The sequence below is a fragment of the Lolium perenne genome, chromosome 3 (assembly GCF_019359855.2).
Source record: "Lolium perenne isolate Kyuss_39 chromosome 3, Kyuss_2.0, whole genome shotgun sequence".
Lineage (NCBI taxonomy): Eukaryota > Viridiplantae > Streptophyta > Magnoliopsida > Poales > Poaceae > Lolium > Lolium perenne.
In genome coordinates, this window is record NC_067246.2 from 80,660,113 (window position 1) to 80,804,291 (window position 144,179).

The 144,179-nt window shown below is 43.7% G+C and overlaps 1 protein-coding gene across 1 annotated transcript; it reads right to left on the minus strand.

Moving 5' to 3' along the window:
- Nucleotides 1-41,227: 41,227 nt before the first annotated feature.
- On the minus strand, nt 41,228-97,655 carry LOC127339449 (uncharacterized mitochondrial protein AtMg00810-like). The gene is made up of 2 exons (XM_051365304.1): nt 96,726-97,655; nt 41,228-41,347 (listed from the first exon to the last, which is right to left on the minus strand). The coding sequence occupies exons 1-2, from the start codon at nt 97,653-97,655 to the stop codon at nt 41,228-41,230; spliced, it is 1,050 nt and encodes a 349-aa protein (XP_051221264.1).
- Between the last annotated feature and the right edge of the window lie 46,524 nt (nt 97,656-144,179).

The following is a 144,179-nucleotide window of genomic DNA, read 5'->3' on the forward strand; positions in this document are numbered from 1 at the left end:
GCGCAGTAATCCAAATCTAGTATTCACTTTACTATCAAAGACTTTACTTGGCACAACAAAACACAAAACTAAGATAAGGAGTAGTAAACAACTTCCAAGACTCAAATATAAAACAAAAATACTGTAGTAAAAACATGGGTTGTCTCCCATAAGCGCTTTTCTTTAACGCCTTTCAGCTAGGCGCAGAAAGTGTATATCAAGTATTATTGAGAGACGAAGCATCAACATCATAATTTGTTCTAATAATATAATCATAAGGTAACTTCATTCTCTTTCTAGGGAAGTGTTCCATACCTTTCTTGAGAGGAAATTGATATTTAATATTACCTTCCTTCATATCAATAGTAGCACCAACGGTTCGAAGAAAAGGTCTTCCCAATATAATGGGGCAAGATGCATTGCATTCAATATCCAAGACAACAAAATCAACGGGGACAAGGTTATTGTTAACCATAATATGAACATTATCAACTCTCCCCAAAGGTTTCTTTTTAGCATTATCAGCGAGATTAACATCCAAATAACAATTTTTCAATGGTGGCAAGTCAAGCATATCATAGACTTTCTTAGGCATAACAGAAATACTTGCACCAAGATCACATAAAGCATTACAATCAAAATCATTGACCCTCATTTTAATGATGGGCTCCCAACCATCTTCTAGCTTTCTAGGAATATAAGTTTCAAGTTTTAGTTTCTCTTCTCTAGCTTTTATGAGAGCATTTGTAATATGTTTTGTGAAAGCCAAGTTTACAGCGCTAGCATTGGGACTCTTAGCAAGTTTTTGTAAGAACTTTATAACTTCAGAGATGTGCCAATCATCAAAATCTAAATCATTATGAGCTACAGCAATGGGATCATCATCCCCAAGGTTGGAAAAATTTTCAGCAGTTTTATCACAGCAGCGGCAAATAGCTTTTAGCAATTTCAGGTAATTTTGCGCGCTTTGCACTAGGAGTAGAAACATTACCAACACCAATTATTTTACCATTAATAGTAGGAGGTGCAGCAACATGTGAAGAATCAACATTACTTGTGGTGGTAATAGTCCAAACTTTAGCTACATTATTCTCTTTAGCTAGTTTTTCATTTTCTTCTCTATCCCACCTAGCACGCAATTCAGCCATTAATCTTATATTCTCATTAATTCTAACTTGGATGGCATTTGCTGTAGTAACAATTTTATTTTCAATATCCTCAGGTTTAGCAGCCATTTTATTAATTAAATAAGATTGTGACGCAGACATGTATGAGATTCGGTTTTCAGCATTTGCAAGTTTAGTTTGCAACCCAGAAATCTCCATATTCAGATTTCCAAGTTGATTTCCTATATTCTTCAACAAGGTAGATTGTTCATTCATAGTTTTAGTAAACAATTTATTTTGCTCATATTGTGATTGCATAAAGCTCTTGGTGGATCTTTCAATTTCTAACATCTTTTCCTCATTAGGTGAAACATATCTACCATAAGAGTTACCATTAGCAGGATATGGCCTAGAATTTTGAGCAACCAATGAGGCTAACGGAACATTATTAGGATCAACATTAGTCCTACCATTCACAAGCATAGACATAATAGCATCAATCTTATCACTCAAGGAAGAGGTTTCTTCAACAGAATTTACCTTCTTACCTTGTGGAGCTCTTTCCGTGTGCCATTCAGAGTAATTAATCATCATATTATCAAGGAGCTTTGTTGCTTCACCAAGAGTGATGGACATAAAGGTACCTCCAGCAGCTGAATCCAATAAATTCCGCGAAGAAAAATTTAGTCCTGCATAGAAGGTTTGGATGATCATCCAAGTAGTCAGTCCATGTGTTGGGCAATTTTTAACCAAAGATTTCATTCTTTCCCAAGCTTGAGCAACATGTTCATTATCCAATTGTTTAAAATTCATTATGCTACTTCTCAAAGATATAATTTTAGCAGGGGGATAATATCTACCAATAAAAGCATCCTTGCATTTAGTCCAGGAATCATTACTATTCTTAGGCAGAGATAGCAACCAATCTTTAGCTCTTCCTCTTAATGAGAAAGGAAACAATTTCAATTTAATAATATCACCATCTACATCCTTATACTTTTGCATTTCACATAGTTCAACAAAATTATTAAGATGGGCAGCAGCATCATCAGAACTAACACCAGAAAATTGCTCTCGCATAACAAGATTCAAGAAAGGTGTTTAATTTCAAAGAATTCTGCTGTAGTAGCAGGTGGAGCAATAGGTGTGCATAAGAAATCATTATTATTTGTGGTTGTGAAGTCACACAACTTAGTATTTTCAGGGGTGGCCATTTTAGCAGTAGTAAATAAAGCAAACTAGATAAAGTAAATGCAAGTAACTAATTTTTTTTTTGTGTTTTTGATATAGAGTGCAAGACAGTAAATAAAGTAAAGCTAGCAACTAATTTTTTTTGTGTTTTGATATAATGCAGCAAACAAAGTAGTAAATAAAATAAAGCAAGACAAAAACAAAGTAAAGAGATTGGGAAGTGGAGACTCCCCTTGCAGCGTGTCTTGATCTCCCCGGCAACGGCGCCAGAAATTTGCTGCTGGCGTGTAGTTGACGTGGGAGTTAGAAATCTTTGTGGTGTAGCTTCTCTACGTTCCCCGGCAATGGCCCCAGAAATTTGCTTGATGCGTGTAGTTGACACGTCCGTTGGGAACCCCAAGAGGAAGGTGTGATGCGCACAGCGGCAAGTTTCCCTCAGTAAGAAACCAAGGTTTAATCGAACCAGTAGGAGTCAAGAAGCACGTTGAAGGTTGATGGCGGCGGGATGTAGTGCGGCGCAACACCAGAGATTTCGGCGCCAACGTGGAACCTGCACAACACAACCAAAGTACTTTGCCCCAACGAAACAGTGAGGTTGTCAATCTCACCGGCTTGCTGTAACAAAGGGTTAACCGTATTGTGTGGAAGATGATTGTTTGCAAGAAAACAGTAAAACAAGTATTGCAGTAAATTGTATGCGATGTAAAGAATAGGACCGGGGTCCACAGTTCACTAGAGGTGTCTCTCCCATAAGATAAAAGCATGTTGGGTGAACAAATTACAGTCGGGCAATTGACAAATAGAGAGGGCATAACAATGCACATACATGACATGATAAATATAGTGAGATTTAATTGGGCATTACGACAAAGTACATAGACCGCTATCCAGCATGCATCTATGCCTAAAAAGTCCACCTTCAGGTTATCATCCGAACCCCTTCCAGTATTAAGTTGCAAAACAACAGACAATTGCATTAAGTATGGTGCGTAATGTAATCAATAACTACATCCTTAGACATAGCATCAATGTTTTATCCCTAGTAGCAACAACACATCCACAACCTTAGAACTTTCTGTCACTGTCCCAGATTCAATGGAGGCATGAACCCACTATCGAGCATAAATACTCCCTCTTGGAGTTAAGAGCAAAAACTTGGCCAGAGCCTCTACTAATAACGGAGAGCATGCAAGATCATAAACAACACATAGGTAATAACTTGATAATTAACATGACATAGTATTCTCTATCCATCGGATCCCGACAAACACAACATATAGTATTACAGATAGATGATCTTGATCATGTTAGGCAGCTCACAAGATCCGACAATGAAGCACAATGAGGAGAAGACAACCATCTAGCTACTGCTATGGACCCATAGTCCAGGGGTGAACTACTCACTCATCACTCCGGAGGCGACCATGGCGGTGAAGAGTCCTCCGGGAGATGAATCCCCTCTCCGGCAGGGTGCCGGAGGAGATCTCCAGAATCCCCCGAGATGGGATTGGCGGCGGCGGCGTCTCAGTAAGGTTTTCCGTATCGTGGCTCTCGGTACTGGGGGTTTCGCGACGGAGGCTATTTGTAGGCGGAAGGGCAGGTAAAGAGGCGGCACGAGGGGCCCACACCATAGGTCGGCGCGGCCAGGTCCTGGGCCGCGCCGCCCTGGTGTCTGGCCACCTCGTGGCCCCACTTCGACTCTCCTTCGGTCTTCTGGAAGCTTCGTGGCAAAATAGGACCCTGGGCGTTGATTTCGTCCAATTCCGAGAATATTTCTTTACTAGGATTTCTGAAACCAAAAACAGCAGAAAACAGCAGCTGGCACTTCGGCATCTTGTTAATAGGTTAGTTCCAGAAAATGCACGAATATGACATAAAGTGTGCATAAAACATGTAGATATCATCAATAATGTGGCATGGAACATAAGAAATTATCGATACGTCGGAGACGTATCAGCCCCCCAAGCCCATCTAGGGCTAGGGCCGGCGGCCAAAGGGAGGGGGGAGTTTTCTCCCCCCTCCCCCCAATTTGACCCCCCTAGGGTTTGGGGAAACCCTAAAGGGGTTGGCTGGCTGGGCCTTGGGGGCCGGGCATGTGCCCCTGGACCATTAGGCTAGGGTGCATCCTCTCGGCCCATGCTAGACCTCCTAGGGTCATGGGCCCACTGGTGGGACTCTCGGAACCTTCTAGAACCTTCTCGGTCTTTCACCGGAAAAATCCTGAACTTTTCCGAAACCTAGAAATCAACTTCCCTTGTATGAATCTTATTCTCCGGACCATTCTGGACCTCCTTGTGATGTCCTGGATCCCCTCCGAGACTCTGAACAAACTTCGGTTTCCATCTCATATTCTGAATCTACTTATGCGACATCGAACCTTAAGCGCGTCACCCTACGGTTCGTGAACTATGCAGACATGGTCGAGACTCCTCTCCGACCAATAACCAATAGAGGGACCTTGAGATCCATAATGGCTCCCACACATTCAGCGATAACTTAGTGATCGATTGAACCATTTACATACGATACTGATTCCCTTTGTCACGCGATAATTTACTTGTCCGAGGTTCGATCATCGGTATCTCCATACCTAGTTCAACCTCGTTTCCGACAAGTACTCTTTACTCGTACCATGGTATGTCATCTCTTGTGAACTAGTCACATGCTTGCAAGCTAATTAGACGACATTCCACCGAGAGGGCCCAGAGTATATCTATCCGTCATCGGGATGGACAAATCCCACTCTTGATCCATATGCCTCAACTCGCATTTTTTGAATACTTAATCCCATCTTTATAACCACCCATTTACGCAATGGAATTTGATGTAATCAAAGCATACTTCCGGTGTAAGTGATTTACATGATCTCATGGTCGAAGGACTAGGTAACTATGTATTGAAAGCTTATAGCAAGTTGAACTTAATGACTTGATCTCATGCTACGCTTATTTGGGTGTGTGTCCATTATATCATTCATCCAATGACATAACCTTGTTATTAACAACATCCAATGTTCATGATCACGAAACCATGATCATCTATCAATCAACAAGCTAGTTATATAAGAGGCTTACTAGGGACTCCTTGTTGTTTACATAACACACATGTATCAATGTTTCGGTTAATACAATTATAGCATGGTATGCAAACATTTATCATAAACACAAAGATATAATAATAACCATTTTATTATTGCATCTTGGGCATATCTCCAAAAGTCTCCCACTTGCACTAGAGTCAATAATCTAGATTATATTGTAAGGTACCTAACACCCATGGCGTTCTGGTGTAGGTCATGCTTTGCCCTAGGGAGAGCTTTAGTCAACGGATCTGCCACATTCAGATCTGTGTGTATTTGCAAATATTTACTTCACCATCTTCGATGTACTCGCGAATCGAATGAAAACGTAGCTTGATATGCTTCAGCTTCTTGTGTGACCTTGGTTCTTGTGCATTGGCGATGGCACCCATGTTGTCACAATAGATGACTAATGGGTCCAATGCACTAGGAACCACACCAAGCTCAACAATGAACCTCTTCATCCATACTGCTTCCGATGAAGCCTCCGAAGCCGCTATGTATTCAGATTCAGTTGAAGACTTCGCCACCGTGCATTGCTTGGAACTCATCCAGCTTACTGCAGCACCATTCAATATAAACATGTACCCATACTGAGACTTAGAGTCATCAGGATCAGTGTTCCAACTTGCATTGGTGTAACTGGTTACAACGAGCTCTTGGTCACCTCCATAACAAAGAAACATATCCTTAGTCCTTTTCAAGTACTTCAGGATATTCTTGACCGCTGTCCAGTGTTCCATTCCTGGATCACTCTGATATCTGCTGGTCAAACTAACACCATGTGCGATATCCGGTCTAGTACACAACATGGCATACATGATAGAGCCTACTGCCGAGGCATAGGGGATCTTGTTCATCCTCTCTCTTTCTTCTGCCATAGCCGGACCTTGAGTTCTACTCAAGACCTTACCTAGCAACATAGGCAAGAACCCTTTCTTACTTTCATCCATTCTAAACTTCTTTAGAATCTTGTCCAGGTATGTACTTTGTGAAAGCCCTATTAGGCGTCTTGATCTATCTCTATAAATCTTGATGCCTAAAATGTACGCTGCTTCACCAAGGTCTTTCATGAAAAACACGTATTCAAATAACCTTTAACACTGCTTAGTAGTTCTATATCATTCCCAATCAATAATATGTCATCTACATATAATATCAGGAATGCTACAGAGCTCCCACTCACTTTCTTGTAAATACAGGCCTCACCATGAGTCTGTATCAACCTGAAGTCTTTGATCACCTTATCAAAGTGTCGGTTCCAACTCCGGGATGCTTGCTTCAGTCCATAAATGGAACGCTGAAGTTTGCATACCTTGTAAGCATTTTTAGGATCAACAAAACCTTTGGGTTGTACCATATACAACTCTTTCTCAATGTCACCATTAAGGAACGCCATTTTGACATCCATCTGCCAAATCTCATAATCGAAAAATGCAGCTATTGCTAACAAAATCCTCACAGACTTTAGCTTCGCTATAGGTGAGAAAGTCTCATCGTAGTCAACTCCTTGAATTTGTCGGAACCTCTTTGCGACAAGTCGAGCTATATAGATAGTACTATTACCATCAGCATCTGTTTTTCTTTTGAAGATCCATTTATTCTCGAGAGCCTTGCGGCTATCAGGTAAGTCTACCAAAGTCCATACTTGGTTATCATACATGGATCCCATTTCGGATTTCATGGCCTCGTGCCATTTGTTGGATTCTGGGCTCATCATTGCTTCCTCATACGTCGTAGGGTCTTCATCATTGTTATCCACAATCATGACATTTAGACAGGGACCATACCAATCAGGAGTGGTACGAGCCCTCATCGATCTGCGAGGTTCAGTAGCTTCTTCGTTCGAAGTTTCATGATCATCATCATCATCATTTGCTTCCTCTCCTATCGGTGCAGGCTGCACAGGAACTTCTTCCGGCACTGCGCTACTCTGATCTACGAGAGAAGGTTCAATAACCTCATCGAGTTCTACTTTTCTTCCAGTCACTTCTTTAGTGAGAAACTCCTTCTCAAGAAAGGATTCGTTCTTGACAACAAAGATTTTGCCTTCGGGTCTGTGATAGAAAGTGTACCCAATTGTTTCTTTAGGGTATCCTATGAAGACGCATTTCTCCGCTTTGGGTTCTAGCTTGTCAGGTTGTAACTTCTTTACATAAGCTTCGCAACCCCAAACTTTAAGGAATGACAGCTTAGGTTTCTTAGCAAACCATAATTCATACGGTGTCGTTTCAATGGATTTAGATGCTGCCCTATTTAAAGTAATGCGGCTGTCTCTAATGCATAACCCCAAAACGATAACGGTAAATCGGTAAGAGACATCATAGAACGAACCATATCTAAGAGAGTTCGATTACAACGTTCGGACACACCATTGCACTGTGGTGTTCCCGGCGGTGTCAACTGTGAAAGTATTCCACATTTCTTTAAATGCATGCCAAACTCATAACTCAGATATTCGCCTCCGCGATCAGAATGCAGAAACTTAATCTTCTTGTTACATTGATTTTCTACTTCACTTTGGAATTCCTTAAACTTCTCAAAAGTTTCGGACTTATGTTTTATAAAGTAAATATACCCATATCTACTCAGATCATCCGTGAAGGTTAGAACATAACGATAGACACCGCGCGATGCTACACTCATTGGTCCGCACACATAGGTATGTATGATTTCCAACAAGTCTGTAGCTCGCTCCATTGTACCAGAGAATGGAGTCTTAGTCATTTTTCCCATTAGACATGCTTCGCATCTATTAAGTGACTCAAGAAGTCCACCGGAATGGAGTTTCTTCATGCGCTTCACTCCAATATGACCAAGACGACAGTGCCACATATAAGTAGAATTATCATTCAATTTAATTCTCTTAGCACCAATGTTATGAACATGTGTATCACTACAATCGAGATTTAACAAGAATAAACCATTCATCTCAGGCGCATGACCATAAAAGATATTATTCATATAAATAGAACAACCATTATTCTCTGACTTAAACGAATAACCGTCTTGCATTAAACAAGATCCAGATATAATGTTCATGCTCAACGCAGACACCAAATAACAATTATTAAGGTTTAAAACTAATCCCGAAGGTAGATGTAGAGGGAGCGTGCCGACGGCGATCACATCGACCTTGGATCCATTTCGAACGCTGATGTCTACGGGTGCTTCTATTCTTGTAGACAGTGTTGGGCCTCCAAGAGCAGAGGTTTGTAGAACAGCAGCAAGTTTCCCTTAAGTGGATCACCCAAGGTTTATCGAACTCAGGGAGGAAGAGGTCAAAGATATCCCTCTCATGCAACCCTGCAACCACAAAGCAAGAAGTCTCTTGTGTCCCCAACACACCTAATAGGTGCACTAGTTCGGCGAAGAGATGGTGAAATACAAGTGGTATGAATGAATATGAGCAGTAGCAATGGCACCAGAAAAGTGCTTGCTGGCGTGCAGTTGATGGTAGTAATATTGCAGGAAGTAAAAATGCAGTAAAACAGTAAACAAGCAGCGATAGCAGTATTTAGGAACAAGGCCTAGGGATCATACTTTCACTAGTGAACACTCTCAACATTGATCACATAACAGAATAAATAGATAGATGCTAGACTCTACACCCTCTTGTTGGATGATGAACACCACTAACTGTGTAGGATTACACGAACCCTCAATGCCGGAGTTAACAAGCTCCACAATATTCAATGTTCATATTTAAATAACCTTAGAGTGCATGACAGATCAACATAACCAAACCAAGTACTAACATAGCATGCACACTGTCACCTTCACACTACGAAAGGAGGAATAGATCACATCAATACTATCATAGCAATAGCTAACTTCATAATCTACAAGAGATCACAATCATAGCCTACGCCAAGTACTACACGATGCACACACTGTCACCATTACACCGTGCAGGAGGAATAAACTACTTTAATAACATCACTAGAGTAGCACGCAGATAAATTGTGATACAAAACATATTGCAATCATAAAGAGATATAAATAAGCACTTCACTATGCCATTCATAACAGTGAATAAGTATTCTGTGAAATATAGCCTAAGAGACCCACACGGTGCACACACTGTCACCTTTACACACGTGGGACAAGGAGTCTCCGGAGATCACATAAGTAAAATCCACTTGACTAGCATAATGACATCTAGATTACAAGCATCATCATATGAATCTCAATCATGTAGGGCAGCTCATGAGATTATTGTATTGAAGTACATAGGAGAGAGATGAACCACATAGCTACCGGTACAGCCCCGAGCCTCGATGGAGAACTACTCCCTCCTCATGGGAGACAGCAGCGTTGATGAAGATGGCGGTGGTGTCGATGGAGAAGCCTTCCGGGGGCACTTCCCCATCCCGGCGGCGTGCCGGAACAGAGACTCCTGTCCCCCAGATCTTGGCTTCGCGATGGCGGCGGCTCTGGAAGGTTTTCTCTGGTTTCGTCGAACGTGGTAGGGTTTTCGCGACGGAGACCTTAAGTAGGCGGAAGGGCAGGTCAGGGGGCCACACGAGGGCCCCACACAACAGGCCGGCGCGGCCAAGGCCCAGGCCGCGCCGCCCTAGCGTGTGGCCGCCTCGTGGCCCCACTTCTTATCCCCTCCGGTCTTCTGGAAGCTTCGTGCAAAAATAGGATCCTGGGCGTTGATTTCGTCCAATTCCGAGAATATTTCCTTACTAGGATTTCTGAAACCAAAAACAGCAGAAAACAGCAACTGGCCCTTCGGCATCTCGTCAATAGGTTAGTTCCAGAAAACGCATAATAATGACATAAAGTATGCATAAAACATGTAGATATCATCAATAATGTGGAATGGAACATAAGAAATTATCGATACGTCGGAGACGTATCAAACGCACATCGTCACCTCGTCCCTCGCTAGGCTTCATTTATTCTGCAGTTCCTGTTTTGAGTTACAAATGTCAGCAACCGAACCAGTATCAAATACCCAGGCACTACTACGATTACCAATAAGATATACATCAATAACATGTATATCAAATATACCTTTCTTCTTGATGGGGCCGCTCTTCAGATCAGCCAAGTATTTGGAGCAATTGCGCTTCCAGTGCCCCTTCTCCTTGCAGTAAAAGCACACAGTATCAGGCTTAGGACCAGCCTTGGGCTTCTCAGGAGGCGCAACAAATTTCTTGCCGCCCTTCTTGAAATTGCCTTTGTTGTTAGGCTTTGCCTGCTTCTTGAAACTAGTGGTCTTGTTGACCATCAACACTTGGTGCTCTTTCTGTATCTCCACCTCAGTAGATTTCAGCATGGAGAAGAGTTCAGGTAACTCCTTGTTCATGTTCTGCATGTTGTAGTTCATCACAAAGTTCTTGTAACTAGGTGGCAGTGATTGGAGTACACGATGAATACCCAGCTGGTTAGAAATCACAATCCCCAAGTCACTGAGCTTCTTCGCGTGCCCAGACATCTTGAGCATGTGCTCGCTAACGGAGCTACCCTCTTCCATCATGCAGCCAAATAAATGTTTCGAGGCCTCATAGCTTTCCACGGACGCATGAGTTTTAGAGATAACTTTGAGCTCACGGACTAGCTCACAGGGGTTGTGGTGCTCAAAACGCTTTTGGAGCTCTGCCTCTAGGCTGCACAGGATGGCACACTGAACTTGGGAGTACCGAGTTTTCCGAGTCTCGTAAACATTCTTTACTTCATCGGTTTCAGTTTCTGCAGGTGGGGCACCTAGCGGTGCATCGAGCACATATTGCAGGTTTCCACCAGTGAGGAAAATCCTCACATGACGGAACCAGTTAGTGAAGTTGCTACCATTGCTTTTAAGCTTTTCTTTCTCTAGGAACTGGTTAAAATTGATGGAGGGGCCGCCATGATCTACACCATATTTGAAAAGAGTTTAGACTAAGTTTATGATAAATTGAGTTCAATTTTAATTCTTAAATTAACTAGGTGAACTCCCACTCAAAACAACATCCCTCACATTGTCTTAGTGATCACACGAACCAAATCCACTACACCAAGTCCGATCTTCACGAGAAAAGATGTAGCTTCAAAGGCAAACACTCAAAGTGTTCATCATATCATTCATATGACTCATGCTCTACCTTTCGGTATTCCGTGTTCCGAGACCATGTCTGTACATGCTAGGCTCATCAAGGCAACCTCAGTATCCGCATTTGCAAATCTGGCTTGCACCCGTTGTATGCACATGTAGAATCTATCACACCCGATCATCACGTGATGCTTTGAAACGATAAGTCTTAGCAACGGTGCATACTAAGGATGAACACTTTATTATCTTGATATTTAGTGAGAGGGATCATCTTATAATGCTACCGTCGTGATCTAAGCAAAATAAGATGCATAAAGGATTAACATCACATGAAATTCATAATGTGTGATATGATATGGCCTTTCTTCTTGTGCTTTTGATCTCCATCTCCAAAGCACGAACATGATCTCCATCATCACCAGCATGGCGTCAAGGTCAGTGGTGCCGCTTCATGGTTGTCCATCACTTATAGCTACTATAACAACTACTTGGAATAAAGCTATTACATGATGAATAGACACGCAGGTCTTTAACAAAAATAAAAAACAACCATTAGGCTCCTGTCGGTTGCCATAATACAATAATGAACATCTCATACATCAAATATAATCATCATCACATGGCCATATCACATCACCAAACCCTGCAAAAACAAGTTAGACGCCTCTAATTTGGTTTGCATATTTTACGTGGTTTAGGGTTTTCGAGTAAGATCCAATCTACCTACGAACATGAACCACAACGGTGATACTAGTGTAGTCAATAGAAAGAGTGGATTGAATCTTCACTATGGTGGGAGAAATAGAAACCCGCAAAGCCACTTATGCAATACAAGTTGCATGTCAAGCGTGGAGCAAGTCTCATGAGACGCGGTCATGTAAAGTTAGCCCGGGCCGCTTCATCCCATCATCCCGCAAGATGAAAAGTACACTAACTAAAAACAATAAAAGCATCAACGCCCACAAAAACCATTGTGTTCTACTCGTGCAATAGATCTATGCATAGACACGGCTCTGATACCACTGATGGGTTCGTTGCATGGAAAACAAAAAATTTCTACCGTGAACATGAACAAAAACCAAGATCCAATCTAGGAAGAAACAAGATCTAATCTACCAAGATCGAAGCAACGAGAAGGATGTGAGACTAACCCTCGAAGATTCCAAAGCTTACGAGATTAAATCTCGTTGTTGATGTAGTCGATCGTCCCATGCTGCAATCCGGCAGCATTTCCATACTCGGTCGTGTGTACGGTGTCGATGAAGACCATCCTCTCCCCGTTCCAGTGGGCAGCGTAGGTGTGGTAGATCCCCTCGGAATCGCAGCAGCACGACGGCGTGGTGGTGGTAGTGGAGAAGAAAAGCTGCAAGGCTTCGCCAAGCGGGAACAGCTCTATGGAGGAGGAGAGGGGGCGGCCAGAGGTTGGTGTCTTGGGGTGGGTACGCCCCCTGCCCCCTCCCCTCTTTATATAGGGGGGGTGGTCGGTTGGGGTGGCCCCCCAAGCCCATCTAGCGCTAGGGCCGGCGGCCAAAGGGAGGGAGGAGTTTTCTTCCCCCCCCCCCCGCCAAGTTGATCCCCCCTAGGGTTTGGGGAAACCCTAAAGGGGTTGGCCGGCTGGGCCTTGGGGAGCACGTGCCCCTGGCCCATTAGGCTAGGGTGCATCCCCTCGGCCCATGCTAGGCCTCCTAGGGTCATGGGCCCACTGTGGGACCCCCATAACCTTATAGAACCTTCCCGGTCTTTCACCCGAAAAATTCCGAACTTTTCCGAAACCTAGAAATCAACTTCCCTTGTATGAATCTTATTCTACGTACCATTCCGGACCTCCTCATGATGTCCTGGATCCCATCCGAGACTCCAAACAAACTTCGGTCTCCATCTCATATTCTGAATGTACTTATGCGACATTGAACCTTAAGCGCATCACCCTACGGTTCGTGAACTATGCAGACATGGTCGAGACTCCTCTCCGACCAATAACCAATAGCGGGACCTGGAGATCCATAATGGCTCCCACACATTCAGCGATAACTTAGTGATCGATTGAACCATTTACATACGATACCGATTCCCTTTGTCACGCGATACTTTACTTGTCCGAGGTTCGATCATCGGTATCTCCATACCTAGTTCAACCTCGTTTCCGACAAGTACTCTTTACTCGTACCGTGGTATGTCATCTCTTGTGACCTAGTCACATTCTTGCAAGCTAATTACATGACATTCCACCGAGAGGGCCCAGAGTATATCTATCCGTCATCGGGATGGACAAATCCCACTCTTGATCCATATGCCTCAACTCGCACTTTCCGAATACTTAATCCCATCTTTATAACCACCCATTTACGCAATGGCATTTGATGTAATCAAAGAATCCTCCCGGTGTAAGGACTAGGTAACTATGTATTGAAAGCTTATAGAAAGTTGAACTTAATGACTTGATCTCATGCTACGCTTATTTTGGTGTGTGTCCATTATATCATTCATCCAATGACATAACCTTGTTATTAACAACATCCAATGTTCATGATCACGAAACCATGATCATCTATTAATCAACAAGCTAGTTATACAAGAGGCTTACTAGGGACTCCTTATTGTTTACATAACACACATGTATGAATGTTTCGGTTAATACAATTATAGCATGGTATGCAAACATTTATCATAAACACAAGGATATAATAATAACCATTTTATTTTTGCCTCTTGGGCATATCTCCAACAGTCCAGAGGTGGAATACTCCCTCTTCATCATGGTGATGATGGTGAAGACGTTGGAGAAGGTAGAGATCACTCCGGCAGCGGCTCCGCGGAGTTTCCCCCTCCAATCTTTGCCGGTTCTAGCTTTGTTTTGGTGTTTCAATGTTTTTGCGGCACTCTCTTCGAGGAAGCCTTGGGAAGTCCTTAATATAGTGGTTTTTAGGCCAGAAGGAGTCCGTGGGTGAAATAATCAAGTGAATCAGACGGCCGAGGAGAGAAATACCCTAGGCTGCGCGCCCACACCAACTAGACGCGCCACCAGGGCTCTTTTGGCCCTCCCGACCCTTCTCGCGAGGTCCAAGTGCTCTAGATGCTTCTCTTGGTGAAATATTGACATCCTTAGAATTATAGCTCCATTTGACTTCGTTTAGGTCCCTCAAAGCTAACAATACACAAAACAAGAGTTTTGCTATCCTGCAGGGTTATAACCAAAATAAAGGGATCATTGGTAAATCCCCAAAAATCAATATAAAACATGGATATAACATCATATATGTCGCAAATATGTGTCAACAAACTACAAAGTTCATGCATGCATTTTACATGAATCAACATCCCCAAGCTTAACCTATGCTCGTCCTTACGCATGTAGGTGATAAAACTAAAGTGGACTTTGGAGTTCGTTGGTTTGCTTCTTTTTCATTGTCACACAAAGTTCACAAGGTTCAATCTTGAAAGAATAACAACAAGCAAGTGAACTATAAAGTGATATCTTTTACACTCTACATAACGTGCCCAATAATAAGTGGTCTTGTGTTCAAACAAACGAAAAATATTACAGACCATCAAGCATACTTAGATGAACCTACAAAATTGTTGGAAGACTCTTTTTTTTGATATTTTAAATACTTTTACTCTTGGATAAGAGAGAGTGAGTAGGGAAGACATGTGCTAGTCCTCCAATAAAATAAAAGATAGTTGAGAGCAAAAATAAAGTTTTGAGAGATTTAGTTCATGTCAACGGTAATCATAAGGATGGGGTTCAAATCATCTTTTTTTTTCAAAGATTCATATGGTTTATGTGTTTAACCTCTTACAAGTTGAATTTTTCATGCCCCTTGACCATGAGTACCCAAAGGTGATGGCTCCCAAGTATAGGAGATCAATTGTAGTAATGTTCAATAAGAAAGGTTGTCGAACCCATGAGGAGCTTAATGTATTGCTTAGCCATTTGACAAGTAAACAATAATAATGCAGTAGCTTTGGTGTTTTGGGTGTATAGTTTGCAATAAAATAACGAGCAGAAAGTAAATAGCAATATGTAAATGCTCTCAATGAGAGAAATCCCAATCCTCTATGCAGCAAGAGGACAAGATTAAGTGTTTGTGCTTATATGTGAAAAGTGTTCCCGAGGGCGGCAGGAATTTACTAGCATTTAGAGTTCTACACACCATGGTAAATATTTTGTCAAGTTTCATTCCCTTACGGGCGGATATTAAATTAGGTGCAGCCATAGATATGAGAAAATGTACCCCTTATGATGGGTCCTAGAGGCATTCCCATCTGCAAGTATAGGATTCATTAATACATAATTGCCTCACCATAGCAATTAGATCATTGGTCCCCAACATAAAACCCTCTAATGCAACTCAGAATATTGGGAAAACTATTTCTGTCATTCCGTCCCTTCCAACACTCATTCATTACATTAAAGTGTAGCCCTATGAGCCTATATAGGTGAAGTAATATGCAGTCGACGTCCGCATAAAACCATCATAGAACAACATAAAAGATAAAAACTTGACCAAATACTCATTGCACATCATATAGAATCACAACCAAATCATCATATGCCCTCAGGAACATGGGGAACTACTCACAAGTGTCAAACATGATATGGAACAGAGGCATAATAATTACAACACAATCTGAATATATAATCTTTCCACCAAATAATGACAACGTACCAATCACAAAAATGCAACTAGCCCTTAAAACAATATCCGGGGTTCAATCAAACACAAACTATGAGGGGGAATGAAGTCGATCTCATAGATGATGATGGTGGTGATGATGGTGCTGATGGAGATGTTGATGGAGATGCCTCCCCCTATGCCAAGGAGGACTGATGATGACGATTGCGTCGATTTCCCCTTCACCGGAGGCACTGGTGCGGCAGGATCTGCCCTCTCCCGAAGTAGGAGAGGACATTCGCCTCTGCCGCCGCCTCAATAAATATCAGAAAAATATGGCTTAGGTTTTGGGTGAAACGGAGGTGTCTGTATAAAGGAGGGCATGAGGCGACGCTCGAGGGCGAAACGAGCCTAGGTATAGCACCTTGGCAGGGGCATGCCACCTGGTCTCTTTTGACCCTCGTGGCCTCCCTTGCGTGCTTCTGTGGCCCACCGGTCCTTCTCCATGTGAAAAATTGATCAGGTATTTTTCTTCGATTTTTAGGTGTCCAGAAGGTCCCTGAAACAGCAAAATACGAAAAAGGAGATTTTTTGTCTCCCAGAAATTAAATACCAATGAAAGGTACTTTGTAGGAAAGTCTCGGAAATCAACTAAAAATGGATAGATAATGATGTATGATGGAAAATATTAATAAAAACTAATCATATGTGTTACAATGTTGATGATGTAAAATGCACGTATCAACACCACATGCTAATAAACTCAGGATCAGTTAAGCATGTCATTGTAAACATATAATTTCCTCAAGACCGTCAACTAAGGTATCTCTTGCCTCTTGGTAGGAAAAGCCCATTTTTATTTTTTCTTTTTTTTGTGGGTCAGCTTATCCATACTCCAGAAGACAAGACAACAAACAAATAAATCACCTCATCACTTTATTTTATTTACTATTTGCATAGCTTTTTATAAAAAAGGCTTCACAGAATGTTCATGCTGTAAACTTCCACCATGATGCATAGCATGGCTTTGGTTATCGGCCCAGGCATCTCTCTCATTATATGCATACTCCATAGTGTTCCATTTCATTTCACATCGACGAGCATCCATAGAAAAAATAACATGATATCACTAAGAGTGCAATGTTTGAAAGCTTTCTCTGGAATAACATGGTTAAGCTAACAAATAATTTATAAAATGTCAAACACATAACTTACATAGTGGTGTCACCTCCACGCCCTACTTTCTCATGAGCTTTAAAATATACATCACACATATTATACTTTGAGTAGGAAGTTTCACATATATAGGTAGGTATGGTGGGTGTTTGGTTTGAGGTGTTTGCATACAAGTCTCAGCTTGTTTGAGTGTTCCATTTTATTTCACATCGATGAGCATCCATAGGAAAAATTACATGATATCAACAAAGAGTGCAATGATTGAAAGATTTCTCTAGAATAACATGGTTAAGCTAACAAAAAACTTATAAAATGTCAAACACATAACTTTCCATAGTGATGTCACCTCACAGCCTACTTTCTCATGATCTTTAGACTACACAATTTTTTTTTGAAGTACTTGGAGGCATAGCACACATATTATACTTGGAGTAGAAAGTGCCACATAGGTAGGTATGGTGGGTGTTTGGTTTGAGGTGTTTGGATACAAGTCTTAGCTTGTTTGAGAATTTTGAGCTAGCAAAAAGATCTAAAAGCATGCCATAGTGTCCTTAGTGCTAATCATTTATTATCGAACAAGTCTCCTTAGTATTAAACATCCATGCATATGAGAAAGGTAGCACTAAATAAGGCACTAGCAAACTATCATTCATCAAAGTATTTAAAACTAGCAACACTAAGCATAACTTTAAATTTCAGCTTTTTTGCTTTTATTCCCGTTTCTTTTCATAGTACACAACTTATTATAATCATGGGATAGTTTATTTCAGTAGATCTTTCCTAAGCATGAAAATATCTATCATGGTGGTCTCATTTATTTCCAGGCAAAACTATACATAACACCAAACAAAGATGTTCCAAGTTTCTACAATTATTCTATGTTGGTCAAAAAATAAAGTTTACAGGTTTGCGAACCGAGAGTTTATTAGGTCCAGTGGGGTGAATTGGGCATCCCCAAGCTTATGGTCTTCACCATTCTTGGATATATCTTGGTTTGGTGTTCCTCCATTCCCCGTCAAAAAACTTCAACACAAAACTTTCTCCCATTTTCTTTTCTATGGGATGATATTAGTGGTACAAGGATATGATAGTAGCTACCATATATATCAAAGAAAAAATTCCTAAGTATTCCAGCAAGATTATAGTGTGCTACACAATCCTAGCATATCAAAAGACTCATGGCAATCATTTTGGGACCCAAAGGAATGGCTCAAACACTAGTAGGCACAATCTTTCCAGATTTTCAACAGCAGTAAAACAAATTTATTTCGACCACCTATACATGTCAGGATTTTTTGTCAATTTTTTTCCATATAGAGGATGAAAAGTTACAACTAAGATTTAAATACGAGTGCAATCGGAGTTACAGAAAAAATCAGAGAATTTTTCTACTAAACGGTGTTGTGCAGGAATTTGCTACTCCATGTGTTCAACAACTCTCTAGCATCCAAAATTCTTTTACTTTCTTTCACCTATAGCCAAATTTTCGCTTTCCACTATTGACTCGGTTAAAACTGTTCATAGAAAAAACTTACAAACGCATCAAAGACAACATACCACATAGCGCTTGCTTTCACGTTCTATAGTAGAAAATTATTTATTTACCATGGAGTAAAATACTATAATTCAGGATCTACAGTTGTGTAATATTTTTTATTGTTTTTATGGGAGTTTTGGAACAGTTGTTGAGAACCTTTTGTAACAAACGACATTGCCTGTATACATGGAACCGTTTGCAAGCTCCCTGAGGAAAACGCTCGTCATCTTCTACGAGAAAAGGAAGAAAAATATGGACGATTTACAAAGGGAGTCACCTTGACCTCGATATACGTGGCAGAACTTTAAAGGGGGTCGTTTCCTTCCCGCTTACAAATCTTGTAAAGCAGCTCATATTATTTCTGTAAATGGATAGAATTGTTTGTCTGTACTTGTTTTCATTCAGAAAGTGACCTTTATGTCTTGCGTGGGTCCTCCACCCTCGAAGAGTGTCATTTCATCTTTACCCCCCTTGGCACCTTATTTCACCTAGATTTTTTCTTTTTTGTTCACCCCAATTCACTTTTTTTTATAATATTTTTCTTCATTTTCCTATTTTCTCCTGGGTCTGAATTTTTCGCTTTTCGGTATGGGCTCATTCAAAATTAGTTCTAGAAAAAAAAGCATACAAACAATGCATCGAAGTCAGCATACGGCTTAGCGCTTGTTTTCACATTTAGGAACATTATAATAGAAAAATTCTCCATCAGTTCTCACATCCTGGCTAATTGAGGAACAACAATTATGTAATATGGTTTGTGTTTCCTATGAGAGTTTTTGATAGGCACAAACTCGTGAGAGGAGTCCACGCACGATGACATAGGCATCCCCAATGGGCCTGCCGAAGTTGGTACCCGGGGTTTACTGAAAGGCCACGACCCGAAGTTTATGAAGCCCGGAAGCCCAGTTATGAGATGGTTTGGAAAGATAGAGTTGTATTAGGAATAATGGCTTGTAACTATTACGGGACGAACTAAAAGAGTCTCCCGGACTTTGTAACTTGTACATCACGAAACCCTCGGCTCCGCCTCCTATATAACGGGGAGTCGAGGGAGAAAGAGGGGATCGATTTCATTGTCAACACAACCCTAGTTTCTTAGCAGTCGAGTACTTTTCCGGCTGAACCCTCGAGATCTACTTGCCCTCTACTTCCCTGAAAACCCTAGTCTACAATCTGTAGGCATTGACAAATCAATACCTTTTCAATTGGCGCCGTCTGTGGGAACTAGAGGAGACAAGGAGCTGATCTCGATGGCACGCTCAACATCGTCGACATCTTCGGTGGCAAGCAACGCTATGGACAGAGGTAAACAGATCAAAACTGGTCTAGTCGATTTTGTTCCTCACCCACCCTCCCGTTTGGATGCATATGCGTATCTGGAGGAGCCTACGGAGATGACGTTCGGGAGGTTCCACTTCCGCGTCGGAAAAGAGGGATCACATCGTCTCGAGGTTCCAATTTCGTCGGGATCGTCGGCGGCCGACTCCGATCTTTCGGAATCGTCGTCATCATTCGAGATGGGAGTCGAGGAAATCTCGCCACCACGCCTTGTCAAGACTGCGACAAGCGAAGAACTCATCAAGATCTTCGGCAGCATGTCCTTCGAGTCGTCTGCGGACTCCAATATAAGCAGCGATTCAGACAGCGTCGACAGCTCCAACTTCATTGACAGATCCACGTCTGTTAGGGAGGTCTTTGTCGATCTATACGACGGTGTCACCAACCCCGACGAAAACCAAACTTCAAAATACCATCAAATCTATGTAATTGGAGAAGCGAGTCGCTCACAGGAGGAGACATCAGAGGCTTTCGATGATGCGGGAAATCCGTACATCGATCCCGCTGATCTTATGCGAGGTTTAGGCACCAAGTACGTCAGACCTGCAACGCGACAGATGGTGCAACTTCCGCAAGCGGTTTGGGACAGAGTCGCAAAAGCTATCGATGGCACAGAGCCAATGACTACGGCCTCCACAGCTGAAGAGTTGCAAGCATACCAATATAGACTCGCCCGTGCTGGACGAGAACTCGAAAAAAAAAAAGCTGAGCTTGATAGGAGGAGAGCCGCAGCTTCCGAGTCAAGCAGGCGAAGAGCTGAGCTGAGTCGACAATCAGGTACTTCGGGAGGAGATAGTCACAGATCAGGTACTTCGGGAGGAAATAGGGCAAGGTCTCGGTTGCAGCATATACCTGAAGCCGAGAGGGAGAACCTAGTCCAAAACCTCGACATGTCCTTTATGTCGATAGATACAAGGGGGAATATTATTCCAAAGACACTAGAAGCTGGATATATGGCGACCCAGGCTTTCATCCTGGCGTCTAGGCCACCTCCCGGAGATCCAAGAGAAGCATTGTACAATATGGCCATGGCAGGAGTTGGAGCCATGGGAACAGCGTTCGCGGGTACAAGCACGCCTCCTGAAGGCAGTGCAAGGCAAAATAGTCCACGACCTACAGTAGTAGTGCAAGACCCTCCGAGAACGAGTGGTGCACGAGATACAGCGACACAGCCAAGGGTCGACAGAGCGCGACAAGAAAGAAGGGAACGTCGACATTCACCAGAGGTTGATGAGGAAGATATGTGTGGGCTCCCTTGTTTCACCCGAAGAGTTCGCAAAACGCGGGTCCCATATGGTTTCAAGTTACCCGACAACTATAAAAAGTTCGATGGCCTGCAAGATCCCGAGGATTGGCTAGTTGACTATCTGGAGACAGTAAAACTGATGGGTGGAACCAGGGCAACAGCCATGCAAAGCATCCAGGTGCACTTGAGTGGATCAGCGCGGTCATGGATAAAGAAGTTACCACCTGGATCTATCGATAGTTGGGAAACTTTTGAGGACATGTTCGTGAAAAATTTCTTATCTACATGCAAGAAGCCTGCGTCCATAGAGCAACTACGAGCTTGTAGACAGAAGTACGATGAGTCGATGAGGACCTACATCCAGAGGGGGAACATTATCAAAAATTCGGCAGAGAACATATCTGATGAGCGAGCAATAGACGCGTTTGTTACTGGGATCCGAAGAAAGGACTTAGTCGAGGATTTGGGAAGAACTAACCCGAAAACAATAACAGCACTCATGGAAATAGCGAACCGCTGGGCAGATGGAGATGATGCTGTTCACAACAAACGGCATAGGTCGCCTGAGGATGAGCGCAATCGAAACTTCCAAAATAGATGATGATTTTCTCGCTAGTTCTCAGATTATGACGCTCCCGGCCAAATATCGGCTGGTTTCCGAGGAAATAGCGGAGGTAATAGTCGGGATGATTATCAAAAAAGTGGTGAGCAGTGTAACGATTACAAGGATGGCTCCCGTCCCAACAGGCAAAATAATGGACCGAGGTTCCAAAGGCCATATTTATCACCCGAAGATCTCTTGAAAAATAATGGACCGAGGTGCCAAATGCACTTCTTTCTCGACAATAACGGAAAGAGGCAGTCGGGGCATCTGCAGAAGGATTGTCAAACTTTCCTAGCATTACACAGATATGCAGGGCATACAAGCACGCAGGCAGTAAACAGAAACCCCCAGGGGCCAAGGAGTGAGATCCATCTTCCACCTCCTCCCGCAATCATGGACGAAAATCGACACCAGTTGTAATTGGCGGCAGCTCCACACCCGCCTCCTTATATCGACACCAATGGTGCGGTCTCGATGATTCAGAAGGCCAGGCCATCCAATAGAGCTCAAAAAGTAATTTCGCGACAAGTCTTCATGGCAGAGAAGATGCCTCCACCAACAATCGAGTACCTGAATTGGTCAGGATAGGACATTGGCTTCACCATAGCGGACCACCCGCAGCAAGTCCCTCGACCAGGGTAATCAGCTTTGATCTTACCAGCGGTGATCGCAGGATTCGACGTTTCACGAGTATTCATAGATGGAGGCAGCAGTTTAAACCTCATGTATGCAAATACATTGAGGAAGATGAATATATCCTTGGCAAACTTGAAACCAACCGACAAACGTTTCCATGGTATCACGCCGGACAAGCCAAGTTATCCATTGGGAAAGATCAATCTCGACGTTCAGTTTGGAACCCGAGAGAATTACAGAATATAAAGGTTGGAGTTCAAAGTCGTGGATTTCCCATCACAGTACCATGCTGTAACACCCCAGCAACAGCGCCGTGTCTCAAATGGAAGAAACCCGAACAACCGCAACGGTCGTTACTACCGCATGAATGCAACGGAAGCCCAGGAAGCACCCAATGCCATGCAGAGTATGTTTTCCTGTTAACCCAATTTCCCAATCTCTCTTAGGTTCCTAACTTTTCTTAAATCTCGGGACGAGATTTTTGTTTAAGGGGGGAAGGTTTGTAACACCCAAAAATTTCAAAACAAAGAAAAACTCAATTTCCCTTATTCCAAAATTTGGAGCCAACAAAAACTTGCCTTTTTCAAAATCTTTTCTATTAAGTGAATTAGGGAAGGTTTGCTTTTTCCATGATTGTTTGTTTGAAGTATGGAACATGCTTCTAAACCCTAAACCCTACCCTTTTCAAAATGAAAGAGGAACCAAGAAAAAGAAATAAAATAAAAATAAATTCTTTTGTGAGCTTATGGCTATTTTTGCAAATAATGACCTATGCCATATTTACTTTACCAAAATGGTTGTGAACCATTATTAAACCTAACCTAACACTCAATGAACCCAAAACAATGACCTTTGGTCAAAGAATAAAAAAAATAAAAAAAATGTAATTCACATATGAGCCTATGGACACTTTTGCAAATCTTTAACCTAGGCCATTTTACATTGTGTTGATGGTTTAGAAACATTACTAAACTCAAAATAATAACATTTGAACAAAAGAATTGCACAACAAATCAAAATCAAAATCAAGTCACATATGATAATGGTCATATGTGACAATTTTAACATCTTACCTACTTTGAGCCCCTGTACTAAGAGATTTCTAAACTAAACTTGCTCAACTCTTTGCACCTCATCCAAGACCTCATCAAGGTGAACACATTTGGTGTTGACCAACCTGACTAATTCATTTTCAAATTCTTATAAATGGCATGCCAAGTGGCAACATTGAATCAGATTCTAGATCACCTCACTTTTGATTTTCACCAAACCAATTCCAAATTTCAAACCAATGCCATCAAGAGGTGCCAAATATTAATTGAATCACACCCAAGATTTTTTTTAGCAAAATTCAAATATAATATTCATGCGGCCATTCTGTCGAACACTTGGTGGGCATGAATCTGGTTTGATCATACATGCTATAATCCAATGGATTTTAGCCCAAACCAGCCATGCCTATGTCACCTCACACTCCTCCTACTCCCCTCTGGACCATGCCATGCTTTTGGCCTACTGTTCAAAGGAGAAATTGACCAAACCTTGCATATGTCATGTACCATGCCACTCCTCCATGCCATCCCTCTCTCCACTCACCTTTGGTTGACCTCACCATGTCCATAAGCTTGTCCTCACTTCCCTGCACCTGCTCATGCTCGCTATTGGCTAAGGAGAGCCCTGCACAGCTCAGCACAGGACGTGCCCAGGGATGCCAGGACGCGCCAGAGCGTGCACAGACATGCCCCTGGACACGTCAGTGCACGACGTCGCCCCGTTGACCTCGACCTCACCTTGCCTTCAGCTATCGCCAGCAACTTCGCCACGATGCCAGCAATCGCCCAGACATGCTCACCTGCCCTCTCAATGACTGTAGCCCTCGCCACCATCGACGAGACCCGCCGGACCCGTGACAGGCATCATCGTCGCCCGAGCCATCCCGTCTCCCTCCTGCTGCGCAGTGACGCTCGCAAGGACAGTCAGGCCATGCTGCACCATTCCCTGCCCTCGCCCACGCCTTTGCGCCGATGTAGCATCGTCGACGACGACGACCCGCCCGTGAGCCGCAGCACCTCGACCACCCTATAAAAGGAGGCCTCCCCCTTGCTGTTTCTTCACGCCATTCTTCTTCCCTCTCCTCACTGAGCCCCCTCAAGCAAGCCCACTGCCCAATTCCACCCATAGCGCACCAATCGACCACCGGAGTCCGCCGGAGCAGGAGCAGAAGGCGACGTCGATTTCGTCCACCTCAGGAGCTGCCGCGACCACCATCTGCTTCGCCGTCGTCGACAACGTCCAGCTGCGTCAACGCCGACCCTCGCCGGAGCCCAGGTGAGCCGCCGACCCCCTAGCCTCACCGCCAGAAGGGTTGTGTCTCGTCGGAGACGACGACGCACCTCACCCGTTCGATCTGGATCTAATCCTATGGCCTCCCCGCGCGCGTACCGATTCGGGTGTTATAACCCACTGACAGGCGGGACCCATTGTCAGGCGGCCCGCGTGTGCGAGACGCACTGTTGGGCCGGCCTTCTCCCTTTCTCTCTCGCTGGCCCGTTTAGTTTCCCGCCAAAGCCCACCTGTTTGAATTTCATTTATCTGTTTAAACCAAATTTCAATACTGGTGCTTGATTCAAAATTCAATAGAACAAAATATACTAAGCCAAATTTGATGAATTTTATATTTGGAAAGCTTATGAAATTCTCTATCAAACCCCACTTGTCTCAACCCTTGTTTCACTGTAGATCACTTGCACTAAAAATAACAAGACAGTAGGTTTTCAGATTTCAAACAATTATTAAAAATCAACCATAATGAATTTTGAGGTGATTCCACCTCTCATAATTCACATTTCAAAAACTCTATTTTATTATGCAAAAATATGACATGGTTGTTTCATATGATCATGGTATAGATTTAAATAATGGCTATGTAGTCATTTCTAGCTCATTTAAAGTATTTCAAAAATAGTAATTTAAATCTATGAGATGTAGCATCTCATTTATATCACCATTCCAAGTAATTCAATGTGAGGTGATGGCATTAGCCTTCATGACCTCATATTTTACTACTTGAGAATATTAAATCATTTTCCAAAGTAGTATTTAAATTGTATGAGATGTATTATCTCATTTAAATCATTTTCCCAAATGGTAAATATGAAGTGTTGACTTTGGTCAACACGACCTCATACTTATTATTTGAGGATATTAAACCTTAGTAATTTTCAATGGGAGGAAATTATTTCTCAAAGGAAATAAATAGAAACCCTAATAAATATTTCAATGAGAGGAAATTATTTTTCTTAAAAGAAACCAAAGCCAACCACCATGCTAATAATGTTGTGATGCTAGATTAGCTTGTGTGATCCCTCTGAGTGTAAGTCTAGTACTTAAGTATTTGTTTGGTGATTGTTACCTCGTATCCGTTTATAGCCGCTAGTACCAAAGGCTACGAGGAGGAGGAGGTCTTCTACGAAGAAGAAGAAGAAAACTTTGATCACTGTACCAATCAAGGCAAGCTATTACCAATACAAGATATTACTATGAGCAAGCTCTACTAGAGCAAGATAACTTTTTCAATCTTCTTTTGTTTAAGGATTTACCCATGCCCCAGTTTTTATCTTGCAATCATTTACTTTGTTTACCAAAGCTTTTTCTTATAATTGATATTGGTCTAGAGGTAGAATACTACAAGAGCTTCAAACTTAGCCTAGAGAGCTAAAACTTAGTTAGCACCCCTCATGACTAGTTGCTAGTGCTAAAACTAAAATTGACCACTCTAGATGGGAACTTGTGAAGCAAATGCTTTTGAAAACCTTGGAATGATGATTCATTCTATTGAAAGTTTTGAAGATGAATTTGATCTTTGAAGGACAAGGTGACTCTTTGACAAAAACTAATGGTTGGGTTCGGATGCGATACCATTCCAATTTTTAAGTACCCCCACAATACCTGAATCTGGGTAGGGCTTAACTGGAAACTTATGTATGTTAGTACGGGTTCCCTCTGAACAAGCGTCATAGGGGTTATGCCGAGGCTGCCTCCGTTGAAAGTGAAATGACGTGAAATGAGGTGAATATCCAACCCAAGCCCATTGCAGTTCCCAGGATGGCGGTTTGCCATGGCTGGGAGGCCAAACTCATAGGGAGAGGTGCCTGTACTAGGGTATGTAACTGAAAGGTTATGATTGGTAGTCCGCACACTGAGTGTGTTAAATCAGGGCCAGTTATCCCTGACGGATTATTGCAATTATTGTGGCATAAGTGTACGACCTCTACAGAGTGTAAAACTATTCGAATAGCCGCGTCCGCGGTCATGGACAGTTCATACTGTTCCGTCATCAGAACTTTTCAAAAAGGTGACATGTGACTGGTGACTTGTGACTTGAATGGTGACTTTGACTTGACTACCACCAAGTTGTGGGGATGACACTAATGTTCCCACTTGAGTAGTTTTTGACACATAAAGAGTCTTTGACTAATAAAGGGTTTATGAAATAAAACTGGCTTTGTGCAAATAAACCTAGAAGCTTAGAAACCATGATTAGAGCTATTAGTACTTCTATTAGTGGTAGTTTGCGAGTACTTTAAAAGTACTCACGGCTTTGTCCCTGGCTATTCAAATGGCCAAACTATGAAGAGGAGAACCAGTACCAGGAGGATGGACAGCAGGACATCTATGATAACTAGGACTACCTCCTGGCATCAAGCGTTGCCTGTGGAACAGATGGACCGCTACTACGTTTCTTCCGCTACATGTTTTGTAATTGATCATTAGATCAACTGTTGTTGTAAGACTGGATCATGTGATCCCTTGTTGTAAGACGATTATGGTTTGTAATGAATGATGTTCTGTGATATCAACTGTTATGTCTCGCAAAAACAATATTCCTGGGATTGCGATGTATGGCATAACATGCATCTGAAATTAAAAATCCGGGTGTTGACAAGTTGGTATCAGAGCTATTGTTTGACCTTAGGAGGCCCTAGTTAGAATGAACGTCTGAAAAACTTAGTTTCAAAACCAATTAAGTGAATATTTATGAAAACTTATTCTCACTCTAATCCTTGAGATCTCTTCAAAATAAGAAATCCATGCTCTACTTTTCCTTGTAATTCTACATAAAATTTTGCACACTTGATCATTTCTTTAACTTACTCATCCTAATTGCTCACAGATGGAGTACCACGATGAGTGATACGTCCAAAACGTATCTACTTTCCCGAACACTTTTGCTATTATTTTGCCTCTAATTTGTGTATTTTGGATGCAACTAACACGGACTAACGCTGTTTTCAGCAGAACTGTTCTGGTGTCTCATTTTTGTGCAGAAATCCAACTTTCAAGAAAATCCTCGGAATTTATGCGAAAGGTCCTATTCCCCCAGAATACTGTCGGAGCCAGAAGGGCAAGCCAGGTGGGGGCCCGAGGGCCCCACACACTAGGCCGGCGCGGCCCAGGAGGGGCCCGCGTGGCCCTAGTGTGTGGCGGCCTCGGCTGGCCCCCGATGCCCTCTTTCGGACTACTTATTGCCTTCGACCTAAAAACGCACGGGGAGAAGGGGAAGTCGCCAGAAACCCTCCAGAACGCCGCCACATCGCGAAACTCCATCTCGGGAGCCAGAAGTCTCCGTTCTGGCACTCCGCCGGGACGGGGAATTGGAGGAGATCAACGCCATCATCACCACCGACGCCTCTCCATCGACCAGCCATGTTTCCCCCATCCATGTGTGAGTAATTACCCCGCTGTAGGCTGAAGGGGATGGTAGGGATTGGATGAGATTGGTCATGTAATAGTATAAGATTGTTAGGGCATAGTGCCTAGTGTCCGTAATTGGTACTTTGATGATATTGTTGCAACTTGTTATGCTTAATGCTTGTCACTAGGGCCCGAGTGCCATGATCTCAGATCTGAACATGTTATTATTTGATCATGATATTCATTGTTTATGGTCTTACCTGCAAGTTGTATACACATGTCGCTGTCCGGAACCAATGGCCCCGAAGTGACAGAAATCGGGACAACCGGAGGGGATGGTAGTGATGTGAGGATCACATGTGCTCACGGAGTGTTAATGCTTTGCTCCGGTACTCTATTAAAAGGAGTACCTTAATATCCAGTAGATTCCCTTGAGGCCCGGCTGCCACCGGCTGGTAGGACAAAAGATGTTGTGCAAGTTTCTCATTGCGAGCACGTACGACTATAATTGGAACACATGCCTATTGATTGCTTTGTACTTAGACACCGTTTTATTATTATCTGCAAATGCCCTGCTTGATTGTTACATGAGTTTCTCTCATCCATGCAACGCCCGTTATCCGTCCCCGTGCCTACAGTATTCTAATCCTGTTGTTTACTATAATCACTACTGCTGTCTCTGTTACTCTGCTGCTGTTCTTTCACTACCATCGTTGCTATAAAACTGACATTATCGATAAACTCTTGCGAGCAAGTCTGTTTCCAGGTGCAGCTGAATTGACAACTCCGTTGTTAAGGCTTTCAAGTATTCTTTGTCTCCCCTTGTGTCGAATCAATAAATTGGGTTTTACTACCCGCGAAGACTGCTGCGATCCCCTATACTTGTGGGTTATCAAGATTGTTTTCTGGCGCCGTTGCCGGGGAGCATAGCTTTATTTGGAAGTTCACTTGGATTGATATTGTTCGCTGCAAATTCTCCATCATGGGTAAACCTCGCGATCCTAAAGTCGCCATATTACCATCCACTACAAGAAAAGGTACAACTCTGAGTACCTCTGCTACTCTTGATTCACCATCTGTGATAAGTCGACTTGTTTCACCGCCACAAGCTTCACTTGCTGGTACTTCTGCTGAATCTGAAAACTCTCATAATATTGATAATGTTTCTATTGTGCTTGATGATAGTGGTTCATTGGGATCTTTTCTAGATGCTACAATTGCTAGGTCTAGACAAATTGAAAATACTGAAACTCCTAATGCTACTACACCTGTTAATTCACCTGAACTTGATTATTCTAGTGATGATCCTGATGAAGATTATGTGGAGCTTAATGATGATTTTATTAATAGATGCAATGCTACTGCTGATGCAAGTAAAATTAAAAAGTTTCTCACACAATATACTGTTAGACATAAGTTATCTCCTGATCCTAAATTTGCCACATCTCCTATATGCATTAAGGATAAAGATTATGATTTTTCTCTTGATCTATCTCATATAGCTATTGTAGAGAAAGCACCCTTTTGTGGTACTGAAAAAGAAAGTGCTGTAGAACACATGATTGAACTTTCTTCTATGAGTAGTTTGTTTTCTGATGATGTCAAGGTGCGTACTTATTTTGTCGCTAAAATTTTTCCTTTCTCATTAAAGGATGATGCTAAAACTTGGTATAATAATTTGCCTCCTGGTTCTATTAAAAGTCCAACTGATTTGCGTGATGTTTTCTTTCAAAAATACTTTCCTGCTAGTGCTCAACATGTTGCTTTACACAAAATTTATAGATTTGACCAGGGAGATGAAGAGAAATTGCCTGAGGCTTGGGCAAGATTTTGTTCTCTTATCAGAGCTCGACCTGGACATGATTTAGAAAAGAATGATCTACTTGATATATTTTATAGTGGACTAACCATTGAGTCTAGGGCATATTTGGATAGTTGTGCTGGTTGTGTTTTCAGGAAAAGAACTCCAGACGAAGCTGATGAATTATTGGCTAAAATTGGCCGGAATCATGATGATTGGACTACGCCTGAACCAATTCCAACGCCAATATTGAAGAACAGGGGTTTAATTAAATTGAATGATGAAGATATGAGGGAAGCCAAGAAGTCTCTCAAGGAGAAAGGTATTAAATCTGAAGATGTGAAGAATCTACCTCCCATAGAAGATATATGTGAGATAATTCCCCCTTCATCCATGATTGAGGTAAACTTCCTTCAGCGCTTTACTAGGGAAGATATTCCGTATTCAAAACCTCATGCGCAATGCTTAGATGAGTTTGATAATTATATTGTTAAGCAAGAAAATTTTAATATGAGAGTAGAGAATCAGTTAATGGAAAATTCTCGAGCTATTGGTGAATTGCATGGTATTGTAGAGAGAACCTCCAATGATGTTAAGATTCTTGTTAAACATTTTCAAATGGTTCAAACTCAAATTGATCAACTTACTAAAGTGCAAAATGACTTATTAAAAAATAATTCTAAAGAGAAACATGCTTATGAAGTAACAACTAGAGGTGGTGTCTCTACCCATGATCCTCTATATCCTAAAGGGCATCCCAAAAGAATTGAACAAGATTCTCAACGAACTGAAACTAGTGCTCCATCTAAGAAAAAGAAAAAGAAACATAAAACTGTTGTGGAATCCTCTGAGCCTGTTAATGATCCTAATAGTATTTCTATTTCTAATGCTGAAACTGAAAGTGGTAATGAACATGATAAAGATAATGATAAGAATGATGCTTCTGATAAAGAAGAGGTTGAAGAAGAATCTGAAAAGCATGCTAAAAATAAGAAGTATACTAAAGAAGATTTTATTGCTAAGAAACATGGTAATGAAAGGGAACCTTGGGTGCAAAAGCAAATGCCTTTTCCTGCTAAGAAATTAAAATCAAAGGAAGAAGAACACTATAATAAATTTTGTGATTGGATGAAACCTTTATTCTTGCAAATCCCTTTAACTGATGCTATTAAATTGCCTCCTTATTCAAAGTATATAAAATATATTGTTACTAACAAAAGGAAAATCCCCAATGAGGAAATTTCCACTATGCTTGCTAATTACTCTTTCAATGGCAAAGTTCCAAAGAAGTTGGGCGACCCAGGTATACCGACTATTCCTTGTTCTATTAAGAATAATTATGTTAAAACTGCTCTATGTGACTTGGGAGCCGGTGTTAGTGTTATGCCTTTTTCTCTTTATAAGAGACTTTACTTAGATAAGTTGATACCTACTGATATATCTTTGCAAATGGCTGATAAATCTACTGCTATTCCTATTGGTATATGTGAGGATGTTCCTGTTCAAGTTACTAATAACTGCTTGATATTAACTGATTTTGTTGTGTTGGAAATGCCTGAAGATGATAATATGTCTATTATTCTTGGGAGACCTTTTCTTAACACCGCAGGGGCTGTTATTGATTGCAATAAAGGAAAAGTTACTTTCAATGTTGATGACAAGGAGCATACCGTTTATTTTCCCAAGAGGATTGAGAAAGCATGTGGAGTTAATACAATTTCTAATGTGAGAACTATCAAAGTGGGAACCATTGATTGTCCTATATATGAGCCTAAAGAAGAATATCAAACTCTTGTGATTGGATCCATATCAATACAATTCAAGGTAACATGATTGATTTGAGGTTTATTTCTTCTTATGCTATGTAAAATTTATTTGGTGGCAAGACTTGATCAACCTTGTTAACAAATACTTTTTATATGCATAGAGGAGGTAAACAACATCTCTTTCTTCCTCCACTTGTTCTACTTGCTGTAGCACTTTTGTTTTGTAAAGTTCCTTAGTTAGTTAGAGATTTCAAAAAATTTCCTGGCCAGTAATAATAAACTTAATACCCAGAAATGTGCATTTTTCAAAGTTTTCAAAAATCCACAAAAATTATACCGTTGGTCCTATTTTTCGACGAGGCACCTGGGAGCACCTGGGGATGACCAGTGGGGCACCCCAGGGTGGCACCCCATAGGCCGGCGCGACCTGCAAGGGGGGCGCGCCGCCCTGGTGTGTGGGTCCCCCTTTGCCCCACTTCAGCATCTCTTCCTCCCACATTCTTCTCTCCCCCGAAAAAACTCGCACCAGGTTCCTTTCACTCGTGTTTTTGCTCAAGAGCTCCAGATTTCTCGATCTCTTTGCTCAGCCCAGATTTCTGTTTGAAATTTGGCACATTTGCTCTTCGGTATGTGACTCCTCCGATTATCCAAGTAGAATTTTGTTTGGTGGAGTATATCTTGAATATTTTGCTGCTGTAGGTAACATGTTTAGTGAGCTTGCATGCTTGTTCTAAGTGGTAGAAACTAGTTTTGATGCATGATTAGTACTCTAGCAAGTTCCTATGGTAGTTTCCCTCAATTATATGTCACCAAATCAAATTTTATATTGTTTGTTGAAAAATTTCAGAAAATGGAAGGGAGTAGGCACCAACTCAACCAACAAGAATTGGAGGTGCAACAGGTTATGAGAGTTCACCCCGAAGAAGGAGTATACCCAGCTTACTACCCGTGCGTGGATTTTATGAGAAATGCAGGAATCTTGCAAGATGTCCAAAGTCTAATCTCTCGTGCAGGGTTGGATGATTTTGTTGATGGTGAACCATGCCAATATGCAAAACTGACTATGTCTGTAGTTCAGGATTTTAAAATCAATTGGTCGCGATCTAACCCCATGGTTCAGTACAAAATTTATAATAAAACTGTCAACTTGCCATTCAATGATTTTTGTGCAGCAATCAGAGTGCCGCAATGGGGATCATGCGAGAAGATAAGAGGATCGCCGCAAGAGTTCTTGGACCTTTTCAAGATGATTTGTCATGGAAGAAGCTTCTCAGAGGATGGTGGTAAAATCAGTAGCATTCAACTCCCATCTATTCGCTACTTTGCTTATTTCATCACCAAGTGCGTTCTAGCAAGAAAGAATGGAAGTAAAATATCTATCCAGGATTTAGCCTTTCTATCTGCTGCATTACAAGGTGATAAGACTTATAACTTGGGTGCTTTGATAGCCAACAGACTTGCTACTAACCGTGAGAAGGGAGGAATTTGTGGAGGTCTCATCGCCTCTTGTTTATTAGCTATGCATGGTGTAGAACCTCACCACCTTGATATTCAACTTCCCATAGAGAAACTTGATATAGTCTCCATGATTAAGCATGAATTTGTTTCTGATTCATCTAATTTGAGCAACCCGTCTTATAGAATAACATTTTACAAGAAAGCTTGGAGAATAACTAAGAAAACTGAAAAATTAGTAGGATTGCCTGCACCTGCTCTGTTTAACCTTGATTCCAGGGAGGATTGGTCAGTCACGGAAAGTGCAGTTAATGCACACATAGAGGGAGGAGGCCATCATGCAAGAGACAACACGGAGGAGGACGAGGAACACCTTGACTCGTCATCCGATGCAGCAAGTTCTTCGCATCCACAAGCTGGGCATGAGGAGCCTCCACGCTTTTCTTCTGCATCGGGACTTTATTATGACTACGCCATGTATGATCCACCGGCATGGAACCCAGACCCTCGTTGGGGTTGATCTCCACTTAGGCCAAAAGCCTAAGCTTGGGGGGAGGTATACCGGCATCACTCATTCTTTGCATATTATGGTTGCTGGATACTTGTACATACTTGTTTAGTTTCTTTGAGTGGTTTTCTAATGAGAGGAAGATGATATTTGGGGAGGTGCTGCCTGAAAACAGATTCTGGACTGTTACTAGAAAAATTCGTGCGCACAGCCAGAACGTTATTTTGAGCTGCCAATTTTTGTGCATGTTCCCCAGGTTGTTATCTAACTTTCATTAGTTGAACACTTTTCGATCTGAGCAGCGGAAGATTTTTGTAAAAATCAATTTCTGTACTGCTGTCAGGTTTTGGCAGATTTCTGCCATCCTGCTTTTCTGTGTTTCTTTTAGTTTTCATTTTCTTATTCTTACTTTGTTTCTTTCCTAAAACACAAAAAGACCAAAAATATTTCTGTTGTTTCTCTTCACCACTTGTTTATTTTAGTTTCTTGATTTTATCTTGCTTTATTTGCTATTGCTAGTTTGCTATAAGAAAACCCAAAAAGATTTTGCTTTGTTTGCTTGCTTCCTTTTGTTCTTGTTTCCAAATTCGAAAACACCAAAAATATTTGTTGTTCTTCTTTGGTTTTGTAAAGTTCTTTATGAGTTCAATGGTCTTCGGTGGCTGGAGCGTGGTTTTCGTTCCATATTATTCAAGCTACACAAGTGAAAAGGCAATAATGACGATCTACGACAATCTGATTGTGGTGAGAGGCTGGTATGAACTCTATTTGTTTTCATTTTTGTACATACACTCATCCATGTGAGCATGCTTGGTTGGTTCATGTGAGGTATATGTCATTTAAGAAAGTCTAGTAGTTCATGATCTCTCATGTTTAGCTCCAATTTATTAATATGAGTAGCATGTCATGGATGTTTGCTTGCATTGTTTTATCATAAATAGGTATGATATTGTGGTATCCTCCTCTGAATAATTCGTTTGAATTAACTTGGCACATGCTCACGCATGCATATGACTGAACAAGAGTCAATTAAGCCTCAATGATTTACATTGCCTCAGAGTTCTTGTATCACTTTTATGCCTCAGTTAATCTATTTTGCCGCAAGCATGATTATGACAGTTACTGCTCTCTTGATTGCCGCTTCCTAGTCTATTGCTAGCCTTCACTTGTACTGAGCGGGAACGCTGCTCGTGCCTCCAAACACATGAAAACCAAGTTGTTCCAAAGTGTCCACCATAAATACCTATGCATGGCATTTCAAACCATTCCAAGTAAATTCTCATGCGCTACCTTTAAACCTTCAAAATGCTTCTCAATTTGTGTTAATGTTTCATAGCTCATGAGGAAGTATGTGGTGCTTATCTTTCAACCTTGTCATTTACTCTTGACGGACTTTCATATGGACTAGTGGCACATCCGCTTATCCAATAATTTTGCAAAAGGAGCTGGCAACGGGGTTCCCAGCCCCAAATTAATTAACCTTCATAAATTTATAAATAGACACTCCTCCATGGTATGTGATTGTTGGTTGGCACCCGAGGATTCGGTTAGCCATGGCTTGAGAAAGCAAAGGTGGGGAGGAGTGTCATCTAAATAAAACTAAAATAAAAAGGCACTCCTTCATGGTATGAGATTGTTGGCAGGCACCCGAAGATTCGGTTAGCCATGGTTTGTGAAAGCAAGGTTGGAAGGAGTGCCACCCAAAAATAAAATTTCATGGGAGCCGCTCTTGAAAGTCTGGTTGACGAGGTAGTTAGTGTACCCATTACCATTCGTTGACAACAACAAACACCTCTCAAAATAATCTTACTCCTGTTTTACAAATGAAAAGCTCTAGCGCATGTTAATCCCTGCTTCCCTCTGCGAAGGGTCAATCTTTTACTTTTACATTGAGTCTCCATCCTTTCTTTGAGCACTTTCTTGAGAGCACAACTGTCATTCTTAGTATAATATGCTTGTCCCAAAATATGATTAATTGTGGTATAACTTTGATGCTTTTATCTTTGACAATCACTATTTCTAGTCTTTCTATGAACTTCAGAGGTGCCTGAGCATTTATGTTTTGCTGATCAAATATGGGCAAGCGAGATACCACTCTATCATACTCTTTTATGAACATTGCAATCCTGCTTATATACATGATTCATGATGCTTATTATTAATTGTTGGTACTTTTCCATGATTGACATAGCTATTGGATGATCTTATTTGCATGTATCTTATTATGAACTGCCTAAGTGTTAGCCATAGCATGAGAATATTTACATCATATGAACAAATGTGTTCGTGAAAGTTCTTTTATCGCTCAGTTGTTAACTGAATTGCTTGAGGACAAGCAATAAGCTAAGCTTGGGGGAGTTGATACGTCCAAAACGTATCTACTTTCCCGAACACTTTTGCTATTGTTTTGCCTCTAATTTGTGTATTTTGGATGCAACTAACACGGACTAACGCTGTTTTCAGCAGAACTGTTCTGGTGTCTCGTTTTTGTGCAGAAATCCAACTTTCAGGAAAATCCTCGGAATTTATGCGAAAGGTCCTATTTTCCCAGAATACTGACGGAGCCAGAAGGGCAAGCCAGGTGGGGGCCCGAGGGCCCCACACACTAGGACGGCGCGACCCAGGAGGGGCCCGCGCGGCCCTAGTGTGTGGCGGCCTCGGCTGGCCCCCGACGCCCTCTTTCGGACTACTTATTGCCTTCGACCTAAAAACGCACGGGGAGAAGGGGAAGTCGCCAGAAACCCTCCAGAACGCCGCCACATCGCGAAACTCCGTCTCGGGAGCCAGAAGTCTCCGTTCTGGCACTCCGCCGGGACGGGGAATTGGAGGAGATCATCGCCATCATCACCACCGACGCCTCTCCATCGACCAGCCATGTTTCCCCCATCCATGTGTGAGTAATTCCCCCGCTGTAGGCTGAAGGGGATGGTAGGGATTGGATGAGATTGGTCATGTAATAGTATAAGATTGTTAGGGCATAGTGCCTAGTGTCCGTAATTGGTACTTTGATGATATTGTTGCAACTTGTTATGCTTAATGCTTGTCACTAGGGCCCGAGTGCCATGATCTCAGATCTGAACATGTTATTATTTCATCATGATATTCATTGTTTATGGTCTTACCTGCAAGTTGTATACATATGTCGCTGTCCGGAACCAATGGCCCCGAAGTGACAGAAATCGGGACAACCGGAGGGGATGGTAGTGATGTGAGGATCACATGTGTTCACGGAGTGTTAATGCTTTGCTCCGGTACTCTATTAAAAGGAGTACCTTAATATCCAGTAGATTCCCTTGAGGCCCGGCTACCACCGGCTGGTAGGACAAAAGATGTTGTGCAAGTTTCTCATTGCGAGCACGTACGACTATAATTGGAACACATGCCTATTGATTGCTTTGTACTTAGACACCATTTTATTATTATCTGCAAATGCCCTGCTTGATTGTTACATGAGTTTCTCTCATCCATGCAACGCCCGTTATCCGTCCCCGTGCCTACAGTATTCTAATCCTGCTGTTTACTATAATCACTACTGTTGTCTCTGTTACTCTGCTGCTGTTATTTCACTACTGCTACTGCTATAAAACTGTTACTACTGATAAACTCTTGCGAGCAAGTCTGTTTCCAGGTGCAGCTGAATTGACAACTCCGTTGTTAAGGCTTTCAAGTATTCTTTGTCTCCCCTTGTGTCGAATCAATAAATTGGGTTTTACTACCCGCGAAGACTGCTGCGATCCCCTATACTTGTGGGTTATCAATGAGTCCTATCAGCTTGGCCACGGAGGATACCTAATGTTCGAGAAGGATCTGGAGCAACTAGTTGAATATTTAGGACGCCCGTATCCTAATGTTGGAGTGCCACTCAATAATCAGTCGGGAAAACAACCTCAGTGGGAAGTTACTGTGGATCTGAGAGGAAAGCTGGGAGCCCCAATTTGGGAAACCATATGGTTTTCTAAACACTTGGAAGGAGGGAATAGCTAAAGCCATGCAAGAAACAATTGCCCGTATGTGTGGACAAAATGTGAACAAGATCAAGAACACTCGCTTCTTTTACTACCCAATACATGGCCCCATGGGAAGGCCAATAACCATGCCACCGCACCCGGAGATGAACCACTATGTTGCATACCTGGACTTCATGTTGTACAAGACACGCAAGGAGTTGGACAACGCCCGCGCCTTCCGCCAAGCACATTACCCATGAAGATGAAGAACCTACCATTCCTGATGAAGAGTAGTATCACTAGAGCACTCGCGTAGGTGTGAGTTTGTATCTATCCACTTGTATCGTAGAACGAATGAATGGGTCTTAAAACCAACGGTGTGTTAGTTTTGTAATGTGTGATGTTTGGTATGAATGAAAAAGTGTTGTTGGTTTTTACCCCCTCAACACTACTCCAGTTTTCAAGTTTTGAACTTTTCAAACTTAAACCAAACAAACCATAGAAAATTCCCTCTTATCTTATGATCTACCTCAAATATTCAGATGGCCCCTCCAACCCGCAGCACCAACCAAGATGCAATGCTGCAGATGCTACAAATGATGATGGCAGATAGAGAAGTCAAAAGAGCTGAGCGGCAAGCCAAGCTTGTCGTACTGCAACAGCTAGCCCAGAACAACCAAGGACATGGACATCGGGATCATCCTGGGTCTAAGTTGAAGAATTTCCAGAATACAAACCCTCCAATGTTTAGCAAGACTGAAGAGCCATTAGATGCAGATGACTGGCTCCAAACAATGGAGAATAACTTGGATGTTGCAGGAGTTGAAGCTGTAGAGAAAGTACTGTTTTCCACCCACTATTTGTCAGGACCTGCCAGAGCCTGGTGGACTAGTGCCCGTGCAATGAATGCGGGACAGATGATGACCTGGGAAGACTTCAAACTCAAGTTCAGCAAGTACCATGTGCCCCCGGGTCTAATCAAGAAGATGAGGGATGACTTCAGGGAACTCAAACAAGGAAGGATGTCTGTGGTGGAATACCGTGAAAGATTCCTCACTCTGTCTAGGTACGCCCCGGATGAAACCGACACCAACGAGAAGAAGAAGGAGAGATTCCTGAATGGACTGCACGATGAGATGCAGACTGTACTTGTGAACATCCCGTTTGCTGACCTGGAAGCCCTTGTGGATTCTGCCATCCAGATGGAAGGAAAGCTTCACCAAGCCAATGAGAACCGCAAGCACCGTATGATGCACCAAAATGGACCCAGCAATGCAGAGAAGTACCGCAACAATTCACCTGAAGGATTTGCCCCAAGACACAACAAGCCACCTGCTCAGACGTTCCGTCCAAACTACACCAACGACAATGGAGGACACCCGAAGCCCGGAGGCAACAACAACAATAACCACAACAACAACAACAACAACAACAACAACAACAACAACAACAACAACAACAACAACAACAACAACCACAATGGTAACAACAACAACTCTAACACTGCCCCAAGGACTGGAAGCAATGTTGTACCCATTGTCCCAAAGGACAAGTCAACTGTGACCTGCTATGAACGTGGAGTTGTGGGTCACTACTCCAATGAGTGCCCCAAGAAGCTTGCCAAGACTACCCCCAATACCGCTGCACTTGCCCAGCAATAGCGCCGTGTCTCAAATGGAAGAAACCCGAACAACCGCAACGGTCGTTACTACCGCATGAATGCAACGGAAGCCCAGGAAGCACCCAATGCCATGCAGAGTATGTTTTCCTGTTAACCCAATTTCCCAATCTCTCTTAGGTTCCTAACTTTTCTTAAATCTCGGGACGAGATTTTTGTTTAAGGGGGGAAGGTTTGTAACACCCAAAAATTTCAAAACAAAGAAAAACTCAATTTCCCTTATTCCAAAATTTGGAGCCAACAAAAACTTGCCTTTTTCAAAATCTTTTCTATTAAGTGAATTAGGGAAGGTTTGCTTTTGCCATGATTGTTTTTTTGAAGTATGGAACATGCTTCTAAACCCTAAACCCTACCCTTTTCAAAATCAAAGAGGAACCAAGAAAAAGAAATAAAATAAAAATAAAGTCTTATGTGAGCTTATGGCTATTTTTGCAAATAATGACCTATGCCATATTTACTTTACCAAAATGGTTGTGAACCATTATTAAACCTAACCTAACACTCAATGAACCCAAAACAATGACCTTTGGTCAAAGACAAAGAAAATAAAATAAAAAATGGAATTCACATATGAGCCTATGGACACTTTTGCAAATCTTTAACCTAGGCCATTTTACCTTGTGTTGATGGTTTAGAAACATTACTAAACTCAAAATAATAACATTTGAATCAAAGAAATGCAAAACAAATCAAAATAAAAATCAAAATCAAGTCACATATGATAATGGTCATATGTGACAATTTTAACATCTTACCTACTTTGAGCCCCTGTACTAAGAGATTTCTAAACTAAACTTGCTCAACTCTTTGCACCTCATCCAAGACCTCATCAAGGTGAACACATTTGGTGTTGACCAACCTGACTAATTCATTTTCAAATTCTTATAAACGGCATGCCAAATGGCAACATTGAATCAGATTCTAGATCACCTCACTTTTGATTTTCACCAAACCAATTCCAAATTTCAAACCAAGGCCATCAAGAGGTGCCAAATATTAATTGAATCACACCCAACAAAAAGTTTGGCAAAATTCAAATTTAATATTCATGCGGCCATTCTGTCGAACACTTGGTGGGCATGAATCTGGTTTGATCATACATGCTATAATCCAATGGATTTGAGCCTAAACCATCCATGCCTATGTCACCACACACTCCTCCTACTCCCCTCTGGACCATGCCATGCTTTTTCCCTACTGTTCAAAGGAGAAATTGACCAAACCTTGCATATGTCATGTACCATGCCACTCCTCCATGCCATCCCTCTCTCCACTCACCTTTGGTTGACCTCACCATGTCCTTAAGCTTGCCCTCACTTCCCTGCACCTGCTCATGCTCACTATTGGCTAAGGAGAGCCCTGCACAACTCAGCATAGGACATGCCCAGGGATGCCAGGACGCGCCAGAGCGTGCACAGACATGCCCCTGGACACGTCAGTGCACAACATCGCCCCGTTAACCTCGACCTCACCTTGCCTTCAGCGCTCGCCAGCAGCTTCGCCACGATGCCAGCAATCGCCCAGACATGCTCACCTACCCTCTCGACGACTGTAGCCCTCGCCACCGTCGACGAGACCCGCCGCACCCGTGATAGGCATCATCGTCTCCCGAGCCATCCCGTCTCCCTCCTGCTGCGCAGTGACGCTCGCAAGGACAGTCAGGCCACGCTACACCGTCCCCTGCCCTCGCCAATGCCTTTGCGCCGCTGTAGCATCGTCGACGACGACGACCCGCCCGTGAGCCGCAGCACCTCGACCACCCTATAAAAGGAGGCCTCCCCCTTGCTGTTTCTTCACGCCATTCTTCTTCCCTCTCCTCACTGAGCCCCCTCAAGCAAGCCCACTGCCCAGTTCCACCCATAGCGCGCCAATCGACCGCCAGAGTCCGCCGGAGTAGGAGCTGAAGGTGTCGTCGATTTCGTCCACCTCAGGAGCTGCAGCGACCACCATCTGCTTCACCATCGTCGACAACGTCCAGCTGCGTCAACACCGACCCTCGCCGGAGCCCAGGTGAGCCGCCGACCCCCTAGCCTCGCCGCCAGAAGTGTTGTGTCTCGTCGGAGACGACGACGCACCTCACCCGTTCGATCTGGATCTAATCCTACGGCCTCCCCGCGCGCGTACCGATTCAGGTGTTATAACCCACTGACAGGCAGGACCCATTGTCAGGCGGCCCGCGTGTGCGAGACGCACTGCTGGGCCGGCCTTCTCCCTTTCTCTCTCGCTGGCCCGTTTAGTTTCCCGCCAAATCCCACCTGTTTGAATTTCGTTTATCTGTTTAAACCAAATTTTAATACTGGTGCTTGATTCAAAATTTAATAGAACAAAATCTAGTGACCCAAATTTGATGAATTTTATATTTCTGGAAAGCTTATGAAATTCTCTATCAAACCCACTGGTCTTAACCCTTGTTTCATTGTAGATCACTTGCACTAAAAATAACAAGGCATTAGGTTTTCATATTTCAAACAATTATTAAAAATCAACCATAATGAATTTTGAGGTGATTCCACCTCTCATAATTCACATTTCAAAAACTCTATTTGATTATGCAAAAATATGACATGGTTGTTTCATATGATCATGGGCTAGATTCAAATAGTGGCTATGTAGTCATTTCTAGCTCATTTAAAGTATTTCAAAAATAGTAATTTAAATCTATGAGATGTAGCATCTCATTTATATCACCATTCCAAGTAATTCAATGTGAGGTGATGACATTAGTCTTCATGACCTCATATGTTACTACTTGAGAATATTAAATCATTTTCCAAAGTAGTATTTAAATTGTATGAGATGTATTATCTCATTTAAATCATTTTCCCAAATGGTAAATATGAAGTGTTGACTTTGGTCAACACGATCTCATACTTATTATTTGAGGATATTAAACCTTAGTAATTTTCAATGAGAGGAAATTATTTCTCAAAGGAAATAAATAGAAACCCTAATAAATATTTCAATGAGAGGAAATTATTTTTCTTAAAAGAAACCAAAGCCAACCACCATGCTAATAATGTTGTGATGCTAGATTAGCTTGTGTGATCCCTTTGAGTGTAAATCTAGTACTTAAGTATTTGTTTGGTGATTGTTACCTCGTATCCGTTTATAGACGCTAGTACCAAAGGCAACGAGGAGGAGGAGGTCTTCTACGAAGAAGAAAACTTTGATCACTGTACCAATCAAGGTAAGCTATTACCAATACAAGATATTACTATGAGCAAGCTCTACTAGAGCAAGCCACCTTTTGCAATCTTCTTTTGTTTAAGGATTTACCCATGCCCCAGTTTTAGTGGTAGTTTGCGAGTACTTTAAAAGTACTCACGGCTTTGTCCCTGGCTATTCAAATTGCCAGACTATGAAGAGGAGAACCAGTACCAGGAGGATGGATTGCAGGACGTCTATGATAACTAGGACTACCTCCTGACGTCAACCGTTTCGTGTGGAACAGATGGACCGCTACTACGTTTCTTCCGCTACATGTTTTGTAATTGATCACTAGATCAACTGTTGTTGTAAGACTGGATCATGTGATCCCTTGTTTTAAGATGATTATGGTTTGTAATGGATGATGTTCTGTGATATCAACTGTTATGTCTCGCAAAAACAATATTCCTGGGATTGCGATGTATGGCATAACAGGCATCTGGAATTAAAAATCCGGGTGTTGACACATGCTCTACTGGGACGACCCGCGTATGCCAGGTTTATGGCGGTACCACATTACACATACTTGTTGTGGAGACTCCCTGGACCTAAAGGTCCAATTACAGTAAAAGGCAGTTTCGCGCTAGCGGATAAGTGCGACAAGGATTTTCATCGACTGTCAGAAACTTTCGGGATGCAAGCAGAGTATATGGCATCAAGGCTAACAACTGATTATGACGTGTTGCCTGACGGAGGGAGGCCGCTAAAGGATCCAACCTTTGACACCACCAAAAACTCAAAGGAAGTGCAGATCCACCCGACAGACCCCAATAAGACGACAGCTATCGCAACAAATATGGATCTCGCATAGGAAAGCGCGCTCGTCGAGTTCCTCTATGAGCGCTGGGAAATCTTCGCATGTGTCCAGCAGACATGCCAGGAGTACCCATGGAACTTGCGGAGCATCCTCTTAACTTGGATCGAATGGCTAGACCAATCAAACAACCTTTGCGGCGTTTTTCGGAACCAAACCGCAAAGCTATGCTGTTAGAAATTAATCGACTCAGAGAAGCTGGATTTATCAAAGAGTTACACATAGAGGCCACGTGGGTAGCTAACCCAGTGCTGGTCCCGAAGAAAAACACAGATGTCCTTCGCATGTGCGTCGAATTCACGTGTCTCAATAAACATTGTCCAAAGGATTACTTCCCCCTCCCAAGGATTGATCAAATTATCGACTCCACGGCCGGCTGTGAACGTCTTTCCTTCCTGGACGCATACTCTGGTTACAACCAGATCCGATTAAAAGAAGAAGATGAGGTCAAAACAGCTTTTATAACACCCTATGGCGTGTTCTGCTATAGAACAATGCCTTTCGGGTTAAAAAATGCGGGAGCAACATATCAGCGGATGATGCAGAAGTGCCTGGCCACACAGATTGGCAAGAACGTTCAAGTGTACATTGACGATGTTGTCATAACAACAAAGAAGGGGTCAACCTTGATCGAGGATCTCAAGGAAACTTTCGACAATCTCAATAAATTCTGCCTGAACCCGACGAAATACTCTTTTGGTGTTCCTGCGGGAGAACTTCTCGGGTTTCTGGTGTCAGCAAGAGGAATCGAGGCTAACCCGGAGAAAATTCAAGCCATCGTGACGATGCGGAAGCCAACAAAGTTAAAGGAAATACAACAGCTAACTGGGCGAGTTGCAGCTTTAAGCAGATTCGTCGCCAGGCTGGGAGAAAAGGCGTTGCCGTTCTACGCCTTGATCAAGCATGGAGGAAAGTTCGAGTGGAACAAAGAAGCAGATAGAGCTTAGCGCACAATCTCGACACCACCAATATTGGTGGCGCCCAAGGAAACAGAACCTCTCCTGTTATATATCGCAGCCACGCCTCAGGTGGTCAGTACAGTACTGGTGGTTGAAAGAGAAGAAGAAGGAAATCTCCATGGAGTCCAGCGGCCGGTGTACTTCATCAGTGAAGTTCTATCGCCTTCAAAACAGCGGTACCCGCAGTACCAAAAATTAGCATATGGAGTGTTGACAACCGCAAGAAAACTGCGACACTATTCTCGGCACATCCCATAATAGTGGTCAACGAGGCGCCTTTGTCCAATATATTAAACAACCCGGAAGCTACGGGTCGTGTCTCCCTTTGGGGAATAGAGCTTTCCCCTCGGGACATCACGGATGAGAAAAGAAAAGCAATAAAGTCACAGATCTTACCAGACTTCGTCGCAGAGTGGATGGAGCTACAAATTACAGGACCCCCAGATTTGTCGAGAACCTGGACTATGAACTTCGACGGTTCCAAAAGGCTAGAACGAGCTGGAGCAGGCGTGATATTAGTGTCACCTCAAGGAGATAAGTTGAAATATGTGCTGCGAATGACGTTTCCCAATGCGTCTAACAATGAGGAGGAGTATGAAGCACTCATCCATGGGATGAAGATGGCAAAAGCCTGCGGTGCAACCCGGTTAAAAATCTTCGGTGACTCCCAACTCGTGGCTCAACAGGTGATGAACCAGTGCGACGCGGTCAATGACAGCATGATAGCATACAAGGAGGTATACAATGAACTCGAGAAACTCTTTGATGGATGCGAGGTAAATCACATCAGTAGACTGTGGTGACCCAGCATACCACTGCATGGTGTAGTACACAAGTCGTTGACATAACACAAGTGAAACACCGTTCCACTCATATTACATCCCTCAGAGTGGTACAACAGAAACATATGCGAGTCCAAGGTATGTCTATAGAGGGATACACAAGCTGTTTACAGAAGATCAACACAGCCTCCTACTTTACAGTGAGGTAAAACTTCAAATAAAGCTCCAGAAGAACGACTCGTAATCTAACTTATTGTTAACTTAAACTTCAGAGCTACTAGGCTTGCTATAGAAATCTAGCTACTTAGGTGCTAGGATTAGGGAAATGTTCCCTTCTATTACTAGTCTAAGTTTCCACTCTAGTTGCTGCAGCAGTTGATGTCATTGACTTCTTTGCTTGGATTCTTCATCTTGTTGCAGTTGACTCCTTTGTCTTCGAGTTCCACGGTAGTTTATCCTCCAGTGCCTCCATAGCTAAGTAAGGGATTTAAGAGTGGGATGAGTACGAGCGTATTCAGCAAGTTCATATTAGGAAATAGGTGTATCATGCACTAGCTACAACCATAGACCAGAAAGTCATAGGCGTATGCAAGTTTTCATAAACATTTCTTAAAAAGGTTTATTTTATTCTGAAAACTATGCCCGTCAGTCTTCACAGGTTGACCAGAACTTCATGGAGTTCCTTTCCTGCCGCGTTCGCAGTTTCCTTCCCGGAACAAGGAGTGACAGCCACAATTTGATACACTCTGCAGAGGTGCGTTACTTTTCCCAGAAGAGATCCCATCCTTTTTGCCATCTGCAGGGACTTGCCCCCGTTCACACTTCCTTTGGTGTGAGGCCAGGTATGAAAATCCAAGCCCACACCGCCTTCTCCGCGACCCTGCAAACCCACCCTTTTGTCCACCCGTACACCCCCGGTAGACGTCTCCCGATCATACGGCTTTACCCACGGTGTACTTTGGACAATCCATCATAGACGGTAGAGCCAGTCATCCACACGGATGGGGATTTAAAAGGCCATCCCAACCTACGGCAGTGCCTCCAGCACCCCGCAGCTCTAACCAGTCCGTTGGCGTGCAGGAGGGAAAAGATACAGCTGGCTTCCCCAGAGCCATTATAGATCTTATGGTTAACACGGTATGTACGGCGCTAGAATCACTGGACGGAATTGGTAATTAATCCTAGGTTAATAAACCCATGCAATGGAACCTCCACCATATCAACACATACCATGGCTCCATTGCCCACCACATAGTCATATTCATAATTGTAAAATAATATTTTGCTTTTCAATGCATGAGTGATAAGTATAGTACTTTGCATATAGTTTGATAAAAATAATCAAATGACATGAGCAAGCGATGAACTTGCCTTTCTTGACTGCAAGATTATGCAGGCAAAAGCTTCGATACGTGAGAACTCCAAATTCTGAAATACCATCATTGTCCGATAAGGACAATGTTTAAAGAATTGGCAAAGATGCTATAATGCATAGTATGAGATGCAATCATCCCGAGCGTAACCTAACCTCGATGATTTAGGATGGATGAGTTGTAAAGATTTCTTTGCGGAGTGTTTCACTTTTAAGATGATTCTCAAACAAGGTTCTTATTAGGGTGTGGTTGTATTAATATCATAAGCAAGTAATATGATGCAACATAACAAGCATATACACAAAGGATAGTAGTGGAATAAAATGTAAAGAATAGTTGTCAATTTTAAGTTCTACAGGACATGGTTGATGATTACTTATATTATACTTCAAAAGAATAAATTTTGAAGAACATGTTGATGTCTACGGGTTCTTCTATTCTTGTAGACAGTGTTGGGCCTCCAAGAGCAGAGGTTTGTAGAACAGCAGCAAGTTTCCCTTAAGTGGATCACCCAAGGTTTATCGAACTCAGGGAGGAAGAGGTCAAAGATATCCCTCTCAAGCAACCCTGCAATCACCATACAAGAAGTCTCTTGTGTCCCCAACACACCTAATACACTTGTCAGATGTATAGGTGCACTAGTTCGGCGAAGAGATAGTGAAATACAAGTGGTATGAATGAATATGAGCAGTAGTAACGGCGCCAGAAAAGTGCTTGCTGGCGTGCAGTTGATGGTAGTAATATTGCAGGAAGTAAACAAGCAGTAAAACAGTAAACAAGCGATGATTGCAGTATTTGGAAACAAGGCCTAGGGATCATACTTTCACTAGTGGACACTCTCAACATTAATCACATAACATAATAAATAGATAAATGCTATACTCTACACTCTCTTGTTGGATGATTGATGGCGTGTAACTCACACGTTCGTTGGGAACCCCAAGAGGAAGGTATGATGCGCACAGCAGCAAGTTTTCCCTCAGAAAGAAACCAAGGTTTATCGAACCAGGAGGAGCCAAGAAGCACGTTGAAGGTTGATGGCGGCGGGATGTAGTGCGGCGCAACACCAGGGATTCCGGCGCCAACGTGGAACCTGCACAACACAACCAAAGTACTTTGTCCCAACGAAACAGTGAGTTGTCAATCTCACCGGCTTGCTGTAACAAAGGATTAACCGTATTGTGTGGAAGATGATTGTTTGCAGAAAACAGTAGAATAGTATTGCAGTAGATTGAATTTCAGTAAAGAGAATTGGACCAGGGTCCACAGTTCACTAGAGGTGTCTCTCCCATAAGACAAACAGCATGTTGGGTGAACAAATTACAGTTGGGCAATTGACAAATAAAGAGGGCATGACCATGCACATACATATCATGATGAGTATAGTGAGATTTAATTGGGCATTACGACAAAGTACATAGACCGCCATCCAACTGCATCTATGCCTAAAAAGTCCACCTTCAGGTTATCATCCGAACCCCTTCCAGTATTAAGTTGCAAAGCAACAGACAATTGCATTAAGTATGGTGCGTAATGTAATCAACAACTACATCCTTAGACATAGCATCAATGTTTTATCCCTAGTGGCAACAGCACAACACAACCTTAGAACTTTGTCACTTGTCCTGTGTCAATGCGGGCATGAACCCACTATCGAGCATAAATACTCCCTCTTGGAGTTACAAGCATCTACTTGGCCAGAGCATCTACTAGTAACGGAGAGCATGCAAGATCATAAACAACACATAGATATAACTTTGATAATCAACATAACAAGTATTCTCTATTCATCGGATCCCAACAAACGCAACATATAGAATTACAGATAGATGATCTTGATCATGTTAGGTGATACGTCTCCAACGTATCTATAATTTCCGATGTTCCATGCTTGTTTTATGACAATACCAACATGTTTTGTTCACACTTTATATCATTTTCATGCATTTTCCGGAACTAACCTATTAACAAGATGCCACGGTGCCGGTTCTGTTTTCTGCAGTTTTTGGTTCCAGAAAGGCTGTTCGGGCAATATTCTCGGAATTGGACGAAATCAACGCCAAACCTCCTATTTTTCCCGGAAGCGTCCAGAACACCGAAGAAGAGTCGGAGAGGGGCCAGGGGCCACCACACCACATGGCGGCGCGGGCCAGGCCTAGGCCGCGCCGGCCTAGGGTGTGGCGCCCTGTGTGCCCCCTGCGCGCCGCCTCTTCGCCTATAAAAGCCCTTTCGACCTAAAAACGCAGTACCAATTGACGAAACTCCAGAAAGACTCCGGGCGCCGCCACCGTCGCGAAACTCCAATTCGGGGACAGAACTCTCTGTTCCGGCACCCTGCCGGACGGGGAATTGCCCCCGGAGCCATCTCCACCGCCGTCTTCACCGCCATCTTCACCGCCATCGCTGCCTCCATGATGAGGAGGGAGTAATCCACCCCTGAGGCTGAGGGCTCCGCTGTAGCTATGTGGTTCATCTCTCTCCCATATACCTCAATACAATAATCTCATGAGCTGCTTTACATGATTGAGATTCATATGAGTTTTGTATCACAATTTATCTATGTGCTACTCTAGCAAAGTTATTAAAGTAGTTCTATTCCTCCTGCACATGTGTAAAGGTGACAGTGTGTGCACCGTGTTAGTACTTGGTTTATGCTATGATCATGATCTCTTGTAGATTGCGAAGTTAACTATTGCTATGATAATATTGATGTGATCTATTCCTCCTACATATGCATGAAGGTGACAGTGTGCATGCTATGTTAGTACTTGGTTTAGTCTTTTGATCTATCTTACACTAAAGGTTACTAAAATATGAGCATTATTGTGGAGCTTGTTAACTCCGGCATTGAGGGTTCGTGTAATCCTACGCAATGTGTTCATTATCCAACAAGAGTGTAGAGTATGCATTTATCTATTCTGTTATGTGATCAATGTTGAGAGTGTCCACTAGTGAAAGTGTAATCCCTAGGCCTTGTTCCTAAATACTGCTATCGCTGCTTGTTTCTTGTTTCTTTGCGTTACTACTGCTGCAATACTACCACCATCAACTACACGCCAGCAAGCTATTTTCTGGCACCGTTGCTACTGCTCATACTTATTCATACCACCTGTATTTCACTATCTCTTCGCCGAACTAGTGCACCTATTAGGTGTGTTGGGGACACAAGAGACTTCTTGCTTTGTGGTTGCAGGGTTGCATGAGAGGGATATCTTTGACCTCTTCCTCCCTGAGTTCGATAAACCTTGGGTGATCCACTTAAGGGAAAACTTGCTGCTGTTCTACAAACCTCTGCTCTTGGAGGCCCAACACTGTCTACAGGAAAAGGAGGGGGAAGTAGACATCAAGCACTTTTCTGGCGCCGTTGCCGGGGAGGAAAGGTAAAAGGTACTCACACTTCGGACCTCGGCTACCAAGCTATTTTCCGTCGTTGTAAGTACTCAAAGCTATTTCCTTTAGATCCTGCAATTGCATCTTTTTGTTTCTTGTTTACACTAGTAAGGCATAATGGAAAACATCTGTGAGCTCTTTGTACTATTTCCTGAGTCAAGACATGAATGGTTTAATGCGAAAATTAAAAAACCCATGGAACATATTAGCATGAATACTTTGAATACCATTGTTGCTAATGATATGGAAAATTCTAAGCTTGGGGAAGCTGGTTTTGATGAGCATGATCTTTTTAGTCCCCCAAGCATTGAGGAGAAAATTTACTTTGATGATACTTTACCTCCTATTTATGATGATTATAATGATAGTAGTCTTTTGGTTCCGCCTACTATGGAGAGTAATTTTTATGATGATAATACTATGCCTCCTACACTTGATGAGAATAATAATGATAGCTACTTTGTTGAATTTGCTCCCGCGATTACTAATAAAATTGATTATGCTTATGTGGAGAGTAATTATTTTATGCATGAGACTCATGATAAGAATGCTTTATGTGATAGTTATATTGTTGAGTTTGCTCATGAAGCTACTGAAAGTTATTATGAGAGAGGAAAATATGGTTGTGGAAATTTTCATATTACTAAAACACCTCTCTATGTGCTGAAATTTTTGAAGCTATACTTGTTTTATCTTCCTATGCTTGTTACTTTGCTCTTCATGAACTTGTTTATTTACAAGATTCCTATGCATAGGAAGCATGTTAGACTTAAATGTGTTTTGAATTTGCCTCTGGATGCTCTCTTTCGCTTCAACTACTATTTCTTATGAGTGCATCATTAAAACTGCTGAGCCCATCTTAATGGCTATAAAGGAAAGAACTTCTTGGGAGATAACCCATGTGCTATTTTGCTACAGTACTTTGTTTTATATTTGTGTCTTGGAAGTTGTTTACTACTGTAGCAACCTCTCCTTATCTTAGTTTTGTGTTTTGTTGTGCCAAGTTAAGCCGTTGATAGAAAAGTAAGTACTAGATTTGGATTACTGCACAGTTCCAGATTTCTTTGCTGTCACGAATCTGGGTCCACCTCCCTGTAGGTAGCTCAGAAAATTAAGCCAATTTACGTGCATGATCCTCAGATATGTACGCAACTTTCATTCAATTTGAGCATTTTCATCTGAGCAAGTCTGGTGCCATTTTAAAATTCGTCAATACGAACTGTTCTGTTTTGACAGATTCTGCCTTTTATTTCGCATTGCCTCTTTTGCTATGTTGGATGAATTTCTTTGATCCATTAATGTCCAGTAGCATTATGCAATGTCCAGAAGTGTTAAGAATGATTGTGTCACCTCTGAACATGTGAGTTTTTGATTATGCACTAACCCTCTAATGAGTTTGTTTCGAGTTTGGTGTGGAGGAAGTTTTCAAGGGTCAAGAGAGGAGGATGATATATTATGATCAAGGAGAGTGAAAGCTCTAAGCTTGGGGATGCCCCGGTGGTTCACCCCTGCATATATCAAGAAGACTCAAGCGTCTAAGCTTGGGGATGCCCAAGGCATCCCCTTCTTCATCGACAACATTATCAGGTTCCTCCCCTGAAACTATATTTTTATTCCATCACATCTTATGTGCTTTTTCTTGGAGCGTCGGTTTGTTCTTGTTTTTGTTTGTGTTTGAATAAATTGGATTACATCATGCTTGTGTGGGAGAGAGACACGCTCCGCTGTTGCATATGAACACATGTGTTCTTAGCTCATAGTATTCATGGCGAAGTTTCTCCTTCGTTAAATTGTTATATGGTTGGAATTGGAAAATGATACATGTAGTAATTGCTATTAATGTCTTGGGTAATGTGATACTTGGCAATTGTTGTGCTCATGTTTAAGCTCTTGCATCATATGCTTTGCACCCATTAATGAAGAAATACATAGAGCATGCTAAAATTTGGTTTGCATATTTGGTTTCTCTAAGGTCTAGATAATTTCTAGTATTGAGTTTGAACAACAAGGAAGACGGTGTAGAGTCTTATAATGTTTTCAATATGTCTTTTATGTGAGTTTTGTTGCACCGGTTCATCCTTGTGTTTGTTTCAAATAACCTTGCTAGCCTAAACCTTGTATCGAGAGGGAATACTTCTCATGCATCCAAATCCTTGAGCCAAACAACACTATGCCATTTGTGTCCACCATACCTACCTACTACATGGTATTTTCCGCCATTCCAAAGTAAATTGCTTGAGTGCTACCTTTAAAATTCCATCATTCACCTTTGCAATATATAGCTCATGGGACAAATAGCTTAAAAACTATTGTGGTATTGAATATGTAATTATGCACTTTATCTCTTAATAAGTTGCTTGTTGTGCGATAACCATGTTCACTGGGGACGCCATCAACTATTCTTTGTTGAATTTCATGTGAGTTGCTATGCATGTCCGTCTTGTCTGAAGTAAGAGAGATCTACCACCTTATGGTTAAGCATGCATATTGTTAGAGAAGAACATTGGGCCGCTAACTAAAGCCATGATCCATGGTGGAAGTTTCAGTTTTGGACATATATCCTCAATCTCAAATGAGAAAATTATTAATTGTTGTTACATGCTTAAGCATAAAAGAGGAGTCCATTATCTGTTGTCTATGTTGTCCCGGTATGGATGTCTAAGTTGAAGAATAATCAATAGCGAGAAATCCAATGCGAGCTTTCTCCTTAGACCTTTGTACAGGCGGCATAGAGGTACCCCTTTGTGACACTTGGTAAAAACAATGCATTGTGATGATCCGGTAGTCCAAGCTAATTAGGACAAGGTGCGGGCACTATTAGTACACTATGCATGAGGCTTGCAACTTATAAGATATAATTTACATGATGCATATGCTTTATTACTACCGTTGACAAAATTGTTTCATGTTTTCAAAATCAAAGCTCTAGCACAAATATAGCAATCGATGCTTTTCCTCTATGGAGGACCATTCTTTTACTTTCAATGTTGAGTCAGTTCACCTATTTCTCTCCACCTCAAGAAGCAAACACTTGTGTGAACTGTGCATTGATTCCTACATACTTGCTTATTGTACTTATTATATTACTCTATGTTGACACTATCCATGAGATATACATGTTACAAGCTGAAAGCAACCGCTGAAACTTAATCTTCCATTGTGTTGCTTCAATGTCTCTACTATGAATTTATTGCTTTATGAGTAACTCTTATGCAAGACTTATTGATGCTTGTCTCGAAAGTACTATTCATGAAAAGTCTTTGCTATATGATTCACTTGTTTACTCATTGCATTTACATTGTTTCGAATCGCTGCATTCATCTCATATGCTTTACAATGGTATGATTAAGATTATGTTGGTAGCATGTCACCTCAGAAATTATCTTTTATCGTTTACCTACTCGAGGACGAGTAGGAACTAAGCTTGGGGATGCTGATATGTCTCCAACGTATCTATAATTTCCGATGTTCCATGCTTGTTTTATGACAATACCAACATGTTTTGTTCACACTTTATATCATTTTCATGCATTTTCCGGAACTAACCTATTAACAAGATGCCACAGTGCCAGTTCCTGTTTTCTGCTGTTTTTGGTTCCAGAAAGGCTGTTCGGGCAATATTCTCGGAATTGGACGAAATCAACGCCAAACCTCCTATTTTTCCCGGAAGCGTCCAGAACACCGAAGAAGAGTCGGAGAGGGGCCAGGGGGCCACCACACCACATGGTGGCACGGGCCAGGCCTAGGCCGCGCCGGCCTAGGGTGTGGCGCCCCCAGGTGCCCCCCTGCGCCGCCTCTTCGCCTATAAAAGCCCTTTCGACCTAAAAACGTAGTACCAATTGACGAAACTCCAGAAAGACTCCAGGGGCGCCGCCACCGTCGCGAAACTCCAATTCGGGGGACAGAACTCTCTGTTCCGGCACCCTGCCGGACGGGGAATTGCCCCCGGAGCCATCTCCACCGCCGTCTTCACCGCCATCTTCACCGCCATCGCTGCCTCCATGATGAGGAGGGAGTAATCCACCCCTGAGGCTGAGGGCTCCGCTGTAGCTATGTGGTTCATCTCTCTCCCATATACCTCAATACAATAATCTCATGAGCTGCTTTACATGATTGAGATTCATATGAGTTTTGTATCACAATTTATCTATGTGCTACTCTAGCAAAGTTATTAAAGTAGTTCTATTCCTCCTGCACGTGTGTAAAGGTGACAGTGTGTGCACCGTGTTAGTACTTGGTTTATGCTATGATCATGATCTCTTGTAGATTGCGAAGTTAACTATTGCTATGATAATATTGATGTGATCTATTCCTCCTACATATGCATGAAGGTGACAGTGTGCATGCTATGCTAGTACTTGGTTTAGTCTTTTGATCTATCTTACACTAAAGGTTACTAAAATATGAGCATTATTGTGGAGCTTGTTAACTCCGGCATTGAGGGTTCGTGTAATCCTACGCAATGTGTTCATTATCCAACAAGAGTGTAGAGTATGCATTTATCTATTCTGTTATGTGATCAATGTTGAGAGTGTCCACTAGTGAAAGTGTAATCCCTAGGCCTTGTTCCTAAATACTGCTATCGCTGCTTGTTTACTGTTTTACTGCGTTACTACTGCTGCAATACTACCACCATCAACTACACGCCAGCAAGCTATTTTCTGGCACCGTTGCTACTGCTCATACTTATTCATACCACCTGTATTTCACTATCTCTTCGCCGAACTAGTGCACCTATTAGGTGTGTTGGGGACACAAGAGACTTCTTGCTTTGTGGTTGCATGGTTGCATGAGAGGGATATCTTTGACCTCTTCCTCCCTGAGTTCGATAAACCTTGGGTGATCCACTTAAGGGAAAACTTGCTGCTGTTCTACAAACCTCTGCTCTTGGAGGCCCAACACTGTCTACAGGAAAAGGAGGGGGAAGTAGACATCATTAGGCAGCTCACAAGATCCGACAATGATAGCACAATGGGGAGAAGACAACCATCTAGCTACTGCTATGGACCCATAGTCCAGGGGTAGACTACTCACACATCACACCGGAGGCGACCATGGCGGCGTAGAGTCCTCCGGGAGATGATTCCCCTCTCCGGCAGGGTGCCGGAGGCGATCTCCTGGATCCCCCGAGATGGGATCGGCGTTGGCGGCGTCTCTGGAAGGTTTTCCGTATCGTGGCTCTCGGTACTGGGGGTTTCGTCACGGAGGCTTTAAGTAGGCGGAAGGGTAGGTCAAGAGGCGGCACGAGGGGCCCAGACCATAGGCCGGCGCGGCCAGGGGGGGGGGCCGCGCCGCCCTAGGGTTTGGGCACCCCGTGGCCCCACTTCGTTTCGTCTTCGGACTTCTGGAAGCTTCGTGGCAAAATAGGCCCCTGGGCGTTGATTTCGTCCAATTCCGAGAATATTTCCTTACTAGGATTTCTGAAACCAAAAACAGCAGACAAAGAATCGGCACTTCGGCATCTTGTTAATAGGTTAGTTCCAGAAAATGCACGAATATGACATAAAGTGTGCATAAAACATGTAGATAACATCAATAATGTGGCATGGAACATAAGAAATTATCGATACGTCGGAGACGTATCAGCATCCCCAAGCTTAGTTCTGCTCGTCCCGAGCAGGTAAAACGATAACACAGATAATTTCTGGAGTGACATGCCATCATAACCTTGATCATACTATTTGTAAAGCATATGTAGTGAATGCAGCGATCAAAACAATGTATATGACATGAGTAAACAAGTGAATCATATAGCAAAGACTTTTCATGAATAGCACTTCAAGACAAGCATCAATAAGTCTTGCATAAGAGTTAACTCATAAAGCAATAATTCAAAGTAAAGGCATTGAAGCAACACAAAGGAAGATTAAGTTTCAGCGGTTGCTTTCAACTTGTAACATGTATATCTCATGGATAATTGTCAACATAGAGTAGTATAATAAGTGCAATATGCAAGTATGTAGGAATCAATGCACAGTTCACACAAGTGTTTGCTTCTTGAGGTGGAGAGAGATAGGTGAACTGACTCAACAATAAAAGTAAAAGAATGGTCCTCCATAGAGGAAAAGCATCGATTGCTATATTTGTGCTAGAGCTTTGATTTTGAAAACATGAAACAATTTTGTCAACGGTAGTAATAAAGCATATGTATCATGTAAATTATATCTTATAAGTTGCAAGCCTCATGCATAGTATACTAATAGTGCCCGCACCTTGTCCTAATTAGCTTGGACTACCGGATCATCACAATGCACATGTTTTAACCAAGTGTCACAAAGGGGTACCTCTATGCCGCCTGTACAAAGGTCTAAGGAGAAAGCTCGCATTGGATTTCTCGCTATTGATTATTCTCAACTTAGACATCCATACCGGGACAACATAGACAACAGATAATGGACTCCTCTTTTATGCATAAGCATGTAACAACAATTAATAATTCTTCTCATATGAGATTGAGGATATTTGTCCAAAACTGAAACTTCCACCATGGATCATGGCTTTAGTTAGCGGCCCAATGTTCTTCTCTAACAATATGCATGCTTAACCATAAGGTGGTAGATCTCTCTTACTTCAGACAAGACGGACATGCATAGCAACTCACATGAAATTCAACAAAGAGTAGTTGATGGCGTCCCCAGTGAACATGGTTATCGCACAACAAGCAACTTAATAAGAGATAAAGTGCATAATTACATATTCAATACCACAATAGTTTTTAAGCTATTTGTCCCATGAGCTATATATTGCAAAGGTGAATGATGGAATTTTAAAGGTAGCACTCAAGCAATTTACTTTGGAATGGCGGAAAATACCATGTAGTAGGTAGGTATGGTGGACACAAATGGCATAGTGGTTGGCTCAAGTATTTTGGATGCATGAGAAGTATTCCCTCTCGATACAAGGTTTAGGCTAGCAAGGTTATTTGAAACAAACACAAGGATGAACCGGTGCAGCAAAACTCACATAAAAGACATATTGTAAACATTATAAGACTCTACACCGTCTTCCTTGTTGTTCAAACTCAATACTAGAAATTATCTAGACCTTAGAGAGACCAATTATGCAAACCAAATTTTAGCAAGCTCTATGTATTTCTTCATTAATGGGTGCAAAGTATATGATGCAAGAGCTTAAACATGAGCACAACAATTGCCAAGTATCACATTACCCAAGACATTAATAGCAATTACTACATGTATCATTTTCCAATTCCAACCATATAACAATTTAACGAAGGAGAAACTTCGCCATGAATACTATGAGTAGAAACCAAGGACATACTTGTCCATATGCTACAGCGGAGCGTGTCTCTCTCCCATAAAGTGAATGCTAGGATCCATTTTATTCAAACAAAACAAAAAACAAAAACAAACCGACGCTCCAAGCAAAGCACATAAGATGTGATGGAATAAAAATATAGTTTCAGGGGAGGAACCTGATAATGTTGTCGATGAAGAAGGGGATGCCTTGGGCATCCCCAAGCTTAGACGCTTGAGTCTTCTTAGAATATGCAGGGGTGAACCGCCGGGGCATCCCCAAGCTTAGAGCTTTCACTCTCCTTGATCATGTTGCATCATACTCCTCTCTTGATCCTTGAAAACTTCCTCCACACCAAACTCGAAACAACTCATTAGAGGGTTAGTGCACAATAAAAATTAACATATTCAGAGGTGACACAATCATTCTTAACACTTCTGGACATTGCATAAAGCTACTGGACATTAATGGATCAAAGAAATTCATCCAATATAGCAAAAGAGGCAATGCGAAATAAAAGGCAGAATCTGTCAAAACAGAACAGTTCGTATTGACGAATTTTATTAGGCCACCAGACTTGCTCAAATGAAAATGCTCAAATTGAATGAAAGTTGCGTACATATCTGAGGATCATGCACGTAAATTGGCTTAATTTTCTGAGCTACCTACAGGGAGGTTGACCCAGATTCGTGACAGCAAAGAAATCTGGAACTGCGCAGTAATCCAAATCTAGTACTTACTTTTCTATCAACGGCTTAACTTGGCACAACAAAACACAAAACTAAGATAAGGAGAGGTTGCTACAGTAGTAAACAACTTCCAAGACACAAAATAAAAACAAAGTACTGTAGGTAAAAACATGGGTTATCTCCCAAGAAGTTCTTTCTTTATAGCCATTAAGATGGGCTCAGCAGTTTTGATGATGCACTCGCAAGAAATAGTATTTGAAGCAAAAGAGAGCTTCAAGAGGCAAATTCAAAACACATTTAAGTCTAACATACTTCCTATGCATAGGAATCTTGTAAATAAACAAGTTCATGAGGAGCAAAGTAACAAGCATAGGAAGATAAAACAAGTGTAGCTTCAAAAATTTCAGCATATAGAGAGGTGTTTTAGTAACATGAAAATTTCCACAACCATATTTTCCTCTCTCATAATAACTTTCAGTAGTAACATGAGCAAACTCAACAATATAACTATCACATAAAGCATTCTTATCATGAGTCTCATGCATAAAATTATTACTCTCCACATAGGCATAATCAATTTTATTAGTTGTAGTGGGAGCAAATTCAACAAAGTAGCTATCATTATTATTCTCAACATCAAATATAGGAGGCATATTGTAATCATAATCATATTTATCCTCCATAACAGGTGGTATTAAAAGACCAATATCATTATCATAAATAGGAGGCAAAGTATCATCAAAGTAAATTTTCTCCTCGATGCTTGGGGGAATAAAAAGATCATGAAAACCAGCTTCCCCAAGCTTAGAACTTTCTATATTATTATCAACAATGGTGTTCAAAGCGTTCATACTAATATTACTACCAGCATGCAAATAAGATTCCATAGGTTTTTTAATTTTCGCATCAAACAATCCATGTTTTAAATCAGGAAATAGAATAAGAAGATCATTCTTGTCCATTATGCCAAACTAGTGTAATAAAAACATGCATGATATTATAAAGTAAAACAAGTAACTAATTTTTTTTGTATTTTGATTTAGTGCAGCAAACAAAGTAGTAAATAAAACTAAGCAAGACAAAAACAAAGTAAAGAGATTGAGAAGTGGAGACTCCCCTTGCAGCGTGTCTTGATCTCCCCGGCAACGGCGCCAGAAATTTAGCTTGATGGCGTGTAACTCACACGTTCGTTGGGAACCCCAAGAGGAAGGTATGATGCGCACAGCAGCAAGTTTTCCCTCAGAAAGAAACCAAGGTTTATCGAACCAGGAGGAGCCAAGAAGCACGTTGAAGGTTGATGGCGGCGGGATGTAGTGCGGCGCAACACCAGGGATTCCGGCGCCAACGTGGAACCTGCACAACACAACCAAAGTACTTTGTCCCAACGAAACAGTGAGGTTGTCAATCTCACCGGCTTGCTGTAACAAAGGATTAACCGTATTGTGTGGAAGATGATTGTTTGCAGAAAACAGTAGAACAGTATTGCAATAGATTGAATTTCAGTAAAGAGAATTGGACCGGGGTCCACAGTTCACTAGAGGTGTCTCTCCCATAAGACAAACAGCATGTTGGGTGAACAAATTACAGTTGGGCAATTGACAAATAAAGAGGGCATGACCATGCACATACATATCATGATGAGTATAGTGAGATTTAATTGGGCATTACGACAAAGTACATAGACCGCCATCCAACTGCATCTATGCCTAAAAAGTCCACCTTCAGGTTATCATCCGAACCCCTTCCAGTATTAAGTTGCAAAGCAACAGACAATTGCATTAAGTATGGTGCGTAATGTAATCAACAACTACATCCTTAGACATAGCATCAATGTTTTATCCCTAGTGGCAACAGCACAACACAACATTAGAACTTTCTGTCACTGTCCCAGGTGTCAATGCAGGCATGAACCCACTATCGAGCATAAATACTCCCTCTTGGAGTTACAAGCATCTACTTGGCCAGAGCATCTACTAGTAACGGAGAGCATGCAAGATCATAAACAACACATAGATATAACTTTGATAATCAACATAACAAGTATTCTCTATTCATCGGATCCCAACAAACGCAACATATAGAATTACAGATAGATGATCTTGATCATGTTAGGCAGCTCACAAGATCCGACAATGATAGCACAATGGGGAGAAGACAACCATCTAGCTACTGCTATGGACCCATAGTCCAGGGGTAGACTACTCACACATCACACCGGAGGCGACCATGGCGGCGTAGAGTCCTCCGGGAGATGATTCCCCTCTCCGGCAGGGTGCCGGAGGCGATCTCCTGGATCCCCCGAGATGGGATCGGCGTTGGCGGCGTCTCTGGAAGGTTTTCCGTATCGTGGCTCTCGGTACTGGGGGTTTCATCACGGAGGCTTTAAGTAGGCGGAAGGGTAGGTCAAGAGGCGGCACGAGGGGCCCAGACCATAGGCCGGCGCGGCCAGGGGGGCCGCGCCGCCCTAGGGTTTGGGCACCCCGTGGCCCCACTTCGTTTCGTCTTCGGACTTCTGGAAGCTTCGTGGCAAAATAGGCCCCTGGGCGTTGATTTCGTCCAATTCCGAGAATATTTCCTTACTAGGATTTCTGAAACCAAAAACAGCAGAAAACAGCAACTGGCACTTCGGCATCTTGTTAATAGGTTAGTTCCAGAAAATGCACGAATATGACATAAAGTGTGCATAAAACATGTAGATAACATCAATAATGTGGCATGGAACATAAGAAATTATCGATACGTCGGAGACGTATCAATGATGAACACCACTAATTTTGTAGGATTACACAAACCCTCAATGCCGGAGTTAACAAGCTCCACAATATTCGATATTCATGTTTAAATAACCTTAGAGTGCACGATAGATCAACACAACTAAACCAAGTACTAGCATAGCATGCACACTGTCACCATCACACTATGAAGGAGGCATAGATCACATCAATACTATCATAGCAATAGTTAACTTCATAATCTACAAGAGATCACAATCATAACCTACGCCAAGTACTACACGATGCACACGCTGTCACCATTACACCGTGCAGGAGGAATAGACTACTTTAATAACATCACTAGAGTAGCACATAGATGAATAGTGATACAAAACACATTGCAATCATAAAGGGATATAAATAAGCACTTCACTATGCTATTCATAACAGTGAATAAGTATTCTGTGAAATATAGCCTAAGAGACCCACACGGTGCACACACTGTCACCTTTACACACGTGGGACAAGGAGTCTCCGGAGATCACATAAGTAAAATCCACTTGACTAGCATAATGACATCTAGATTACAAGCATCATCATATGAATCTCAATCATGTAAAGCAGCTCATGAGATTATTGTATTGAAGTACATAGGAGAGAGATTAACCACATAGCTACCGGTACAGCCCTTAGCCTCGATGGAGAACTACTCCCTCCTCATGGGAGACAGCAGCGTTGATGAAGATGGCGGTGGTGTCGATAGAGGAGCCTTCCGGGGGCACTTCCCCGTCCCGGCGGCGTGCCGGAACAGAGACTCCTGTCCCCCAGATCTTGGCTTCGCGATGGCGGCGGCTCTGGAAGGTTTCTCGTACCGTGGCTTTTTCGTCAATCCATTAGTTCCGGAAAATGCATAAAAACGATATAAAGTGTGAACAAAACTTGTAGGTATTGTCATAAAACTAGCATGGAACATAAGAAATTATAGATACGTTTAAGACGTATCAAGCATCCCCAAGCTTAGTTCCTACTCGCCCTCGAGTAGGTAAACGATAACAAGGATAATTTCTTAAGTGACATGCTACCAACATAATCTTGATCAACATTATTGTAAAGCATATGAGATGAATGCAGCGATTCAAAGCAATGATGAAGACAATGAGTAAACAAATGAATCATATAGCAAAGACTTTTCATGAATAATACTTTCAAGACAAGCATCAATAAGTCTTGCATAAGAGTTAACTCATAAAGCAATAAATTCTTAGTAAAGGCATTGAAGCAACACAAAGGATGATTAAGTTTCAGCAATTGCTTTCAACTTGTAACATGTATATCTCATGGATAGTTGTCAACATAAAGCAATATAACAAGTGCAATAACTAAACATGTAAGAATCAATGCACACAGTTGACACAAGTGTTTGCTTCTAAGATAGAAAGAAGTGGGTAAACTGACTCAACATAAAGTAGAAGAATGGCCCTTCGCAGAGGGAAGCAGGGATTAAATCATCTGCTAGAGCTTTTTAAGTTTTGAAATCATATAGAGAGTATAAAAGTAAAGTTTTGTGAGGTGTTTGTTGTTGTCAACGAATGGTAGCGGGTACTCTAACTACCTTATCAACCAGACTTTCAAGAGCGGCTCCCATGAAGGACGTTATCTCTACCAGCAAGGTAGATCATCCCTCTTCTCTTTTGTTTACACATGTACTTTAGTTTAGTTTTTTTTATTTTATTTATGGATGACACTCCTCCCAACCTTTTGCTTACACAAGCCATGGCTAACCGAATCCTCGGGTGCCTTCCAACAATCACATACCATGAAGGAGTGTCTATTTGCAAAATTAAGTTGCTTACTGATAGATCAGAGCAAAACATGTGAAGAGAATTATTAATGCAAGTTGTAATTAATTGGGGCTGGGAACCCCATTGCCAGCTCTTTTTGCAATATTGGATAAGCGGATGAAGCCACTAGTCCATTGTGAAAGTCTGTCAGAAGTAAATGACAAGATCGAAAGATAAAACACCACATACTTCCTCATGAGCTATAAAACATTGACACAAATAAGAGATAATAGCTTTTGAATTGTTTAAAGGTAGCACATGAAGTATTTGCTTGGAATGGCAGAGAAATACCATGTGGTAGGTAGGTATGGTGGACACAAATGGCATGGTTTTTGGCTCAAGGATTTGGATGCACGAGAAGAATTCCTCTCAATACAAGGCTAGGCTAGCAAGGTTGTTTGAAGCAAACTCAAGTATAAAACGGTGCAGCAAGACTCACATATGAACATATTGTAAGCATTATAAGACTTTACATCGTCTTCCTTGTTGTTCAAACACCTTAACCAGAAAATATCTAGACTCTAGAGAACAATCATGCAAACCAAATTTTAACAAGCTCTATGTAGTTCTTCATTAATAGGTGCAAAGTACATGATGCAAGAGCTTAAACATGATCTATATGAGCACAACAATTGCCAAGTATCAAATTATTCAAGACATTATAGCATCTACCACATGCAGCATTTTCTGTTTCCAACCATATAACAATTAACGAAGCAGTTTCAACCTTCGCCATGAAAATTAAAAGCTAAGAACACATGTGTTCATATGAACCAGCGGAGCGTGTCTCTCTCCCACACAAGCATTTATTCAAACAAAAACAGAAACAAAAACAAACAGACGCTCCAAGTAAAGTACATAAGATGTGACCGAATAAAAATATAGTTTCAAGAGAAGGAACCAGATAATTTTGTCGATGAAGAAGGGGATGCCTTGGGCATCCCCAAGCTTAGACGCTTGAGTCTTGTTGAAATATGCAGGGATGAACCACCGGGGCATCCCCAAGCTTAGACTTTTCACTCTTCTTGATCGTAGTATATCATCCTCCTCTCTTGACCCTTGAAAACTTCCTCCACACCAAACTCAGAACAAACTCATTAGAGGGTTAGTGCATAATCAAAATTCACATGTTCAGAGGTGACACAATCATTCTTAACACTTCTGGACATTGCACAAAGCTACTGGAAGTCAATGGAACAAAGAAATCCATCCAACACAGCAAAAGAGGCAATGCGAAATAAAAGGCAGAATCTGTCAAAACAGAACAGTCCGTAAAGATGAATTTTAAAGTGGCACCAGACTTGCTCAGATGAAAATGCCCAAATTGAATGAAAGTTGCGTACATATCTGAGGATCACGCACGTAAATTGGCAGATTTTTTTGAATTACCTACAGAGAATTCTGCCCAGATTCGTGACAGCAAGAAATCTGTTTCTGCGCAGTAATCCAAATCTAGTATCAACCTTGCTATCAAAGACTTTACTTGGCACAACAATGCAATAAAATAAGATAAGGAGAGGTTGCTACAGTAGTAACAACTTCCAAGACTCAAATATAAAACAAAAATTTCTGTAGTAAAATAAACACATGGGTTATCTCCCAAGAAGTTCTTTCTTTATAGCCATTAAGATGGGCTCAGTAATTTCAATGATGCACTCGCAAGAAAGAGGAGTTGAAGCAAAAGAGAGCATCAAAAAGCAAATTCAACACACATTTAAGTCTAACATGCTTCCTATGCATGGGAATCTTGTAAATAAACAAGTTCATGAAGAGCAAAGTAACAAGCATAGGAAGATAAAACAAGTGTAACTTCAAAAATTTCAGCATATAGAGAGGTGTTTTAGTAACATGAAAATTTCTACAACCATATTTTCCTCTCTCATAATAATTTTCAGTAGCATCATGAACAAACTCAACAATATAAGTATCACATAAAGCATTCTTATTCACATGCATAAAAGTATCATTACTCTCCACATAAGCATAATCAATTTTATTAGTTGTAGTGGGAGCAAATTCAACAAAGTAGCTATCATTATTATTCTCATCATCAAATATAGGAGGCATATTGTAATCATAATTAAACTTATCCTCCATAGTAGGCGGCACCAAAAGACCACTATCATTATAATCATCATATATGGGAGGCATATCATAATCAACATAAACTTTCTCCTCAATACCCGGAGGACTAAAGAGATCATTTTCATCAAAACCGACCTCCCCAAGCTTAAATTCTTCCATAGCATTAGCAACAATGGTGTTCAAAGCATTCATACTAATAACATTCCCATTATCATGCATAAGGTCCATGGGTTTTTTAATTTTCTCTTCAAACACATCATGTCCTAATTCAAGATAAAGTTCATAAAGATCTCTCATTTTGTTGTTGTCTTCCATTAAGCCTTACTAGTGTAAAACAAGAGACCAAAAGATGCAATTGCAGGATCTAAAGGAAATAGCTTCGAGCACACACACAATGGCAACAGAAAAGTACTTAGTTACCTGGGACCGGAGTATGAGTGCCTTTTACCTTTCCTCCCCGGCAACGGCGCCAGAAAAGTGCTTGATGTCTACGGGTGCTTCTATTCTTGTAGACAGTGTTGGGCCTCCAAGAGCAGAGGTTTGTAGAACAGCATCAAGTTTCCCTTAAGTGGATCACCCAAGGTTTATCGAACTCAGGGAGGAAGAGGTCAAAGATATCCCTCTCAAGCAACCCTGCAATCACGATACAAGGAGTCTCTTGTGTCCCCAACACACCTAATACACTTGTCAGATGTATAGGTGCACTAGTTCGGTGAAGAGATAGTGAAATACAACTGGTATGAATGAATATGAGCAGTAGTAACGGCGCCAGAAAAGTGCTTGCTGGCGTGCAGTTGATGGTAGTAATATTGCAGGAAGTAAACAAGCAGTAAAACAGTAAACAAGCGATGATTGCAGTATTTGGAAATAAGGCCTAGGGATCATACTTTCACTAGTGGACACTCTCAACATTAATCACATAACAGAATAAATAGATAAATGCTATACTCTACACTCTCTTGTTGGATGATGAACACCACTAATTGTGTAGGATTACACGAACCCTCAATGCCGGAGTTAACAAGCTCCACAATATTCGATATTCATGTTTAAATAACCTTAGAGTGCACGATAGATCAACACAACTAAACCAAGTACTAACATAACATGCACACTGTCACCATCACACTATGAAGGAGGCATAGATCACATCAATACTATCATAGCAATAGTTAACTTCATAATCTACAAGAGATCACAATCATAACCTACGCCAAGTACTACACGATGCACACACTGTCACCATTACACCGTGCAGGAGGAATAGACTACTTTAATAACATCACTAGAGTAGCACATAGATGAATAGTGATACAAAACACATTGCAATCATAAAGGGATATAAATAAGCACTTCACTATGCTATTCATAACAGTGAATAAGTATTCTGTGAAATATAGCCTAAGAGACCCACACGGTGCACACACTATCACCTTTACACACGTGGGACAAGGAGTCTCCGGAGATCACATAAGTAAAATCCACTTGACTAGCATAATGACATCTAGATTACAAGCATCATCATATGAATCTCAATCATGTAAAGCAGCTCATGAGATTATTGTATTTAAGTACATAGGAGAGAGATTAACCACATAGCTACCGGTACAGCCCTTAGCCTCGATGGAGAACTACTCCCTCCTCATGGGAGACAGCAGCGTTGATGAAGATGGCAGTGGTGTCGATGGAGGAGCCTTCCGGGGGCACTTCCCCGTCCCGGCGGCGTGCTGGAACAGAGACTCCTGTCCCCCAGATCTTGGCTTCGCCATGGCGGCGGCTCTGGAAGGTTTTTCGTACCGTGGCTTTTTCGTCAATCCGTTAGTTCCGGAAAATGCATAAAAACGATATAAAGAGTGAACAAAACATGTAGGTATTGTCATAAAACTAGCATGGAACATAAGAAATTATAGATACGTTTAAGACGTATCACATGTTGATTAAGATTTAATAAGTATTTCAAATAAGAACTATGGTTTCTATGGTTTGATTGACAGTTGTACTTCAAAAGAATAACTTTTGAAGAACAGGTTAAATATGAATAAGAACTACTATACATAGGAGCTATGGCTTTCTATGGTTTACTATTGGATTCACATTTGCTTCACTAAGTACTAAATAATAGGTTCTATACTAGGTGGTTTATTATCTTAATGGTGTGGTATATAGGAGTGGTGATCAATGGCACTACTCTAATTAACAAGCTAGGGTTTGCATCTAGGTGGTACTAGTGGATCATATAGGTTTTAATTAAAAATAGGAACATGAAATGATAACCACATGTGAAGTGATGTTGGTTTTATTTTAGTAGATCATGATCATGTATTCATTTGTTTCCTATTAGGGTTCTATAGGTATAAGTGAAACTTATAGAATCAGATGGGCTAAACCCCTATGGTTTTTAGGATTGCAACTATTTAGGATGAACACATAAAATAATAGGATCAAGGTCTTACTTACAAGGGTTTATAAATTATGGTACAACTCTTAAAATGATAATTGACAATATAGGTGTGGTTACTAATTATTTTGAAACAAAATTAATAATGGTTTTAGCATTTTATTAATTTTCAGAAGAATTAATAATTAGGGTAACTCCTATTAAAAGTTAGGGTTTATAAATTATCACTAATATTTAAGTCAATGAAAGGATTATTAAGAACATTAATATTAAGATTTTATTTATTTACTGAATAGCTATTATTTAATTTTTATACTTAACTAATTTATTGAATTCAAATTGTGTTTTGAATAAATGAAAAGACATAAATAATAAAGTTAAAAATAAGTGGATTTTTATTTTGACACACATTTTTATTTTATATTTTATTTGAATAGATTTTATTTTTGTGAGCATTCTGATATATTATTTGCATTTTTCTGAGTTATCATGAATTTTATTTATTTCGGTAAAGTTTCAGTTATTTGCTGGAATTTAAAATTTAACAAAAGACTACACTTACCCGACCTACCCCTACTCAACCGTCACTGACTAGTGGGCCATGGCCACGTCCACCGCCACGTTGGCATGGACCAAGTCAAAAGACTAGGAGACTTACCGGCCACGTCACCTCCCCGGGACGAATGCCGGCGATGCTACGGCGAGCGATGGCAAGGGCACCAGAGACCCCCAAAGGCTATAATTTTTAGTGTGTTTGATTCCTATCCTCCCCCTGAGACGAACAGTAATAACGGCATCTTCGAATGGTCACCGGAGTTGCTCCTGTGAGCACATCTGCGGCGGCGCCGGTCGGCCAAAACTTGGAATGGGGCTACAGCTAACCAAATGAGGCGAATAAGAGAGCTATCGATGTGTAATTGTACCCTGGTTGCATTGGTTTGATCGATGGAGAGGATTAAGGTCGGAGATGACGCCGATGTTGATTCTTCCGCGATTTGCCGGTGAAAGGGAACGGTGAATCCCTGGTGTCTGGAGCCTTCCCCTCTCGATTCCTTTCAGATGGACGACCACCGTGATCGGGCGCATCTCCTCGACCCAACTCTGAACTCCGGGGTGGCTTCTATGGTCGGATTCGGGATGAACTCCAGCGACAGGGAATGAAATATAGTGAGGAATAGAGGGCCACTGAGAGGGATTGGATAAGCGTCGAGGAACAAGGAGATCACGGTGATGCTACGGAGGTATTTATAGAGCCAGAGGAGGGTTGCACGGTCATCTCCTCACCGGCGATGGCGCAGATGCCACGGCAAGGTCGGTCGCGTTTTCGAGCGGGAATCTTGATGACCATGGATAAGACTGATGTGAATGCTCCTATCTAGGGTTTTGGCTTGAGCTTGGAGTTCGGAGCTTGACGCTATCCAGTCGATGATGAGGCGAGCGCTGCTCGTCGCCGTGTCGTGCTCGGAGAAGAAGAAGAAGCTTCCTCCCTTCTTTCTTTAACACGAAGCGTTACGGTGGTTTGGGCTGGCTTCACTCATGGGCTGGGCTGGCAACACAGGCTGCTGCTGGGCTGCGACGGCCTGCCAGGTTAGCTCCTCTCTCTCTTCTCTCTTCTCTTTTATATTTTATTTTCTGTTTTCTATTTGTTGTTTGAATTCAAATTGAATCTGGTTAATTTTGTAGGTTGTTATGCTGGATTAATTTCCACTACATTTAATATAGATAGTAAACAGATACCTTTGACTATTTTATAAGTTTATTAGTATTGTCAAATTTTTATTATGGATTGATATTTAAATAGGTACATGAGGAATGATGATTTCAAATTCCTTATGCTTTTGTAATTCAAATTATTCTGATAGGTTTTACACCATCACCATATGATAAATAAACATCTTATTTTATATTACCTTATATAAAGAATTAATTTGCAAGACCAATACTATTTTTAATTTCTTATTTGAGTATAGAATCTTCTGAGCATTATTTCAGGTATCTATGCTTCTAATGACTTGGAACTTAGTTTGGGTTTATTCATAACTAAAGATATGATTTCCTTAAATCTTGTTTTAAATTGTCTAGGTATTTATGTTATTCTCAGGATACATGCATTTTCCTAGAATGATTATTTGATTTATATGATATTTTATAACTTGGCCACTAGGATGGGAGAGTAGGGTTTAATATGTATCTTAACACTAATCACTTAAATGGTATCTAGGTTTTAAGGTACTTCTGACTGGGGTTTATACTTGTGATCCGTGATACACAAGTTAGGGCATAATATTTTATGTAAAATGGATTCTATTCGAAAGGTTTAGGGTTTTGGTGATGCTTCACTATTTGAAGTATTAAATAGGATGAGGCATGGCAGGGTTCTACTTATAATCCAAAGTGATACTTGGATTGGTAATCAGATATGGTCTAGGGTTTTAGTGGTGATCACCCAAGTGATACACAACTAGGATTAGGATATGGGTATAAGCTTTGGTCATGTTTTATTGGCTAAGGTTATTCTCCTCACTTGGTTAGGATTCATGCATCAAGGCAATGCTAGGGTTGTCTCAAGTATTTGGATAAGCAAGGTTTAGGTACAATGCCATTACTCCCTTACACAAGGCCTGAGTATTGGTTTGATTAACCACTAGTGAATTACTTATTATCTCATGAGAACAATGAGACCTATTGATCACATATATAGGTTTAACTTATTATCCCAATTTATAAGATAAGATCATGCATTAGACCTGATCAACTATTCCTCACTAATCTCTCTTTATTATTCCTCTCATCACACTCACCTAGATTCTTAGGGTTTATGATCATCACCAAGTTGCAATGATCACAACAATTGCCTCTCTGGAATATCTAGTCAAATAGGTACTTACTTACCATCAAGTGTTTGCTAGATCAAGTAAGGTTTATTAATGAATCATGATTCTCTTCTCTAGGATCAAGTATTGGTCCATATACTTGAGTATACCTCTTTAGGTTGAGCTATTTTGAATGGTATAACGTAATAAAATGATCCTCTCCTTTCTCTGAGGTTTAATAGGAATGAGTTGAGAAACAAGAATGATCAAAAGTTAATGAAGAATGAATATGAGTGTTCTTGACTTGGTTCAAGTATTGTAGTTGAAAAGATATACCATGTGACTCATGGTAGGAAAAATATTTAGTAGAAGACATGGATAAGATAAGTATAGAATAGTGTCTTAATTAATTGTGTTCCTTGATTTAGGATTGAATAATTATTCATGTGTTGTTGTAAGGAATGGCATGTTGAGATCCTTTATAAGATCTTGTAGTTGATCCTTACTTAAGGTGTTGTTTGTTGTAAATCTACTTCTATTTGATCTAGCCCATAGATCAAATCGTTTCTACCCAAAACAAGGTTTTAGCAAAGATCACAGTGAAGTTTATAGCGCTTGACTTGATGATCTACTTCAATTCCAGCAAGTCAAGTGAAACTTCAGTTACTGTGGTAAGTTTTATTTGAAAGCGCGAAAATTCCCCGGATTTTCTATGCATGAATGCAATGCACACTTTGGTGTTCTCTCATTTTATTGTCTCTAAACCTGGGATATTACAGCCTCTCCCCCTTAAACTGAACTTCGTCCTGAAGTTCGAACGCTCTCATATTTCAGAATGTGGAACTGACTTGAACAGATCACAATCCTTTCAAACTCCATGGTGATCTCATTGGATATAATTGAATATATCCCTTGTCCAAATCCTTCTTGAAGTCTTCTGATGTCTGGCACTGATACTTTGTTCAATTCTATGATTTCTTCCAACACTCTAAGCTTATAGTCTCGCTCTCCAAAGATTCTTGGATTAGGACATCTTCTTATGCTAATGGACTTTACTAATGGTTGTGGTGATAGCTTCCTATCTGGGTACCCAAAACTTGGTTCTACCAGCTGCGGTGTAATATGGCACTACGGTGTACCAGCTGCGGTGCCCAAACCTTAATTCTAAAAGATTTATTTAAGGTAGGGTATTGTTTTCCCTTACTACCATAACGAAAGTAATGGTACTTAGTAAGGTATTTACAATAGGCATGGTCCTGGTGGTTTATTCCTACGAGTGGATTAGACTCATTTAGTCCATCCAATCATGGCTTCTAGTTTATGCTAGTGATCCTCCTTTTGGGTTCTTTAGGTTCCATGAAAGGAATCTTTCTAATAGGCTAATGTTTTGGTATAGTCAAACTCCTTCAGCCTTCCTCTCCCCCTTGGAGTTTACTAATGATCTTTAAGCTTCCTTCCTTCTAATCATTAAACTCCAAGGTTAGAAGATTAGTCTTGGTCTAGCTTATAGTTTGTACTTTTCTAGAGTCTCACGAAGAATTCTTTGTGGTGTACCCACACAATTGTGGATATCCGTGGTGAATCCTCCAACTAAATATTTACCAGCTACAGGATACCAGCTGCGGAATCCCTCTTTCCTTTAGAGTGAAAGAATGATCAAGCTGCTGACTATTTGATACCAGCTGCAAGCTATCTAGCACCAGATGTTGCTTATTGGATACCAGTTGTGGCTATGTTATGGTTCTAGTCAACATCTACCTACCAGTTGCGGATACTTCTAGAGTTTAGTTAAGATCTACCTCACTTTCAATACTTCCTCTTCATGACTATTCCATATCAGCTGCGGTCTTATTATGACAGCTCCAACTTTACTTGTCCATTCTCCTTCTTATAGGGTTTGTTTTGCAAGAAAACCACTTGTTGACACTATGAAAATAGTATCTTAAGTGACTTCACTTGCATTCCCTTCTTCCATAATGAATATGGCTCCACTTCTACTGCTCCATATTCACTATTTTTCTCACTTTCCTAGTACTTCCATGTTGAAGTACTCCTTAATTAAGGATAAAAGTGAGTTTTGATTGGTCCTTCCTTCAGATTGTTGTGGTTGCTTCTCACAACTGTACTTCCTTCTTCTAGTGAACCTTCATTTGGTCTTCAAAATCTTCAGAATTCGTCACTTCGTCACTTCCTCACACGAATACCTTTACCCTCTAGACCTATAACATCAAGTAAGAGCTTGATATTGCAACATGCATTTGCATATCAAAGTCAAACTTCATGTATGGATCTAGTCAAACAATGAAAATCCAATAAAATCCAAGAAGATTCAGCTTTGTGCTTATAATACCCATCCTTATATGCCTGAATAAAATAGTTGGGTAAGACATCCCTAAACATCAGGCAGAGATGTGTAGGATATAACACCACATAAGATAGGTTTAGGTTGTGATACTTAGCACATATATATGGATTACTACTATATGTCTCAATATTTACCTCGATTGCTCACTTGCAATCAAATAAACTTGAGAAAATTGGTCCAGAATAGTTGTGGTTGACCTAATTTCCTTGGGGAGTACTAACTTAACTTTCATTTAATTGAAAACTAACCTCACATAATCTCTCGTGACTATAACATGGTTACTCTAAACACCTGTTTGTTAAAATCTACCACCAATAACTCCAAGTTTCTCTATAAACTATGCTCTAATAAAGCCTTCTTCCGACTATCATCTATGGTTCGAGCATACTTAGCATAGTTTCCAGGATTTTAAGGCCTAAGCTTTCGAACTATTCCTTAAATCCTACTCCTCATCGTACTTCTGTTAACTCCCTTATGATTTTCTACTCCATCACATCATGATTCTTAAGTGAATCATCTATGATTACCTAGTTTATTATTGAAAGCAGACTCATGTAACTCCTATCACTCTTCCTTACTTCCCCTGATTGACTCATCATAGGTCTAAACTACCTTATATAACTTATCTCCCTTACTTAACATCAGTCATTTGACATTTTAAATAACTCTTACTTAACCATAACTTGCATTGGTATACTTCTTCCAATAGGATATCTTCCTTATGGTTGTATCCTCTCTTTGGACTACCATGTATTGTATACCAACTGTGGTCTACTACCACCCATTATCTTAAGCTTCAATGGTGTTCTAGTTATTTGGAATGAAACAAGATAACTAACTAACTCTACTTAAGAAAGATAGGTAAGAAAGATTAACTCAAGTGTGTCAGGATTATTCTCAAGTGAATACCCATCTCAAGTCAAAAGAAGAGTTGGTTTAGCATAGTTGACTTAGCTAATACAACTTCCTATAGACACTACCAAACATATAGGTCTCCTTTAAAGGGTTTTAATCCTAGGGTCAAAGCATTTGCTCTGGTACCAGCTGTGGTGAACCAGCATACCACTGCATGGTGTAGTACACAAGTCGTTGACATAACACAAGTGAAACACCGTTCCACTCATATTACATCCCTCAGAGTGGTACAACAGAAACATATGCGAGTCCAAGGTATGTCTATAGAACGATACACAAGCTGTTTATAGAAGATCAACATAGCCTCCTACTTTACAGTGAGGTAAAACTTCAAATAAAGCTCCAGAAGAACGACTCGTAATCTAACTTATTGTTAACTTAAACTTCAGAGCTACTAGGCTTGCTATAGAAATCTAGCTACTTAGGTGCTAGGATTAGGGAAATGTTCCCTTCTATTACTAGTCTAAGTTTCCACTCTAGTTGCTGCAGCAGTTGATGTCATTGACTTCTTTGCTTGGATTCTTCATCTTGTTGCAGTTGACTCCTTTGTCTTCGAGTTCCACGGTAGTTTATCCTCCGGTGCCTCCATAGCTAAGCAGGGGATTTAAGAGTGGGATGAGTACGAGCGTACTCAGCAAGTTCATATTAAGAAATAGGTGTATCATGCACTAGCTACAGCCATAGACCAGAAAGTCATAGGCGTATGCAAGTTTTCATAAACATTTCTTCAAAAGGTTTATTTTATTCTGAAAACTATGCCCGTCAGTCTTCACAGGTTGACCAGAACTTCATGGAGTTCCTTTCCTGCCGTGTTCGCAGTTCCCTTCCCGGAACAAGGAGTGACAGCCACAATTTGATACACTCTGCAGAGGTGCGTTACTTTTCCCATAAGAGATCCCATCCTTTTTGACATCCGCAGGAACTTGCCCCCGTTCTCACTTCCTTTGGTGTGAGGCCAGGTATGAAAATCCAAGCCCACACTGCCTTCTCCGCGACCCAGCAAACCCACCCTTTTGTCCACCCTTACACCCCCGGTAGACGTCTCCCGATCATACGGCTTTACCCACGGTGTACTTTGGACAATCCATCATAGACGATAGAGCCAGTCATCCACACGGATGGGGATTTAAAAGGCCATCCCAACCTACGGTAGTGCCTCCAGCACCCCGCAGCTCTAACCAGTCCGTTGGCGTGCAGGAGGGAAAAGATACAGCTGGCTTCCCCAGAGCCATTATAGATCTTATGGTTAACGCGGTATGTACGGCGCTAGAATCACTGGACGGCATTGGTAATTAATCCTAGGTTAATAAACCCATGCAATGGAACCTCCACCATATCAACACATACCATGGTTCCATTGCCCACCACATAGTCATATTCATAATTGTAAAATAATATTTTGCTTTTCAATGCATGAGTGATAAGTATAGTACTTTGCATATAGTTTGATAAAAATAATCAAATGACATGAGCAAGCGATGAACTTGCCTTTCTTGACTGCAAGATTATGCAGGCAAAAGCTTCGATACGTAATACCATCATTGTCCGGTAAGGACAATGTTCAAAGAATTGGCAAAGATGCTATAATGCATAGTATGAGATGCAATCGTCCCGAGCGTAACCTAACCTCGATGATTTAGGATGGATGAGTTGTAAAGATTTCTTTAGGGTGTGTTGCACTTTTAAGATGATTCTCAAACAAGGTTCTTATTAGGGTGTGGTTATATTAATATCATAAGCAAGTAATATGATGCAACATAACAAGCATATACACAAAGGATAGTAGTGGAATAAAATGTAAAGAATAGTTGTCAATTTTAAGTTCTACAGGACATGGTTGATGATTACTTATATTATACTTCAAAAGAATAACTTTTGAAGAACATGTTGATTAAGATTTAATAAGTATTTCAAATAAGAACTATGGTTTCTATGGTTTGATTGACAGTTGTACTTCAAAAGAATAACTTTTGAAAAACAGGTTAAATAAGAATAAGAACTACTATACATAGGAGCTATGGCTTTCTAGGGTTTACTATTGGATTCACATTTGCTTCACTAAGTACTAAATAATAGGTTCTATACTAGGTGGTTTATTATTTCCTAAATAGGATTTTAGTTGAATAGGAGCATGTGTTGTGATTTTCTACACAAGTTTGGTACTAGGGTTCATCATTAGGGTCCTACTAGGGTTTGATGGTTTAGATTGATCTTAATGGTGTGGTATATAGGAGTGGTGATCAATGGCACTACTCTAATTAACAAGCTAGGGTTTGCATCTAGGTGGTACTAGTGGATCATATAGGTTTTAATTAAAAATAGGAACATGAAATGATAACCACATGTGAAGTGATGTTGGTTTTATTTTAGTAGATCATGATCATGTATTCATTTGTTTCCTATTAGGGTTCTATAGGTATAAGTGAAACTTATAGAATCAGATGGGCTAAACCCCTATGGTTTTTAGGATTGCAACTATTTAGGATGAACACATAAAATAATAGGATCAAGGTCTTACTTACAAGGGTTTATAAATTATGGTACAACTCTTAAAATGATAATTGACAATATAGGTGTGGTTACTAATTATTTTGAAACAAAATTAATAATGGTTTTAGCATTTTATTAATTTTCAGAAGAATTAATAATTAGGGTAACTCCTATTAAAAGACATAAATAATAAAGTTAAAAATAAGTGGATTTTTATTTTGACACACATTTTTATTTTATATTTTATTTGAATAGATTTTATTTTTGTGAGCATTCTGATATATTATTTGCATTTTTCTGAGTTATCATGAATTTTATTTCGGTAAAGTTTCAGTTATTTGCTGGAATTTGAAATTTAACAAAAGACTACACTTACCCGACCTACCCCTACTCAACCGTCACTGACTAGTGGGCCATGGCCACGTCCACCGCCACGTTAGCGTGGACCGAGTCAAAAGACTAGGAGACTCACCGGCCACGTCACCTCGCCGGGACGAACGCCGGCGATGCTCCGGTGAGCGATGGCAAGGGCACCAGAGACCCCCAGAGGCTATAATTTTTAGTGTGTTTGATTCCTATCCTCCCCCTGAGACGAACGGTAATAACGGCATCATCGAATGGTCACCGGAGTTGCTCCGGTGAGCACATCTGCGGCGGCGCCGGTCGGCCAAAACTTGGAATGGGGCTACAGCTAACCAATTGAGGCGAATAAGAGAGCTATCGATGCGTAATTGTACCCTGGTTGCGTTGGTTTGATCGATGGAGAGGATTGAGGTCGGAGATGACGCTGAAGTTGATTCTTCCGCGATTTGCCGGCGAAAGGGAACGGTGAATCCTTAGTGTCTGGAGCCTTCCCCTCTCGATTCCTTTCAGATGGACGACCACCGTGATCGGGCGCATCTCCTCGACCCAACTCTGAACTGCGGGGTGGCTTCTATGGTCGGATTCGTGATGAACTCTGGCGACAGGGAATGAAAGATAGTGAGGAATAGAGGGCCACTGAGAGGGATTGGATAAGCGTCGAGGAACAAGGAGATCACGGTGATGCTACGGAGGTATTTATACTGCCAGAGGAGGGTTGCACGGTCATCTCCTCACCGGCGATGGCGCAGATGCCACGGCAAGGTCGGTCGCGTTTTCGAGCGGGAATCTTGATGACCATGGATAAGTGATGTCTACTTCCCCCTCCTTTTCCTGTAGACAGTGTTGGGCCTCCAAGAGCAGAGGTTTGTAGAACAGCAGCAAGTTTTCCCTTAAGTGGATCACCCAAGGTTTATCGAACTCAGGGAGGAAGAGGTCAAAGATATCCCTCTCATGCAACCCTGCAACCACAAAGCAAGAAGTCTCTTGTGTCCCCAACACACCTAATAGGTGCACTAGTTCGGCGGAGAGATAGTGAAATACAGGTGGTATGAATAAGTAGCAACGGTGCCAGAAAATAGCTTGCTGGCGTGTAGTTGATGGTGGTAGTATTGCAGCAGTAGTAACGCAGTAAAACAGTAAACAAGCAGCGATAGCAGTATTTAGGAACAAGGCCTAGGGATTACACTTTCACTAGTGGACACTCTCAACATTGATCACATAACAGAATAGATAAATGCATACTCTACACTCTTGTTGGATGATGAACTCATTGCGTAGGATTACACGAACCCTCAATGCCGGAGTTAACAAGCTCCACAATTTGTTCATATTTAAGTAACCTTATAGTGTAAGATAGATCAAAAGACTAAACCAAGTACTAACATAGCATGCACACTGTCACCTTCATGCATATGTAGGAGGAATAGATCACATCAATACTATCATAGCAATAGTTAACTTCATAATCTACGAGAGATCATGATCATAGCATAAACCAAGTACTAACACGGATGCACACACTGTCACCATTACATCGTGCAGGAGGAATAGAACTACTTTAATAACATTGCTAGAGTAGCACATAGATAAATTGTGATACAAACACATTGCAATCATAAAGAGATATAAATAAGCACCTCACTATGCCATTCAACAGTGAATAAGTATTCTGTGAAATATAGCCTAAGAGACCCACACGGTGCACACACTGTCACCTTTACACACGTGGGACAAGGAGTCTCCGGAGATCACATAAGTAAAACTCACTTGACTAGCATAATGACATCTAGATTACAAGCATCATCATATGAATCTCAATCATGTAAGGCAGCTCATGAGATTATTGTATTGAAGCACATAGGAGAGAGATGAACCACATAGCTACCGGTACAGCCCCGAGCCTCGATGGAGAACTACTCCCTCCTCATGGGAGCAGCAGCGGTGATGAAGATGGCGGTGGAGATGGCAGCGGTGTCGATGGAGAAGCCTTCCGGGGGCACTTCCCCGTTCCGGCAGCGTGCCGAACAGAGACTCTGTCCCCCAGATCTTGGCCTCGCGATGGCGGCGGCTCTGGAAGGTTTCTGTGGTTTTCGTCGAACGTATCAGGGTTTTCGATCCAGGGGCTTTAAATAGGCGAAGAGGCGGCGCAGGAGGGTCGAAGGGGCGACGACACCATAGGGCGGCGCGGCCAGGGCCTGGGCCGCGCCGGCCTATGGTCTGGGGGCCCAGTGCCCCCCCTCTGGTCCTTCCCGGGTGTTCTGGATGCTTCCGGTGAAAATAGGAACTTGGGCGTTGATTTCGTCCGATTCCGAGAATATTTCGTTACTAGGATTTCTGAAACCAAAAACAGCAGAAAACAGGAACTGGCACTTCGGCATCTTGTTAATAGGTTAGTTCCAGAAAATGCATGAATATGACATAAAGTGTGCATAAAACATGTAGATAACATCAATAATGTGGCATGGAACATAAAAAATTATCGATACGTCGGAGACATATCAGCATCCCCAAGCTTAGTTCTGCTCGTCCCGAGCAGGTAAAACGATAACACAGATAATTTCTGGAGTGACATGCCATCATAACCTTGATCATACTATTTGTAAAGCATATGTAGTGAATGCAGCGATCAAAACAATGTATATGACATGAGTAAACAAGTGAATCATATAGCAAAGACTTTTCATGAATAGTACTTTCAAGACAAGCATCAATAAGTCTTGCATAAGAGTTACTCATAAAGCAATAATTCATAGTAAAGCATTGAAGCAACACAATGGAAGATTAAGTTTCAGCGGTTGCTTTCAACTTGTAACATGTATATCTCATGGATAATTGTCAACATAGAGTAATATAACAAGTGCAATAAGCAAATATGTAGGAATCAATGCACAGTTCACACAAGTGTTTGCTTCTTGAGGTGGAGAGAAATAGGTGAACTGACTCAACATTGAAAGTAAAAGAATGGTCCTCCATAGAGGAAAAGCATCGATTGCTATATTTGTGCTAGAGCTTTGATTTTGAAAACATGAAACAATTTTGTCAACGGTAGTAATAAAGCATATGTATCATGTAAATTATATCTTATAAGTTGCAAGCCTCATGCATAGTATACTAATAGTGCCCGCACCTTGTCCTAATTAGCTTGGACTACCGGATCATCGCAATGCACATGTTTTAACCAAGTGTCACAAAGGGGTACCTCTATGCCGCCTGTACAAAGGTCTAAGGAGAAAGCTCGCATTGGATTTCTTGCTATTGATTATTCTCAACTTAGACATCCATACCGGGACAACATAGACAACAGATAATGGACTCCTCTTTTATGCATAAGCATGTAACAACAATTAATAATTTTCTCATTTGAGATTGAGGATATATGTCCAAAACTGAAACTTCCACCATGGATCATGGCTTTAGTTAGCGGCCCAATGCTCTTCTCTAACAATATGCATGCTTAACCATAAGGTGGTAGATCTCTCTTACTTCAGACAAGACGGACATGCATAGCAACTCACATGAAATTCAACAAAGAGTAGTTGATGGCGTCCCCAGTGAACATGGTTATCGCACAACAAGCAACTTAATAAGAGATAAAGTGCATAATTACATATTCAATACCACAATAGTTTTTAAGCTATTTGTCCCATGAGCTATATATTGCAAAGGTGAATGATGGAATTTTAAAGGTAGCACTCAAGCAATTTACTTTGGAATGGCGGAAAATACCATGTAGTAGGTAGGTATGGTGGACACAAATGGCATAGTGGTTGGCTCAAGTATTTTGGATGCATGAGAAGTATTCCCTCTCGATACAAGGTTTAGGCTAGCAAGGCTTATTTGAAACAAACACAAGGATGAACCGGTGCAGCAAAACTCACATAAAAGACATATTGAAAACATTATAAGACTCTACACCGTCTTCCTTGTTGTTCAAACTCAATACTAGAAATTATCTAGACCTTAGAGAGACCAATTATGCAAACCAAATTTTAGCAAGCTCTATGTATTTCTTCATTAATGGGTGCAAAGTATATGATGCAAGAGCTTAAACATGAGCACAACAATTGCCAAGTATCACATTACCCAAGACATTATAGCAATTACTACATGTATCATTTTCCAATTCCAACCATATAACAATTTAACGAAGAAGAAACTTCGCCATGAATATTAAAAGCTAAGAACACATGTGTTCATACGAACCAGCGGAGCGTGTCTCTCTCCCACACAAGCATGATGTAATCCAATTTATTCAAACAAAAACAAAAACAAGAACAAACAGACGCTCCAAGCAAAGCACATAAGATGTGACCGAATAAAAATATAGTTTCAAGAGAAGGAACCTGATAATTTGTCGATGAAGAAGGGGATGCCTTGGGCATCCCCAAGCTTAGACGCTTGAGTCTTCTTGATATATGCAGGGATGAACCACCGGGGCATCCCCAAGCTTAGAGCTTTCACTCTCCTTGATCATGTTGCATCATACTCCTCTCTTGATCCTTGAAAACTTCCTCCACACCAAACTTAGAACAACTCATTAGAGGGTTAGTGACAATAAAAATTAACATATTCAGAGGTGACACAATCATTCTTAACACTTCTGGACATTGCATAAAGCTACTGGACATTAATGGATCAAAGAAATTCATCCAACATAGCAAAAGAGGCAATGCGAAATAAAAGGCAGAATCTGTCAAAACAGAACAGTTCGTATTGACGAATTTTATTAGGCCACCAGACTTGCTCAAATGAAAATGCTCAAATTGAATGAAAGTTGCGTACATATCTGAGGATCATGCACGTAAATTGGCTTAATTTTCTGAGCTACCTACAGGGAGGTTGACCCAGATTCGTGACAGCAAAGAAATCTGGAACTGCGCAGTAATCCAAATCTAGTACTTACTTTTCTATCAACGGCTTTACTTGGCACAACAAAACACTAAACTAAGATAAAGAGAGGTTGCTACAGTAGTAAACAACTTCCAAGACACAAATATAAAACAAAGTACTGTAGCAAAATAACACATGGGTTATCTCCCAAGAAGTTCTTTCTTTATAGCCATTAAGATGGGCTCAGCAGTTTTAATGATGCACTCGCAAGAAATAGTATTTGAAGCAAAAGAGAGCATCAAGAAGCAAATCCAAAACACATTTAAGTCTAACATGCTTCCTATGCAAAGGAATCTTGTAAATAAACAAGTTCAAGAAGCATAATGCAACAAGCATAGAAAGATAAAACAAGTGTAACTTCAAAAATTTCAGCACATAGAGAGGTATTTTAGTAACATGAAAATTTCTACAACCATATTTTCCTCTCTCATAATAACTTTCAGTAGCATCATGAGCAAACTCAACAATATAACTATCACATAAATCATGAGTCTCATGCATAAAATTATTACTCTCCACATAAGCATAATCAATTTTATTAGTTGTAGTGGGAGCAAATTCAACAAAGTAGCTATCATTATTATTCTCATCAAGTGTTGGAGGCATAGTATAATCACAAAAAAATTTACTCTCCATAGTAGGTGGCACCAAAAGACCACTATCATTATAATCATCATAAATAGGAGGCAAAGTATCATCAAAGAAAATTTTCTCCTCAATGCTTGGGGGACTAAAAAGATCATGAAAACCAGCTTCCCCAAGCTTAGAACTTTCTATATTATTAGCAACAATGGTGTTCAAAGCGTTCATACTAATATTACTACCAGCATGCAAATAAGATTCCATAGGTTTTTTAATTTTCGCATCAAACAATCCATGTTTTAAATCAGGAAACAGCATAAGAAGCTCATTCTTGTCCATTATGCCAAACTAGTGTAAACAAGAAACAAAAAGATGCAATTGCAGGATCTAAAGGAAATAGCTTCGAGTACTTACGGCGCCGGAAAATAGCTTGGTAGCCGAGATCCGGAGTGTGAGTACCTTTTACCTTTCCTCCCCGGCAACGGCGCCAGAAAATAGCTTGATGTCTACTTCCCCCTCCTTTTCCTGTAGACAGTGTTGGGCCTCCAAGAGCAGAGGTTTGTAGAACAGCAGCAAGTTTCCCTTAAGTGGATCACCCAAGGTTTATCGAACTCAGGGAGGAAGAGGTCAAAGATATCCCTCTCATGCAACCCTGCAACCACAAAGCAAGAAGTCTCTTGTGTCCCCAACACACCTAATAGGTGCACTAGTTCGGCGAAGAGATAGTGAAATACAGGTGGTATGAATAAGTAGCAACGGTGCCAGAAAATAGCTTGCTGGCGTGTAGTTGATGGTGGTAGTATTGCAGCAGTAGTAACGCAGTAAAACAGTAAACAAGCAGCGATAGCAGTATTTAGGAACAAGGCCTAGGGATTACACATTCACTAGTGGACACTCTCAACATTGATCACATAACAGAATAGATAAATGCATACTCTACACTCTTGTTGGATGATGAACTCATTGCGTAGGATTACACGAACCCTCAATGCCGGAGTTAACAAGCTCCACAATTTGTTCATATTTAAGTAACCTTATAGTGTAAGATAGATCAAAAGACTAAACCAAGTACTAACATAGCATGCACACTGTCACCTTCATGCATATGTAGGAGGAATAGATCACATCAATACTATCATAGCAATAGTTAACTTCATAATCTACGAGAGATCATGATCATAGCATAAACCAAGTACTAACACGGATGCACACACTGTCACCATTACATCGTGCAGGAGGAATAGAACTACTTTAATAACATTGCTAGAGTAGCACATAGATAAATTGTGATACAAACACATTGCAATCATAAAGAGATATAAATAAGCACCTCACTATGCCATTCAACAGTGAATAAGTATTCTGTGAAATATAGCCTAAGAGACCCACACGGTGCACACACTGTCACCTTTACACACGTGGGACAAGGAGTCTCCGGAGATCACATAAGTAAAACTCACTTGACTAGCATAATGACATCTAGATTACAAGCATCATCATATGAATCTCAATCATGTAAGGCAGCTCATGAGATTATTGTATTGAAGCACATAGGAGAGAGATGAACCACATAGCTACCGGTACAGCCCCGAGCCTCGATGGAGAACTACTCCCTCCTCATGGGAGCAGCAGCGGTGATGAAGATGGCGGTGGAGATGGCAGCGGTGTCGATGGAGAAGCCTTCCGGGGGCACTTCTCCGTTCCGGTGGCGTGCCGGAACAGAGACTCCTGTCCCCCAGATCTTGGCCTCGCGATGGCGGCGGCTCTGGAAGGTTTCTGTGGTTTTCGTCGAACGTATTAGGGTTTTCGATCCAGGGGCTTTAAATAGGCGAAGAGGCGGCGCAGGAGGGTCGAAGGGGCGACAACCCCATAGGGCGGCACGGCTAGGGCCTGGGCCGCGCCGGCCTATGGTCTGGGGGCCCAGTGCCCCCCTCTGGTCCTTCCCGGGTGTTCTGGATGCTTCCGGTGAAAATAGGAACTTGGGCGTTGATTTCGTCCGATTCCGAGAATATTTCGTTACTAGGATTTCTGAAACCAAAAACAGCAGAAAACAGGAACTGGCACTTCGGCATCTTGTTAATAGGTTAGTTCCAGAAAATGCACGAATATGACATAAAGTGTGCATAAAACATGTAGATAACATCAATAATGTGGCATGGAACATAAGAAATTATCGATACGTCGGAGACGTATCAATAAGACGGATGTGAATGCTCCTATCTAGGGTTTTGGCTTGAGCTTGGAGTCCGGAGCTTGACGCTATCCAGTCGATGACGAGGCGAGCGCTGCTCGTCGCCGTGTCGTGCTCGAAGAAGAAGAAGAAACTGCCTCCCTTCTTTCTTTAACACGAAGCGTTACGGTGGTTTGGGCTGGCTTCACTCGTGGGCTGGGCTGGCAACACAGGCTACTGCTGGGCTGCGACGGCCTGCTAGGTTAGCTCCTCTCTCTCTTCTCTTTTATATTTTATTTTATGTTTTCTATTTGTTGTTTGAATTCAAATTGAATCTGGTTAATTTTGTAGGTTGTTATGCTGGATTAATTTCCACTACATTTAATATAGATGGTAAACAGATACCTTTAACTATTTTATAAGTTTATTAGTATTGTCAAATTTTTATTATGGATTGATATTTAAATAGGTACATGAGGAATGATGATTTCAAATTCCTTATGCTTTTGTAATTCAAATTATTCTGATAGGTTTTACACCATCACCATATTATAAATAAACATCTTATTTTATATTCCCTTATATAAAGAATTAATTTGCAAGACCAATACTATTTTTAATTTCTTATTTGAGTATAGAATCTTCTGAGCATTATTTCAGGTATCTATGCTTCTAATGACTTGGAACTTAGTTTGGGTTTATTCATAACTAAAGATATGATTTCCTTAAATCTTGTTTTAAATTGTCTAGGTAATTATGTTATTCTCAGGATACATGCATTTTCCTAGAATGATTATTTGATTTATATGATATTTTATAACTTGGCCACTAGGATGGGAGAGTAGGGTTTAATATGTATCTTAACACTAATCACTTAAATGGTATCTAGGTTTTAAGGTACTTCTGACTGGGGTTTATACTTGTGATCCATGATACACAAGTTAGGGCATAATATTTTATGTAAAATGGATTCTATTCGAAAGGTTTAGGGTTTTGGTGATGCTTCACTATTTGAAGTATTAAATAGGATGAGGCATGGCAGGGTTCTACTTATAATCCAAAGTGATACTTGGATTGGTAATCAGATATGGTCTAGGTTTTTAGTGGTGATCACCCAAGTGATACACAACTAGGATTAGGATATGGGTATAAGCTTTGGTCATGTTTTATTGGCTAAGGTTATTCTCCTCACTTGGTTAGGATTCATGCATCAAGGCAATGCTAGGGTTGTCTCAAGTATTTGGATAAGCAAGGTTTAGGTACAATGCCATTACTCCCTTACACAAGGCCTGAGTATTGGTTTGATTAACCACTAGTGAATTACTTATTATCTCATGAGAACAATGAGACCTATTGATCACATATATAGGTTTAACTTATTATCCCAATTTATAAGATAAGATCATGCATTAGACCTGATCAACTATTCCTCACTAATCTCTCTTTATTATTCCTCTCATCACACTCACCTAGATTCTTAGGGTTTAATATCATCACCAAGTTGCAATGATCACAACAATTGCCTCTCTGGAATATCTAGTCAAATAGGTACTTACTTACCATAAAGTGTTAGCTAGATCAAGTAAGGTTTATTAATGAATCATGATTCTCTTCTCCAGGATCAAGTATTGGTCCATATACTTGAGTATACCTCTTTAGGTTGAGCTATTTTGAATGGTATAACATAATAAAATGATCCTCTCCTTTCTCTGAGGTTTAATAGGAATGAGTTGAGAAACAAGGTTGGAATGATCAAAAGTTAATGAAGAATGAATATGAGTGTTCTTGACTTGGTTCAAGTATTGTAGTTGAAAAGATATACCATGTGACTCATGGTAGGAAAAATATTTAGTAGAAGACATGGATAAGATAAGTATAGAATAGTGTCTTAATTAATTGTGTTCCTTGATTTATGATTGAATAATTATTCATGTGTTGTTGTAAGGAATGGCATGTAGAAATCCTTTATAAGATCTTGTAGTTGATCCTTACTTAAGGTGTTGTTTGTTGTAAATCTACTTCTATTTGATCTAGCCCATAGATCAAATCATTTCTACCCAAAACAAGGTTTTAGCAAAGATCACAGTGAAGTTTATAGCGCTTGACTTGATGATCTACTTCAATTCCAGCAAGTCAAGTGAAACTTCAGTTACTGTGGTAAGTTTTATTTGAAAGAGCGAAAATTCCCCGGATTTTCTATGCATGAATGCAATGCACACTTTGGTGTTCTCTCATTTTATTGTCTCTAAACCTGGGATATTACATAGACTCAGAAACGATGAAGCCGATGTTTTGGCAAACATCGGGTCGTAGTGTTTGGCAATACCACCCGGCGTCTTTTGGGAGGAAATAACTGAAAGATCAACCAAGGCGAAGAAACAGCCAAAAAAGAAGGAGAAGCTGGAGAAAAACTCGGGGGCTCCAGCAATATCAGAAGCAAGCGCATCAGGAGATGAAGAAGAATCGCATGAGGTGATGGTGGTGCAAGTTCCTTGGATGCAGGTTTACATCGCATATATCTTAAGGAAAGACATACCCGAAGATCCAGTAGAAGCAAGGAGAGTTATTCGACGGTCCAAGGCCTTTACTGTGGTTAAAGGAGAGTTGTATAAAAGAAGTATATCGGGAGTGTTGCAGCGATGCGTTACACCCGAAGAAGGAAGATTAATTCTAAAGGATGTGCACGAGGGAGTGTGTGGACACCACGCAAGCAATCGAGCTATAGCAGCCAAGGTTTTCAGAGCAGGATTCTACTGGCTAACAGCAATCAAAAATGCAAAGGACATAGTGCGTACATGTGATGCGTGCCAAAGGTTTGCGGCAAAACCTCATTCTCCGGCTGCAGAGTTGATGCCAATACAATTGTCATGGCCTTTCGCTCAATGGGGTCTTGATATGGTGGGAAAATTGCATAAGGCATGGCCAGGAGGGTACGAGTATATGCTCGTGGCTGTCAGCAAGTTTACTAAATGGATTGAGGCAAAGCCAATAAATTCGCCAGATGCAGCATCGACGGTTAGCTTCATCAAAAGTCGTCTTTCGATTTGGAGTTCCTCATAGCATCGTCACGGATAACGGTAGCAATTTCACCTCGAAGGAATTCAAGGCATATTGCGCAGAGGTAGGAATCAAACTACACTTTGCGTCAGTTACGCACCCGCAGACCAATGGTCAAGTCGAGAAAGCGAACGGCATCATCTACAACGGCATCAAAAAACGTCTGCTAACACCATTGGAATTACTAGAAGAGTTGATAATATAGCGATAAATATAATAAAAAGGTGAGCCTACAACCAAGTACAAGCACTTGGCTGTAGCCTCGGGGGACTACTCCCATCAGGAACGCTGTTCGCGTACCCGCTGAAATTGAAGAAGTCATGGTGAGCATATTTTGAGTTATGAAATAACTCTTCATATACTCCCATCGGGAGAATAAGATAAAAATATACAATTCATCCGCTGACTCGAATAAATGTGCTATTCCAGCAGCCGAAAAAGGCACTCGACAATATATTCTCAGAGCGCCTCAGTCGCGATTTATTCTCTGAATGCCGCAATACTTTGCGAAGGTAAGACCCCAGGATCCGTCCTACGCGGCGTGGCATCGCCTCTGAATGCGTTCGGCTACTTTTTTCGTATCAGCAGATACGAAGAAAAATCCTAACAGACGCGTTAGGTACCCAATAAAACATGACTGGAATTCGGCATCTGGTAAGACCTTAAGCAGCACATGTTGAATTACGCTAGTATCCTGAGATCATGTCCAAGGATGTGATCTTGAAGTGGGTTTTTGCGGGATTGGCACAAGAGCAGTTAACTGGTACCTGATCCGTCAGATGAACCAGCCCCATCTACCGTTATCCCTGTACAATACATGATTGTTTTATGAAAGTTGTTTACTGACTCGAAGAAATCTTAAGTTAATTGTAAAGATGGAGATTTTCCCTAATTCTTCGATTCAAGCAAAATCTCGGGGGCTACTGACATAGGCATCCCCAATGGGCCTGCCGAAGTTGGTACCCGGGGTTTACTGAAAGCCCACGACCCGAAGTTTATGAAGCCCAGTTATGAGATGGTTTGGAAAGATAGAGTTGTATTAGGAATAATGGCTTGTAACTATTACGGGACGAACTAAAAGAGTCTCCCGGACTTTGTAACTTGTACATCACGAAACCCTCGGCTCCGCCTCCTATATAAGGGGGAGTGATACGTCTCCAACGTATCTATAATTTCTTATGTTCCATGCTAGTTTTATGACAATACCTACATGTTTTGTTCACACTTTATATCGTTTTGATGCATTTTCCGGAACTAACCTATTAACGAGATGCCGAAGTGCCAGTTCCTGTTTTCTGCTGTTTTTGGTTTCAGAAATCCTAGTAAGGAAATATTCTCGGAATTGGACGAAATCAAGGCCCACGATCTTATATTTCCACGAAGCTTCCAGAACACCGGAGAGGCACCAGAGGGGAGGCCTAGGGCCTCCACACAACATGGCGGCGCGGCCAGAGGGGGGGGGGCGCGCCCCCCTACTGTGTGGGTCCCCCGTGGCCCTTCCAACTCCGCCTCTTCGCCTATAAAAGCCTCCCTGACCTAAATCTTCGATACGGATTGACGAAACACCAGAAAACCTTCCAGAGCCGCCGCCATCGCGAAACTCCAATTCGGGGGACAGAAGTCTCTGTTCCGGCACCCTGCCGGGACGGGGAAGTGCCCCCAGAAGGCATCTCCACCGCCATCTCCACCGCCATCTTCACCGCCATCGCTGTCTCCATGATGAGGAGGGAGTAATTCTCCCAGAGACGAGGGCTCTACCGTAGCTATGTGGTTCATCTCTCTCTTTGTGATCTAGTTACTCTGGTGATGTTATTAAAGTACTCTATTCCTCCTTCATGATGTAATGGTGACAGTGTGTGCATCATGTAGTACTTGGCGTAGGTTATGATTGTAATCTCTTGTAGATTATGGAGTTAACTATTACTATGATAGTATTGATGTGATCTATTCCTCCTTTCATAGTCTGTCGGTGACGGTGTGCATGCTATGTTAGTACTTGGTATAATTGCAATGATCTATCATGCACTCTAAGGTTATTTAAATATGAACATCGAATGTTGTGGAGCTTGTTAACTCCGGCATTGAGGTGCTCTTGTAGCCCTACACAATTAATGGTGTTTGTCATCCAACAAGAGAGTGTAGAGTGGTTTTATTATGTGATCAATGTTGAGAGTGTCCACTAGTGAAAGTATGATCCCTAGGCCTTGTTTCCAAACATCGAATATCCGTTTATTTACTGTTATGTTGCATGTTCACTCGCTGCCATATTTTATTCAGATTGCTATTACCACTCATATACATCCATACTACTTGTATTTCACTATCTCTTCGCCGAACTAGTGCACCTATACATCTGACAAGTGTATTAGGTGTGTTGGGGACACAAGAGACTTCTTGTATCGTGATTGCAGGTTTGTTTGAGAGGGATATCTTTGACCTCTTCCTCCCTGAGTTCGATAAACCTTGGGTGATCCACTTAAGGGAAACTTGCTGCTGTTCTACAAACCTCTGCTCTTGGAGGCCCAACACTGTCTACAAGAATAGAAGCACACGTAGACATCAAGCACTTTTCTGGCGCCGTTGCCGGGGAGGAAAGGTAAAAGGCACTCATACTCCGGTCCCAGGTAACTAAGTTATTTTCTGTTGCCATTGTGAGTGCTCGAAGCTATTTCCTTTAGATCCTGCAATTGCATCTTTTTGTTTCTTGTTTTACACTAGTAAGGCATAATTGAAAGCAACTATGAGCTTTTTAAGCTATTTCCTGAGTTAAGACATGGATTGTTTGCTGCGAAAATTAAAAAACCTACGAAATCTTATTTGCATGCTAGTAGCAATGATATTAGTATGAACGCTTTGAACACCATTGTTGCTAATGATATGGAAAATTCTAAGCTTGGGGAAGCTGGTTTTGATGAGCATGACATTTTTAGTCCCCCAAGCATTGAGGAGAAAATTTTCTTTGATGATACTTTGCCTCCTATTTATGATGATTATAATGATAGTGGTCTTTTGGTGCCGCCTACTATGGAGAGTAAATTTTATTATGATTATACTATGCCGCCTACACTTGATGAGAATAATAATGATAGCTACTTTGTTGAATTTGCTCCCACTACAACTAATAAAATTGAGTATGCTTATGTGGAGAGTAATAATTTTATGCATATAGCTCATGATAAGAATGTTTCATTTGATAGTTATATTGTTGAGTTTGTTCATGATGCTACTGAAAATCTTTATGAGAGAGGAATATATGGTTGTAGAAATTTTCATGTTACTAAAACACCTCTCTATATGCTGAAATTTTTGAAGTTACACTGGTTTTATCTTCCTATGCTTGTTGCATTATGCTTCATGAATTTGTTTATTTACAAGATTCCTTTTCATAGGAAGTGGGTTAGGATTAAATTTGTTTTGAATTTGCTTCTTGATGCTCTCTTTTGCTTCAACTACTATTTCTTGAGAGTGCATCATTAAAATTGCTGAGCCCATCTTAATGGCTATAAAGAAAGAACTTCTTGGGAGAAAACCCATGTGTTTATTTTGCTACTATTTTGTTGTGTCTTGGAAGTTGTTACTACTGTAGCAACCTCTCCTTATCTTATTTTATTGCATTGTTGTGCCAAGTGAAGTCTTTGATAGTAAGGTTCATACTAGATTTGGATTATTGCGCAGAAACAGATTTTTGTCTGTCACGAATTTGGGAAGGGTTCTCTGTAGGTAACTCAGAAAAATCTGCCAATTTACGTGCGTGATCCTCAGATATGTACGCAACTTTCATTCAATTTGAGCATTTTCATCTGAGCAATTCCAGTGCCTCTAAAAAATTCGTCTTTACGGACTGTTCTGTTTTGACAGATTCTGCCTTTTATTTCGCATTGCCTCTTTTGCTGTGTTGGATGGATTTCTTTGTTCCATTGACTTCCAGTAGCTTTGTGCAATGTCCATAAGTGTTAAGAATGATTGTGTCACCTCTGAACATGTGAATTTTTGATTATGCACTAACCCTCTAATGAGTTGTTTCGAGTTTGGTGTGGAGGAAGTTTTCAAGGGTCAAGAGAGGAGGATGATATACTATGATCAAGAAGAGTGAAAAGTCTAAGCTTGGGGATGCCCACGTGGTTCATCCCTGCATATTTCAAGAAGACTCAAGCATCTAAGCTTGGGGATGCCCAAGGCATCCCCTTCTTCATCAACAATTTATCAGGTTTCTTCTCTTGAAACTATATTTTTATTCGGTCACATCTTATGTGCTTTACTTGGAGCGTCTGTTTGTTTTTATTTTTGTTTATGTTTGAATAAATTCATGCTTGTGTGGGAGAGAGACGCACTCCGCTGTTGCGTATGAACACATGTGTTCTTAGCTTTACTCTTAATGTTCATGACGAAGGTTGAAACTGCTTCGTTCATTGTTATATGGTTGGAAACAGAAAATGCTGCATGTGGTAATTTGTATAATGTCTTGAATAATTTGATACTTGGCAATTCTTGTGCTCATATAGATCATGTTTAAGCTCTTGCATCATGTACTTTGCACCTATTAATGAAGAACTACATAGAGCTTGTTAAAATTTGGTTTGCATGATTGGTCTCTAGAGTCTAGATATTTTCTGGTAAAGGTGTTTGAACAACAAGGAAGACGATGTAAAGTCTTATAATGCTTACAATATGTTCATATGTGAGTATTGCTGCACCGTTTTATACTTGAGTTTGCTTCAAACAACTTTGCTAGCCTAGCCTTGTATTGAGAGGAATTCTTCTCGTGCATCCAAATCCTTGAGCCAAAAACTATGCCATTTGTGTCCACCATACCTACCTACTACATGGTATTTCCCTGCCATTCCAAGCAAATACTTCATGTGCTACCTTTAAACATTTCAAAAGCTATTATCTCTTATTTGTGTCAATGTTTTATAGCTCATGAGGAAGTATGTGGTGTTTATCTTTCGATCTTGTCATTTACTTTAGACAGACTTTCACCAATGGACTAGTGGCATATCCGCTTATCCAATAATTTTGCAAAAAGAGCTGGCAATGGGGTTCCCAGCCCCAATTAATTAACTTGCATTAATAATTCTCTTCACATGCTTTGCCCTGATCTACCAGTAAGCAACTTAATTTTGCAAATAGACACTCCTTCATGGTATGTGAATGTTGGAAGGCACCCGAGGATTCGGTTAGCCATGGCTTGTGTAAGCAAAAGGTTGGGAGGAGTGTCATCCATAAATAATGAAACTAAAATACATGTGTAAATAAAAGAGAAGAGGGATGATCTACTTTGCTGGTAGAGATAACGTCCTTCATGGGAGCCGCTCTTGAAAGTCTGGTTGATAAGGTAGTTAGAGTACCCGCTACCATTCGTTGACAACAACAAACACCTCTTAAAACTTTACTTTTATACTCTCTATATGATTTCAAAACTTAAAAGGCTCTAGCACATGATTTAATCCCTGCTTCCCTCTGCGAAGGGCCTTTCTTTTACTTTATGTTGAGTCAGTTTACCTACTTCTTTCTATCTTAGAAGCAAACACTTGTGTAAACTGTGTGCATTGATTCTTACATGTTTACCTATTGCACTTGTTATATTGCTTTATGTTGACAACTATCCATGAGATATACATGTTGCAAGTTGAAAGCAATTGCTGAAACTTAATCATCCTTTGTGTTGCTTCAATGCCTTTTACTTTGAATCTATTGCTTTATGAGTTAACTCTTATGCAAGACTTATTGATGCTTGTCTTGAAAGTACTATTCATGAAAAGTCTTTGCTATATGATTCAGTTGTTTACTCATTGTCTTTACTATTGCTTCGAATCGCTGCATTCATCTCATATGCTTTACAATAATGTTGATCAAGATTATGTTGGTAGCATGTCACTTAAGAAATTATCATTGTTATCATTTACCAACTCGAGGGCGAGTAGGAACTAAGCTTGGGGATGCTTGATACGTCTCCAACATATCTATAATTTCTTATGTTCCATGCTAGTTTTATGACAATACCTACATGTTTTGTTCACACTTTATATCGTTTTGATGCATTTTCCGGAACTAACCTATTAACGAGATGCCGAAGTGCCAGTTCCTGTTTTCTGCTGTTTTTGGTTTCAGAAATCCTAGTAAGGAAATATTCTCGGAATTGGACGAAATCAAGGCCCACGATCTTATATTTCCACGAAGCTTCCAGAACACCGGAGAGGCACCAGAGGGGAGGCCTAGGGCCTCCACACAACATGGCGGCGCGGCCAGAGGGGGGGTGCGCCCCCCTACTGTGTGGGTCCCCCGTGGCCCTTCCGACTCCGCCTCTTCGCCTATAAAAGCCTCTCTGACCTAAATCTTCGATACGGATTGACGAAACACCAGAAAACCTTCCAGAGCCGCCGCCATCGCGAAACTCCAATTCGGGGGACATAAGTCTCTGTTCCGGCACCCTGCCGGGACGGGGAAGTGCCCCCGGAAGGCATCTCCACCGCCATCTCCACCGCCATCGCTGTCTCCATGATGAGGAGGGAGTAATTCTCCCCCGAGGCTGAGGGCTCTACCGTAGCTATGTGGTTCATCTCTCTCTTTTGATCTAGTTACTCTGGTGATGTTATTAAAGTACTCTATTCCTCCTTCATAATGTAATGGTGATAGTGTGTGCATCATGTAGTACTTGGCGTAGGTTATGATTGTAATCTCTTGTAGATTATGGAGTTAACTATTACTATGATAGTATTGATGTGATCTATTCCTCCTTTCATAGTCTGTCGGTGACGGTGTGCATGCTATGTTAGTACTTGGTATAATTGCAATGATCTATCATGCACTCTAAGGTTATTTAAATATGAACATCGAATGTTGTGGAGCTTGTTAACTTCGGCATTGAGGTGCTCTTGTAGCCCTACACAATTAATGGTGTTTGTCATCCAACAAGAGAGTGTAGAGTGGTTTTATTATGTGATCAATGTTGAGAGTGTCCACTAGTGAAAGTATGATCCCTAGGCCTTGTTTCCAAACATCGAATCTCCGTTTATTTACTGTTCTGTTGCATGTTTACTCGCTGCCATATTTTATTCAGATTGCTATTACCACTCATATACATCCATACTACTTGTATTTCACTATCTCTTCGCCGAACTAGTGCACCTATACATCTGACAAGTGTATTAGGTGTGTTGGGGACACAAGAGACTTCTTGTATCGTGATTGCAGGGTTGTTTGAGAGGGATATCTTTGACCTCTTCCTCCCTGAGTTCGATAAACCTTGGGTGATCCACTTAAGGGAAACTTGCTGCTGTTCTACAAACCTCTACTCTTGGAGGCCCAACACTGTCTACAAGAATAGAAGCACACGTAGACATCAGGGAGTCGAGGGAGAAAGAGGGGATCAATTTTATTGTCAACACAACCCTAGTTTCTTAGCAGTCAAGTACTTTTCCGGCTGAACCCTCGAGATCTACTTGCCCTCTACTTCCCTGAAAACCCTAGTCTACAATCTGTAGGCATTGACAAGTCAATACCTTGTCACACGATGGTGGCACGATCTTCACGTCGTAAGATTGAATCATAGAGGATAACTAGCTGCAAGCAGCCATGATATCTAGCTTTAGCCTCCCTAGGTTGGACGCGACCCCATACGTAGAGGAAGGCTAAATGTAAGCTAAAAGAGAACACCGGTCTACTGTCCAAACAATCGCAGAACCACAAACTGAGACCAACTCACATAAATGGCCTGAAACCATAGAGTACACATTAGGGGGAACTGGAGGCTCCATCTCGGGAATTCAAATGAACTCACATGAGCAAATGTAGTAAGGATATGTCAGATCTAAGACAGACTGAATGTATAAGATTATAGCTCAATGGTTTGACAAAAAGCACCTAAAAGAACTAGAGATGTGGTGTTAGGTGTGAAAATGATTCAAATGAATCATCATTTGCATGGCTTCCTTCAGGTTTTATAACACAACCCTCAAAACATGCTCCGGTGCCCTCACGGGCCCTCGCTGCACCGTAAATGTTTTATGGTTTATATATCCGATTCGCTACTTATTGTGTCTTCAACCTTATTTACTTTCCTACAAAAAGGTATGCACCGCCTTCCGCTAAATATTGACGCGGCGCTCCCGTCGGACCATCGCTACACCACCGGAGAAGTGTGGGGAGGTGAAGGACCAAGTGACGCATGCGTACGCTTGAATTAGTGGTTTCGAGACAACTTATATGCTACATCTTGTTCTGTGCATAGGGAGTGATGTACCGGAAGCACACTAGGGTTAGGGAAGCGAGCGGTCCACCTTCACACCCGCCACATCGTGCGGGATCAGACTTGCATGTCAAAGTGCCGCACGATAAGACCACAATCCAAAAGTTCATACCATATATATTTTGAAGAACAAAAGAACACACATGTCCAGAGTTCTCTCCAAGAAAATAACATGGCAGTCCATGTGAGTGTCGTGTCCTCATCGTGGCCGTTCACTAATAAGTCGACCAGATATTAATTTGGTAGGACCATGTCTACAATGAGCAGCAGATCCAGAAGAGATGGAGTGATCGGCTGCATTGACCGGAGGCATTTGCTAGATAGATCGACCAAGTCCCCATCATGGTTTCTGGTTCCACCATATCTGTCTCGTTGGTTCAAATGTTGGACCTGACCTGACCAGTTTGCGGAATAGAGGAGGCTGATCGCGCCATCTCTCCGACTAACCATAATGACTACTACCATTTCAGTCGACCATATTAATAGACTGTTGGAATTTTCACAAGAAACAAGCAAACAAAGGCCCTTACCAATCACGATTGCGGAATATTTCTTTCTTGGTCGGGTGTGGCTACGTGACGGGCATGCTTTGGGAAAACTTCTCTATAGAGAAATTGTATTCTTAAAACTGAGTTAGCCTAATTAAAAACTGGATGACAGAGCCCAATGCGATAAAGCAAACGTAGATTTTTCTGATTTCTTTTTGCAAAACACAGTATATACCTAGACGTTTATAAGACTAGCCTCAATTAGAGTATCATAAGTAGTATCATGCATGCCATGTTGGCAAAAATCTTATGTATCACATCAATTAATGAGATGAGAGATGAGAGTAGTATCATAAAATGACACATAAACCTAGAAAACTTCATGACAAATACATCATGTACACGCATTTGCATTGAGATTCTACAAAACATTAAATATGACATATGTATGATACCATATTATGATACTATGCATTGTGGAGGTGGTATCACAAACTAGTATCATGTATATGATACTAGTGTATGATACTTCTCATTGTGACTAGTCTAAGGGTGTGACGACTAGTTAGTTCTCCGTTAGATGATATCATTAAAATCAGTTGCAACTCATGATTAGCACAAATCACGAGGCATATCGAATGGTGAAATACTTGACTAAACACGAAGTTAGTTCTCAGCTAGTTGAAAATATACATATATACTTTCACGGTTTCACCCGATGAATGTACACATACATCCTACGGACATGGTGTTTTGGCCCATAGGTCCAAATACATCTATTATAAAAGGCTTGTGCTTCCATAGACCTTGTATCCGGACAAACCCCGGATATATAATGTAAACCCCCGAAAGGTTAAATTTTAAAATGTCAAAAAATATGTATACCTGGACATACTATGTTCGTATAGAAAAAATTGTTGGGAAAATATTTTTTCTAGGTTGTGTAAAAATGACAAATAATTGTGTCATGAGAATCCATTTTGGAGTACCGAAAATTGTCCAAGTCATAGAAAATGTCAACCTTTCATGAAAACTTGTGTGCAGACATGGAACGCCGGAGTGTACAACTACAATTTGTTCCAGATATTTTGATATTTTGAAATAAGTTTTTTCAATAATAGATGCTTCTACACCTATGAGTCAAAAGGCCTTTCCCCACAACCTACTTTTGTGAATATCTCTGAGAGCTGACATCAAAGGTGCATCGCCTTCCACTCACAGATTATTTTGCTTTTATGAGACATCCTGTAAAACAATGTTTATGGGGAACTTGCTCAACCCTCTAGGGGTGGCATATCTCATATATATATATAGGGGTACAACATACATATACACGTATAATACAAGAGCAGCTATACAAAGTCTAACACCCCCCCCCCCTCAATCTCAACTCACTCCTGATGTAGCATGAAGGTTGAGATTGCGCCCGCCTACAGACCTCAAACATGGGCAAAGGTAGAGGCTTGGTGAAGATGTCCGCAAGTTGATCCTTTGAAGAGATGAACTTGATTTGTAGTAGCTTCTTCGAGACACGTTCCCTCACAAAATGAAAATCAATATCTATGTGCTTGGTCCGTGCATGAAACACCGGATTAGATGAAAGAAACATGGCACCGATGTTGTCACACCAAAGGACCGGTGGACGAGGTTGAGAGACACCCAATTCCTGAAGAAGGGACTCAACCCATATGAGCTCAGCAGTTGCATCGGCAACAGCCTTATATTCGGCTTCGGTACTGCTGCGAGAAATAGTGGCTTGCTTGCGTGCTCTCCAGGCGATCAAATTAGGACCTAGGAACACAGCATAACCCCCCGTGGATCGCCTGTCGTCTGGACATCCAGCCCAATCAGCATCAGAGAACGCAGACAGAACACCTGATGAACTGGCCCGGAGATGAAGACCAAACGAAGACGTGTGACTGACATAACGCAAGATGCGTTTGACAGCTGACCAATGTACATCAGTAGGAGCATGCAAATACTGGCACACTCTGTTGACAGCATAGGACAAGTCCGGACGTGTGATGGTCAGGTACTGCAAGCCACCAACAATAATGCGATACTCCGTTGCATCCTCAGAAGATAAGAGAACACCATCAGTTGCTGAGAGCTTGTCAGTAGAAGACATGGGTGTGGGCGACATCTTGCACTTGAGCATACCAGCACGGCGCAATAGATCCAGAGAATACTTCTTCTGAGTGAGAGCCAGACCAGTAGACTGATGAGCAACCTCAATACCCAAGAAGAAGTGCAACTGACCCAAATCTTTGACAGCAAAATCAGCACCAAGAGCAGAAATGAGAGCAGTAGCAGTTGTCGGTGAAGAACTGACCAAGATAATATCATCGACATAGACCAGTAGGTACATAGTCACACGGGGTCGCTGAAACAAAAACAACGATGAGTCGGCCTTCGAGGGGATGAAGCCATGAGTATGAAGAGCAGAAGCCAGGCGAGCATGCCAAGCACGCGGTGCTTGCTTCAATCCATACAGAGCCTTAGTCAGTCGACACAGATGATGTGGCTGATCAGGACTAACAAATCCTGGGGGCTGCCGCATGTAGACTTCTTCCTCGAGAAGACCATGAAGGAATGCATTCTGGACATCCAGCTATCGAAGACACCAACCTCGGGAGACCGCCAAAGACAGAAGGAGCCGAATGGTGGTAGGCTTGATAACAGGACTGAAGGTGTCCTCATGTCAAGCCCATGACGCTGTTTGAACCCCTTGGCAACAAGACGAGCTTTGTAGCGCTCGATAGAACCATCAGCATGTTTCTTCACCTTGAAGACCCACTTCGAGTCAATGATGTTGACACGTGGGGGATGAGGAACAAGGGTATGGTCATGGCGGCTTGATAACTGCGAGGTTCAGCAGTGGGATCATCCACAGCATGGGCCATGCAAGCTGCCAGCCAAGCAACAGTGCCGTCGGTGCGCTCCTTAGGGCAAACAATGCCACTACGACTGCGTGTATGAGGACGCGAAGCAGCAGGTACGGGCGGAGGCGGAGCAGCCGGTGGTGAGGACGCCGACGTGGAGGCATGCGCAGTGGGAGACGGCGAGGTGGACTGCCCAGGCGTCGCAGACCTGGGCGATGCAGGCGGTGTGGACGCCAGAGGCGACGTCGATGGCGACGAGCGCCCAGACCCAGGCGAGCGAGGCTCGGGCGACGAAGAGGCCGGGGACGACCCAGGCAATGGAGAGGCAACGCGGGCCGGGGGCGATATGGGCCTGGCCATGCGTGCCGAGGCCGTGGGCGTGACCGGCGGGGAGTCGCCAGGGGGCGAGCGTGCCACGTCAGGCACAGATCCCGGGGCATGCACATGCATGGTCGGATCAACGTGAGACGCCGGCGTGGGGGCGCTGTCCGGGAGAAGCTCAAGGCGGGCACCGCGACCAATACCTGCACCATGATTAGGCAACAACACAGGCGCATATGCAACATCTTCAAATTGGCTAGGCAGAATGGAAGATGAATGCAACGGTGGATCACTGGTAGATGGTTGTGGCATGGTGGAGAATGGGAAGCTGTTTTAATCAAAAACAACATCACGCGATATGTAGACACGATTTGTTGGTACATGAAGGCACTTATAACCTTTGTGAAGAGAACTATACCCAAGGAATACACATTTTTTGACCGAAACTCAAGTTTGCGACTATTGTAGGGGCGAAGATGAGGCCAACAAGCACACCCAAACACTTTGAGAAAAGTGTAGTCAGGAATTTCATGCAAGAGAAGCTCAATAGGAGTTTTCATATGAAGCACTAGTGTAGGTAGACGGTTAATAAGAAAGCATGCGGTAGCGAATGCATCACTCCAAAACCGAAAAGGTACAGAGGCATGAGCAAGAAGAGTGAGTCCAGTCTCAACTATGTGCCGGTGTTTACGCTCAACGGCACCGTTCTGCTGATGTGTATGTGGGCAGGAGAAACGATGAGATACTCCAAGCTTATTAAAGAATGTATGGAGGTTGCGGTATTCGCCCCCCCCCCCCCCCCAATCGGACTGAACGTGAATGATTTTATGCTGGAGAAGACGTTCGACATGCTTTTGAAACTGAACAAATATATCAAACACATCAGACTTACGCTTAATGAGATAAAGCCAAGTAAATCGACTATATGCATCAATGAAACTCACATAATAGTTGTGACCACTAACAGAGGTTTGGGCAGGGCCCCATACATCTGAAAACACAATCTCAAGAGGACGCTTTACCTCTCTAGTAGAGGAAACAAATGGGTGCTGATGACTCTTGCCTTGCTGACAGGCATCACAAACACTTAACTCTTTATTGCTAGACTCTAGTGGCAGCTCATGACGGTGGAGAACATGGCGGACTATGGGAGTAGCAGGGTGACCAAGGCGAGAGTGCCACTGTGAAGACGACACCCGAATCCCGCTGAAGACACGAGAGAGTGTAGGATCCTCCAGGCGGTACAGACCTTGGCTGAGGCGACCACTAAGCAGAACGTCACGGGTGGCTCGGTCCTTAATTAGAAGATCAAATGGGTGAAATTCACATAGGACATTATTATCAAGTGTAAGTTTCGGAACGTATAACAAATTACGAGTGACCGAGGGAACACGTAAAATATTGCGAAGATGAAGCTACCTACTAGGATGACTAGTCAAGAGAGATGCTTGGCCAATATGAGATATGGGCATACCTGCGCCATTGGCGGTGTGAACCTTATCGTGCCCATAGTAGGGCTGGTGGGTGGTAAGCTTGTGAAGCTCACTGGTCAGATGATCCGTGGCGCCAGTATCCATGTACCATGCAGGATCGATGGGGTAAGACGGAGTAGACCCCTGGACAGTCTCCTTGCCCTTGGCCGCAGCGAAGGCAGCAGGAGCTGCTGGAGGTGGACCAAAGTCGGCGGCTGGGCTTGGCGTTCATTGTCCTGCCCGTTGTTGCCGATGCCCAAGAAGCTGCGCTGAAAGCGGCGGTGACACTTCGAGGCGAGGTGCCCCGGGCGGCCGCACAGCTGGCAGACGCGGGTGTCGCCAGCACGCCCGCCACCCGTGGTCGGTGTAGAGGGTGAGGCGGGTTTGGCCGCCGGTGGCGCCGAGACAGCGCCTGGAGGTGCGGGCGGGCGCTGGCCACGGTTGGCCCAGTGCGCCGCGGCCTGGTCGGTGATGACGCCGGTGGCGCGGCGGGCCTCGACACGCTGCTCCGTGAACTGGAGGCGCGAGTAAAGCTCGTGGGGAGGCATTGGCGTTCTGGCGCCATTGACAGCCTCAGCCAGGTTGTCGTAGTCGGAGTCCAGCCCCTGGAGGATGAAGTCGGCGAACTCCTCATCGCGGAGCGGCTGACCAAGGGAGGCCAGCGTGTCCGCCACCACCTTGATCTTGTTGAAGTAGGTGGAGGCGGAGGAGTCGAGCTTCTTGATCTCGCCAAGTTGCCGACGGAGGGCCATGGTGCGAGAGGTGGAGACGTTGGCAAATGCATGCTCCAGGGTTGTCCACGCGTCCATGGAGGTGGCGGCGAAGAGGACGAGGCCAGCGACACCCTCGCCTAGGGAGCCCTGGATGGCCGAGAGGATCGCCTGATCCTGCTGCACCCACACGCGGTGTTCCGGATTGATGGCCGGCCCTTGCATTGTCATGATCACCTGAGGAGGACATGGAAGAGAACCATCAACATACTGACAAGGTATTAACTTGTCAATGCCTACGGGTTGTAGACTAGGGTTTAGTTGGAAGTAGAGGGCAAGTAGATCTCGAAGGTTTCAGCCGAAAAGTACTCGACGATTATGAAACTAGGGTTTGAGAAACAATGATTCGATACTTCCTTCATCCCTCGACTCCCCCTTATATAGGAGGCGGAACCGAGGGATTCGTGTTGTACAAGTTACAGAGTCCGGGAAGGTTTCTAACTCATCCCGCAAGATTACAAATAACACTTCCTATTACAACTCTAGCTTTCCTTAATAATATCTTGGGCTTTCGAATCTTCTTATTCTTTGGGTAGTGGGCCTTCAGAAAACCCCGGGTACTATCTTCGGCAGGCCCATTTGGGATGCCTATGTCAGTAGCCCCCGAGATTTTGCTTGAATCGTAGAGTCAGGGAAAATCTCCACTGTTTATTTTTATTCGACAACTTTAACTTTTCTATATTTCTTCTCATAAACTTCTATATTGTACAGGGATGATGGTAGTTGGGGCTAGTTCATCTGACGGATCAGGTACTAGTTAACTGCTCTAGTGGCAATCCGCAAAAACCTACTTCAAGGTCACGTCCCTGGACATGATCTCGGGATACTGGTGTAAACTTCGACAGGTGCCGCTTAAGGTCTTACCATTCTGTCGAGTCCCAGTAAAATTTATCGGGTACCTAACGCGTCCGTTAGGATTTTTCTTCGTATCTGTTGATACGGATAAAAGTAGCAAACCGACGTCAGAGACGGCGCCACGCCACACAGAACGGATCTGGGGTCTTACCTTCGCAAATTTGCGGCATTCAGAAATTGATCGCAACTTTGGCGTTCTGAGAATATATTGTTGAGTGCTTATTCGGCTGTTGGAATGGCACATTTTATTGAGTCAAAGATGACTTATATTGCTCTCCCGATGGGAGTATATGCAGAGTTATTTTTAACTCGAAATATACTCTTTTGCTCTGCTATCTTTCTTTTTCTCTTTCTTTTTTTCTCTCCTTTTTTTATGATTTCATCGGGCACGCGAGCAGCGTTCCCGATGGGAGTAGCCCCCGAGGCTACAGCCAAGGACTTGTACTTGGTTGTAGGCTCCACGCCTTATGCCGCTATATTTTCTTTTATCTCCCGAAGTTTAATAATTTCTCGGGTGCGCGAACAGCGCTCCCGATGGGAGTAGCCCCCGAGGCTATGAACAAATATTTGTATTTGATCATAGGCTCATGCCATTTCTATTTTGTCTTTCTTGATCTTTTCATTTTTTCAAAGTAGCCCCCGAGCATTTGATCAAAAACTTGTATTTGATCAAAGGCTCAGCATTACTTTTCCATGTCGCCTTTTATGAAGCTGTTAAGGCGAATTTTTTCTTCTGCCAAGGTGACATTATGGCTGACGATAGTCACGATTGCGAATTAAAAATCGCGAGAAGTCTCCTCCCGCTGCCTTGCGGGCCCAATTGATCCACTATCTTGACACGTCGTGCAAGTGGGGGACACACGTCCTCCGCTTTTCTGGCGCACGTACTGTAACTTCTCCAATGTTAAAATACCTTTTTACCCCTACTTCCACGTGGTTATCATCTGCCACGCATTTTTTCCATCCAACGGTCCGCCGTTTCGCCGCACCTCTATATAAGATCTCCTTCTTCCTCCTCGAGCACTTCCGCTCACGCCGCACCTCTGCTCTCCTCTGCAAAACCTCCTCCTGCGCTCCTCAATCCCCTAAGCTCATCTTCTCGAAGCTGCATTCCTGCGCCATTGTTGATGCCACCGCGTCGTTTGACCAGGCACAGCACGCCGGAATCATCAATGGCCGCCGTGGATCTGGGAACCACGGAGTGGGAAAGGTCCAAGATTTCCACCCAGGACATCAATCTGCTGAAGAAGCTGGGGATCAGCAAGAAGCCCAACGCGCTGAGCTTCCCTAGCGAGGAAAGCTACCCAACCCCTCCAATGGGGTATCGGGTAAGTTTTGTCGACCACCTCATCCGCGGTCTTTCCGCCCCCATTCATCCTTTTCTCCGTGGACTGCTCTTTATTTACGGTCTGCAACTTCACCACCTCACGCCCAATTCCATCCTTCATATCTCCATTTTCATCACCCTCTGCGAGGCCTTCCTTGGCGTCCAGCCTAACTGGGCGCTATGGAAGCGCATTTTCTTTTGTCGCCGTAATGGCTCTCCCAACATCGCCTATAATATAGGCGGCATTGTTATTTCCGTTCGCCCCACCATCGATTACTTCGATGTCAAACTTCCTGACTCAGTCCAGGGGTGGCGCAAGAAGTGGTTGTACATTCAGGAAGAAAACCATGGATGTGCTGAAGACAACATCCCTCCCTTCGATGGTGCCGAGAAAATCCTTCGCCACCGCTCCTGGGACGCAGAGGCTACCGAAGAAGAAAAAATAGCGACAGAAGCTGTGATGAATCGCATCCATGAGTTGCAAAATACTCGCGGCAAAGAGTTGTCAGGTATCCAAATCATGGCATATTTTCTTAGGACTAGAGTGCAGCCGCTTCAGGCTCGCAAATACCCTCTCTGGAAATATGCTGGCGACAAGGACGCGGATCGGTTGTCAGCGGATTTAGAGGTCAAGGACTTAGAAAAGCTTGTCCGAAAAATCTCGTCTCTCAGCAAAAAAGATCATGTCCCTTCTTCTTGCCGTGTAAAACCATTCAGCGCCGCCAATCCACTTCCCAAGGTAACCTTTGTCGATTGATTTGTTATTGCTTTGCTATCTTTTTTTGTAACTCCTTTTCTGATATCTTCCCCTGTTTTTTTTTGTACAGAACCATCCAAATCTTGTCTCGCTTCCTCCTCTTCCTGAAGGTGGAGAAGTCGAGGAAAGGGCCGTTGTCACTGATGACAACCAAGAGGCCCCCTCTTTTGTGAATGAACCCGTGGATTCTCTAAAATCTGCGGGATCTTCTGAAAAGGAGGCTGCCTCCGAAGGCACTGCATCGACACTATCTCCTCCGCCTGCTGTTTCTCCAAGGAACAAAAGGAAGAGGAATGATGCCGAAGATTCCGGCACCTCCAAAGCCGAAGAAGTTGGTCCTTCACGTCAGAAGGCAACTTATGATCCATATCTTGAATCCCTCATCAGCTCGTAAGTCACTTTTATTTCCCCTTATTTCTGTACTCGAGGATTTTTGTCTTATCTTGCTTTTTATGCTATCGATTTTTAATCACAGTGATGATGAGGAAGAAGTACCAACTCTTGATGTGGCTGCTCGAACGAGCACGTCACATACTTTAATTGTTTCGGAGACGCCAGTTGAAGGAGAAGAATCCTCGCCTCCTCAACAAAACGTTGGCGCCACCACTCCTCCTTCAAGCCCTCTTGTCCCTTCACCAAAAAGGACAAGGGTTGAAACAATCCCGGAGCCTACCCTCCAATTGGGTAGCTCCTCCAATTCTCTCTTGGATGATGTAAGTTCTTGGTTTTCTTGTCATTATCTATATTTCCTCTGTTTGCTTTTTCATGCCTTCATATTTTTCCCATACCGACATTTTTTATCTTTGTTCTTCTTTGATAGCCTATGATCAAAGAGCTTGTTCGCATCGGTGCCCAATTCATTGGGTACCGTGAGTATGCCAGCAAGACTGAAGGTAATAACTTTTTTGCTGCCCCTTGTTTATAGCTTCTTGCTCCTATCTTGTCGCCATTTTGATGATTCTTTATTATTTTGGCAGAGAAACTTGCAGAGGCCAACAAGCTTGTCGACACGCTTGCTCAAAAACTAGAGCAAAGCGAAACGGCTCGCAAGAAAGCTAAACTTGATGCTAGCCAAGCTAAAGCAAAGGCTGAGAAGGCCAAGGCAAAAGCTGCTGGTGTCGACGATCTGCAAAAGAGACTTGATGATGCCGAAACTGCTTTGAACGAGCACAAGGCCGCGAAGGCTACTCGTGAAAAGGGGATCATCAAGCGCTTGAACACGCAGAACCGGCGCTTCCTCGGTAATTTTGTCAATCCCTTCTATCTTTCTTAGACTTGCTTTTTCTTACTTGCTGTCGACCAACATATATTTTCTGTGGCAGGTCAAACAAACCAAGAATTTGATCTTGAAAATCCCGACAATGATCCTCTCCTTGACGCACTCTCTTATCTGGAGTTTCATGGAACCGAAGTTCGCGAAGGCATGGAGCATGCTGACGCAGGATTATCAAAGCTGTTCCCCTACTTCTTCCCAAAGAAAGAGGAGCCCAAGACTTTCCTTGCCCTTGCCAAGGACTTCAATCCACCGGAGGATCTTGGACTGAAGATGCGCCAGGAGAACATGAAGATTGCTGTCGAGAGCACTGTTGCCTTGGTCGCTGACAGCCAACAAACTGTTGACTGGATGAAGGTTGGTGACACCGAACAGGTAGAGCAAACAAAATGGCGATCTTTGATCAAGGCAGCCAAGCCCAACACGAAGAAAATCCTGGCCTATCTCGGGATCAAGCCATCTGCAACTCCTAGCTCATCAAGGCCGGAGGTCTAGTTGAATGCCTCTTCTTTTTTCTTTCTTTGTTTTTTCTTTTTCTTTTGCTATTGTCGCCATACTAGCTTTGGCGACAATTAGTTCAGTAGTCCTTTTGGAAAACTCCTTCTGTAATATCCATGTAATTTTCCTGGAAATCAATGAAATTCTCCCTTGCACTATTATTGATCCTGAGACTTTCTTTTCCAGTTAATATTTGATAACTACTCGACCAATCCTTGCTCTGCTGATACTTCGCCTGCTTCTTCATTCTCGAAGAAAGCCCTTACCGAAGATTTTTCAAGTGAACACTTGTCGCAAGATTTGCAAGAACTTCGCCAACAACTCCAATCCATGAAGAAACAAACTCTTGCGATGATGGAACAATCTCGACAAGCGTCCGAGAGAGAGAAAATTGCTCTTCAACAGGCAAGAGAAGCCATTGCTGCAAAGGATGCTGCTGTTGCTGAGGCTACCGAAACTTCTTCTCGCGAAAATTATATGCTTCAACTGATGACTGACGCCGGCTTGGACATGACAGGTATGTTTCCTGTTCATAACCATGTTGGATGTTGTTCTTGTTGCTTTTTCTTTCCTTGATAATTTGTTTGCTGTGCCAGGCTCATTTTTGGATACTGCTGCCGAAGACCAACGTGTTGAAGCTCGAGCCAATGTTTTGCTTAGACTGGCTGCACAACATGGGTCTAACTTTTGGGTTACTCCCGAGCGCACCCGCCAAATTGTCAGATTCCAAGATCGTGCGGCTCAGGTCCGTGACTTCCTCGACTTCTGTACGAAGACTTTATTTTTAGTTTATGGAACCATGTTCCCTCGGAACAAGATGCCAGAGACCCTTCCAGCTTTAATGGAAAAATTTCGAGATGCTCCTCGAATCCATGGCTTTGTGCGGGCTCAACTCTCTGCTGGTGCACGGTTTGCCATGATGATGATAAAAATTTGCTATCCAAAATTGCCCATGGATCAAATTGTTCCCACGTGCCTGGCTAAAATGTCGAAGAAGAAGAGAAATATGGGCAAGATTGACGATTTGGTGACTCCTGTCGCCGAAGATATGATGGATGAACTTCTTCGGATGGATGCTGAGTTCTTCGTGAAGGGAAGCTATGCTAAGCATAGTACTCGTCCTTCTACTGAGCGCATAACCATAGACCATGTACTAGGTTTCCATTGAGGATTTTTGTTTCTTTTCTTGCTGTAGCTCCACCATTGATTTGTACACATAATCTATATTGTAAAGCTGTCAACTCTGTATTATTTCTATTTTTGATCGCTGAGCCCCCGAGCCTTTGGCTGGAGTTTATACTGTTTTGCTATCTCAAAGATTTTTTCCTCTTGTCATAAGAAGATATATTTATTTTTCCCTCGATGGGTTATAAGCCCCCGAGTGTCTTGGTGTCGAAGTTCTATATTTTTGTTGCGAGGTTTTCAGACCAAAGCAATAAGATTTTGACGAGTATGCTATATTTATAATTTGTTAGCTTCCGATGTTATATTTGGCGAGGTATTATTGTACCAAGGCGAAATATTTCGGTAAGTCTAGTTTATCTATATTGTATGTATTTTGTAACTTGAAGGCGTTCAGCCCCCGAGCGTGTCGAAGAATAAGAAGTATATCTCCACTATCTTTATTATATTGCAGCACCGCGAGCCCGCCTCACTAAAAACCTTTCCGGCCCCACTCGATGCCCCGAAAAGGAAACGAGTGCGTCTGAAAACTCGCGGGCGTTTCAGTACATTGTATTTTTACAAAGGAGGACTATATTTCGACTCTAGGCGTAGAACCGCCTGAGCTGCGCCACGTTCCAGGGGTTTTTCTCGGGAGCCCCCGTCTTCTTGTCCTTGATCCTGTATGCTCCTCCGTCGATGACTTCCGTGACGACGTAAGGGCCTAGCCATGGTGGTTCGAGCTTTTCAGTACTTTTTTGATTTAACCGTAAGACCAAATCTCCGACCTGGAAAGATCTTGGCCTTAACCGTCGACTGTGGTAGTTTTTGAGGTCCTGCTGGTATTTGGTGACTCGTGAAAGTACTTCGTCTCGAGCTTCATCGAGTGCGTCCATGTCATCCTCCCGAGCTTTTCGTGATGTTTCTTCGTCATACTCTGTTACTCTTGGAGAATCATGCTCTATTTCAATTGGTAATACTGCTTCGGCTCCGTGGACAAGAAAAAACGGAGTTTCTTGTGTCGCCGTATTTGGTGTTGTTCGTATGCTCCACAAAACACTTGGCAATTCCTCTGGCCAGGTATGTCGAGCTTTTTCAAGCGGTCCTAGCAGGCGCTTTTTGAGGCCGTTGCAGATGATACCATTGGCTTTCTCGACTTGGCCATTGGTTTGCGGGTGCCCAACTGACGCAAAGTGCAATTTAATGCCTACTTCTGCGCAGTACTCCTTGAATTCCTTGGACGTAAAGTTTGTACCGTTATCTGTGACAATGCTATGAGGCACTCCAAACCGAAAAACGAGGCCTTTCACAAACTTTATTGCCGACGCTGTATCTGGTGAATTTATTGGCTTCGCTTATACCCACTTGGTGAATTTGTCGACAGCGACCAACAGGTACTCATATCCTCCTGGCGAAGCTTTGTGCAACTTACCCACCATATCAAGTCCCCATTGGGCAAAGGGCCACGACAATGGTATTGGCATCAATTCTGCCGCCGGAGAGTGAGGTTTTGCAGCAAATCTTTGGCACGCGTCGCAGGTTCGTACTATTTCCTTGGCATCCTCAATTGCTGTCAACCAATAGAATCCTGCCCGAAAAACCTTGGCTGCAATAGCTCGACTACTCGCGTGGTGGCCACATATTCCTTCGTGTACATCCTTTAGGATTATTCTTCCTTCCTCGGGTGTGACGCACCTTTGCAAGACGCCTGAAATACTTCGCTTGTATAACTCCCCTTTGACCACTGTGAAAGCTTTGGATCATCGAATAACTCGCCTTGCCTCAACTGGATCGTCGGGTATTTCTTTCCTGAGGATATATGATATGTACGCTTGCATCCAAGGAACTTCTACCATCATCACCAGCTCTTGGTCCTCTTCGTCATCCATGGCTTCCTTGAGGGGCGCCGAAGCTTTTTCTTCCTTTGCTTTTTTTTGCAGCTTTTTCGGCTTCGTGGATCTCTCCGCTATTTCTTCCCAAAATACACCTGACGGGATTGGAAGGCACTGCGATCCGATGTTTGCGAGAACGTCGGCTTCATCATTGCTCAACCTACTGATGTGATTTACCTCGCATCCATCAAACAGCTTCTCGAGCTCATTGTACACCTCTTTGTATGCTATCATGCTATCATTGACTGCATCACATTGATTCATGACTTGCTGAGCCACTAATTGTGAGTCGCCAAAGATTTTTAGTCGAGTTGCACCGCAAGCTTTCGCCATCTTCATCCCGTGTATGAGGGCTTCATATTCTGCTTCATTGTTGGATGCGTTAGGGAACGTCATCCGTAGGACGTACTTTAACTTGTCGCCTTCAGGTGATATAAGTATTACTCCTGCGCCAGCTCCTTCTACTCTCTTGGATCCATCAAAGTTCATGGTCCAAGTTCTTGACAAATCTGGAGGTCCCGTGTTTTGCAGCTCCATCCACTCTGCTATGAAATCTGGCAAAACTTGCGATTTGATTGCCTTTCTTTTTTCATACGTGATGTCCCGAGGGGAAAGTTCTATTCCCCTAAGGGAGACACGCCCTGTAGCTTCTGGATTGTTCAGTATATTTGAAAGAGGTGCTTCATTGACTACTATTATCGGGTGTGCCGAAAAATAGTGGCGCAACTTTCTTGCTGTTGCAATTACTCCATATGCTAGTTTCTGGTACTGCGGGTACCGCTGTTTGGAAGGCGATAAAACTTCACTGATGAAATATACCGGCCTTTGCACTCCATGGAGTTTTCCTTCTTCTTCTCTTTCGACAACTAGCACCGTGCTAACCACTTGGGGTGTGGCTGCAATGTACAGCAGGAGAGGTTCCTTTTCCTTCGGCGCCACCAAGATTGGTGGTGTCGAGATTGTGCGTTTCAAATCCTCAAAAGCTCTATCGGCTTCTTCGTTCCACTGGAATTTCTCCCCTTGCTTTATCAAAGCGTAGAACGGTAACGCTTTTTCTCCCAGCCTGGCGACGAATCTGCTCAAAGCTGCGACTCGCCCAGTTAGTTGCTGTATTTCTTTCAACTTTGTTGGCTTCCTCATTGTTATGATAGCTTGTATTTTGTCGGGATTTGCTTCAATCTCTCTTGCTGAAACTAGAAAACCAAGAAGTTCTCCTGCTGGGACGCCGAAGGAGCACTTCGTCGGGTTCAACTTGAGGCAAAATTTGTCGAGGTTGTCAAAGGTTTCCTTGAGATCCTCGATCAGTGTCGCCCCCTTTTTTGACGTTATGACAACATCGTCTATGTATACTTGCACGTTTTTTCCAATCTGTGTCGCCAAACACTTCTGCATCATCCTCTGATATGTTGCTCCCGCGTTTTTCAGACCAAAGGGCATTGTTCTGTAGCAAAACACGCCGTAAGGTGTGATGAACACTGTTTTTACTTCATCTTCTTCTTTTAATCTGATCTGGTTATAACCAGAATATGCGTCCAGGAAGGAAAGACGTTCACATCCTGCCGTGGAGTCGATAATTTGGTCGATCCTCGGGAGGGGAAAGTGATCCTTTGGACAATGTTTATTGAGACACGTAAAGTCGACGCACATGCGAAGGACCTTAGTGTTTTTCTTCGGCACCAACACTGGATTAGCTACCTGATACGTCCAAAACATATCTACTTTCCCGAACACTTTTGCTATTGTTTTGCCTCTAATTTGTGTATTTTGGATGCAACTAACACGGACTAACGTTGTTTTCAGCAGAACTGCTCTGGTGTCTCGTTTTTGTGCAGAAATCCAACTTTCGGGAAAATCCTCGGAATTTATGCAGAAGGCCCTATTTTCCCAGAATAATGACGGAGCCAGAAGGACAATTGAGGTGGAGGCCCGAGGGCCCCACACCATAGGGCGGCGCGGCCCAGGGGGGGCCCGCGCGGCCCTGTGGTGTGGCCCCCTCGGCTGGCCTCCGACGCCCTCCTTCGGACTATTTATCGGCCTCGACCTAAAAACGCACGGAGAGAAGTCGAAGTCGCCAGAAACCCTCCAGAACGCCGCCACATCGCGAAACTCCGTCGCGGGAGCCAGAAGTCTCCGTTCTGGCACTCCGCCGGGACGGGGAATTGGAGGAGATCATCGCCGCCATCACCGCCAACGCCTCTACATCAACCAGCCATGTTTCCCCCATCCATGTGTGAGTAATTCCCCCGCTGTAGGCCGAAGGGGATGGTAGGGATTGGATGAGATTGGTCATGTAATAGCATAAGATTGTTAGGGCATAGTGCCTAGTGTCCGTAATTGGTACTTTGATGATATTGTTGCAACTTGTTATGCTTAATGCTTGTCACTAGGGCCCGAGTGCCATGATCTCAGATCTGAACATGTTATTGCTTCATCAAGATATTCATTGTTTATGGTCTTACCTATAAGTTGTATACACATGTCGCTGTCCGGAACCGATGGCCCCGAAGTGACAGAAATCGGGACAACCGGAGGGAATGGTAGCGATGTGAGGATCACATGTGTTCACGGAGTGTTAATGCTTTGCTCCGGTACTTTATTAAAAGGAGTACCTTAATATCCAGTAGTTTCCCTTGAGGCCCGGCTGCCACCGGCTGGTAGGACAAAAGATGTTGTGCAAGTTTCTCATTGCGAGCACGCACGACTATATATGGAACACATGCCTATTGATTGCTTTGTACTTGGACACCGTTTTATTATTATCTGCAAATGCCCTGCTATGATTGCTACATGAGTTTCTCTCATCCATGCAACGCCCGTCATCCGTCCCCGTGCCTACAGTATTTTAATCCTGCTGTTTACTAAAATCACTACTGATGTCTCTGTTACTCTGCTGCTATTATTTCACTACTGCTACTGCTATAAAACTGTTACCATCGATAAACTCTTGCGAGCAAGTCTGTTTCCAGTGCAGCTGAATTGACAACTCCGCCGTTAAGGCTTCCAAGTGTTCTTTGTCTCCCCTTGTGTCGAATCAATAAATTGGGTTTTACTTCCCTCGAAGACTGTTGCGATCCCCTATACTTGTGGGTCATCAAGACTATTTTCGGCGCGCCGTTGCCGGGGAGCATAGCTTTATTTGGAAGTTCACTTGGATTAATATTGTTCGCTGCAAATTCTCCATCATGGGTAAACCTCACGATACTAAGATCGCCATATTACCATCCACTACAAGAAAAGGTACAATTCTGAATACCTCTGCTGCTCTTGATTCACCATCTGTGATTGATAAACTTGTTTCACCGCCGCATGCTTCACATGCGGGTACTTCTGCTGAATCTGAAAACTCTCATAATATTGATAATGTTTCTGCTGTGCTTGATGATAGTGGTTCATTGGGATCTTTTCTAGATGCTACAATTGCTAGGTCTAGACAAATTGAAAATACTGAAACTCCTAATGCTACTACACCTGTTAATTCACCTGAACTTGATTATTTTAGTGATGATCCTGATGAAGATTATGTGGAGCTTAATGATGATTTTATTGAAAAATGCAATGCTACTACTGATGCAAGAAAAATTAAAAAGTTGCTAGCAGAACATGCTGTTAGATATAAACTGTCTCCTGATCCTAAATTTGCCACATCTCCTATAAACATTAAGGATAAAGATTATGATTTTTCTCTTGATCTATCTCATATAGCTATTGTTGAGAAAACACCCTTTTGTGGTACTGAAAAAGAAAGTGCTGTTGAACACATGACTGAGTTATCTACTCTAAGTAGCTTGTTTTCTGAGGATGTCAAGATGCGTACTTACTTTGTTGCTAAAATATTTCCATTCTCATTAAAGGATGACGCTAAAACTTGGTATAATAGTTTGCCACCTAATTCTATTAAAAGTCCGAAAGAATTGCTTGATGTTTTCTTCCGCAAATACTTTCCTGCTAGTGCTCAACATATTGCTTTGCAGAGAATTTATAATTTTGACCAGGGAGATGAAGAGAAATTGCCTGAGGCTTGGGCGAGATTTTGCTCTCTTATTAGAGCTCGGCCTGAGCATGATCTGGAAAAGCATGATTTACTTGATATATTTTATAGTGGACTAACCATTGAGTCTAGGGCATACCTGGATAGTTGTGCTGGTTGTGTTTTCAGGAAAAGAACTCCAGACGATGCTGAAGAATTATTGGCTAAAATAAGCCGGAATCATGATGATTGGACTACGCCTGAACCAACTCCAACGCCAATATTGAAGAAGAGGGGTTTAATTAAATTGAATGATGAAGATATGAGGGAAGCCAAGAAGTCTCTCAAAGAGAAAGGTATTAAATCTGAAGATGTGAAGAATCTACCTCCTATAGAAGATATATGTGAGATAATTCCCCCTTCATCCATGATTGAGGTAAACTCCCTTCAACGCTTTACTAGGGAAGATATTCCGTATTCGAAACCTCCTGCACAATGCTTAGATGAGTTTGATAATTATATTGTTAAGCAAGAAAATTTTAATATGAGAGTAGAGAATCATTTAATGGAAAATTCTCGAGCTATTAGTGAATTGCATGATATTGTGGAGAGAACCTCCAATGATGTTAAGATGCTTGTTAAACATTTTCATATGATTCAAACTCAAATTGATCAACTCACTAAAGTGCAAAATGACTTGTTAGGGAATAATTCTAAAGAGAAACATGCTTATGAAGTAACAACTAGAGGTGGTGTCTCTACCCAGGATCCTCTATATCCTGAAGGGCATCCCAAAAGAATTGAACAAGATTCTCAACGCATTGAACCTAGTGCTCCTTCTAAGAAGAAAAAGAAGAAGAAACATAAAAATGTTGTAGAATCCTCTGAACCTGCTAATGATCCTAATAGTATTTCTATTTCTGATGCTGAAACTGAAAGTGGTAATGAACATGATAAAGATAATGATAAGAATGATACTCCTGATAAAGAAGAGGTTGAAGAAGAACTTGAAAAGCATGCTAAAAATAAAAAGTATACTAAAGAAGATTTTATTGCTGAGAAACATGGTAACGAAAGAGAACCTTGGGTGCAAAAGCAAATGCCTTTTCCTGCTAAGAAACTAAAATCAAAGGAAGAAGAACACTATAATAAATTTTGTGATTGGATGAAACCTCTATTCTTGCAAATCCCTTTGACTGATGCTATTAAATTGCCTCCTTATTCAAAGTATATGAAAGATATTGTTACTAACAAAAGGAAAATCCCCAATGAGGAAATTTCCACTATGCTTGCTAATTACTCTTTCAATGGCAAAGTTCCAAAGAAGTTGGGCGACCCAGGTATACCTACTATTCCTTGTTCTATCAAGAATAATTATGTTAAAACTGCTCTATGTGACTTGGGAGCCGGTGTTAGTGTTATGCTTTTTTCTCTTTATAAGAGACTTTACTTAGATAAGTTGATACCTACTGATATATCTTTGCAAATGGCTGATAAATCTACTGCTATTCCTGTTGGTATATGTGAGAATGTTCCTGTTCAAGTTACTACTAACTGCTTGATATTAACTGATTTTGTTGTGTTGGAAATGCCTGAAGATGATAATATGTCTATTATTCTTGGGAGACCTTTTCTTAACACCGCAGGGGCTGTTATTGATTGCAATAAAGGAAAGGTTACTTTCAATGTTGATGATAGGGAGCATACCGTTTATTTTCCCAAGAGGATTGAGAAAGCGTGTGGAGTTAATACTATTTCTAATGTGAGAACTATCAAAGTGGGAACTATTGATTGTCCTATATATGAGCCTAAGGAAGAATATCAAACTCTCGTGATTGGATCCATATCAATACAATTCAAGGTAACATGATTGATTTGAGATTTATTTCTTCTTATGCTATGTAAAATTTATTTGGTGACAAGACTTGATCAACCTTGTTAACGAATACCTTTTATATGCATAGAGGAGGTAAACAACATCTCTTTCTTCCTCCACTTGCTTTAGTTGCTGTAGCACTTTTAATTTGCAAAGTTCTTTAGTTATTTGGAGATTTGAAATTTTTTCCTGGCCAGTAATAATAAACTAAATACCCAGAAATGTGCATTTTTCAAAGTTTTCAAAAATTCACAAAAATTATACCGTTGGTCCTATTTTTCGACGAGGCACCTGGGAGCACCAGAGGATGACCTGTGGGGCACCAGAGGGCGCCAAACCACAGGCCGGCGCGGCCAAGGAGGTGGCCGCGCCACCATGTGGTGTGGGCCCCCCTTTGCCCCACTTTATCATCTCTTTCTCCCAGCACCTTCTCTCTCCCGAAAAAACTCGTACCAAGTTCCTCTCTCTCGTGTTTTTGCTCCAGAGCTCCAGATTTCTTGATCTCTTTGCTCAGCCCAGATTTCTTGCTGAAATTTGGCACATTTGCTCCTTGGTATGTGACTCCTCCACCCATCCAAGTAGAATTTTGTTTGGTTGAGTATATCTTGAATATTTTGCTGCTGTAGGTAACATGTTTAGTGAGCTTGCATGCTTGTTCTAAGTGGTAGAAACTAGTTTTGATGCATGATTAGTACTCTAGCAAGTTCCTATGGTAGTTTCCCTCAATTATATGTCACCAAATCAAATTTTATATCATTTGTTAAAAAAATTCAGAGAAGCTATGAAGAAGTTCAACTTTGGAGAGTTGTTCAAGAAAGGGACAACCAGCACCGGGAGGCCTTCTAGGGCCGCCACCCGGATTAGGCGATCATACAATGAAGACATCATCGCGCCTAGCTTCGCGCCCGAAGAGGACAATGGGCCTCCTAATGCTTCTACTTTTCCATGCTATGATTTTCTAAGGAATGCAGGGATATTGGAGGATTTCTTAACCCTTGTCAACAGGGCAGGGTTAACCACCTATATGGGAGATGAAAGGGAGCAATACTATATGCTCACCAAAATCTTCGTCGAGAGTTTCCAGTTCAACAACAAACAATATGAGCCGACGGTTGCATTCAGGATCTATGGTAATCCTGTTACTATGCAATTGAAGGATTTTTGCCGTGCATTGGATATTGCCCCTGTAGGTACAGCAAGTAGGATTGATGACAACCCCCGGGACTTGTTGGAGCTCTATCGAGGGATCACCGATGATGATTGTCGTACCATTCAGCGGGGCAAGATAAGGAACATTCAACTCCCCGCTATTAAGTATTTTGCATACTACATTGCTACTAGCATTCTTGGTAGGGAGAACACTAGCAACATTTCTAGTTACCATCTTGCTTTCTTGAATATTGCACTTACTGGTCAGACATCCTATCACCTTGGTGCTCTTATTGCTCGCCGCCTGACTACCAGGGGGCCTATTTTTGGAGGAACTATTGCACTGCGTGTTTTAACATATCTAAATCTTCCTATTGATCCTAATGATGTGCCATTGGCCCCTAGGAAACTTGATATTGCTGCTATGAAGAGTCATCATTTTGTTACCGCTGATTCTACTTTAGATAATATGGTGTATAGAATGTTGTTTTCTGACGGGGATGAGAAAGAAATTCCTCTTCCCCAACTAGGTTTGTTAAGTATTGACAGGCAATCATGGTCGTGCACTAAGGAGGAAGTGGATGAGCATTTGAAGGTAAAAGACTTGCACCAGCAACATGACTCCGAGGACGCCGGGGCCTCCTACGACCACACCGTCACATATCCGGGTGCTTCTTCTAGCACATACCCGGAATACGATCCATCTTCGTCATACTACGGAGACACTACTTCATGGGATCGATGGGATTGAACTCCACTTAGGCCAAAAGCCTAAGCTTGGGGGGAGGTATACCGGCATCACTCATTCTTTGCATATTATGGTTGCTGGATACTTGCACATACTTGCTTTGTTCGTTTGAGTGGTTTTCTAATGAGAGGAAGATGATATCTGGGGAAGTGCTGCCTGAAAACAGATTCTGGAACGTTACCGTAAAAATTCTCAAAAATAGCCAGTGTGTCATTTTGATCTGCCAATTTTTGTGCAGGTTCCCCAGGTTGTTATCTAACTTTCATTAGTTGAACACTTTTCGATCTGAGCAACGTAAGATTTTTGTAAAAATCGATTTCTGTACTGCTGTCAGGTTTTGGCAGATTTCTGCCATCTCGCTTTTCTGTGTTTCTTTTAGTTTGCTATTTCTTGTTTTTTGCTTTGTTTCTGCCCCAAAACACAAAAAGACCAAAAACATTTCTGTTGTTTCTCTTCACCATTTGTTTGCTTTGGTTTCTTGCATTTGTTTCACTTTATTTGCTATTGCTAGTTTGCTATAAGAAAACCCAAAAAGATTTTGCTTTGTTTGTTTGTTTCCTTTTGTTCTTGTTCTCTAATTCGAAAACACCAAAAACATTTGCTGTTCTTCTTTGGTTTGTAAAGTTCTTTATGAGTTCAATGGTCTTCGGTGGCTGGAGCGTGGTTTTCATTTCATATTATCCAAGCTACACAAGTGAAAAGGCAATAATGACGATCTACGACAATCTGATTGTGGTGAGAGGCTGGTATGAACTCTATTTGTTTTCATTTTTGTACATATACTCATCCATGTGAGCATGCTTAGTTGGTTCATGTGAGGTATATGTTATTTGAGAAAGTCTAGTAGTTCATGATCTCTCATGTTTAGCACCAATCTATTAATATGAGTAGCATGTCATGGATGTTTGCTTGCATTGTTTTATTCATAAGTAAGTATGGCATTGTGGTATCCTCCTCTGAAAAATTCATTCATATCGACTTGGCACATGCTCACGCATGCATATGACTGAACAAAAAGTCAATTAAGCCTCGATGATCTATATTGCTTCAGAGTTCTTGTATCACTTTTATGCCTCCGTTAATTTATTTTGCCGCAAGCATGATTATGACAGTTACTGCTCTCTTGATTTGTCGCTCCCTAGTCTATTGCTAGCCTTCACTTGTACTGAGCGGGAACGCTGCTCGTGCTTCCAAACACATGAAACCAAGTTATTCCAGAGTGTCCACCATAAATACCTATGCATGGCATTTCAAACCATTCCAAGTAAATTCTCATGCGCTACCTTTAAAACCTTCAAAATGCTTCTCAATTTGTGTTTATGTTTCATAGCTCATGAGGAAGTATGTGGTGTTTAGCTTTCAACCTTGTCATTTACTTTTGACGGACTCTCATATGGACTAGTGGCACATCCGCTTATCCAATAATTTTGCAAAAAGAGCTGGCAATGGGATTCCCAGTCCCAAATTAATTAACTTAAATAGACACTCCTCCATGGTTTGTGATTGTTGGACGGCACCCGAAGGATTCGGTTAGCCATGGCTTGTGTAAGCAAAGGTTGGGGGGAGTGTCATCATCATAATTAAAATAAAATAAAAAGGCACTCCTTCATGGTATGAGATTGTTGGCAGGCACCCGAGGATTCGGTTAGCCATGGTTTGTGTAAGAAAGGTTGGAAGGAGTGCCAAATAAATATGCAATAATTCATGGGAGCCGCTCTTGAAAGTCCGGTTGGCGAGGTAGTTAGTGTACCCATTACCATTCGTTGACAACAACAAACACCTCTCAAAATAATTTTACTCCTGATTTATAAAAATGAAAAGCTCTAGCGCATGTTAATCCCTACTTCCCTCTGCGAAGGGTCAATCTTTTACTTTTATGTTGTGTCTCCATTATTTCTTTGAGCACTATCTTGAGAGCACAACTGTCATTCTTAGTATAATATGCTTGTCTCAAAATATGATTGATTGTGGTATAACTTTGATGCATTTATCTTTTGACAATCACTACTTCTAGTCTTTCTATGAACTCCAAAGGTGCCCGGGCATTTATGTTTTGCCAATCAAATACAGGCAAGCGAGATACCACTTTATCATACTCTCTTATGAACATTGCAATCCTGCTTATATACATGATTCATGATGCTTATTATTAATTGTTGGTACCTCTCCATGATTGACATAGCTGTTAAATGATCTTATTTGCATGTATCTCATTATGAATTGCTTAAGTATTAGCCATAGCATGAGAATATATACATCATATGAGCAAATGTGTTCGTGAAAGTTCTTTTATCGCTCAGTTGTTAACTGAATTGCTTGAGGATAAGCAATAAGCTAAGCTTGGGGGGAGTTGATACGTCCAAAACGTATCTACTTTCCCGAACACTTTTGCTATTGTTTTGCCTCTAATTTGTGTATTTTGGATGCAACTAACACGGACTAACGCTGTTTTCAGCAGAACTGCTCTGGTGTCTCGTTTTTGTGCAGAAATCCAACTTTCAGGAAAATCCTCGGAATTTATGCAGAAGGCCATATTTTCCCAGAATAATGACGGAGCCAGAAGGACAATTGAGGTGGAGGCCCGAGGGCCCCACACCATAGGGCGGCGCGGCCCAGGGGGGGCCCGCGCGGCCCTGTGGTGTGGCCCCCTCGGCCGGCCTCCGACGCCCTCCTTCGGACTATTTATCGGCCTCGACCTAAAAACGCACGGAGAGAAGTCGAAGTCGCCAGAAACCCTCCAGAACGCCGCCACATCGCGAAACTCCGTCGCGGGAGCCAGAAGTCTCCGTTCTGGCACTCCGCCGGGACGGGGAATTGGAGGAGATCATCGCCGCCATCACCGCCAACGCCTCTACATCAACCAGCCATGTTTCCCCCATCCATGTGTGAGTAATTCCCCCGCTGTAGGACGAAGGGGATGGTAGGGATTGGATGAGATTGGTCATGTAATAGCATAAGATTGTTAGGGCATAGTGCCTAGTGTCCGTAATTGGTACTTTGATGATATTGTTGCAACTTGTTATGCTTAATGCTTGTCACTAGGGCCCGAGTGCCATGATCTCAGATCTGAACATGTTATTGCTTCATCAAGATATTCATTGTTTATGGTCTTACCTATAAGTTGTATACACATGTCGCTGTCCGGAACCGATGGCCCCGAAGTGACAGAAATCGGGACAACCGGAGGGAATGGTAGCGATGTGAGGATCACATGTGTTCACGGAGTGTTAATGCTTTGCTCCGGTACTTTATTAAAAGGAGTACCTTAATATCCAGTAGTTTCCCTTGAGGCCCGGCTGCCACCGGCTGGTAGGACAAAAGAAGTTGTGCAAGTTTCTCATTGCGAGCACGCACGACTATATATGGAACACATGCCTATTGATTGCTTTGTACTTGGACACCGTTTTATTATTATCTGCAAATGCCCTGCTATGATTGTTACATGAGTTTCTCTCATCCATGCAACGCCCGTCATCCGTCCCCGTGCCTACAGTATTTTAATCCTGCTGTTTACTAAAATCACTACTACTGTCTCTGTTACTCTGCTGCTGTTATTTCACTACTGCTACTGCTATAAAACTGTTACTACTGATAAACTCTTGCGAGCAAGTCTGTTTCCAGGTGCAGCTGAATTGACAACTCCGCTGTTAAGGCTTCCAAGTGTTCTTTGTCTCCCCTTGTGTCGAATCAATAAATTGGGTTTTACTTCCCTCGAAGACTGTTGCGATCCCCTATACTTGTGGGTCATCACTACCCATGTGGCCTCTGTATGCAGCTCCTTGATAAAATCAGCTTCTCTTAGTCGATCAATTTCTGACAGCATAGCCTTGCGGTTTGGTTCCGAAAAACGTCGCAAGGGTTGTTTGATTGGTCTCGCTAGTGGGTCCAAGTTTAGGTGGTGCTCGGCAAGCTCCCTGGGTACTCCTGGCATGTCAGCTGGACACCATGCGAAGATTTTCCAGTTCTCACGGAGGAACTCGACGAGCGTGCTTTCCTATGCGAGCTCCATGTCGTTTGCGATGGACGTCGTCTTTTTCGGGTCTGTCGGGTGAATCTGCACCTCCTTAGAATTTTTCTCAGTATTGAAAGTTGATTCTTTATTTGGCCTTCCAACGTCTGGCAGCACGTCGTAGTCAGTCAAGGAGGTCGTAGTCAGTCATACTCCTTGACGCCAAATACTCAGCTTGCATCCCGAAAGTTTCTGATATCCGATGAAAATCCTTGTCACATTTATCGGCTAAAGCAAAGCTTCCTTTGACTGTGATTGGTCCCTTAGGTCCAGGCATCCTCCACAGCAGGTACGTGTAATGCGGTACCGCCATAAATCTAGCATATGCTGGTCGTCCCAACAGAGCGTGGTACTGTGACGGAAAATCTACGACTTCAAACTCCAACTTCTCGATTCTGTAATTTTCTCGAGTCCCAAACTGAACGTCGAGATTGATATTCCCCAGCGGATAACTTGGCTTCTCCGGTGTGATACCATGGAACCTCGTGTCCGTTGGTTTCAGGTTTGCTAGGGATATATTCATCTTCCTTAGTGTATCTGCATACATAAGGTTTAAGCTGCTGCCGCCATCTATGAACACGCGCGAGACGTCAAACCCTGCGATGACTGCTGGTAGGATAAGTGCTGACTGCCCTGGTCGAGGAAATTGCTGTGGATGATCTGCTATGGTGAAGCCAATATCTTGCCCTGACCAATTAAGGTACTCAACTGTTGGTGGAGGCATTTTTTCTGCCATGAATACTTGCCGCGAAATTACTTTCTGAGCTCTATTGGATGGCCTTCCCTTCTGAATCATCGAGACCGCTCCATTAGAGTTAGGATCAACGTAGGGAGGCGGTGGAGGTGCTGCCGCTATTCTGAGCTGATGTCGATTGTCGTCTGTAATCGCGGGAGGGGGTGGCAAGTGAATCTCACTCCTGGGTTCTCGAGGATTTCTCTGTGCTGCCCGAGCATTAGCATGTTCTGCCCACCTTAACATTGCTTGGAAATTACGACAATCTTTCTGCAGATGTCCTGACTGTCTTTTTCCGTTGCTGTCGAGGAAAAAGTGCATCTGACACGGCCCGTTCATCATCTCTTCGGGAGACACGAAAGGCCTCTGGAACCTTGGCCCACTATTTTGCATGTTGTTTCGAGAGTCATCTCGATTGTCGCCTCGTTGCTCATTGCTTCTCTGGTAATCATCTCTATTGTTTCCTCCGGTGTTCGCTCGGAAGCCTGCTGAAATTTGACCTGGAGCGTCGTAACTCGGGTACTGCCGAGGAAATCGTCGCCTTGGTTGATAGTTTCGACCGCGATCTTCCTCTGGTGACCTATGCCGTTTGTTGTGAACAGCATCTTCTCCATCTGCCCACCTGTTTGCTATTTCCATTAAAGCAGATACTGTCTTTGGATTGGTCCTCCCCAAATCCTCGACAAAATCTCCACGCCTGATCCCTGCGACAAACGCATCTATCGCTCTCTCGTCAGATATATTTTCTGCCGAGTTTTTGATGATGTTCCACCTTTGGATATATTTTCTCATTGGCTCGTCTGGCTTTTGTCGGCACGCTCTCAACTCCTCTAACGACGCAGGTTTCTTGCACGTGGACCGGAAATTCTTGACGAACACGTCATCGAAGCTTTCCCAGCTGTCGATAGATCCTGGAGGAAGTTTCTATATCCAAGATCGTGCGGCTCCACTCAAATGCACCTGGATGCTTTGCATAGCTGTTGCTCTGGTTCCTCCTGTGAGCTTCACCGTCTCGAGATAATCAACTAGCAAATCCTCTGGATCTTGAAGGCCGTCGAATTTTTTGAAGTCATCAGGTAACTTGAATCCTGAAAGGACTCGAGTTTTTCGCACTCTCCTCGTGAAGCACGGCAAGCCACACATATCCTCGTCGTTTAGTTCTGGGGACTGCCGATGTTCCCTCCTGCTTTGTCGCGCTCTATCGACCCTTGCTTGTGCTACCGTATCCCTTGCTCCACTTGGTACTTCAGGAGCTGCTGCTGCTGCTGCCGCAGGTCGTGGACTATTTTGCCTTGTTGTTTCTTCGGGAGGTGTTGATACAAACGCCGTCCCCATGGCTCCAACTCCTGCTATCGCCATGTTGTACAGTGTTTCCCTTAGATCTCCTGGAGGTGGTTTGGATGCGAGGATAAAAGCTTGTGTCGCCATATACCCAGCCTCTGGTGTCTTAGGGATGATGTTTCCTCTTGTGTCTATCGACATAAAAGACATGTCGAGGTTTTGGACCAAGTGTTCTCTTTCTCCTTCGGGTACGTGTTGTAACCTCGATCTTGCTCTATTCCGAGCCTCCCTGTGGCTATCACCCGAAGTTCTAGATTGTCGACTCAGCTCTGCCCTTCGCCTGCTGGATGCAGAGGCTGCCTCCTTTCTTCTGTTTAATTCAGCTGTCTGTTTTTCCAATTCTCTTGCAGCTCGTGCGAGCCTATATTGATATGCTTGTAATTCCTCTGGCGTGGTTGTGGTGGCCATTGGTTCTGAGCCATCCATAGCTCTCGCGGCTCTATCCCATGCTGCTTGCGGGAGTCGGACTCTGTCTCGTGGCTGTGGCCCGATATATTTATTGCCTAGACCTCGTCGCAAATCAGAGGGATCAACGTATGGATTTCCCAAATCGTCGAAAGCCTCGGATGTTTCTTCTTGGTCATGGCTTGGCTCTCCGATGACATAAATCTGATGATACTTTGTATTCAGATCTATGTTGGGTTTGGTGACACCATCGTTAAGATTGGCGAAGACCTTGCCCACTGTAGTAGATTTGTCGATGAAGTTGTAGCTGTCGACACTGGTTGAGCCATCGCTTATATATGAGTCTGCAGATGACTCAAACGACATGTCGCTGAAGATCTTGGCGAGTTTTTCTCTTGCCCTGATGCTGATGAAGCGTGACGACGAAGTTTCTTCCTCTCCTGATTCGGTTGACGATGTATAGCTTGAAAAATCGGAATCGACCGCCCCACAAGCCTCTTATCCATTCCCGTTCGCTCGTGGCGGGGGAGTAAGTCAAAATAGAAAAAACCGACGATCCCGACGAAATCGGAATTTCGACACGATACGATCCCTCTTTCTCGACGCGAAAGTGAAACCTTCCGAACGTCATCTCCATAGGCTCCTCCAGATACGCATATGCATCCAAACGGGAGGGCGGGTGAGGAACAAAATCAACAGGACCAGTAGCGATCTGTTTACCTCGATCCATTGCGTTGCTTGCGGTTGATGAAGTCGACGATTTTGAACGTGCCATCGAGATCGGATCCTTGACGCCTCTAATTCCCACAGACGGCGCCAAATGACAAGGTATTAACTTGTCAATGCCTACGGGTTGTAGACTAGGGTTTAGTTGGAAGTAGAGGGCAAGTAGATCTCGAAGGTTTCAGCCGAAAAGTACTCGACGATTATGAAACTAGGGTTTGAGAAACAATGATTCGATACTTCCTTCGTCCCTCGACTCCCCCTTATATAGGAGGCGGGGCCGAGGGATTCGTGTTGTACAAGTTACAGAGTCCGGGAAGGTTTCTAACTCATCCCGCAAGATTACAAGTAACACTTCCTATTACAATTCTAGCTTTCCTTAATAATATCTTGGGCTTCCGAATCTTCTTATTCTTCGGGTAGTGGGCCTTCAGAAAACCCCGGGTACTATCTTCAGCAGGCCCATTTGGGATGCCTATGTCACATACCCAAGAAGCTCATGGCTACGTAGCAACGACAACACCTTAGCGCGCCAGAACAGATAGTTGTCCGGGGTGAGGCGTGATCTGATTGGCGAAGTGGAACGGTGCCGCCGCCACCACCGCAGCGGATGAAGGGACCGCGGGCAGGGCAGGGGCCATTGCAGCCGGCGCCAAGGCCACAGCCGTGGCTCTGATACCATGTAAAACAATGTTTATGGGGAACTTGCTCAACCCTCTAGGGGTGGCATATCTCATATATATATATAGGGGTACAACGTGCATATACACGTATAATACAAAAGCAGCTATACAAAGTCTAACACATCCAAACGTAAAACCTAATGCTTGCTTTCTAGTAGGCTAAGATGTCATTGACCTTCTAATCATTCAACCACAGATTTTTTTTTTTGACGTAATCATTCAACCACACAGATTGGTTCTCTATAAAACAGATTTTAGAAAGCCAATGGAACAATATGAGATTCACATCGAAATTACGGTTTCCCGGATAGATTTCCCATGAGGTTCACATCTGAAATAGGTAACCCGTACCCAGGCCGGGGATGAGGAGGTTCGGAAGATCGACCGGTCAGCTCTTGTTTTTGAAAGCTCTTCGTTGCTACATTTGAGAGGTTTCCCATATGCGGTCTCGTCGACGCATTTACTGGCCGTTCGCGGTGCGTGCTCGTTTCCGTGTCGCTCCTGCCCGGAATGGGTCGACATAGATCCGTTGTCGACACTTGTTGGCGACGGAGGCATGGCCATGGATGGCACGGAGTAGCAGAGCGACATTAAATCCGAAATTATTTGCAGGGGGGCCCTGGGCTTGACTTGGAGAAGACCTCTGCATACTACGGTGAGTTCTTTGTAGGCGTACCCTTCATCGGATCCCAAGGTACAATTATGGTAGAGGGTAGTGGCGAGTGATGAGATGCCTCTGCTCTGACCACGACGGTATTGCAGTGCACTCCTGCTGGAGTAACCTACTAGCGTAGCGTACAACTGGTCTCTAGAGGCATGGCACGAAAGGCCCGCACCCGTACTACCATTTTGAAGTAAGACAACATGAATTCGTCCTAGCGAAGAAGCAATTCAATTCGTACACAATGGTGGAATGGCGGATATATTGTTTCACGGGCGATTACCAGATATTCTTTACTCAACACATGTACCACACGAACAAATACAATAGATTTTTTTTTGATAAAATTACCGTGCGAATAGTATCAAATAAGATTATTTGTGTCCTCTTGGCAGTGAGATTTTTTGGAAAGCAAAAAATTGTACTAGGAGATATTTATTGGGTTTTACCAAGATTTTGAATTCAGTTTGAGCTAGTACACAATTTAAAGTGCAAATATTTTGTAATTTTTAATGCATTCTTAAGCTCCTCTGCATCCGCTGTCAAGTGGAGTTTGTGAGCAAAAAGTCACTGGGTTTAACTTTCTTTTTGTTTGGCATTAGGACAGTTGGTTAAATGCAAACATGGTACGATGGCATAATTTTGAATTTATCGGAAGGGGAGACGCGCCTCCGGAATGGTTGGTTTTCTACTTTGAAACCAATACTAATTTGGAGTAAACGGTTTTGATTGACCAGAAATATGTGTGTCCCCAGAATGCACTGGGAGAATAGTGTACTTTTTTGAAGTGGAGTAGAGAAAGGTACTCCATTTTCGCTACTCTAGAACTAATACAATAGTTTTTTTATGAAATTGCAATGCAAACAATTCAATACTTTTGAATAAACAATATTTTGGAAAACAAGAATTCGTAGGAAAACCTGATGTCTTCAAGCCAAATTTTGAATTTAGTTGGAGTCGGTCCAAAAGTTTCGAAGCAAATATTTCGGTACAACCAGAATAACATGAATTTTGATGATTATTATTGTTTACATATTTTTAAGTTCCTCCATAATCATTGCCAAGTGGAGTTCGTGAGCAAAATGTCACCGGGTTCTATGGTTTGTGGCGCCACCCGCTGTGATTAGGTGCACATAATACATCTGCAATATATTTACTCGGAGATAAAACCAATACATGTAGTGAGGTTTGAGTTAGAATGGTTGGTGTTGACCTCCACCATGGCCGGTTTGCTTTGTTTTTCTTTGATATTTGACATTAAGGACGGATGATGTCTAGATGCAATTAGGGTATGATGAAAAGAAGCGCTCGTTTGGTTGAAAGGAATGATATATAAATTCTGTAGTAGTAGAATTTTTGTTACATGCGCCGTTTGATTTGTAGGATTGAAATTCTTAAGAATTCACACGAATTCTTCCAATAAGATTGCATTGTGCTACGTTTTCTCATCAACTCAAACCTCATGCTATAGTTCCTTTGAGTCAAACGCTACATGAAGAGAAATTTTCTGTAGGTTATAAATCTTGTAAGATTCAACAGGACATGACATTGCACCGGATAGTCGAGTCCAGGTAGCTCTCTAGCAACCCTACGCCCTCTGCCCCAACCCTAACCCTCCCGCACCCCGCCCTCCGCCGCCGCCGCCGGTAGCGCCGCCGGGGGAAAAGTCCCTCGGGGCGTGGCGGCGGCGGGGGCCCTTCCTCGTCGCCGCGTGCAGATCAGCGGCCGGATCCCCACCTCCTCGATGCTTGGCGGAGCAGACGCGCGTGGGATGGGCGACGGCGGCGGCGGCCCTCCTCCCGTCGGCTGTCCCCTGGCGGACCGGTCGGCACGGGTGGGATGGGCGGCGCTGCGGTCTCCCTCTTCTCGTCGGCTTCCCGCAGCACTCCGGCAGGGGTTGGTGGTGGGCGGCGGCCAGACCCTCGGTCTGCGCCATGCCATCCACCCCCGCCTCTCGTTGGTGCGTGGAGGCGATCTCGGGCATCTTCCACGACACGAGGGCGCCCGGGGCAGCAGCCTTGGGTTTTACGGAGGAGGTGGCCTCTTCTTCGCCGGAGAGGGTCGGCCTGCGGTTGGTGGTGGTGGATTTTTGATCTATCATCGCCAGCCGGCGGTGAGATGGAGGTGCATGGAAGCCGGCGATGGTGTCGCCGGTGGAGGGTTGGGTTGGCCAGCCCGGGATGGTCGCCGACGTGGGGGTCCGGCCTGAATAAAGGCGGCGGTCCTAGGGCCTCTCTTGCGTGAAGAGGAAGACCTACCGGAGGCCTGGACTCGTGATCTGGCCGGAGGGTTGATGTCGTTGCCTAATCGACGGTACCTCGGAGGAGGGATCCTCACGAGGGGGAGAACAAGTAGGGGCCATAGGGCGGAGTGCTCTCGGGACGGTGGTACGCGATTTACCCAGCTTCGGAACACCTGCACGATGACAGGGCCTACTGCTGCTTGTCTGGAATTATCTGGGCGCTTTCGCGTTGTTACAATGAGTTGTGGTTGTGCCTCTAGGGCTCCCGGGATCCGGCTTATAAAGGCGCACAGATCTAGGGTTTACATGGAGAGTCCTAACCGGAATACAAGTTGCCTAACTACGGTACAATGTCTTGCCGTGTACGTCAAGGATCCGCCTTCCTCCAAATACGTGCTGGATCCGGATACTTCATGGGCTGTCACGGATCCGGCCTCCTTCGTAGGTCGGTTGAGATCCGGCTTCCTGTTCCTGGGCTGGACTTCATCCTTCATGATCTACAGCAACTGGGCCGCCCGATGGGCCACATGCCTCACCACCAACTATGGGCCACCCGGGCTTGCCGGATCTAGGCCATGCCGTTGATATACCCATAAAGTATACCCACAACAGTAGCCCCCGAAGTTCTCCGAGATTCATCATTCCTCCGACTTCATTTAGCTCGGATCCGAAGAGAATCTTGAAGAGCTTCAAAACTTTTACTTGATTCCGGGTTCATTCACTCGAAAATCCTTCATCTTCAGATTGGGTATTGCAACGGAGATTCCGCTTTTCCCGCGTACAACCTCCTGATTTCCCGCGCTAAATTTTCGCAGATGCAAATCTTTAGCCGGAACTTTCGGGAGTGCATGGTTAAGTTACCTCCACGTCGTTTTACCGCACTTGACCTAAGACACGTGTCATCCATCCAACGGTGCGACCGTTCCGTTTCCACCATTGGATCCGAATCCCGAATCTCCGCGAATGGCCTATAAATACCCCACGGCTCGGTAATTCTTCATTGTTTCACCACATCTCACCACTTCATCTTCTTCCTCGCGCCGCGCCGCCCGACGGATCTCAACTCCGGCGAACCTTCCTCACGGGAGCTTCACGCGCCGCCGCCTCAAGCCTCTCCTCCCACCAAGATTGCCACGGTTGATCAAGAAATCAACTCCGCCGCCGATTCGTGGTCATCGGAGGCTCAAAACCGCCGGTTCGTCGACCTCTACTTCGCCGGAACTTCGCCGGACCGTCGCGCCATTGCCGGTACGTGCACCGGTCTCGTAGAAGAAGAAGTAGTTGTAGTGTAGATTTTCCGGTTACTCAGCTTAGCTCGCATGGGTGCAGCCGGAAGCATGTCTCACGGTTCTCCTCACTGCACTGGTAGTTCTCCGAGTAGCCCGGATCCCAGTGCCGTGGAACCATTTTGCCCGGATCCCATTGCGTATCTGCCACCATATGTTTCCGACGTTAGGCTTGCTCAACCATTCTCCGCCTCTTCCAGTACTTTACTAGGCCGGATCCCAATAGCACAAGAGCTCGAAGAAGAGCTTCAAGGCCAAGCTAGAATGGCAGCCAAGGTACAAGAGATGGAGAATAAGAAAGCTTCCAAGGCCCGGAGCCGTGAGGGGGTGCGGGGTCAATGGTGGCCCTGCGAGACAACTGACGCGGAGCTCCGGGAGCTTCAAAACGAAGGCATGATCTCCGAGCATTGGAGTTTCACGCGCGACTCCGACATTCCCAATCCCGACGCGGACGAACGCGTCATGACAAAGGCGTGGGTCGACCGCGGATTATCACTCCCTTGCTCGGAGTTCTTCCTCTCCGTCCTCAACACGTACGGGCTCCAGCCCCACAACATCTGCCCCAACTCGTACCTCCTGCTCTCGAACTTCGCAACTCTTTGCGAGGGGCATCTCAGAATCCGACCCGACGTCAAGCTGTGGTAGTTCTTTTTCCGAGTGAAGAAGGAGACGAAGGACAAGGCCATGCTGAACTGCGGGAGCATGACTTTCATGCTCCGACCTGGCCGTATGTATCCGCCTCACGATTCCCACGAGTCCGTCCGGTACTGGAACGCCGGATGGTTTTATGTGAAGAACGCGTCAGTTCCGAACGTCCACGATGGACTCCCGCCCTTCAGCAACATGCCTCCGGAAGAATTGGCAAGCTGGAGCTTCATCCCCACGCTTGCCCAAACACCCATACTGGAGAAGGCCGCGCGGAGGATTTCCTGGTTAGTTCATGATGGACTGACCGGAGCCCAGCTCACCCTCAGTTGGTTTTCCCGGAGAATCCAGCCCCTGCGCTACAACGCACGCCTGATATGCGCTTATACTGGGGCGGACGATCTCCTCCGAGTCACTCGCCACGATCTTCCGGCCGACTCCCTCAAGAGAAGGTTCAAGACGTTGGTGAAGATTCCTAGGGGCCAACAGGTCCCGAAATTGATTAAGGATATCAGCACACACGACAAATGTCCTCCGGTAAGCACTTAATCCTTCGCATTCCTTTATCCTTTCACAATCTTCTAAGTGTTTAACTTGTTCTGCTCACCCTTTTCGCAGCTTGACTCTTTGGCGGAAGAAAACCTACGCACCATACTCCGAGTTCCCGTTAGCGGTGACTCGGTGGAAGAGGATCCGGAGGACGCTGAGGAGGAAGAAGAACGAGTGCCCCGAAAGGCTGCTCCTCGACCTTCAAAGCGTCCCCGCGCCAAAGTCTCTGGCTCCGACGCCGGAGGCAGCGGCGAGGCTTCCGCCAAGAAACCCAGGGCAACCAAACCACCTCCGCTTGACTCCAGGAAGGCGGAGCGCCAGCGCCTGAAGATGCTTTCGACAGCAGGGAAACCTTCACGTCCCAACATTCCGGGCGCAGCGTAAGCTTCCGAGTAACATGCGCTGTTTATCTTGGTAAGCTGTGTTATGTATACTTTCCTTTTACTTGCTCACAGGAATCCGAACCCTACCACCGCGCAGACCAATGTTCAGGAGCATATCACTAAGTATATGCAGAAAAAATCTCCCGCCGTTGGTCCTTCGACGCCAGTTCCGCCAAGCGCTCCACAAGCCCCTCTGCAGCCTTCTCCTCCTCCCGCGGACCAGTCTCCGACCCCTGCCGCACCCACTCCACCGGAAGTAATTCCGGTTAGCAGCGACAGAGCGAGCGGAGATGGTTCCGGCGGCAAGGGTCCCATCAACGACGAAACTGAAGGACGAAAACAGGGGGATGCAGAAGCTAATTCTTCTGGCAAAGCTGAAGCCACCACAGGTGACATGGTCGTTTTCCCCAAAAACTTTGGAGATCCGGCTGATCTTACTTCCACCCCGAAAGCCTATGCCACGAAGTTTTTTAACAAACTAACGGAGGCGGAGAAGTGGGAGCTGGAGCAAGATTTGCTCAATGCTATGCTGAACAATGCCTGGGGCAAACCAGACGTTGAGACGTTGGAGATCCAGGACACCAAGAAAAACATTGGCGAATTCTTCGACAAGCTTGTTTGCAAGCAAAAGGTAACTCCTCAGTAGCCCCCAAGTATTTAGGCGGAAACTTTATCAGTTAGCGTCTGAATACTTTTAGAGAACTCAATCTGAAAGGAAAGTTTGAAATGTCGTGGTAGCCCCCAAGCATGATGGCGGAAAAAATTTCCAGCGACAAGACCATGATGGCGGAACTCACTCCATTTCTGACTGTGTTTGCAGGAACAAAAAGCCCTGCATTACGAGTTGCACAAAAACATTGCGCTGCAGCGTCGTGTGACCAGGCGGAGAAAATCCAGCACTTTCAGGCGGAGAATGCGGCTCTGAAGAAACAACTTTCAGAAGCTCAAGGTTGGTTTCCGATCATCTGACGATTGTTGGTTATGTCCCGCACTTTCTGACGTTGACGCTTTATAAAACTATGAGCAGGTGCCTCCTCTTCTCTTGCTGCAGCTTCCTCCGAGTTGGAGACTCTACGTGCTGCACACAAGAATCTCGAAGCAAAACTCGCAGTGGCAGAACAGAAACTTTCTGAGAAGAACTCGGAGCTTATTCGGAAAACTGGTGAGTTTGAGCTGAAAAGACAAACTGACAGCGACATCATCCAGAAGCAGCAAAAGGAAATTGGAGGTCTTCGCAAGTATATGGAAACAGCAGAGAGCTGCTGGGACCTGCTCAACTCCGACGTCATGGGTACATCCTCGAAACTTATACGACAGCATACGTGCAACATGTTGTATTTAACAAAATTTGCATCTTCCAGATCCACTCGGATATGACGAGGAACGTCGGAGTCAGTTCCCGCGCGATGACCTGCTTCAGCTGGCCGGAGAAGACTGCAAGGATCTAATCTCTGCTTCCAGGAAAATCTGCCACAATCTCAACATTAAGAAGAGCCGAGTCTGCGATGTGCGCAAGCTCATCAAGAGGATGGATTTGCTTCCGGAGCTGGTTGTGGACCTGCAATCTTCTTCAGCACGGGGTGCAGCTGCCATGTCCTTGGCTATGTGCTTAGCGCATAATCCGAGCTTAAACCTGGACCTGGTGACTTCTGGCGTTCCTCCGGAATGCAATGTCAATGCGCTGCTTGACGCGGTTAGCGGCTATGATACACGCATTGCTCGGAGGATCCGCCATGATGAATTTTATGAGAAGGTGGTTCTTCCTGCTGATGAACCTCTCGAAGCTGATCATTTGGAGGATCGCGAAGCGGAAAACAGACCCGCCCAATCCGGAAGCCAGTATACATGGACAAGCTCGAAGGACCAAGGTGGCGCTGCTTCTCCGACTGCAGCTGGAGCGGAAGAGGATGAAGATGTCTCTTCGCCTGCCAAGGACGCAGAGAAAGGAACTCCGACTGACGCAGAGGAAGCTGATGCCAACGTGGAAACTTCTCCGGTTAAGGAGAAGTAAAAACTTAGTCCTGCGGAAAAAACAATGCATCATTTTGGCCCCAGCGAGGGTTTGTAATATAACTTTAATTCTTAAGTATCTAGGGACGAAACAATTATGCGTGGGCGGAAAACTTATCCTGCTATCCGTTAGAATTATTTGCATGTTTCGTTTGTTAAAAGCAAGTGCTGGTTTGTTAATTTTCCGGCTTACTCATTTGACCTTCCACGAGCCGGAAAACCTTTGGCCGGAAATGCTCGCCTGCGGTGACGAAGCCCAATGGCGTCCGTCCATAACCGCGGAAACAAGCCCCCAGCCTAGGTGCCGGAAGTCGCTACCAGGAATCCACGAGTTCGCAACGAAAAAAAAATTCCACCAGAAAACTTTATGCTTACGTCCTAAAGGACGATTTTGAAAATCACAACTTTCATACATGCCTAGGCGGAAACCTCCAGCTCTGCGGTTTTAGTCGGAAAAACATACACGATCTAAAATGAACAAGTAAAGGAGGTAAAAGACTCAAAGAGTGAACCATAAGCTTTATTTCATTGATCATGTATAACTATTACAGAGTTTGTAACTCGGAAAAAATATGCTAAGTGTAGAAAGGACGTAGCTGTGCGATGTTCCAAGGGCGATCTGTCTCGTCGTAGATGTCATCCGGATCCTCACGCTTGCGTTTCCGGTGCCAATTAGCAGGTCTATCCTTCAGCTCGCGGAAATCAACAAGGTAGTACGACCCGTTATGAAGCACTTTGCTAACGACGAAGGGTCCTTCCCATGGAGATTGCAGCTTATGGTCTTTCACCTGTCGAAGGCAGAGGACCAGGTCTCCTACCATGAAGGAGCGATTTCGAACTCGACGACTGTGATAACGTCGGAGCTTCTGCTGGTAGATGGCGGAGCGCTGGTCAGCTAAGTTCCGAGCTTCCTCGATCAGGTCCACAGATAGCTGTCTGGCCTCGTCAGCTGTTTCTTCATTGTAGGCAGAAACTCGCGGTGAATCGTGGATGATGTCGGAGGGGAGCACGGCTTCGGATCCGTATACCAGGAAAAATGGGGTAAACCCTGTTGATCTGTTAGGGGTAGTTCGTAAACTCCACAAAACAGCTTCCAACTCATCAGCCCAAGCTCCAGCTGCTCACCGCAGCGGTTCTTCAAGGCGCGGTTTAATTCCTGATAATATTAGGCCGTTAGCCCTTTCAACCTGACCATTGGATTGTGGGTGAGCCACAGAAGCAAGGTCCAGCCGAATCCCTACTGTCTCACAATAATCCCTCAACTCTCCTTGAGCGAAGTTTGTGCCATTATCTGTGATTATGCTGTGTGGGATGCCGAATCTCATCACGAGGCTACAGACAAATTTTAGTGCCGTAGCACCATCGGCTTTCCTCACTGGCTTTGCCTCGATCCACTTGCTGAATTTGTCAACAGCGACCAGAAGGTATTCAAAACCGCCAGGAGATGATCTTTTTAATTTACCAACCATATCGAGCCCCCAGACCACAAATGGCCAGGTGATAGGTATGGTCTTCAGCTCTTGGGCTGGAGCGTTTGGTTGAGTAGCGTAGTACTGACAACCTCGGCAGGTCTTGACTATTTTGTCAGCATCTTCTTTAGCTGTGAGCCAGTAAAAACCTAGCCGAAAAGCTTTTGCGATGAGTGACCTGGGGGCGGCATGATGCCCGCAGTCCCCTGCATGGATCTCTCTGAGGATTTCAATTCCATCTTGATTGGAGACGCATTTGAGAAATACCCCTGTTGCACTTCGTTTGTAGAGCTGTCCATCAACAATTGTGTAGGATCTTGCTCGTCTGACGATCTGTCGCGCAAAGACCTCGTCCTCTGGCAACTTCTGATCGATGAGGTAGTCCAGGAAAGGCTGTGTCCAAGCCGGAATGATAGCCATCACTTCCCTAGCCGGAGATACTGCCACTTCTGGGTTTTCCGGGTTAGCGCCCTTAACTGAGGGTATCCGTAGGTGCTCCAGGAAAATACCAGGCGGAATTTGCTTCCTGCCGGATCCGAGCTTGGATAGCATGTCTGCCGCTGTGTTATCGTCTCTCCTGACGTACTTGACTTCGTATCCGAGGAAGCACTTGGCGATCTCGTCAACTTCGTCTCTGTAGGCCGCCATGACGGAATTTCTGGCGTTCCAGGTTCCGGCTACTTGTTGTGCCACCAGGTCGGAATCTCAACAGCATATAATGTGCTTGATCCCGATTTCCTTAGCGATGCGCAGACCGTGTAGTAGAGCCTCGTATTCCGCCATATTGTTTGTAGCTTCGAAGTGGATCTGCAGAACATCCGCAGGTTCTTCTCCGGTAGGGGACTTCAGGGTGACTCCGGCTCCCGAGCCTTGATGCTGCTTGGATCCATCGAAGTGCATGACCCATGTTTTCGGTTCCGGCTCCAGGACTTGCATCCGGAGCTTCGTCCAATCTGCGACGAAATCTGCCAAGACTTGGGATTTAACCGCAGTCCTAGGCTTGTAAGCGATGTCGAAGGCGGATAATTCGATGCCCCATTTAGCCGTACGTCCTGTTGCGTCAGCGTTGTTGAGAATTGTTGACAGCGGAGCCTTGCTCACAACTCATTCGGGTGCTCTTGGAAGTAATGTCTCAGCTTCCGGCTGCCTAGGAACACTCCATAAGCTAGCTTCTGAAAGTGAGGGTATCTTTGCTTTGACTCCGTCAGTACCTCGCTAATGTAATAGACAGGTCTTTGGACGTCATATTCATGACCTTCTTCCTTTCGCTCCACCACGATGACGAGGCTGATGACTTTGTTGGTAGCTGCCAGATAAAGGAGCATTGGCTCTGACTCTGCTGGGGCTGCCAAGATAGGTGGGGAGGTGAGTATTTCCTTCAACCCCCGAAGAGCTGCGTCGGCTGCATCGTCCCAGACGAATTTGTCTGTTTTCTTCAGCAGCTTGTACAAAGGTAGCGCCTTCTCGCCAAGACGGCTAACAAACCTACTGATTGCTGCGACGCAACCAGTTAGTCGTTGCACATCTTTAAGACAAGTTGGCCGTTTGATACACAGGATTGCCTTGATTTTTTCCGGGTTAACCTCAATGCCTCTGTGAGAGACTATGAAGCCAAGGAGTTTTCCGGCTGGCACGCCAAAGACGCACTTCAGCGGATTCAACATCATCTTGTACCTGCGGAGGTTGTCGAAGGTTTCTGTGAGATCGCTGATCAAGTCGGATCCTTTCCGGGTCATGACCGCGATGTCGTCGACGTAAGCGTGCACATTCCGGCCGATTTGGTCCTTCAGGCACCGCTGCATCGTACGTTGGTAGGTGGCACCTGCGTTTTTCAAACCAAAAGGCATAGTAACATAGCAGTAGGTACCAAACGGGGTAATGAATGAAGTCGCCTTTTGGTCGGATTCCTTCATCCGGATCTGATGATACCCGGAATACGCATCAAGAAAACACAGAAGTTCCGCCCCCGCCGTCGAATCAATGACTTGGTCAATGCGCAGCAAGGGGAACGGATCCTTCGGGCAATGCTTGTTCAAGCCGGAGTAATCGATGCACATTCTTAGTATTTCAGTGTTCTTTTTGGGTACAAGGACGGGATTTGCGACCCAATCGGTGTGGATAACTTCTATTACAAAGCCTGCCTCTAGTAACTTAGCTAGTTCTATTCCTATGGCGCGGCGCTTCTTGTCTCCAAAGCGTCGCATAGCTTGCTTCACCGGTTTAGCCCCCGGATTTATGTTGAGGTAGTGCTCGGCGAGTTCCCTAGGTACTCCGGACATGTCAGAAGGTTGCCATGCGAAGATATCCATGTTAGCGCGGAGGAACTCGACGAGCGCGTCTTCCTATTTGGGGTCCATGTTGGCTCCGACTGAAACCTGCTTGGAAGGGTCGCCTTTGATGAGGTCGTGCTTCTTGGTTTCTATCGCGGCCTTGAAGGAGGTCTTCTGTTCGGAGATCTGCTTCTTGGTGGTCTGCATCTCAGTCGGATCCACCGCGGCTCTTTCAGCTCCTCTCCAGATATCACAGACTCTGCGAAGGCGGCTTCGCCTAACTCGCACTCATGAGCCTTTTTGTAGTCTCCGGATACGGTAATCATACCCTTAGGACCCGGAATCTTGAGCTTGTTGTAGATGTAGCATGCTCTTGCGTGGAACTTGTGGTAGGTGGGCCTGCCGAAGATGACGTGGTAGGAGCTCTTAAAGGGCACAACTTCAAACGTGATCTTCTCTTCGCGGAAATTGTGAACATCGCCAAAAGCCACGGGAAGTGTGATGCTGCCGAGGGAATTCGCCTTCTTACCCGGAACCACGCCATGAAACTCAGTGTTGCTGTGTTTGAGCTGTTCCTTGGTGAGGTTCATCCGCTCTAGAGTCTCCAGGTACATGATGTTCAAGCTGGCTCCACCATCCATGAGACACTTGGAGAAGTCATACCCGTCTATGCGGGGACTTACAACCAAGGCGTAGCATTCTTTTGGCACAATGGCAGGGTGATCCTCCCTATCAAATGTGCACGGGATTTCCGACCACGACATCTTGCGGCACGGCCCGGAACTGTGGCGTTCAGGATCCGGGTAGCTGACTTGGTAGCGCGGACTGTTGGGGTTCCGAGGAAAGTGTGGTAAGCCCCCACGCTCTTTTTCTCGAATGGGTTGGATTTACCTGCGGATCCTACCTTGGGATCCGGCGAGTTATCATCCTCATCCATCGCCTCGGAACTATCTTCCTCTTTGCCCTTGTTCTTGCCCTTGCCTCCCTTGCCGCGTGGGCGGTGCTTCCGGGCTCGCTTGTATCCTGCCTCCGGGTCGTTCTTTAGATTATTGACCCACTTGCAGTTGCGGTTGGTGTGAGTGGACTTCCCCGTAACCGGATCCAGGTGGGCCAGGCAGGGCATGTCTCTGTACTCCTCGTAGGTTTGCGGGGCGCGGGATCCGCCAGCTGTGACCTCAGTGGCATGCTGCTGACCCCTGCCGGCTCCGCCTCCACGGCCGCGTCCTCTTCTGCCTCCTGAACCTCCGCGTTGAAACGCCATGGCGACCATCTCGGATCCGCCACTCTTCTGGTCATCAGGGTTCTTGCGCTTATGGCTACTGCTGTTGCCGTTATCACGGTTCTTCTTTTGTTGATGTAGGGGGATTGCTGTAGCTGCGAGATCACCGCCTGCGTCATCATCGGCGGCAGTATGATCACTGGCAATGGAGATCATTTCATCCAAAGTCAGCTTGTTTGAGTTAGCCAAACGAGTGAGCGTATGCCTCAGCAATCCTCCCCTCTGCAGTCCACCAATGAAGGCGTACATGGCGCTGGTGTGGTCGACGTTTTCGCACTCGTTCCTGCATGCCAACCATCGTGTGAGGTAGTTTCTTGAGGTTTCTCCTTTCTTCTGGATGCAGGCTTGCAGGTCGCTTGCCGTGGCAGGTCTTTTGTAGGTGCCTCTGAAGTGTTTCTCGAAAGCGGTCTTCAGGTCGAACCAGCAAAAGATGGAGTTCTTCTCGAGGTCACTGAGCCAGATCCGGGCTGGACCTACAAGGTACAACTAGAGCATGCGGCAGGCGATGTTAGGGGTTCCTCCGGCAAAGGTTACTGCATTATAGTAATCCTCAATCCAGGTATCCGGCCTTTCGGTGCCATCATAATGCTTCAGGTTTCCGGGTAGCTTGAGGTTCATCCTTGGCTTTGGTTCCTCTCGAATCATCCTGCCAAAGCACTTCGGACCAATGTAGTCGGTTCTGTATTCGTTAAGGCGTTCCCGCGCGTCGCGCAGGCCGTGGCGAGGAGATTGTGAGCGGGAGCGAGATCTCCGGCCGTCGCCTCCGCCTCCAGCTCCGCCGCCACCGCTAGGTGGTGGTGAGGGAGACCTGCGAGGTGGTCGGTCCGATTTCTTGCTTCCGCCTTCCGATTCTCCTCGGCCTTCCCGGTGCTGGCTCCGGCTTCTGTGGCTGCCTTCGCCATGGCGCTGGCTGCCCTGGTCGTTCCTGCTCCGGCGAGGCTCCGGGTCGCGGCTCCGGCGAGGCTCTGGTTCGCGGCTCCGGCGAGGCTCTGGGTCGCATTCCTCATTCCGACTCCTCCTGGGCTCGGGCTCACGATCGTTGTTCTGGTTCCGGCGAGGTTCCGGCGAGCGCTCCCTGTTTCTGTTTCTTGGCAGCACGTTGTCGCGGATAACAATCCCACCATGCCCTGGAGGCCTGGTGTTTCCGGCTGGACTACGGCGGCGAGGGGGTCGCGGGTAACCATTAGGCGGAGGAGAAGGGTTGCGATATTTATCTCGTCCAGAGTACATTGCATCCTTTCCCTTTCTTGGATCTGACGAAGGCGTCTTTGACGGAACGGGGATCGGATTTGGGTGTTCCCTGGTTTTTCTTCTGCGCTCCGAGGATCCGGTGTGTGATTCATCGTCGGGATGTCGGTCGGCGCGAGCGTCCTTCTGCGCGGTAGATACACAGTTATCTGGATTGGATTCTAACCTGCGCGAGGTATCCGCCTTGCTTTGCTGCTGCATTGCTGAAGCGACAAGTTTGCGAAGGTAGTTGATATCAACCTCTTCGTCCTTCTTCTTCAATAGCTCCGCAGCTTTTAGCATGTTGTCCTTTGGGGTTTCCAGCGGCTGCTACTCTGCGGGCGTGGCGAAGTTGATTCTGCGAGGCGGAATTGCTTCTCTAACGATTCGATCAACCTCCGCCTGCGCATAAGTCATCTTTACTTCCCACTCTTGCCTCATGCTCTTGACATGCTCGAGTGTGTCAGCAATTTCGCGATCCTGTCTGTCGAAGTGGTCCATCAAACTTGCAGCTTCTGCCCTTTCATCCCTTAATGCGGCTGCGGTATTGGCGAGCTTCTTGGCTGTGGCCAGCATTTCCTTTCTAGTGGCCTCTAGAGCCTCCGGATCTGCGGCGTCGCCCGAGGTTATAGGTTTGTTAAGAACTGCTCGTGCAACCATCTCTTCAGGTGACAGGAGTTCCTCCGAGGAAGAATCCCTGCGGGGTCGCTCCCGTGACATTGGAGATCCTTGGCGGGATGGCTGAGGGTCAGATTGGTTGGTTGCCTCTTCTGATCCAGGTTGTCCCAGCGCTGCTACGGTTGCGAGAACCTGCTTAGGCTGGGCGGAGTCGACTTCAGGCTGATCACCGAAACCGTACTCCCCTAGCTTGCGGTTAAACTCGTCAGTATCCATGGAGGGGGTATCTCCGGAAATTGGGCTCAGATTGCCCAAAATCGACTCTTCAACCGGAGTTTCGCTTTCTCCGACAGGCTCATCCTGATCCGGATCCACGTCGTTTTCCGGTGCCTCTACCTGCTCAGGACCAGCTCCGTCTTCTTGAGGGGCGGTTCCGGCGGTATGGGCCAAGAAGTGTACGAAGTGGCACCTCTGCTTTTCTAACACCTGGGAGACCCAGGCGGATCTGCATTGGTCTTCCACCGTTGTTTCCTGCTCAGGGGCGGATTGGGTGGGCTTTGAAAACTCCAGATCCGAGGCGGAATCTTCCTTGGGAAGCTCCTGCATCTCAGATCGGATCTTCGCGACAGCGTCCAGCTCTGCGGCGGTCGCGTCTGCGTTACTTACCAGTGGGTTTCCGTCGGAATCGACGGTTTCCCCGATGAAGATGTGTATGCCGCCAATTGGGACGATGGAGAGCTTGACGGGTTTGTCCTAGCCGGAATCCAACACTCATCCGGAGGGACGATCGGCAGATTTCCGGCGTAGAGGACGCGCCCCACAGCGATGGTGTCGTCGTAGCTTCCCATGGCGGAACCCTCCCGGTTCCGGCCTCCAGACGCCACAGGCCCCACGGTGGGCGCCAACTGTCGTTGCCTAATCGACGGTACCTCGGAGGAGGGATCCTCACGAGGGGGAGAAGAAGTAGGGGCCATAGGGCAGAGTGCTCTCGGGACGGTGGTACGCGATTTACCCAGCTTCGGAACACCTGCACGATGACACGGCCTACTGCTGCTTGTCTGGAATTATCTGGGCGCTTTCGCGTTGTTACAATGAGTTGTGGTTGTGCCTCTAGGGCTCCCGGGATCAAGATGGGCTTGAAGAATATACATGGAAGAATATATGTGAATCGGCCTTATATGCAAAGTTTGGGCTAGTTTGCCCGTGTATCTGTAATATAGTAGGATACGTGTCGGTTAGTTAGAGTTTGGCTCGTGCACGGTTGGGATTATTCCCACGTTAGAAAGTCTACGGACTATAAATATGTATCTAGGGTTTATGAAATAAACAACAATCACGTTCACCACAAACCAATCTAGGCGCATCGCCAACTCCCTTGTCTCGAGGGTTTCTTCCGGGTAAGCATCATGCTGCCTAGATCGCATCTTGCGATCTAGGCAGTACAAGTTTATTCGTTATTCATGCGTTGCTCGTACTGAAGCCTTTTTGATGGCGAGCAACGTAGTTATCTTAGATGTGTTAGGGTTAGCATTGTTCTTCGAATCATATGCTATCGTCGTGCAACCCTTAGACATCTAGCCGCCCTTACGCCTATCTTAGGCGTAGGGGCGGCACCCCGCTTGATCATTATTTAGTAGATCCGATCCGTTATGGTTGCTCCTTGTTCTTCAAGGATTAGTTTAATATCTGCATAGTTAGGCCTTACAAAGGGTTGAAGGATCCAGCGGCGCGTAGGGTGTAGTTTGCTAGCCCTAGACAGGATGTTCCGGGGATCAACCTCGTGTTGGTTTTTAGGCCTTGTCTAGGATCGGCTTACGATCACCGTGCGCGGCCGCGAGGCTCAATCACGAGTAGGACGTTCCGATTATGCGGTGAAAACCCTAAATCGTCGTAGATCGTTTTAGCTTTATCTTGATCAAGCAGGACCACCATATATTCGTACACCTCGTGCGAATCATGGGTGGATCGGCTCTTTGAGCCGATTCACAGGACAACCTGAGAGCCGATCGAGGCTCGTATTTAATGTTTACGTGTATGCCATGCAGGAAACTAAGCGAGGCATCTCCATCACCTTCCTGACCAGGTATAGGTCAGGTGGCACGCCCTTGCACCAGCATCGGACGTGCGTGCCGGAGTCTTTGCGGGCCGTCGCTCGGAGGGACCAGGGCCAGCCGCAGCCCTAAGTTGCTCCCGGCTCTCCTGTGTTGCCCGTCGCTGCTCGCCGGTGGGTTTCTGACCGCAACACATTCTGGCACGCCCGGTGGGACAATCTTCGACATCAACCGCATCGCCATCTACATCTGAGATGGCGGACGACACCCCAGTCACGTACGAGGATCTGACCGAGGAGCTCAAGAAGAAGTATGACGAGGTCAAAGCGATCCTCGAAGCCGACCTCATCGGCTCTTTTCACAGAACCCGCCCACATGGTATCTACTAAACGGCTTGGGTCTCTCCCATCTAAGAACAAGCAAACTGACTCCTCTCAGGAAGAAGACCTCGAGGGGTTAAAAGATGACTGTGAAGGAGAAAAGAACAGATACCACCGGCCAAGGTGGTGCCCTGATGGATTCAGCCGTTTCCAAAGGCGTAGGGTTCAGCGACTGCGTGGCTTGGAGGAAGCCGAAAGGTTGTACCTGCACGCGCTAAGGAAGGTGCGGCCTAATTTGGCCGCGAAAGTTCAACGGACCCTGGACGAAGAGGGTTGACCACAAAGGAAAGTATGGCGCCCCAAACGAAGGAAAGCCGGTGATGAGACATCGGCTGGCACAAACGAGATGTAAGCCTCTTTTGAACAATACAATCAAGATAGGGGCCAATTCCAGCAATCGCCCCGTATTATCCTTGCCGTATGCTTCGCCTGTGTTCAGCGTCGATCTAACAGGTGATGGAAAGCTAGGGTATGGGCTTACATCGGCTTGCGAGCTCGAGGAAATCGGCATTGGTCATGACTGCAGAGCCAATGTTCAGGTGTAGTCCTATCGATAACTGCAAAGCCGATATCTGCAGTAACCTGATAGATTCGGCTCGGGGGGGCACATAATCAGATAGACAGACGCTATGAACATGTGCAATACATGGGCAATAAAATATTAGGGACCGATGGAAAATCGGCCAGTAAAAAACAAAAAAAAAACAATCAGTACAGCCGAAGTGGAGTCATCGAAAGGCCAAGTTCAGTAAAACATCGGTCTCTAAGGGCTCTACTGAAGAAACACGCTGAGGGCGTGAAGGGCGTCAGCACGGATGCGATCCACCTCGGCAATCTCAGCCTCGTCGTCCTCATCTTTGCCCGTCACCAGCTGACTGCTCAGGGTACGAATTTCAGCCAGATCGGTCTTCAGATCGGCTGTGAGGCCCTGTGCTTCCTCTTGAGAGCGGGCAATTAGGGCTTCCTTGTCTTGGATAAGCTGCTTGGTCACCCTGACCCTCTCTTCAAGGTTCTCCAGTTCCTTGCGCAGGGTTCCGAGTTCGGCACTGTGAGCAGAAGTGTCAGTTTTGGCGTCTAAAGCAGCCTTCTTCTCGTTGAGCCGTTGACACTTGTCCGCAATATCGGCTCTCAATGGAAGCTGGGTGTGGCGAAGAGTAATCCTTTGGCGAGCCGATTACACCCTTGACTTGAAGACCGACAGAGTAACAGCTGGCCAAAGCTTCACTTGCAGTGTCATAGGAAGATGGGGCTGGATATCTTCGAGGATGCCTTTGACTTCCTCGGAATTTTCAACCAGGGTCTCAATTGAGGAAGAGAGCAAATCCTTGAGACGCTGGAGTGGACCATGGACCGTGCTAGGACTGGGCTCTCCACTTGCCTTGGAAGTAGTTGGTTCGATGGATTCTGGATCGAACGTCAGCAAGCTCGAGAGATCACAACCCTGACAAGGCAAACAAAGTGGGTTTAGCATACAACGAAGAAAGTGATAGAGCCAAGGAAAGGGGGTGTACCTCTCCCAAGGTAGGAGGAGCAGCCGATGTGGTGATAATCAGCTTTTCCGTGGACTTGGCTAGGTCAGCTACTTGGTCAGCCGCGATCGTCGAGGTGGCTAGGTCTAGCGTGGCGGACGGCATCAGTACCTCCTCGACGTCTCCGCTAGAGGTTTCTTTGGTCTGCAAAAGGAAGTGGTTAGCCGATCCAAATGGCAATGGGTTAGCGTGAAGTGTAAACCAGGAAGATAATTACATTTGAGACCTCCTGGCTTGATGGAGAAGCTCGTGGGTTTTTACGAGCCCTTTTGACGCATCGACGCTTCACGCGTGACCCCGATTTGGTCGGGGCTTGGGGAGCAGGAGGTTCGGGAATCGACCTTTTCTTAGAAGTCGGCGCTGGCGAAGCCGTCTGGCTCTGGGTGGTGGACCTCTCGGAATTGCCCGAGCTCGAATCCCTCTGGCTAGGTTCCGCGGCCCCGCTGGAGGTTTCTTCGGTGGAAGTCTGTAGAAAAGAATACGAGCGTGTTGCAAAGACTGGGAGAGCGGATAAATGTGGACAGGGCACAAATCAACTTACGTGCAAGCTTTCTTGGGCAGGAGCTGTGCGCTTCAGGGTCTTCCTGGCAGCCACCTTCCTCACTGCCGTCCTCGCCTGAGTCGAGGCTCGGGGGGCAACTGGCCCCGAAGATGCTTTACTCTTGGGAGCCGATTTCGGTGAAATCGGCTGACTCTGCATTATGACTTGCTTCAGGGGTGGCGAGCTCTGGCAGAAGAGAACCACTGGGGCCGGAGGAAGGAATGCGAAGGGGGAGCCATCGGCTTGCGTGGGAGCTGGGCCATCTTGTTGCTGCCAGGAGATGGAGTCAGGTTACAGACAATCACCATAAGCCATTGCAAGAAATGTTTAATTAATGGTACCTGGTCTGCAGGAACGTCATACTCGGCATCAAGTTGTCTCAGCAGCGGTCCTAGAGCCCTTCTGAAGACATGGGTCTTCCACATGGACCACCAAATCTCGAAACCATCGGTAGTGAAGGAGAAACGGAGTTTGTGGGGAATTGGAATGGCCAAAGCATCAAAGAAGGTATAGCACCTTTGGCCAGTAAGGATGTCAGGCAGTTCAGCTCTGCTTGCTGTCAGGTGGTGTAGGAAGAAGTGTGGAGGCACCTGCCCGAGGCCAAGCTGTCGGGCTACCACTACCGGTTGGTAAGACTCATAACCAGGCTTGATGATCCGGTTCGAGGTACTCATGCCAACGGGGAGGAAGCAAGGACGAATCATGATAGAATACAGATGCTGGGTGCTAGCGTCATCGGCAAAGTTATCCAATCGAAAGGAGACTGGGTTCTCAAAGTTCTCCGATTCAGTATAAGGAAAGAACAGGGGGTTGTCCAAACCTTGGAAGAAAATCTTGAACCACCCTGCTGCTTCCTTAGGGATCAGCCTGCTGCCTGGGAGACCATACAAAGCTTGGCCATAGCTGGTGC

Coding starts and splice junctions, on each gene's coding strand:
- LOC127339449 (XM_051365304.1), bottom strand. CDS start 97,655: ATGTACCTACTGGTCTATGTCGATGATATTATCTTGGTCAGTTCTTCA. Junction 41,348..96,725: donor TACCTTTGCCCATGTTTGAG/GTCTGTAGGCGG, acceptor ATGGTGAAGCAG/ATGGTGGTCGCTGCAGCTCC.